At 39.8% G+C, this 141,131-nt stretch overlaps 5 protein-coding genes across 20 annotated transcripts; 3 read left to right on the top strand and 2 right to left on the bottom strand.

The window, feature by feature from the left end:
* Window positions 1–605: 605 nt before the first annotated feature.
* Window positions 606–29,164, top strand: CWH43 (cell wall biogenesis 43 C-terminal homolog; the record flags this gene model as incomplete). The annotated part of the gene is made up of 16 exons (XM_082315253.1): window positions 606–648; window positions 1,462–1,653; window positions 5,870–5,990; window positions 6,130–6,284; window positions 7,624–7,825; window positions 8,835–8,923; window positions 10,875–11,129; window positions 14,866–14,991; window positions 17,152–17,231; window positions 18,564–18,669; window positions 21,272–21,407; window positions 22,613–22,762; window positions 25,487–25,631; window positions 26,289–26,350; window positions 27,412–27,567; window positions 29,077–29,164. The coding sequence occupies 16 exons, from the start codon at window positions 606–608 to the stop codon at window positions 29,162–29,164; spliced, it is 2,106 nt and encodes a 701-aa protein (XP_082171379.1).
* A 7,664-nt stretch (window positions 29,165–36,828) lies between these two features.
* DCUN1D4 (defective in cullin neddylation 1 domain containing 4) lies at window positions 36,829–80,465 on the top strand. 14 transcript variants are annotated; one of them, XM_082314909.1, is made up of 12 exons: window positions 36,829–36,899; window positions 46,711–46,781; window positions 47,738–47,777; window positions 53,845–53,874; window positions 55,181–55,295; window positions 65,093–65,184; window positions 67,566–67,636; window positions 69,270–69,361; window positions 70,253–70,361; window positions 74,205–74,309; window positions 74,769–74,871; window positions 74,982–80,465. In XM_082314909.1, exons 1-12 carry the CDS (start codon window positions 36,875–36,877, stop codon window positions 75,035–75,037), a joined length of 909 nt encoding a protein of 302 aa, XP_082171035.1. In that variant the 5' UTR covers window positions 36,829–36,874; the 3' UTR covers window positions 75,038–80,465. The 14 variants fall into 14 exon arrangements, with proteins under 14 accessions (XP_082171035.1, XP_082171030.1, XP_082171041.1 ...); XM_082314904.1 differs by lacking the exon at window positions 53,845–53,874; XM_082314911.1 differs by lacking the exons at window positions 53,845–53,874; window positions 55,181–55,295 and adding an exon at window positions 47,089–47,286 and having other exon boundaries at window positions 36,889–36,899.
* Window positions 80,466–85,879: 5,414 nt separating this feature from the next.
* On the bottom strand, window positions 85,880–94,275 carry LRRC66 (leucine rich repeat containing 66; the record flags this gene model as incomplete). Its single annotated transcript, XM_082315019.1, has 4 exons — window positions 85,880–88,877; window positions 90,326–90,656; window positions 91,214–91,383; window positions 93,783–94,275. 4 exons carry the CDS (start codon window positions 94,273–94,275, stop codon window positions 86,257–86,259), a joined length of 3,615 nt encoding a protein of 1,204 aa, XP_082171145.1. The 3' UTR covers window positions 85,880–86,256.
* A 347-nt stretch (window positions 94,276–94,622) lies between these two features.
* SGCB (sarcoglycan beta) lies at window positions 94,623–103,678 on the bottom strand. 3 transcript variants are annotated; one of them, XM_082315635.1, is made up of 6 exons: window positions 103,631–103,678; window positions 101,209–101,418; window positions 100,154–100,339; window positions 99,850–100,041; window positions 98,513–98,644; window positions 94,623–97,645 (listed from the first exon to the last, which is right to left on the bottom strand). In XM_082315635.1, the coding sequence occupies exons 1-6, from the start codon at window positions 103,652–103,654 to the stop codon at window positions 97,442–97,444; spliced, it is 948 nt and encodes a 315-aa protein (XP_082171761.1). In that variant the 5' UTR covers window positions 103,655–103,678; the 3' UTR covers window positions 94,623–97,441. The 3 variants fall into 3 exon arrangements, with proteins under 3 accessions (XP_082171761.1, XP_082171762.1, XP_082171763.1); XM_082315636.1 differs by lacking the exon at window positions 103,631–103,678 and adding an exon at window positions 102,568–103,608; XM_082315637.1 differs by lacking the exon at window positions 103,631–103,678 and adding an exon at window positions 100,673–101,053 and having other exon boundaries at window positions 101,209–101,294.
* A 327-nt stretch (window positions 103,679–104,005) lies between these two features.
* Window positions 104,006–123,007, top strand: SPATA18 (spermatogenesis associated 18; the record flags this gene model as incomplete). The annotated part of the gene is made up of 11 exons (XM_082315276.1): window positions 104,006–104,186; window positions 106,474–106,579; window positions 106,689–106,804; window positions 108,319–108,437; window positions 116,694–116,828; window positions 117,517–117,754; window positions 118,758–118,916; window positions 119,465–119,640; window positions 121,571–121,694; window positions 122,046–122,114; window positions 122,945–123,007. Exons 1-11 carry the CDS (start codon window positions 104,100–104,102, stop codon window positions 123,005–123,007), a joined length of 1,392 nt encoding a protein of 463 aa, XP_082171402.1. The 5' UTR covers window positions 104,006–104,099.
* Between the last annotated feature and the right edge of the window lie 18,124 nt (window positions 123,008–141,131).

Here is a 141,131-nt window from a genome sequence, read left to right as displayed (position 1 = left end):
CTGCTGTGCCATCTGGACGCGGGCTTTGCCACAGTGAGCACCTCTGTGACTGCACAGCCACCGGGGCTTCGCTGGGGCTCAGCCTGCTCCGCAGCCACCCTGCAGGCTGGGGCGGGGGGTCGCTCCTCTCCCCCACCAGCCAGGGCGCTGCAACGGAAGGGAAACTCGGCCCTCAGGAGCCGGAGGCCTGAGGGAGCCGCCATTTCTGTCAGCGATGGCGCGCGGGCCGAGACAGGTGGGCTGAACGGCGGCGGCCTGGGGACGTCCCTCGTGCCCAGGCCGGCACCGCGCCATCGCCCCTGTCCGGCAGGCTTCCTCCCTGCCCCTCTCGGCGGCTGCGCGACCCCAGGTCCCCAGGCCGCACCGCCCCGGGCCCGGGGAAGCGGCTCCCCCCGGCCGCCCCGTCACGGCCGGGGCGCACCGCACGCAGCCTCCCGCGCTCCGCCAGGCGGCGCTGTGGCGCCCGCTCGCCGGCGGCCGCGTGCCGGGCGGGCTCGGTGAGGCGGGACGGGCGGCGGCGCCGCGCCCTCCCGGGCACTCGCGGCTTCGCTCCGGGCGAGAGGGGCGAAGCCCCGGCGAGCCGCGCCGGGCAGCGTCGCGGGGCGATGTTCCCGCTGTGGAAGGCCGTTCTCTCCGAGAGCTTCCTGGGTAGGTGGCGGCGCTGCCGCCCGACGGCGCTGGGGGCTGTGAGGGGCCGCGGTGCCCGAGGCGGGCCGGGGGGGGGGGGGGGAGAGGCGGCGGTCGGCGCCCCGCTGAGGAGCTCGAGGTGCTTCAAAATAAGCCCCCCCGCTGGGAGTGAGCAGATAATGGTCACTGCCGAGTGCTCTTCTTTGGGTTCTGTTTTTCTTGTAGCGCTGGAATGCCTCTTGCCGCCCGGACCAGCCTGGGCTTTACGGCGTGCCCTCACCGAGCGCTTGTGCGGGCGCTCGGTCGTTGGCGGGGCGGGCGCTGAGCCGCGCCGTGCTGCCCTGGGCGAGCCGCGGCGCCGCCGGCTCGGCTGCGGCGTGCAGCATCTCCTGCAAAACGCGCAGAAAATGGTAGGGCGGCGAGAGGCGGCCTGGGTAAGGGGTCTTCAGGGGAGAGCGGCGCACCGCTTTCCTAGAGTAATTCATTTAGCTGCCGGTCTGTCTTTGCGGAGCCCTGAGGCTGGGTGGGCTGCTTATTTGGCCAGCATTGTTCCCTCTGAACACCAGCCCTTTCCTCGATTGAGCACTCCTTCACTGAAGATCGGAGCGGGGGAAGAGCTGTTTGCTTCTCATCCTTCTGTTTCCTGGGAAAATGTGTTTATTTAACTTGAAATAGCAAATATTTCTTTACAGAAAGTGGCTATTGTTACTTGAACTGCTTTCAAATACATTTGATATTCTACATTTGGAAGTATAAAATGGTATATTTTTAAGTAATCTCCAGGAAGCCATGCTGTTGAAAATATATGATGGGGTTTTTTTCTTTTTTTTTTAGGCTACATTTCTTGGTCTCTTTACCATGCACTGCCACCGATGATCTATTACTTCCCTCTTCAGACACTGGCACTCACGGGTCTAGAAGTTTTTGCTGTTGCCTTCTTTTCTCCAATGTTCTTGATAATTGGCCCTTTTTGGAGGTTGGCTAACAATAAGTACATCCTCGCCCTTCTGAGACTGACTATGGTTGGTAAGTATGCACCATAGTGAGTTATAGATTCCATCTTGGTATCAAGGCATAAGGATAAACATTCCAAATTGCCTCAAAATTCAGATTATTCTGAAAAGAGACAGGAATAAGAAGTTCTTGCTCTCCCAAACTGATGCTTTTCTTTTTCTCTCGAGCTTTTAGATAAGGTTAGAGGAATATTGTTTGCATCCATTGTGTTGGTTTTTAGACCAGTACTGCATAAGTAAAGACAAATCTCACTTCACTTTTCTTTCTAGAAGCTTTTAAATTAGTATAAGTCATGCCCAATAGGAAAAATGTTTTCGATATCGCACAGAGATTGGCAGAGCAGGTGCCTTTTGTATAGCAGTTCTGTCTCTGACAATGGGTAGAGACGAGATGTTACACAATAGCTTGGGGCTATTATAAAAGTAATCTGCTGTGAGTGAAATGTTCTTTTTGGTAGACTTGCTTTCTGAAGCAGTTTTTTTTTTTTTTGTTAATATGTTTTTTTTTCTTTGATAAATGTGTCTATATGCCTGTAGCATATTGATGGGGTTATAGGCTAATCCTGAGTGTGAGGTGGCTCTCATATTGTCAGTTGCACAGGAAGAAAGTTTGATGTTATATTCAAGATAAAGCTGCCTCACTACTCATCCCACATGCTCCTCCCTAAACCAAGACTTGCTGGGATTCCCTCTTTGGTCTTCAGCTAACTGGTGCAAGTCTTAGCTCTTGTTGATTTTCTGAAAGTTGGTTGGGAGAAGGTTTGGCAGCTACAGCCACATTCAGAAGCAACTTATTGCTAATGAGTTTGCAACGCCTGGATGAACTCAGAGGAGACAAAGGTCTCCATCCTGCGAACAGGGAAGATGCTGCTGCTAACTGGTGTTTTTCAGAAGCAGCAGTTCTGGCTCCTCATTTATCAATATAAGATGATAATCAGAGAATCACTTTCCATATAATTTTCTTCTTTTACTGGTAGAAGACAGAACAGGATCATCTTATTTACTTTCGCTGTATGACTTTATTTTTAAAAAGAATTCTCGTTCTTTATCTCTAAAAAGATATTGGAACTGAACACAGCTCATTGGTTTCATTAGTTTTGATGAAGTATAATTTTACCATGTTCTTTTCTTTTTCTACTCTTTCTGTCATATCCATTCTAATACTTCCGTGTTGTTTTTTAAAAAGCTTTTCAGTGAGCGGAGTCTTCCACTTCAGCTTTCTGCAGCAGTGCTCAGTGCATTGCTTTCTACAAGATCTGCTAAATTAGAAACTAGTAATGAGTGTAAGCATTTCAAATTGCACCCTGCATTCCTTCAGATACTACAGTAACACAAAATTTAAGATTGATTAATCCTTCAGATCATCTTGCTATGTTTACTAGTTCACTTTGGCAAAAGAGATGGAAATTGCTTAAATGTGTGTAATGTAATTTTTGTTCTGCTAAGTAGAGAGAGTGACAGGCCTATAATGGAGTATAAAGTCTGTTGGTTTATGCCTGTTTGCTTCACCTGAATCACAAGCTCCTGAAGATATTAACTCTGATCTGATCTGATCTGAATTCTTTCAGTGCCAGGAGGCACACAAGGCGCGAACATCGTTCTTCCACTTCGATCGGTCTGCGGCTGCGTGCTCTGGAGTCCAAGGGCCACAGCGCAGTCTTCTGTTGGTTTTTTCCTCAGGACATGACCGATCCAGTTCCATTTCCTCCTCCTCACTTCATTACTGATTTTCTCCATCTCCACCATTTCGGTTTTTTGAAAGTTGATGCTCGTCGCTTCTGCAACTTTTTATTTTTATTTTTTTTCCAGGAGGAGGTAGTTGGCCTCCTGCCCAACCCCCATGACTTGGAGGGCCAGTGGTTTTTCTGTCAGGGTGGCCTTCCCTTAGGCTGCGTTGGTTCGCGGCACCTTCTTCAATTTTATCCGGTGCACCCTCCAGAGAGGGATCCCCTATCCACCACCCAGGGGACGCGCCTTCTAGCCGTGCAGCCCCAGCCGAAGGGAAGATATTAACTACAAACAAAAATCTAGCACCTTCAGTAGTAATCTGGTGAAAGGATGTGTTAATGGAGGTGGTCATAGAAGGACTTCAGAGCATGGGGAGACTGGAGCTGTACGCATCCTGACTTTTGGGCTAACCTGAGCATTGCTGTACGCAGGTGTGACCTCCCCTTTGTTCCTGCCTGAACAGGAAGTGTTCCCACAGCGACTATATCCCCTTGCTGTTTCCGTCTCCCAAACGCTCCTAATATTGTCCGCCCCTTGGCAAGTCTACACTGTATTCTCTCCCAGCTCTACTGCACTTATTCTGTATTCCCCTTACCTGTTGCTCTACAGTGAGGATTAGCATTTGGGGAAGATGTAAGAGCATGTTCTTCACCCTCTTTGTCTGCAGGAAGGAGTTTAGCAGCCAACGGTAACTCTCATTCTTTACTTGCCTCCCTACTGCAGGTTCTCAAGTTATCCAGATGGCCTTGCACAGGCAACACTGGACTTTACGACTTCCATTTACTTGGTTCTCATCACTTCATTCTGTCTTTTAAATTATTTCTGCCCTATCATACTGTGCTGCTGTTTCGCCTATTCCTCAATCCTTCCCGCTTTCTTTCCTTCTTCGTATCCCAACACTTCTTCCTTCTTTCTCTTCTTTTTGACCTTTTTCCCTTCTCAGAAAGGCCATGGCCTTCCTCTGGAGCTTGTTGAACAAAATCAGGCAGAATAATCCACCCTGTGCATGCTCCACCCCATTCCCAATTTCACAATCAAAAAATCTAGAAATTCTTCATACTTACCTAAAACCAGAATATTTAGGGGGTTGGAGTTTTTTGTTTTTCATGGAAAAGGCTCTTCCCTTATTCATCATTATCTTTCTTTTTGCCTTTTCAGGAAGCTTTATTTTTTCTGAAACTGTTGTTTTAATTTCCGTGTCCTTTCATACTACTTGATTTTGTGTTCCATTAAAAAAAAAAAACAAACCAACAACGAACTACCCCTGTGGTAGTGTGCATTTGAATCTGTCTTCAGAAAACACACAGTAAATTTGCATGTTTGGATAGAAATATTTTGGGTGTACTTGCTTGGCAACAAAAGGTGTGTCTACTGTAAGTAGGCAAACCCACGCTAGCTGTAATCTGGCTGGCACAAGTAATGAAAGATTTGAAGAGGCAGAGCTGCAGATTTCAGCACAATTTAGCGACAGAAATCTGTGTGCATTGCACATGCAATCTCTGCTAAAGTCCATACATCTTCACCACACATTGATTTCGTTTTACCATCTTTGCTCTAAGCTTTGCGTCTTTTACTCTGAGCAGAATGAGCAAATAGGCAGTTGGAGGATTCAAGCATGCATTGCCAGAATCAGCAGCTCCATCTCTGGCCTTCCTTGCTTAACATCTCTCTAAGTTTGACTCATACACACTTAGCAAATGGCTGGTAGCAAAACGATGTTGCTTCTCCTGCTGTTTGTCACTGGTCCTGGGCCAGAATTTGCCACACTGACTGAAGTTAAGAGAATGTGTGTGACCCATAGTCACTTGAATTTGAAACCTGCTAGCAGAGTTTAAAACTGCTGATAAAGGTGAGGTCACTGTGCCCTGGAAAATGGCAGAAATGCACGTGCATGGTCTCTTTCAGTGACTGGGGGAATGACAGTTTCCAGTAACAAGATCACAGGCTGCTAATGACCACTCTGAGACCAGATACCGGGCCAGAGAAAGCCTTGTTCACACCCACTAGATAATTGCCTACTAATCCTTATGCAATGTATGGTGACTGCTCCTTTCTAAAAAGGATACGGCTTTTGCCATAGTGCACTTACTTTTATGGCTTTTAAGTGCACTGTTCAGTAATATGTATATGCTTAGATATTTTACCCATATATTCTATTTATGGAATCAATGACCATAAGTACTTAAATTAAGGCAATCACTGCAGTCTTGGATAATTGCTTCATGGTTTTTGGTTGGTTTTTTTTTTTTTTGTGTGTGTGTGTGGTTTTGGTTTTTTTTTTTTTTTGAAAATTGTAACTGCTATAATGTCATATATACCCAATTTCTATCCATACCTAGATTTCTTTGGTTTGTTTAAAAAGGTGTAGTGTCATGTGTTTTCAGATGAATGGTGTAGGCATCCAAATTACAGACAAGATTGAACTAATGCACAGAGAATCCTTATTACCTGATCTTTATTGCCTATTAAAGCAACCTCTGTATGTGTGTGTTTGTTTGTAGGAAGCTTAGCATCATACCAGGCACCAAATGCTTCAATTAGACTATTCATCTTGGCTGCAGGTGTTTCCTCCTCATTGCTGGTTCAAACAGTAACTTGGTGGTCAGGAAACAGTTTACAAAGGTATTTTCTTATACCGACGGGATTGTAACTGACATTTCTTTATATTAAAAGGTGTTTCCTTTTTTTTTTTTCCTGAGAAGTTAAAGATTTTTTTCTTTTTTCTCAAATGTGTCACTGTTTCAAAAACTGATTCTTACAGGTTCATCAGGATATGGGGCTTCATGCTAGGCAAGATAATGCTCCTTGTTCTTCGCATCTGGTATACATCACTAAACCCAGTCTGGAGCTCACAAGCTGCCAATACTGTCATACTGACAATTGGTTTTATAGCAGCAGTGGAGCGAATTTATTCAGGTGAGCATATTGCAGCAAAGATGGCAGTTATGAAAACATCCTAAGGTATACCTGTCGATGTGTCACTGGGTTTTGATTCTTTGGGTTTTTTCCCCAGTACAGTCTGGTTTTAGACCTGATGTGTGAGCATTGCAGACTTTAGAAACCATGGGGTACTTCCGTCTGCCCATAACATGGCAGAATCGATATCACAATTCATACAAGCTGTAGTAAGTTGGTGTTGGAACTGCCAACTAATTGCAGTATCAATAATGTGACAGTAACGCAAACAAAGGCATAACTTAGACCGATAAAACCAGAATGGGTTATCTTCATTCCAACATGAAACATCTGTGGTATTTCTGTTATTTTCTTAATTCAGTCTGCTCTTTGAGTTTCTCTGCCAGCGCGTACCCTTCGACAGAGAAAGGGAGACAGGATAAAGCTGGGGCACAGCTGATGTGGCAAAATAAACAGAAAGAGTTGGAAGAGTGGACAAGTTGTCCTGGTCAAAATTTGCTTGAGTTCTTGGAGCATCTGGACAGAGTACACAGCAGTGTGGGCTGGCGTAGGCTAAGCACACTTGAAAACTGTGAAGGTAGTGTTGCCAAGGAAGACAGCGAGGTTGGGCTGGTTAGTTAGAGGCAGCTCATGTTAAATTCTCAGAAGTTCCTTCCTTCTCAGTATAACCTGAATGAATTAATTGAAAGATAAGACCTTATCTGTGTGTAAGTGGGTATAAATTGGCATCGTGTGTATTGTTTGTAGACTTGTGTTATATGACATAAATTAAGCCTGAGCTTTCATTATAATTTACAAAGGCAATCTACTGCAGGAGATTAGGAAGGGAATCTGTCTTCTTCCTAGGTGACAAAGCAATACGTCTATGCAATTAAAGGCGCTGCTTTCTCCTTAGGTGAGAGAGGATCTAAAGTGCACGGAAAAAGGAGAAGAGAAGGAAGGGAGTTTATTTCTGGCTTCTTTGAAAGTGTCGGGTTTTGTTCTTATCAAAGTTTAGAGTTTCAGAGAACAGAATCCTATGAACAAATTCTAATAACTTTTCTGCTGGTTTTCAAAGCCAATTTAATTACTTAAATTCCAGTAGTATGAAGAATAATCATATGGGCAGGTTGCCATTTTTGTACACTTAAGGTGAGTAGCTTTTCCTGACAGATGTAGGAATGTTATTAAAGATTTTTTTGTCTTATCAATTTCCACAAATGATCAGAAAAGTTAGCTTTTGTGCCTGAGCCAGTAATTTATTCTGGTAATTTAGTGATCTTGGCTACTTCTTTTTCTCAGTAACCCTTTCTAATAGCATTTTACAGTTTGCTCAGCTATATTTCTATTCTTATTCTAGGTGGAGACAAAAGGAAACAAGAAGCAAACAAAACTCGTAATGCAGTTAGAGAGACTGTTTCCCACCCTCATTGGCTTTTGTCAGGGATTGCTTTTGGCAGCCTCATGTTCCTCACCCTGTGGATATTTGGGGAGGTCTCATTGATTTCTAGATGGGCAGTAAGTGGACATCCACATACAGGTCCAGATCCTAATCCATATGGGTAAGTGGTTTATTATTATTATTATTTAAACAAAACAGTAATGAAAAGCCAGTGCTGTAGTGGGTGACAAATTAAAACTCAACCAGATGATGGTATAAGAACTACATAGAATAAAGTGGGTGCAAAGTACTTCACGCAGAGGACCTATGGATTCATTCTTGCTTTCAGATACCTCTGAGCATTGTGTCCATACCAATAAAACTTAGAATTTTCTAATACAGAATGATTTTTATTTCAGCAATAAAAAACTTAATTTGCCACATTGCAAAACAATTTTTAAATTATGACTGAGGTTCAAAGACTTATGAATGAAGTGCATCTATAATGTACAGTAAACTAATCTAGCAGTTGACTTCAGAGAGGAGATGATAGCAAATAGTGTATGTCAGAGATGCATACAGATAAAAAAAAGTAAACTGTGTGCAGTATTAAGAGATACACTTCTGTAGAAGTTTTGGTTAGTAAGAATTTAGTCTTAATGCTGTGTGTTGCTCACCTGGGTTCCAAAATCTAGAAAGAGACCAGATGAGTTATTCTGAGTCAACTATGTGTAGTGACAGGTGAGGCAGTTAATAATTTGGAATAAGTATACACAAACACTACGCAAGACTGGTAGCAATGTTAGATGCTGTAGGATCCCCTATTTGACGTGAAGAAAATACTTCTGTTTGGGGTGGATTCCTCCCTCTCATTTTTGCTGAGTTCTTTTTGCCTTTTGTACCCAGTACTTCAGTGGAGTGCTTCTGCTGCTGAACATAGCTCGCTTATACATTATGATAAACTGCCATAATTTTCAACTGGATGATTTTTCCATCCAGTAAAGGGGAGAAAATATAGCAGGGTGTAAGATAAAGATATTTTGTGCTCAAATTGAGCTCTGTTTAAAATAAACGGGTTATAAAATACTACCAAGCTTCCTTGTCTGTATGTCTAGAAGTTTCTTTTTCAATGCCAGGTGTTTATAAAATTATATTAATGTGCGATTTCTTTTTCCTTATTGTTGTATTAGAGGTACAGTTCTGTTGGGCCTGGCTCATGGACTGATGCTTTCATTTTGGAGCTGGTCCTTTGTCACCAGTTTTGCCTGGTTTCTTGTAGGTAGGTGCAAATCCTGAGCAGAATTTTTGTTTCTGTTACCTTATTCCCTTTACTCCATCCCTCTGACCTTATACCGTATCTCAGAAAAGTCAGTTGCTAATCAAAGCGTCTTTTTCTCTGTCACTGACTGTAGTATACACGTCTGACCAGTTGACTAAGGGTTACAGGCCAAATCTCCGGGCCATTGCAGAGCAGCGTATTTTCTCTTCAGAAGCCCCTGCTGAGGTCCTGTTCCCACGAGTAGCGTCTCAGTTCTCACTGTCTGCATTGTGTAAGGCTACATTTAGGGTTATGGGGTTGAGATGACACAAGCCTCTTGATTCCACAGGAGGCACAATAACTTGTAATTTAATGAGCAGTTCACCTGGAGGCAAGCTTGCCTCCTGTCTCCTTAGTTGCCAACATCTCCAGGCAGTAAAACAGTATGAACAGCGAAACATCATTGCTCCACTCTGGTGGAGCAATATAACTGTGAATCAGTCTGCATACGATGGGTCTTGGGTAGTGGGAAGAGGGATTCAAGTGCTGGATCTGGACATCCATTTTCAGGAGAATGGTATAGCTATGCTGTGGAGCAAGCTATGCATGGAGCACGTAGGAGGAGATGGAAATAGTTCTACTCTTGAACTGTGGAGAGGTGTGTTTTCCATACCTTCTCAGCATGGATGGATGGATGCAGCTTGGTTTACCTTGTTGGCCCATCTGAATGAAATTTAGTGGTCTAAATGCTGTTTAATAAAAACATAAATCTGCTTCTTTTTTGGCCTTAGCTAATTGTTTGTAGATGTTTATATCAAGAAGACAAAGTAGTATTTCCTACAAGTGTTTAATAATAAATTGGGACATACCAAAGTACAGAGACCAAAGGAAATAATGAGTTATGTTTTGCTTTTTTCTTATTCACTCTCTCTTTTGGAGCACTTAAGAGCCAACACTTTCAAGTTATTTTCCGCAACCTTGAAGACAAGAAATTCAATGCAAACTGAGTTTCTCCTAGTTTCTCCTAGTCTGGAACCAAAATATAATATCAAATATCAGTAAAGTCACAATAAAGGCACAAGAGTTGGCAATGCTTCAGCCGTCAGTTGCCCAAATAATTTCCCTTTCGGTGCAGGTGTTAGTCTTAAGAAATGTATGTGCAGATTGTAATGCAAGTACGAGCATTTGATTTTTAATGTACACACATTGCTAATTTAAAACAAGTACAGAATGGTTCTTTAGCTGATTCAAGCATTGTATTCTAAAATGCTCGGAACCTTGATGCATAAGAGTAAAATATTAAAAATGTTTCTATACATTTGATCTCATGGTGTGAAAGTTAGTAAACATTTTCTTACCTACAATAAAGTTTTAAAATGAAGTTGTCCTGTTGTAGAGAGTTTCTGTCATTGTTAATGTTCTGTTTGGGGTAAAATCCCCTCACAGCCAAAGACAGTGTGGTAAATCAAGGATCTTGCAATTAGTAAAAGATTAATAGTTGTTTTCTTGCCGATCATATGGTCATCTAAAGGGAGAGAAGATCAGGGAAAGATACATTTTCTCTTCACATTTGATTCTATTTGATTCTTTCTGTATTATGTTAAAGGAGGTTCCTAACAGGCAGACCTGTTAATCTCTTAAAAATTGCATCATCCCTCTGTTGTGCTGGGAGAGCTCTGTGTAAGAAAAACTGTTCAGGTTTGGCTCTTGGTGATGTTTCTCTGCTGTCTTTTTGCTGCTGCACTGTTTTCAGCTGAATAGGCAATCTTTAAGAGAATGAGGTGTTGGGAAAAATAAGCGGCTGTCTTTGGCTATTGGGAATAACTGTCCTTCTAGTGATACAGTTCTCATGGCTGCAAAGCACAGTTATATTTCCCAGAGTCTCTTTTTTTCCTAGACAGAATGTGAAAAAGAAGGTGGCAGATAATATACCTGACTGTGACTTACTCTATTCTTTTCTATCCCTTCACAGGTTTAGCGTCTTCGGCCGGTCTCCTTTATTTACACACCTGGAGTGCTGCTGTTGCAGGCAATGTTCTCGCTGTCTTCACTATGTGTGTGTGGCCTCCGTTGGCTGGACGCTTTGTTAGCTGTCTGCACCCTGGGAAAGCCATGAGTACAGCCATGTTTGCCTATGTTCTTGAATTATTCTTCTGTGTATGGTGTACAGCTTATAAATTTGTACCTGGAGGAATTTACGCTAGAGAAAGCTCCCATCTTCTTTTAGGTACATTTATGACTATGAACAAATACAAATACGCTTGCTTTAGCCTCAACCAGATGTTTAAAACGTATCTAGTGTATAAATAGTCTTTCCAAATGCTCAGCTTCTATTTGATTTACTGTGGTAAGAGTTTCCATGAGGAATTAGTGAGACATGCAAAAAATAATCTACTTGTTTCTTTACTGTTAGAAATAGTTTAAAATGTGGGCAGAAAATGGAATTCAGTTGAGGGAAAATGACAAAGCGGAAAAAAGTCTGATAACTCAGTACACAACTGAGGAAGAGGTCTGTTAGTCAGTCACCCTAAAAATATGGCTGCAATCCAGGGTGTAAATGCACCTATATGCACCTGTATGCTCCCTAAGATAGCAGTATGGTACCTCAGGTAACAATGTAGTTTCTGGAAAATCAGGGATTTATGAAGGCTGTGTTACTGGGACTATAAAATAATTCAGTGCATTGTTTAGCCCTGCTCTGAGGGGCAAAGTGCAGCATCCTGCTGATCTAGCTAGTCTGCGTTTGAGACCTGAGCTTCATTTCCGTATGGCTCTACCTTATGCTTTCTGGACACAGCAGCATGTTTGGAGGAATGTTGATAAGCCTGCAGTGTCAGAAACATGCAAACAGGAGAGGAAGAAAAGACATTGTCAGGTATTTGCCAATGAGGAAGAATTGAGGTGAGCAAATATAAAGGTTTTAGCAAAATGACCCCTTGATGAAGGTGGGGAGGTGGAAATGAAACCAACCCTTTCTGGTTTTGTCCCCAGAATTATTTTCTTAATGGGTACTAATGTATTTCAATAGCATGTTTCACTAATTATATTTAAACAATGCCAAACATTGTCTTGGGCTAAGTGTGTTGCACATTTTAAAATGTGACGCATTATTCTATATTTTGTTTGAAAAGGATTAATGAATGCTGTGCTTGACTTGTTGCTCCAATGGTTTTAGATTTTGTAAATGTCTTTGCAACCGCTTTCTGTCACTCTAGTTTCTTAGTCTCCATATGTGCTTCGTATATTGCAGCAATCACATGCAGGGTTTCAGTTTGTTATGTTTTGAGGAGAGTTCTGTTACATTTATTGCAGTTTTCTTTGTTCTGAAAGCACTCTGGGGGACCATAGAAACAGTTATCTCAGCTAATTTAATTTTACTTTTTGACGTTATATGAAGAAAACGTGTGGTAGAGGAGTGTCAAATGCTTTCTTAAGTAATGCTTTGACAAAAGAAAAACTGATATATAAAATCCCTCTCTGTCACTGCCTTTTAAATACCTATTTGTGATTAACTCATCTGGCATGATCACTTGCTAATAACACAGACATGGCCCTAACTTTCTCTTTGGTAAAAAGAAAACTGTGAACTGAACCTGTCTCAGCTGATGGCGCTACATGAGTTTATAGTCCCTCTGAGAATCCAGTTTCTGTGGTTTTGGTGCCATCTCATTGCTTATCAAAGATTTGGAAATTATACCATGAGATTGTGTATTTGTTGCTGTGCTTCTTCCCTTACAGCTTGGCTTTCTGGCAAACTGCTTGTTTTCTTCTGGTTTCTTTCAGGTGCAAGTGCTATTTCTTGCTTTCTCCTCCTGTCCCATATCCTGCCTTTCTCTTGCCGCGGTTTGGGTAGGGAACTGCACCAGGAAAAGTGACAATGAACGTAAGACCATTATATTGAAAACTTCTGTGCTGCTTCACTGTGTTGTAACATAATGCTGAGGGGTCGGATCCCTGGTCTTCCGTCAACTTTACTGGCTTTCAATCAGTCTTCCTTTGAGAAAGGTTTTGTGTGTGCCCCCTTCTTCATTGCACTAGACCCAGCTTCCTGGTTTGCAAACGTTCACTACAACTAATGTAACAAGTAAGGGCAATAAGAAAATACTGAGTAATGGTTATTTCATCTTCCGCTATAACTCTGAAATAAAACATGACTTTTGTAGTTAATTAACTATGCCACAAAGATATTAAGGACATATACCTTCTCCAGCAGAGCTCTTATTCAATTCATTATACTCCCGCATTTTCTTTGCAGGTAATTGGATCCTTTAGTTCATAAGGGATGGGAAAAGAGCTTGTACTATTAGTCTGAACTACCTGTTGAAAACAAAAGATACCATCGCAGTGCATTGCAACAGTTAGTGCACTGAAGTTGCTTACTAGCTTTTAAAACGTATCTATAGGTGTGCTTAGCTGTCTGTTGTTAAAAAGCATAGCTGCCTTGTTGGCTCTGGAGCACGAGAACAGAAGATGCTGCCATGTTAATCTGGCCTCCCAAACTGCTGCCATCCGCTTACACTGTTTTAGAACAAGCTGTTGAGCAATTGTTTTTGTAGTTCCTATATAAAAATGTGTTACTTGTATCTTGGTGACAGAGCAGTCCATTTGCAAAGATAATAGACATCTACAATCAACAATGTATTTTTTCATCGAGCTGTTATATTAAGGTTCTGTAATATGTAGGTGTAACTTAATTGCTCTAGTCCAGGTTAATTCCAGTAAACTTTGAAAGCACTGGACTGAGCTGAGAGATGTAGCTGTCCATAGGGGCCTGAAAGTATTTTAGCATAATTTATCTACCGTGTGCTAGCCTTTTCGATGCAATACCCTGAAACTCTACTGCAAATCACTCTTTGCTTGAGAGTGCTGGCTAAGCGTGCTTGAGGTTCTGTGGAAGTTGGTGTTAGGATACACAAAGGTGGGGAGGTCTGCTGAAAGATTTGCTACTTTGCCCCAGATCAAAGGATTAAAATATTTTTGTTCTTATTGTTCCCCAATTGGTACGTGAATGGAGGAAGGGAAAACGCATCTTTAAACAAATATTTCGCTAACAGAAGAAACCTGATAAAATGTGCATTAGTGGGACCCAGTAGCACCAGCAGAGTTAAAATATCTCTGTGTTTCCATAGTGAATAATGAGACAGGTTCTGAGGATTGTTCAGTTAGCAGCCGATGCAGCCTGATGCTGGGGACCACAAAGTTATCTGGTAATACCATGATCCTTAGGTTGCTGGGTTGCAAGGCAAGAGCAAGAACAGCTGCAAGTTGCATTAGTGTCAGTAGCCCCCCGTGTGCTCAGCCTGAAACACCTGAAGGTGGACTGTATTTTGGAGCTCACTGTAGTCCAGAGTAGAGTTCATAACGTGCAGGGGTCTTTGGCTAGATACTTTTACTATTAGGTCTGCTTTTCAGTCATCAGCACAAAGCAGGCTTAATAAGGCTGTTTCAGGTGTATTAAATCTTAGCAGCAGCTTATTTGGGGGGGGGAAGAAAACCAAAATATAATTTTGAACTTCACTATTTTTATGTGAAACAGGTGCTCAGTGGCATTTTAAATGATCTTTTAGCTTTGACTTACTGCAATACTACTATTTTGAAATATTTTTTTGAAATATTTATCATTAGTGGCATGTTTAATGTCACTAGCTCATTTTGTTGGAAGCAATGCTTATGTCAACAAGTACAACAGTCTAAATTAAAAATTTTTGAAGTGCTGCAGGCATAGTTGAAGTAAACGCTGTGACAATGATAAGTAGGATTTTCTCTATCAATAAATCTCATATTGCCTGCATTACTGCATTGGGTATGGCATTTATCTGTGTTTGTGCTGTGAATTGTCTTTGTTGTGGGAGCCATAAGGTTCAATGTAACATAACAGCTGGGAGTTTATAAATGGTGCATTCATGAGCAACATTTAATATGTTAAAGCTCTATGAAAAAACTAATTACTTGTATTTTTACAGGGTTTATAATGTTATGTATTGGCATAACCTTTCTAAAAGGACCCAAGAAAGACCTTAGCTCTATCTTTGAAGTGAAAAGCAACCAAAAGCCACTACTCAAAAAGAGTAAAAACTATATTAAACTATGTAAGTATAATTTTACTTCCTTTCTTCCATGACTTTAGGAATACCGTCTGAGGAAAAAGAGTAACGCAATGAAGTGTTTTGCTCAGATGTTTTAGAAATGTTTTTTGGTGCTAGTTTTAGAGCCAGACTTGTAGTTGGTGTTGCCCTAGTTCCAGTTTTAATGATGATACTAACTGAGGAGCTGATTCATTACGGTTGAGAGAGAGGCTATTCCTCAGGAAGTGTGTTAAATGGAGACCAAAAAAAATGAACTGAGGAAAAAAGAAAATGTAAAAATGGATTTGGCATAATTTGTGATTTCATTTTGGCAGTTGAGGAGGAGGCCTCTCTGGATCTTGGGATTTATTACATGTGTGTACAAAAGATAAGAATGATTTCTCGGCCTGTTCGGTATGTTGATTTTGAAGCAGTTCAGTGTGACAGCCTTTATAGGGCTGTGTTATAGCTGGCCGGCAGTGGGGTGGGACTTGGCTGGCCCAGGAGCTGCTGTATAATGTGACATTCCTGCGTGAGGAGGCAGTCCTGCAAAGCCTGTTGTGGCTGACATCACTCCGCAATCCTGATGCCCTGCTGCATGTTCAGACCAGGCCTATCCTCAGGAAACCTTTGTCATCTCCTGCCTGTGAACTATGCCTAGGGATCCCAGCTTTCCAGATGATATGTATGAGGTCTGCTTTTTTCCTTAGGCTTTGAAGAGAAATGAAAATATTTGAGGTTTTACTGCTTTTTGGCTTATAAACCTCTGGAATCCATCTGAATGATGTTTTCAAGTATTTCTCTACAATCATTTGAGGTTCAGGTTTGTTTTCATTTTTCGCTTACTTTTTCTAAGGAAAAAGTCTGTCAATACTGTGAAGTTTGGTAAAGGAAAAAATTGCTAGGTGTTGGGGCATGCTAACCCTACAGAGATCAGGATGCTGAAGGTTCAAATTCCTGCATCTTATTTTCCTTTGTGACTTTGGACCAAATCAGTTATCATTTGCGTACCTCATTTTGCCTCATTTGGAAAGTGGAGACAACTGTGCTTCACCGCTTTTCAGAGCGGTTTCTGAAATCTTTATGAAGGTCTTTACCCTATATACTCCGGGGCCAGAAGAATGCGGCCCCTGAGAGTTTGTGTGTTAGAAGCAATGTGAGCACCAATGCAAGTGGTTTAAATATTACTACTCAAAAACATTTCAGAAAAGTGAGTAAATACTTGAAAGTACTGTCTGTCACAGAGCACAGCCCTTGCTCAGCTGACTTTGTGACATTACAACAGTAGCTTCCCCTTTAAGCACCTTTGCATCTGGCAGAGTATGAAATTGCTTGACATTTACTGATGTAAACAGCATGTCCTTTCTTCTGTCATCATCCATGGTAGAATTTATTTAAATTTTACACAAAATTGTTCCAGAAAACTTGCATAAAAATAATTACATATCTGTTTAAAGATTTGATGGAAGAATAAACTGGACTTATTGAAATCATTGTAGATACCATATGCCACTGTGTAAATGAAGTAACTGCAAAGGGGTTTAATCATCAAATTGCAGTGTGCCAAACCCTGAGAGCTCATAAGTGTCCGCTGCAGTTATTTGGAAGGCTACAGGAGCAGTGGGAAGGCTCTGAATTTGCATTCTGTGAAGCCACGATGCCTTTCCGAGAATGTGTCAAACAAAGGACTGCTCTGGAGGTCTGGCAGGGATCACATCTTTCTGACATCTAAAGGCTTGCGAAGTAAACTAAATTTTCTTCCATATATTATATTAATATAAAATAAAAATTGTATACTACAAATGCATACCTGGAACACAGAGAAGAAAACACTGGAAGGTTTACATGATGCTCTTACTCCTCTCCTATAATGAATTCTTCAGTAGGTATCATTTTTACATAAATATTCCAAGGAGTTTTGGTATATTGTATCTGCTCAGCCTGTTGTATCTTGGAGAGTGTATCTGCACACATATAGATAATCCGCACACATATAGGTACTCTTAAGTACGCTACTTTGGAATGGTGTTATCACTGGCATATGTGGAAATTTTAATGTATACATTCCCCATTCTATGAATAGCACACCTTAGAATGACAGTGTACCCAGTTCTGTTTAACTGCAATAACAACATTATTTTTTCGTGCTTTAAAAATGACTTTTCTGTGTTTCTCTGTTTCAAGTATTATGGCTGTTTGTTGGTGTTGGTTTGCTAGGATTGGGTCTACGTTATAAAACTTACCAGAAGAAGTTGGGCCAAGGGGTGAGTAGTGTGTTCGTGAAAAGAGTAACTTTCAAATATACATTAAAATGCATGTGTGATATCTTAGGTGTGTTGGTTGGTGCTGAAGAAGTCTTTGTACCAGTATGCAAGTATTCAGCAACAATAATGCAGAAATGAAGATGCGAAAAGTTTAATTTGTAAATTCATATTGAACGTGGGAAATGTCTGGGTCTTTGGAGATTTATAGCACTGCTATGAAGGAAAAAAATATTCTGAAAAACTGAGATGCTTGCCTCATACATTCAATTTGAATGTAACTTTTATAAATGAGTTTATTTTAATTGTATTAAAAACTTAACTTGACAATGCTGTTAGCAGCCTGATCTTATATCAGGGAAATTTGAATAGATAACTTCCTGAGGTTCCTTCCAGCTGAAGGAATTCTGTGCTTTTATATTTATATGCATAACTCTGAATTGAACCTCTCAGAAAAGTTGGTTGACTTAGATTAGACTTAGACTAGACTTAGACTAGTTACGGAAATTGGATAAAAATTGGAATATTCCAGTTTTCTATCTGGCAAAAAATTAGGTATTGCAATGATAGTAACAATTAAGATGCTAAATGCTTGCAAAGTTTAGCATTTAGATTACTTACAAGTTGTCCAAGTGTGTTGCTTGCATATTTAGTAATTTTAATTCAAAATTAGAGCTGTTTTGATCAGATACAAATTAACATGTTTCTATTCTATGATTTAATTGATTACTAATATAAAATTGACTTTTTGATGCAGGTGGTTGCAATTATGAATTAGACTTTTTTTCTTTTGGTCGCGGTTCAGAAATAGTCCTTTGAAACTTGCTCTTGACATGGATTCCTGTTGGTAATTGTTTTGTTAGAGAAATCACTGATGACAAATGCAGCAAAAGATGCAGAAAAGGTGATGAGGGCCAAGTAGAAATTGTGTGTGTGCAAATGCACGCACGTGTGTATTCACACATGCACACAGACATACACAGTTGGCTTTCTTTTTAGAACTCATCCAGGTTTGTAGTACCTTAGAATGTGGAAAAAAGTGGGTAGTTTCTTTTAGAAAGATGAAAAAAATCGTAGTCTCTTTCCTGTTCATTTATTTACTGTTACTTGTACAAATTCATTTTAACTATGATGACTTTTCTCCTCTTGTGAATAGCAGTTTTTTCTCAAAAATACCTAAAGCCTTTTGTAATCCTGACAGCTTTCTTAGCTGTTGTTAAAACATCTCTTCTTGTGTGTCTTTTATGGCACGATGTATCTAATGTTGTTGACTGCAAAGGTATTATATATAAAACTCAAATTGTACTTGACTTTTTTTCCTTCTATTTTTTTGAGATTCCAAAAAGAGACTTCTCTGCTATGATCTGGCCTTTTAGATTTGGATATGACAATGAAGGATGGTCTAATTTGGAAGGATCGGCTAATTTGCTTAATCAGACAGGTACCATTTTTTTCCATTTCATTTATATTTGAGAGGGTTCATCTGAAGAGACAGAGGCAAGAACACCTGCTGGGTAACTGAGTCCATTCTTGCATTAACAAAAGAACCTGTGTCTAGTGGCTTTCTCCTGAAACTGTGAGCTGTTCCAATACAAGCACTTCTGTCAAAAATCCATTTGCAGAGATGATAATGTTTTTTAATATATTTTAAAGAGGTTTCTGGTTGGAGGAAACACTTTGTTTATTATTTGGATTTTTTTCTCATATTGCTGATGAGTTACTTGTCTATAGAGAAATTCTTTGCATAAATGAAATAATGATAAATATCCTTTTAGATAACATTTAATGTGTTATAACTTCTCTGTGTTTTTTTTAGATATGAAGCATTAAATAATTCCTAAAGGGTCTGCAATTAAAATACCCTAAACGAGGTGTACAGAGGAGAAATAGACAAGTCTCTTTCCATTGCTGAGCCAGAGCAATGTATAAAAGAAAAATAGTGATTGTAGCTTGGCTGAGTTGTCATGATTTTACTGTAAAAAAGGGTCTCTAACTTGTTGCTCATGGACAGGGTTTTAGCTGGAAAAGTAGCTATAGGAAATGAAGAATTTGGACCAACCACCCTGGCTTTCCTGAGCAGCTCAGGCTTGACAGACCCGAGCAGTGGGAAGGCACTGACACAGGTGCTGCTGTGCAAACCTTGATTTTGTGGCAGAGATGCTCAGGAGTTAGTGAAGAGGGAAGAGGCTGAGTTGTGCATCATTCACTCTGTTGTCCTATGACCAAAGGTTCAGAGGGCTGAGCTCTGTAGGCTGTCTAGTGATACGTCTAGTGATATGAGAAAACAACTGGGACATTTGATAAATTGAAATTTGGGGCATTCTTGTACATATGTGATTCCATAGCTCATGACTTATGTCTGAGTATTTATTTAATCTTTGCATATCTATTTATTAACTGGAATGAATGCATTTATTTCTGGTACCTATACTTTAAATTCATGAATATTAGAAAAAGTGGTTTACCTGGTTATGTCCATTGAGCATTTCTTTGTGGCAATGAAGTATCACTTCTAAAAGAAGCAATTGATAAGGCAAAAAGACATCAAATTCCAAACTATAAATGAATAAGTTTTAATTCCTGATTGCTAGAAACAGTATTCTGGAGTTTTATGTTACATGTCTATTGTTATATAAAATACCACATTAACAGTTGCAGGAAATGCATTAATGCATTCAAAGTTAAGCTGGAGATTCTTAAATGATTTGTTTGCTAAAGAAGAGTAGCTGATTTTGAGAGCCACAGAGAAAAGAGTGTCTAACTTGATCAGCAGAGGGGTTATCTTTAAAGGTGTGGTTGTGTGCATTCCTTGGGCTCATCTTCTCTCTGTTGGAATAGTGAAGATGCAACATGTAACGACTTTTTTGACTGGAACTCCTGTCTGTCCTGAAGGGAACCAACATCAACCCCTCTCGATGGTTTCAGTCATTGTTTTTGTGGCCAGCATGCATGCTAATGATGTAGAAGCAAAAATCTGGGAATCCACTTAAAAGTACTCTGAGCTACCATTTTCCCTGCTAACATTGCTTTCATAGTGCTGAATAAGACATTTCAAAAGCAAAAAAATCTTATGTGGCAAGAGTGGTACTGGATGGAGCGGTCTTAATTCCTTATAGAAGGGCCACAGATGAAGTGGTGACTCGATCTGCCTTCTAGAGTGGGAGAGCACTCCACGGGGGGCATAATCACAGCAAGAGGGGAGCGCTTGTTGGTGCTGCAGCTGCACCGACCTGCTGCTCAAGCTGAGCCTGGATGGTTCAGCCAGCCTGTGGCCAGCTTGCAGACTTTCACCTTCCTTCAGGCATGGGTGGGTCTTTCTTAGCTGCCAGTTCCTTGAGGGACCGCATAGCTCTTCCTGTAGCCTGCAGCTAAAATATCGGGGAACCTCTCGTGTTCCTCTGACAAAACCACACCTCAGCATGTAAACAGGGAGGGACCACAGTGCCCTGAGAAACTGAGGTGGCTGTGGATGGTCAACAATTCACTAGAGCTGGGAACCCTTTTGTTACCATGCCTGAGGGCTGACACTAGGTTGCTATGAGCTGATTAATTGTTTTGGCAGCAACAACCTCTTTCCTCTTGCACAGGACCCATTGGAGCAGAATAGGATTTGGTAGGTGAAGGTAAGTGTAGATGTGCTGTGTAGCGCTTGTTCATCAAGTTGAAAGCTGTAGATTCGCTACTGTGCTGTTAATCTGTGTATGCACATTATGTCTAATGCTTTTGAAATGGTCCGTGCTAGGTATGTGCAGGCCAGCTGTACTGTGCAGTCTCATGTGTGTCTGATTATGCACCAGGGAGGAGGTATGGCATCCAGTCGCTGAGTATCTCTCCATCAGAGACTGTGTGGCCTACAGAGACTGAAAGTTCGGGCATGACTTTGTTGCCAGCAGAAGTTTCGCCTTGATTGACTCCTGAAGGGCTTGTGTCCATCCTTGTGTAATTAAAAGGGAAATGACGACATTATGTAGTCGTTTATATATCACATTTATAGGTCACAATTATAAATTTGGAAATATTTTCTTTTTTCTTCCCCATTTTAGGTGCAGATTTTATCACTATTATAGAGAGTGATGCCTCTAAACCATTCATTGGGAACAATGATCCAACAATGTGGCTAGGAGAAAGACTAGGATTTTACACAGATTTTGGTCCAAGCACAAGAGATCACACTTGGGGGTGAGTCATCTTTACATGCACAGTGACAGTAAATAAATGTAAATACACGACCCAATGCGAACTCCACTACAACATGGGCAAAGAACAATTGGAATAATAATCACCCTAATCACTTGTTGGCGCTTGTCTTTATGAACACGCTTTGATTCCTTAGCATTACAATGCAATGCAGATGAAGTTTTCTCATTGTTAAAAATGATTGGGTTTTGGTGCCTGCCCTTGTAAACTACTTTGGCTTTGGTGATGCAGAGAATGGCATCCTGCCCCTTAATGTACAGATTTGGAATTCTGGTAATCTAAGTACTATATCTGATTTGCTTTTCTCATTATTTTGTTTTGGGCTATGAGAACTTTAGATTTCAGACTTAAAAATGCAGTAGCAGTTGGAATATGTAACTGTACCTGGAGTTACTAGAAATTTTGAATTCATTAAATCCAGCTTGGGCCGTATAGTGGGAAACAGGCATAAAAAGGCACATTTGACCAGATTTTTTGTGCCTGATTTTACTTTAATGCTTGACCAACTACCAGTTGCGTATCTTGAATATCTTTGCCCTCTGGAAAATAGTGGCTTACGATGTGGCTTTTTTTCCAGGGGGAATATGCAGATCTCTGTGGGAGATGGAACTTCCTAGTGATGTTGCAATGGCTGTTTAATTTTTACCATGTGTGAGGGGAATTTGGTAACTTTCTTCTTCCAGAGCCTGTGTCGTTAAGTGATGCAGAATGGAGAAGAAAAGTAATTCTCTGAAATTTTCTTCATGAAATATCTTGAAAAACCTGATGCAAAATGGTTTTAAGGTTGATCCCAAACAGAAGCTGAAAGAATGAGAAATCTCCTACTTTAAAGATGTATTTCTACCTGCTTCTACTTCTAATAAAATACATTTTAATAACTGGTAGTATAAAATTCTGTTTTGTCTGAGGATGCAGATTTTGAAAGGCTTAGTGTAAGAATTCATATATATGGAATGGTATTTCTTAGTGTAGGAATGAATTTGATAATACATTTTTAGACATGTACTTAAGTAATATTTTAGAGGAAAACCACCTAAATTCAGAAGAATTCTCTAGAGATGGTTTGTGTTCTGGTCTGATGGTTTGAATTCAGTGACCATTAGTCTTCTGCTCACATTTATCTGCTTAGTTCACACTTGTGATGCTTGTAAACTGCAAAATGTAACTGTTTCCCTCTCCTCATGTAGGATTATGGCACTATCAAGGTATCCAATTGTACAATCTACCCATCACCTTCTTCCGTCTCCAGAGGGAGAGATTGCACCTGCCATCTCCATGACTGTCAACTTCACAGGGAAACTGGTTGATTTTGTTGTTGCCCACTTTGGAAATGAAGAGTGTGTATTTTATTTATTGTTACGTATGTCATGCAAAGGCGGGTAACATAATTGCAATTTGTCAACTTCTGGGATTTCTTTTGTACCCTTTAAAATCTGCTGCTGTAATACTGGTTCTAGCAAGGCGTATTGGAGGAAATACTATGACATAGCTACTGGTTAAAAATTTTGAAGCATTTTTTAAAAGGGACAAATGCGTCACGCAAAACTCAGCTGAGCCTAATATCTGACTTACTAGAGATATAAAGATACAGTTCTGCAAAACCACAACAACTAATAGGGCTACAGGTACATCTCAGTGCAGGATAGCATCCTTCTGACTTTCTGCATGTGGAATAGAGCTGTTATATTCCACAATGAGTGCAGATGGTTACGCTTACAGATAGATAGCATTAATGGACAATTGATGTGTATTAAAATAAAAATTAACAATTCTGAAACCTCCAAGAAAGGACAGAAGAGCAACGAAGCTGGTGAAGGGTCTAGAGCACGTGTCTTATGAGGAGCGGCTGAGGGAGCTGGGGTTGTTTAGTCTGGAGAAAAGGAGGCTGAGGGGAGACCTTATGGTTCTCTGCAACTACCTGAAAGGAGCCTGTAGCGAGGTGGGGGTCAGTCTCTCTTCTCAAGTAACAAGCGATAGGACGAGAGGAAATGGCCTCAAGTTGCGCCAGGGGAGGTTTAGATTGGATATTAGGAAAAGTTTCTTCACTGAAAGGGTTGTCAAGCGTTGGAACAGGCTGCCCAGGGAAGTGGTGGAGTCACAATCCCTGGAGGTATTTGTAAGTCATGTAGACATGGCACTTAGGGACATGGTTTAGGGGTGGACATGGCAGTGTTAGGTTTATGGTTGGACTCGGTGATCTTAAAGGTCTTTTCCAACCTAAATGATTCTATGAATTCTACGACAGTGTTAAAACAGCAACAGAAATACCCAGTGTCCTTCTGACTCTATGAAACTGGAAATATGAAATCTAATCTCTGGGTTCTGAAAGGAAGAATTACACCAATAACTCAAATATGTGATGGAAAAGATTTCAGTTCTTTATTTTAAAACAATGTCTTGATTACTTGTGTGTAATGAATATTAAAAAGGGATAGTTTTGTGATGCTCTGTGTAGCTGTATTTTCTGTTTTATTTGCTGCAATATCTAGTATGTTTGTGGTTATGTAGTAAGATTTGGACTTTTTTTAATATTTGTTATAATTCATGGAGAGGCAAAATTATGGACTGGGTGCAGAATATAATACACAAAGAAGCTCCTCAGAAAGCAGTAGGAATTCTCATTATTTCATACTGAGCTTCCCCATTTCCTTCCCCTGTGCAGAAGCTGTGCTCTAAGCATGCAAATTGTTTATAGGTTTCCCTTTTACTAAACACATATAGTTGTCAGAAACCACTCCCAGTCTGAACTCTAGAAAGGAATTTCATTCTCTGCCTCACACAGATGATTAGACTTGCCTCTCTGAGAACATTTGTCGAAATGGAAGAAAAGAGCACTGTATTCCCCCCTCAGAGAGAGGTGAGATAAAGATGAAGGAGAAAATAGGAGGAGACTCATGGGAAATGAGTGCAAATTAGATTGTGTTTGGAGGTGAATGAATTTGTAATTAAATGGCACACACAACTGCTTGTTTTTCATCTTTTTTCATCTGCTGCTTAGGATGACATAAGCTATAGAATACTGGATAACTAGGGATTTTTTTTTTAAAGAAGTTTTTAAAATGTGGGAGTATAACAATGCCTGTGTCATTTAAAAAAAAAAAAAAAACAAACACCTTCTGGAGAGGTGTAGTTCTGGAAACGGCAGCTAGCTAAGCCTGCAACTTCACATATACCTAGGTCAGGCTTCTATTGAAATGGTTGGGGGTTTTTTGTCTCCTGTCTGTGTGCTCTTTCTCCCTAATGCATTTGCTTCAGTCAGAAGTACTGCTATTTAGAAAGCATAGCAGCATTTAAATTCTTGTCATCTTTTGGGATTACAGATACCAAAATCAACTCCTTGTCTCAACGGTATTTAGCCCAGTCTACCAAAATATAGAAGAGAACATGCTTTGCACAACTGTTTAAAGTTATTAACATGGAGAATCATAGAGAACTGCCTTTACATTATGTTATGACAGATCCAAGGACAGGGAATGGGATCCAATACAGTATTTTACCAGGCTCCACTTATGATATCGCTTTTGGTCAAGTTGAAACTGTTGTGTAAATCTTGTTAAAGAGATGCAGAATACCTGCCAAATGTCGTTAACTAGTGTTAATGGGATGACATAGCTCTTAAGTTATATTTCATAAATTATGTGACCCAGACTTTAAGACTATATTTACCGTGATCTGTCCATCATAAAAGTTTTGGTAGCTTGTGAGCTCTTTGTTACGCACCACTCTGTGCTAGCACAATTAAATTTCAAGTGCAGGCAGACAGAGCCTCAGATAACCAAGCACATTTCCTAGTGATGAGATCAGTATTAAAAACAAAACAATAATAGAAAAAGTTGTTCCGATAATGGTTAGAAAGAGAAACCTAATTATGTCTACCACAACCATGTGGCTTTTATTGAACACAGTGATCGTTTTGAATCAGTGAGCTGTCTGTAAACTTTCATACTCTCAAACACTGAGCAATGAAAAAGGTGTCAGATTCGTTTGTGGTTTACTATGTTATAGCACAAAGATTCTGAGCTAAAATGGGTATATGTTAGAGTCTTTCCTATTTCTTTCAGAGAGGACTTGGACAGAAAACTCCAGGCTATAACTGTTTCAAACCTATTGAAGACTAGCTCTAAGCAAGTTGTATTTCTAGGATACATCACCTCAGCTCCAGGATCCAGAGATTATATTGAATTAATAGAAAATGGAAATGTCCAGGTAATGTAAAAATACTGCTTCTTTTAGCAGTTAGAGGTACATATTTGAAACACTCAGCTTAATATTTCAAATTGGTAACTTAGGCGTATAAGAAAATACATGCACATTTTCAAATACAGCCTTCAGCTACCTGACATGTTACAGAGAAGGTGGAGTTACACAGTGAAAGGACAAGAGGCAATGGACAGCAGTCACCACAAGGGAAATGTCAGTTAGATAGTAGAAGAAAAAAATGAAAACCACAGTTAGGGTTGTCAAGCATTAGAACAGGGTCCCAGAGAAGTTGTGAAATCTCCATCCTTGGAGATATTCAAAAGTTGTCTACATAAGACCCTAAGCAACCTGCTTGAAATGACTTTGAGCATGGGGTTGGGAGTGGGTGACCTCCAGATGTCCCTCCCAGCCTCTAGTTCTGTCATTCTTTTGTTTTAAAACTGAGTTCTGCAGTTTGGTTTTCTGTCAGGAGATGTAAAAAACTTGTCTGATTTGTCTGTGTCTAACAGTGGGTTTTTTCCTTTCTACCTTATTAAAATGTTTTAGGCAAAACATTTTTTCTGCAGCAGGTTTACACATTGGCTCTGTTACCAATTTAAAGCCTACCCATAAGGAAAGCTTGCCTTATTTGTTTGGCTTTTTATTTTTTCTTTTCATTCATAGGATATTGACAATACAGATCATGACAGATGGTGTAGCTATATTATGTATCGTGGAGTAATAAGGTATGTTAAAGTGGATCATTTATTCATTGGTTTTAAATGTCTTTATGACAATCAGTTTTACACCCTTCTGTAGGTAATTGTGGAAGAGTCTTATATCCCTAAACAATTATGTATGGGCAGTTAGATGTATCATGAAGTAATGTGAAACATGGATCTCGGGATAAATCGGTGTATTTCTGAATATAATTTACAAAGAAAGTATTACAGGTTTCATCCTTCTGTGTCAAAAGCCTTCAGATCTAATCTGCTTTGGTAACACAAAACTACTTTTTTCCAAAGCTCCGGCTTTGCAGCTTCATTCTAAAATGTGAAGACTAAGCCCTAATTTGTATGTGACACAGAAGATACAAATTTTGAACTATGATTGTAGGGTTTGTTGAAGCAAAATGCTGATCTAATCCAGCCAAGCTTTATGCAGGATTTAGTGGAAACTTTAACCGTGTAAGCCCATATTGAAGCACTTTCCTCTGCTGGGACCTATGCACTCCATGTCTTTTAATACCAAGTTGCTTGTAAATCATTCTCTTGGTGATGTGTACCAGAATGGAATTCAGCTTATTCTGAATAAACTGCAAATTCTGCAGTGTTCATAGGAGTAAAACCAGTAAACTAGATAGCTGTCTTGAGTAACAGTATTGAGTAAAAAAAAAAAGTAACAAAAAAACCAGCAACCCCCCCCATTTGCTATCTAATTTTTCTCATTACTCATTCCATTGATGCTCGAGTTCCTTTCTTGAATTTCAAAATCTCTTCAGTGAAAAAAGTTGGTGAGCTTATACCAGCATGCATATTCTAAAACTGTAATTTAAAAAATAAGTTTCTAGATCTAGATATTTTTGTTGTCAAACGCTTAGGCTTTCTCAGTTTTTCTACTTGTGACATTGTGTTACAATGCTCTTGTTTATAGAGCACTTTAAGTTTTTTGAAGGTGAGACTCACAGAAATGGGAAGTTATGTTGATAGGTTAAATAATAACTCTTGGAAAAAAGAGACATGAATTAAGAATGTGGTGAAATTGCCTTGAGTTATTTCTTCAAATTAACTCTTCTTGTATCTGATAGGTTGGGCTATGCCCGCATATCTCATGCTGGTTTAAGTGATTCAGAAGTCCAGATGGCCAAATTTAGGATCCCAGATCACTTGGATAGCTACGTTGACAATGACAGAATTGTCACTGATCCCAGCCAAGTTCCTGAGGACATCCATTTCAATCCCAGGTCAGTGTATCTCATAAGAAATTAAGGGGATGATGCCCGTGACATCTTGTAAAGAGAAGTCTAAGAGCAAAATTGTTCTTAAAGTGGGAGGCACTGGTCAGTACCAAACTGAGCAGATCAGGAGGCAAGAACTTCTGATTTGTAATTCTATTTTTTCTACTGACTTGGCATGTGCCTTGGGAAAATCACTCTGCTGTGTCGTAGCATAAATTTAAGGTAATGCTTATTTCACGCAGGTGATTAATTTCTGAGATTGTTTGATAGGGATATTTGCCAAGTGGTGTGGTGACTCATTTTATAGATGATTAGAGATCTCCCATGTTTGTGAGCATTTTTCAGGATTGGGGTCTTAATATACTGTTACTTAGATCAAAAAATACAATATATACATTAAATACTCCTTGCATAAGCATTTTAAAACATACTGTATAACTTACAGGACAAATGCCTGAGGCATGTATGTTACATATGTCAAGACAAAAAAAGGGCTAGGTTTTTACAGAAGTTATTTATTTCTAGAGTGCTGTCATTTTTCCACTGGCATTGCGTAAGGAAGAGAAGTATGGAGAAAGGTAGTTATTCTACATTGAATATCAGTGGAAGAGTCATGAAGTTTGAGATAGGTGTTGCCACAGAGAGACAATTTCCAGCAATGCCATATTTACTACTTCTAACATGCATAATACAGAATATATTAATTTCTTATATACACCTAACAGTTGAGCTTACTCACTTTTCATTTACTACTCAGTCACTGGCTTCCTGTCTAAGCAGGAGTTTGCCCAGTCTTTTCCACATGATGAAACTTGCCTAAAGTTAGCGTTCATATTCAGATTTTTCTCAGTTGATTTCAGCACAGAATATTTTTCTTGTCCTAATTTCTTTTATGCCTGCCTATAAGCAGAAAAAAGTTATAACTTTTAGGAATAAGTTTAACTTTTTCCAACTAACTGAAGGTGCAATGACACTGCTTTTAACTGCTACATAGCACTAATATTTTCAAAAAGTACTACATTTTACTTTTGTAAATATATCTACCATAATAGCCAGCAGTCAAAACTTTCAGATTTAAATATGGCATGAAGAAATAAAATTTTCACCATAATTTTCAAAAGTAAGATGTGCAATATTAACAATAGGGTTGAGTATTTGGATACTATGGGGGGTTAAATTATATCTCCACTGAAGTCAGTAGAAAAAACTTAAAGAGCATAGGATTTAGCTAGATAAAAGCACTGCTCGCCTTTGTCAGCTGGAGTTCCATTTATAAAGTGCCTATGGCATTAATTCAATCAGTGTAATTAAATGTCGCCATTATCCTCAAAGACCTCTAGTTAGATAGCGTACATAGATTATGATTTATATGTAAGTAGGGTTGTGGCCTGTTTCTGAAATAAACTATCTAGAACGTTCAGAAGGAGTGTTAATTATACTGTAGTAAGTCTATGATTTAACTGCATGGGTTAAATCATGTTGTAATGGTTTTGCTTTGTTGAATATTTTTCTTAGGTTTGGATCTTATAAAGATGGACATAATTATGAGCATATTCATCACTTTCATATGAGCACTCCTAAATATTTTAAACAGACAAACTAGAATGAGAAAATAGCATATCATTGAGACCAACAAGGAAGGTTTGTTGGTTGAAACTGAACTGACAGCCAAAAAGACTACATTGTTCAAGGGTGAGCAACTTCCATGCTGCATAACACTGTGAATGTCTGTGTAATAGCTGGTGACTCTTTTCTTTAATGAGTCATCGCTGTGAGAGAGGGAAGACGCATGCATTTTGATAAACCAGTGTCTACCTGGGCCAGATACCTGCTTTGTATGCAGCAAAGCAAGGGTGGGAACTTGCTTTGGCAATAACTTCAACTTTTTTGAAGGTATCCTATATTGTGCTGTTTCAGAGTTGAATGTGTCTGTCCACCTTTTCTTTAGGGTCCAGATATGAACCCTTTCCTCTCCTAGGAGCTCACTGGAACAATCATGAGCAAGGAGTTTCAGCTGACTTCCACAATTTGATGACTGAGGCAAAGCAAAATAATGTGGTAGTGTAGGTAACCTGTTGATATACGCTGCACTTTGTAGTCCTGCTGCTGTTGCAATAAAAAGGTTGGCCTTAGGTTTTTCAACATGAGAATGGGACTAGTGTGTTTCTTCATTGGGAGATACGCAGTAACTATGTGTTTGAATTCTGTGCATTTTTTACTTACTGAAACAGTATTTACATCTGCTGCTATTCCACATTGTATTCTTAAATGAGTTTTATTAGAACAGTTTGCAGATGATTGATGTTCATAATATTGGAGAAAAGGCTGTGACTTTTACAGACTTTCTTAACATGACATTAGACACTGCAATGCTTTTACAAAGGGAAGAGTAAAGTACCTCGGAATAGTTACTGTTATGAGACACTTAACACACTGCAGAAGAATTAAAAAAAATCATGCTCAACATGACAAGGGTTCTGAGAAGGGAGAAAAATTGATTGTAATTTTTATTTAAAATGAACTGTAATAAAATGAAAAAAAAAAAAAAAAAAAGAAGCATTGTTCCTTTGCTAGCACTACACTTTTTAGTGGGACTAAATAGAAGCGGGGCTTTTTTTGGCCTAGGCAGTGAACTACCTACTATGTAACACACATGTAACACAATGTAAAATGTGTTTTCTCGAGGTCTCTTGGCAATGTCTTTTAAATTTAACTCCTGATCCTTCAGTATACCTGCAGAGGTTCCCTTAAACAATGAGGACATCTTCACTGTTGGCCAAAGGAAGTTTTTTCTTGTGAGAAACATTTTAGATGGTTTATGTAAATGACCCTCTCAACTTGGAAACCATGCTTGTGATGTTAGTATTTAGTACTGTGTGTCTTTCCAGTAATACGTAAACATACTGTAGCTGAAAGGAATAGGACACGTTGCAGGAAGGAGGTGGGTTTTTTTTCTCCCTCTCATTCTCCACCATGTGCTTTTGAGAACAGCTTGAGCATACTCAGTTTTATTGTTTCTCTGTGTAAGCAAATACAGGATGAGCCTTTACACAGGGTTTTTTGTTCTGTGGAGCCAGGTAACTTCTGCCATCACCAAGCTTGTCACTTTATTCTGGGCCTCCCTTGTTTTTAGGACTGTTTCTGAGAGTGAAACACTTCACTGATCTTTGTGGACAGAGGATATTTGAAAGGCACTTGTGGAATACATAGGCACCACAACTTCCTCTCAGATGGTATTAGAAAGCCTTACTTTGTTAGTTACAATTAACCATCCATTGTTGAACCAATTTACTTCTCTCCTAGAGGTGCTGTGTTTGTCTTTACAAGCTCAAGGAAGTCTAGTTAAACATACCAGTTTAGATATCCTTTAGGAAGGATTTGAAATCCTCTGACCTTGTTCTCTGTGTGACTCTCCAGCAGGACGGGATAAATTAGGTTTTGGAGCGATGGGAGTGACTTTGCACTTTCAGCAGTTTTCTCCTGCAAACAGCAGTAGCCCCTGTCTCCCCCTTCTCCCAGCCTGCAACAGCAGCTGGCACTGGCACCAACATTGCACAGCGGCTCTGAGTATCCTCGCTTCTTTGCAGCATGCTCTCACGCTAGCTCTGACGCACGTCCAGCCACAGGTTTGCCTTTCCGTAGCCTATACGAAACATAACATTATCTTGCCACATTACTTAACATTCTCCACAGGCTGACTCTGCAAATCCCTTGTAATGTGAGCAGTTAATTCATGTGAGATACAGGAAATGATATTTATAAACATAAAAAGCTTGAAAAACCCTTGGTTTTTTTAACAATTAAAAAATAGAGTATTTTTCAAGAAGTCGGACACCAAAGTGTGACTTGCGTAACAGATCAGGCTATATGTCGTCTCTGTGTGTCATCTTCAAAGTCTGTGAGCATACTTGGATGGATTTTCACAGGATTTAGAAATGTTCGCCCCATTAGAAACATTCACGTAGACGCTGTCAAAATCTGAAGTTTGAATATTCTCTTCTTCTGAGTAGCTTGTGTAATTTAATGTTGGTGGATCCATACCTCATAATGCCTAATATCAGAAAACACTGTATGCAAATGTAATGAGTAGCAAGTATTTGTTGACATTTGCATTATTTTATCAGAATGACTAAGAAAAACTACGACCATGAACTGTTTCTATACTGCTTCTACTACTGTGGTTAGAATTGGGAAGCTAAAACTACACTTTATTTGTCCTTGAATCTGCACATTGATCTAATCCCCTGTACCTGACTGGTTTAGAAAAATGTGCGGTACCTCTCTCAGTTGCAATCGCTATGTTTCAAACTATGAAAGAAATGTGCTAGAACAGGTCCTGCTGCAGGGGTGTGTGACTAATGTTGCCGTTTTCTAATCGTACTCTCTACATCGCAGCTTCCAAAAGATAGTATGTCATGAAAGAAAAAGTTTGTGGATATCTGTAACTATGCATGCAGAGCCAGCATGAAAAGATAAAGTGTATAAAGTAGACATTGTTTTCTAAAGGTTTGAGCTTTTCCTGGTGGTAAAAGGTCCGGATTATATATATATATGACTTGTAAATAATATGTATTCTGTTGTATTCTATCCTCTCTGACATTCTGTGTGGGTCAGTTAAAGTTTCTAGGAATATACAGGAAGAGACAGCAGTACATTAGGAACCTACCAGTCTGTATCTCAGAATAAGAAAGAAGGACCCTAAGTTACCTGTAAGAGAGCAACTTCTGAGAGTAATTGTACTGGATTCTTCAGCAGGGTGGAGACTCAAGTCTCCTCCTACATATATTCCTGCGTTGGGGCCTGGACTTAGGCATTTCTATGTGTATTGTAGGCTCGGCTTCAGGAGCAGTGGCTCTGGTGTTGTCACAGAGCACTCTGAAACCTGGGAGCTGCAGTTCAAACCTCTTGGGCTAAGAAGGACCTGAAATTTTTATTTCCTGCCTTCAAAAAGGGTGTCACAGCTACAACCTGATTAAACAAAATTTGGGCACACCCTTTGGTTTTGAACTGGAGTTGATGTTACTGAAACAAATTGGGTGCAGCTTAAGTGTGCAGGTGACCAGCTCCCACACGCCTCACTGAAACAGAATGCCAAAAACATTCAGGGTCCTCTGCCGACAGTGAGGGAGCCTTGTGGCCCCAGACCAAGGTGCTGGTTGTTTTGATGCACCTCCAGGGTACAGGCAGAAATTCTGACCTGCTCTCTTAAGCTTGGCTGCTTAGAGCTTCCTAATTATGAATTAAGCAGAATTTTTAAAAAATTTCCAATGGAAGCTGAAAAAAACTATAAATCCAATTTAAGGATTTAAATATGAACTACCAACAGCCCTGAAACATGTTTTTTCTCATGTATGTAAAATTACGTTTGTTTGCAGCGTGTCACAGAAGGACCCTCAGAGTCAAAGTCACACATCTGTGGAGCAAGTGCAACAAACCAAATGTTTTTACTTAAACAAGGTATGAGGTAGTATGAGTCCATGCGACAGGGCAATTAAAATGAGCTGAATGACTTAATGAGGAGTGGTTTGAAAGCCGTTGCATAATCTGCAGCTGCTGCTTTCTGCCACCTGAGGTCCTCTCTGATCGGGACTGCTCTGCTGGTCCCACACAAGAACAGCGCACAGTTGAGGTGTTTCATTGTCACTCTGGCGGTGAAAAATCAGGAGCATTACATAAAGCTGTGTGTATTGACTTGGGTACCAGTTACTTTTCCATATCTGCAAATGGTTTAGAACTGTGATTGCTGGGCTTCTGGTAGACAATTTGTTTCTTCCAATGCCCTGTACTGTGCTTTGTTGCTGCTTTATCTGCTTTGTTAATGTTCAGCAAATTCTGCTTTGCTAGTGTTTTTATTTTCGATAAAATTCTCTTCCCCCTCTGACTTGTAAAACACGTAATGGTTTGTGATTCTGGTGCCCAAAATTAACGTTCAAGCTTGTTTCTAAGCAAAGCAAGATGAACAAAGGTATTTGAGAGATGCAGTGGCTCTAGCAATTTGGAGTCTGATATCCTTTGGAAAGAGAGGGGATCTTCTTTCTCGAAGACCCCTTCTATACTATGTTTCTGACAGTGAAGAAGATAAAACTAAGTAAATGGCTCCTCTTTCTCATGTTAGCCAGTATTTTTCACAGTCTATGGTGTTTTTATATATGGTTGCCATTTTAGCTATCAATTAAAAAAAGCAACACAAACAATGACAGTCTTTCTCCTTAAAAAAAAAAAAAAAAAAAAAAAAGTCCGCACTTTTAAGTTTGATCTAGCAATGTGTAAGTTGGCTGATGCATTTCCTGCGCCTCTCCAGTTCTTGGTTTATTATTCTTCTCCTGTGTGTTGATGGAAGCATTTGCACATATGTGTGGTGAGCCAGATCAGGATATTCATCTGGCTGGGACAACAAACAAACAAACAAACAAACAAATGAACAATACCAAAAAAAAGTGTTGAGGGTTTTTTGGTTGGTTTGAGGTTTTTTTTTTTGCTTTTTGGGGGCAGTCTTGCTCTTTTGATTCCCTTGCTATCTAGCTAGTCTAAATGGTTGCATTGGTGCAAAAGAAAGGATGCCAGGAGGGCTAGGATTAAGAGGCTAATGCTGGAACTGCTTAAACTGTCTCTGTCCTTGAGACAATGCTTGATCAACCATGACCCGATGGATGTGCTCTATGTAAAATGAAATATTTCTGTGTTTTGTAAACTCGTACTTCAGAAAGAAGATACAGGCCTGATTACGTAAGATCTGGCAGCCCGGAGACTTGCACAGCGGTTTACAACTGGTGGTAACAAAGGGGATATTTGTACCTTCTCAAGGTTGGAAGGAAGGTGTGTGTTGTAATGGGCCTTGTTCTCGTGGGGCAGGCCTTTTCTGGCTGAAGCATACCTCCCTTTGTTTAGCAGGCAGAAGCAGAAAAGAAAGTCTCTTTTGTGTTTCCCTATGGATTTCTTTGCAGATCTAGTTTTTAAGGGTCAGAGACTATACTTGTGCATTCAACTATTCAAAAGTACTTTGAACTTTTTTTTGTCAAACTTAACAGTATTATTTGCTTTATACTTACAGACAGCAGTAGTTGTGGAAGCTGTAGTCTAAGGAAAGATTTGTAAAGCCAAGTAGTATCTTTCATTTCAGACTAATATAAACGGGGGAAAAAAATACAACTTTTCCTTAGGTCCCAAATGGCTTCAGATACAACCAGATAGGGTTTTTTTTTTTTGTGCCACCTTTCTTTAGATCTGTTTCGGTTTACAGCTACATGAGGCATGGGAGAAGATTTCTTTTTGAATATGTTTTTATTCTGAACTAGCAGTCTATGTGCTTTTTATGGTCAATGTGAACAAACAGGCACCCCTAAAGGAATTGTTCCTCTCAATCCAGAATTAGAACAGATCAGATGAATTGCAACTCAGTGGTGCCCCTATTGGGTATAAGAGCTTGGGATGACATGCACAGATGTGAATGTCTGGCATGTGGGATGTTAGAACTCCCCGAGAAGTGAAACCTAGCTTGTACTGCTTTCCTGTGATAGAGATTATTATTCTTTTTAAAGGTGATAGTGTAAAATATGTGACAATTGCTAAGGTAAAGAAAAGATGGTGCAAATGGGAAAATACCAGAGATAGAGGCAGGAAGTTCTACAGAAATAGTTTCAAGGAGTTTAGTGAACAAGTAAGAATTTCAAATAATGGAGTGTTTCATTGCTCTGACATAGTCTTAGTACATGACATTTGAAGAGAGAAATCATTTTCTTATGGACTTCATCTTCTCTGTAAAACAGGCAGTTGGAAACATAAGGTGTCGCTCTGCAAAACAGATGGGCTGCACTTGCACCTTCTGACCGGTTCACTGAATAAGGCAAGGGTCATAGAAAAACCCAAACCAGGTGTGTGATCGGTTAATTCAGGACTGTATGCTAATGCATTGCTCCAAAGAGACAATTACCTTAAATCTGGCACTTCTTCAATTCTGAGTCCTTGACTTTCTTTTAACTTAACCTCTTAGAGGAAGTTTTTTTTTTTTTTTGTCATGGGTGATTTCTGTCTTAATAATCCTCCATTGCGCACAGGCGGTGCTGCAGCAGCCTTTGCTGTGTTTCAGCACGGAGCGGGGCACGGGAAGGCTGTTCTCCCTGAAGGGAGGTAAGATGCTGAGCTCACATGCTACGCAGCGATGACCTGCACCGTGTCTTCCTCCTCTGGCTCAGGAATGGGGGGCTCTTTCCCTCTGTACTGCAAGGGAGGGGAAGGATTTCTAGGATCAGGAAGAGTAACCGGGGGGAGCGAGGCAGCTGCATCTGCCTGCAAGGAGCAGCCTGCCCGCGGCCCAGCCTGCCGCTGCTGTAACGCCGACCTGACGCTTCAGAGCGTTCAGCTGGTGTTGGCAGGCTGCCATTTTTCTCCTTAGGAAGAGGGAGATGGGGGAAACAAAGAGCTCCGGCTGCACCAGTCGGTGATTCGGCTGCGCTGAAGCTGGGTGTCACGGAGCGAAGGCAGGGCGCTGTAGTCCCGGCACCTTCCTCCCCCAGCGCCAGCGACCGGCTCCGGCCGTGACGACGCGGCACCCGCCGCCCCTGGGCGCGCATCACGTCGGTGCGCAAGCACTCTACCCGCGCCGGGCAGGTACGGGGCTTGCGAGCCGTCGGGCGGACAGAGGTCTGGGCTCGCCCCGACAGCGGGGGGCGGCCCTGAGGCCGAGGCTGCCTACCGTCCCCTCAGGCCTCGGGGCTGAGATGGGGAGAGCGCGCTGCCGGCGGTGCCCGCGCCGTGTAACGGTCGGCGTGCTGCGGGAGCGGGGCGGCGGGGAGCCGGGGCGGCTGCGGCCGAGGGGCCCGCCCGCCGCCTCCCGCCCCGGGCCAGCGGCGCTCCCCCGCCCGCCGGCGGCCCTCTGCGGGGCGGGGCAGCCTCGGCGGCCCCGCCCCCTCCCCGCTTACCCAATCGTATCAAGGCGTGGGCGCGGCCCTTGGCCCCCGTGGCCAATCAGAGCCACGGGTGACACAAAGTGGTGTTCTTTGCACGCGCTTTCAAGGCCAGGAAAAACTGGCACCGGCAAAGGCCAGTCAGAGTGAGGGGGGGCGGGGCCGGCTCAGCCTTGAGCCCAATAGGAGGTCGGGAGCGGGCGGGGGAGGCGGTGCGGGGCAGGCAGAGGGAGAATGGCAGGAGCCTTGTGCAGTAGGAGAGCAGGACGTGCGGCCTCCCCGGGCAGCCCGAGCCAATGGGTGCCGCCGGTGGGCGGGGCGGGAGGTGTCCGTGCTTGGGCTCTGTGATTGGGAGAGGGGCAGAGGGAGCCGGGCCGGGCCGGGCCGGGCCGTGTGTGCGCTGCACGAAAATGCACTCGGATGCCGCCGCTGTCAGTGAGTAGCGGCGGGGCCGGGACGCGCGCTCCCGCCCACCCACCGGCGACACCGGCCTGGTCTTTCCGCCGGCGGGCGCTGCCGCCTGGGCGGGGGCGGCTTCTCCTGCCCCTCACCGAGGAGGCTCGGCCAAACGCGCCGCCGGGGCTCCCGGTGACGGGGGAGGGCGTCGGGCCTGCGGGCGCGGAGCCGGCGGGGAGAGAGGCGGCGTGCGTACCCGGGGGCGGGGGCCCCGCGGCGGCGGCGGGGGCCCCGCGGCCCTCGGCGGGCTGCCCCGGGGGGGCGGGGGCGGCCGGGGCGGGGGCGGGTGAGGGGCGCAGCGGGGGCGGGGGGGCTGGGGGCGCGCGGAGGGTGTGACGCAGTTTCCCCGACCCGGCTTGCGAGCGGGTGAGGCCGCGGCCGCCCTCCTGCCCGGCTGCGGGAGAGCCGGGGCTGCCGGGGGGAGGGCGGGCGCGGGCGGGCTGCAGCGCTGCCGGGCGGCCCGGCTGCGTGGGAGCGGTGGGGGATGGGGGGGGCCGCGGGCAGCCGTTAATTTAGCGGATTCCGCCGGGCCGGTGCAGGAGAAACGGGCTGTGAAGGGGAACGGGGGCCGCGGCGCATTGTGGGAGGTGGAGTCTCCTGCGGCTGCCCCGCGCGGCGGGGCGGTGGGCGGGGAGGGGCGGGGGACTACAACTCCCAGCAGGCACCGCGGCGCCGCCGCGCGCTGCCCCCGCCCCCCGCGCGGGGGTGCGAGTTGCAGCCCGGTACCCCGCGGCCGGCGGGGAGCCCCCGGGAGCCGCTGCGGCCTGCCCTCGCCGCCGGGCGGGAGGCGGCCTGGGGCACGGCCGTCTGGCGGCGGGGAAGGGGAGACCACGCCGGCTGTTTTGGAGGAGGGTAGGGAGGGCTTTGTCTCTGCAATATAGTTTCTGGCTCTGGTTTCAGAGCAGGCGGGACCGTGTGCTGTAGGCAGGTTGCCTGGCCTGGGGGGATTACACCCCTGCGTGGGTGCGGGTGACGGTGGGGTGCAGGAATAGCTTCCATCCCCGTCCGCTGGAGAGGTGAGGCTGTCATCCCCAGCACAAAGCTGTCTCGGCAGAACGATGTTCCCCGTTCCTGTGAAATCTCCCAGGAGCGTGTTCTCACTGTGCAAGGAGTTGCAGCTCTGAGACACTTTATTACTGCAGAACTTGCTTATGGGAAAGATAATGAAAATTGAAGCTTTGATCATATGTTAATGAACGATGGTCTGACTTTTGGACAACGTCCTGAAAGCAATTATGGAAAGAAATGCTGCATAAGGCCTGGATTTGCTTGAATCCTCCTGTGTCTCTCAAAATGAGAGACTGGACAGGCGCAGCCCAGTAAAGGCTCTAACTCGTAAGGTTATGTTATTTCTTTAGTGGTTCTGGTTTATTTTACATTTATGTTTAAGGATCATTATGTGTTGGTGGTTGAGGCTGCCATTAAAGCACAAATAACTGCCTCATGTTGGAAATGGAAGGATAATTATTCTAGAAAATGCCTTCTGTTCAGTGTCTTTTGTCATGTGGCCTGTCCAAAAAAAGGTGCAGGTCTTCATTATACACATGTAAGCTACAGTTACAAATATTCCAGTGCTGCCTCATGTAGGATGTTAAGACTATGTAGTGATTTTATTTTTTTTTTTTTAATTTCTCTGCAGAAAACAAAAAGAGTACTGTTTCTCAGCCTTCAGCTGTTACTGGCTTCTCTTTAAAAATGTCCCTTGGAATGACTGAATCTTCCACCTCAATACCTTTTTTTTTTTTTTTTTTTTGGCAGTTCGTGGCCTTGTGTATATGTTATTTTAAATAGTAATGTTGTCCTAAATTAACTAACTTCCTTAACCATAGCTTCACAGTAGTTGGATTTTTTTCCTCGTTGATTTAAATGCTTGAAACAAGAAGTGTTCATAGCATACCTTTACACATGCAGAACTTGGCTTATGATTGTTTCTTGACTGAACATTTCTTTTGAGCCTTCTTTTTGATCTTTCTTAGATTCTTGTCTGTTCTTACGATATAAACTCCATTAATACATTTTTGCTTAGTCTCAGTTTTACTTTCTGAGGCTGAATATACACCTTTCACATTATGTGAGAAACATCGACTTTCTTTTTTTCCATTGCAAACGTTTGCTTAAAAGTTTCTTGCAACTGTAATAACTATAATTGGAAATGTCTTCTCTGTGCAAGGCCATGCAATAGATTGAGTTAGCCACGTCTTCCTCTCACTGCTTCTCTTCATTCCTTTGTATCAGGATGAGATTTCATTTGTGTAATCGTAGCACTTGATTTAAATTTATTTTTGTCTGAGTAGTTTTTGTGCTAACTTTAAGTGAATTATTAATCCTGTATTTTCTTTACTTTTTTCCGCCTTACTTTGGAGATATTGAAAACAAAGACTTTGGGCTTTTTCAAAGCATTATTTCCTAGTTTTGTGCCTTCAAGCAGAAGAGGAAAACTTGTTTCATTTGTCTGTCCTGTGCTTGCCAAAAAGCATTGCACTAGGAAGTATAGTACATCCCATGAAAATGTGCAACTCTTGTATCCAATTTAAATATTAGAGCATTTAATAGTGTGGTTATTTCTTCTACAGTAAGTAAGACTACTAATGAGGGCTTCAAGCAGAACCCTTATTTTAAATGTGCCAGCATTTCTCTTATACTGTCCAATTAAGTTCTTTTATTTAAAATCATAGGTCTGAGGTTAAACAGAATTAACAGAATTTCTACTTCTGGCTCATAAAGAGATAGAAATAACTACCAGTTTGCTCAGTGTTTTTTATATATATGTAGTTTTGTGTGTGTGTATATATATATATGTGTATATATATATATATATATATTTGTTAGAACTACAAGGTTTTAGCCTGCCCTGGGGAACCAGCTGGTGCGACACATGCTTCTGTGTCCCTTGATGCAGATGTGTGGCTGCACAGACTGTGGGACTCTGTCTACTGCAGCTGCTCATTACTGCCCATTAGCTGTAGATTACTGCTTCCCTTGCTCTACTGGTAAAACGGTTTGTAGGAGCACTCTCTAATCCACTAGTCAAATGTATCTGGGTTAGCTCTTGCCACTTACTTAAATTGTCTAAACTGACAGGGTTGATTTTTTGCCTGAAGTGGATTAGGGAATGCGCCCATGACCTATGCTGCTGGCAGAGCTGCGGGGTCTGTAACTTTTGGCAGAGAGGCAGAAGCAAACAGCTGGGGCAGTAATGCTTTTGACTGGCATAGCTGTTCCTAGGCTGTTGCAGATTCATCGTGATGTATACCAGATCTGCATGGTGCTGGATACCCTAGTAGTGTGTACTTGACAGGGTTGCATTTCTGCTGAATTAGCTAGAGCACGAGATACAAAGTTTTTATTAGCTTTATGCCCTTTGTAGGATGACAGATGACACCTAATCTGGCATGAAGTTAAGAGGAGTCCTGGCAAACAACTCTCGGGCCATAGCAGCCGATGATGTAAAACTAACTCACTCTTTTTTCAGTTAATTTGATGGTAGAGTAGGAGTTAGACTGGATGAACACTTTGTATCAAATGAGTGTCAAATTGGTTCTGTATTAAATGCTTTGTAGCCCAATTTCCTATGTTCTTGAATTGTAGAATGAAAGAATGTCCGTTCACAGTCTGAGTAACATGGCATCACTGAAATGTTGTTTGATTTGGTAATACATGCTTTAGAAATAGATTTAAATTAGCTCTAATTATCCACTGCTTTTACTCATTCTTTTCCAACTGCGGCTGGTCACTCCAGCTTTATTATATTCTGGCAAGAATCTCCATTAGGAATGCTTATCAAATACATTTAGTAGGTACACAAGTGGTATTTGCAGAACAGATGTTTTGCACCAGAAAAACACTTAGTGTTAGGTCTTTTCTATAAAAAACAAAACAAAACACCCAACCAAAGCCAGTCCCCTCCCCAAAAAAAGCAAAAAACCAAAACAAACCCTAAAAAACCCCATGAGCCAGTGTGCAGGTTTTTTTTATCCTCTATGTTGGTAACACATATGTTAGCATAGCTTTTATTTGTTCAGAGTCAATTTAAAGGAAATGAAAATGCATTCATGCTAGAGTAAGTTACACAACTTTTGCACTGCCTAAATTGCTCTAAAATTCTCAATGAACTTTAAACTGCAGTAGCTCTTTTTGTAAAGAAGCCTTCAGATCAAGGTATTTTTTAAATACCTGGGTAGAATAAGGATTTTTTCCTACGGGGAAAAAAAGATGAATGCTTTTCCCTATCTATGTAGCATGCAGTAATTTTAAAATATTTTGTTGCAGATAAAGTGAGTGACTGATTACATGTGGTAATACCAAATGTTAAGAGTTGAATGTGAATGTTTACCTTAAAATGTTACGTGTTTTTTAGTGTGTTGTCATTTCAACCACATTTTGTTGTTTGGATTTTTTGTAGGTTTTTGTGGGGTTTTTTTAATAGCTTAAATCACCCTGTGTTTTGCTTCAGAACGTTTTCGGCTGTTGTGTTTGGAAAATCTACACAAATTTGCAACTGGGTTTGGATACTGCTGACGTTGGCAGTAGCTCTGAGCTTGGTGCGGCTCTGTATGCATGCGTGCAGGAGGAACGTCCTGCAGCACTGTGTCTTTAGCTCTAATGGCTAGGTCCTGTTGCTCCTCAAGCTAGGATGGATCATCCCACTGCTCTTTCCATTTAATTACATGTCCTTACTGTCCAGGCTGGAATTCACTTCTATTTTCCTTACTTTCTGAATCATGCCCTATGTTCAACCCCACCAAATCAAGGGAGACCCTGCTTTTCAAGCCTGTTCTTCTCTGCACCCCCTTGCCCGCATGCTTGCTCTCGCAACAGGGACTGGGAGAGAGGGCTCCTCTGCAGGCTGCCCCTCCTGGAGGGTGTCACTGCCCGTGGGGATTCAGCTGCAGACACACTGGAAATGAATTCCTAATCCTGTCTTTGACAGGAATGTGGAGTCAGATCCTAGCTGCTCTGTACTGCACTTTGGGAATCTCAGTTTTTAGGTGTGTTGTGATGTTTTTGTGTAAATGAAAATAAAACTGATGCACGTTTTTCTTTTGTTTTCTGCATTTAGTAAGGAATACAGAAATTCTGCTTCTGCAACATAAGTATTGAAGTCTTTCACCAAATGTAGGTTTTGGATCTGAACTTCTAAGTCCATTAATCAATATAAATTGACTTACTGTTAGGATAATTCTGTAAGTAGACTACACAGCATGAAATGATGTAGTTCATAGAAGATTAAATTATTCTTTTCTGGATAAGTAAAGTTTATTTAAAACTAATTAAGACGACAGTACTTTGAACTATTATTTCCAATACTACTACAGGTTTTCTCCAGTTCTCTTATTTGAAACCAAAGAAACCAGTTAAATAAAAGTAAAAGCATAAACTTTCCATTTTACTTTTCAGGAATGAGTCTGCCTAGTATGTGTTTTCTCCCTAATTTTTTTCTGAGAAGGTTACAGAAAATTACCCATGATATTTTTACTGAGTCAGATATGTCTTAGCAGTAATAAAAATTACTACTATGACTACTTCCATACTTAATTTTTAATACAGAGTAGTATCTATAGCATTTATATGGCATGTCTGTCTAGGATAAATATTTTGAGACCTACTGTTACTGTGAGATTTTGTGTAGATTTTCTGTTTGCTCAGAAAAATAATCTAGAAGCTTTTAAAGGAAATTTGGAGTCAGCTGCTGATCTGCTTTGGTACTATTGTTAATTTTTTACTAGGTTTTTAGTAGATTGTAGTGCACCCTGTAGCTGTATTTTGTCCAAGCTTTAAAGTGATAATTTTGACTGCAGGAACTAAGTTAAAGTTTTCATTCAGGCAGGTACGTGTTTATGTGTGAGTAGGCGCATAGGCAGAAATACTTTTTTTTTTTTTTTTTAAGGTATTCATTTGTGGTTTCACTTGAATAGTTTGCCAACACATCGTTCCCCCCAGTAAAAAATTGGACTTGACCTTTAAAGTTTTTTCATTTCAGACAGGAAAGTAGAGTATTCAAGTTCAGTTCACCTGTATAACTTGCTTATATTTAAGATATATTGGGTTTTTTGTTTGTTCATTGTATTTCACATGTTTGTCTTAATGAGAGGGTGTGGAACGATTTTTGTCTAGTTTGTTAGGGAAGCAAGGCTAGCTAGCTGTTGTTTCTTTTGCCTCTCCATAACGGTCAAGTCCATAGCGTAAACCTTAATATATAATATTTTAAAAGTTATTTTTAAACTGTTTGCTTTTTATTGTTAAATTGTATATGATCATGACTAATTGACTAACCCAGACTTTAACGCTTATCATTAAGTGTTAACGATAAACTGCAGACAAGGTATAAATTCCATGATATTAGGTTGGCTCTGGCATTTCTTTCCTTTCCGGATTCTGGATTTGCAATTACTTAGGGTTTTGGGTTTTTTTTTTTCTTTAGCAGTTACATTCTGAATTATTGCAAAGTATTTAATACCATTTGGAATTTCCATTGCTTCAATCCTGGCTAAAGATAAGCTAACATCTGCATGAAAAATAATTTAATCAACAAAATACATACACTTGTTTGACATACACCTCTTAAAGTCTTAGCAAACATTCCAGCACATGTCTTTTCAGCATTCACAAAGCAAGCAGGTTTCCTTCTTCTGATCCCAGGTCAATAAACTGTGGTGTACTTTGCTATAAAATACTTTTTTTATGCAGGAAAAAAAACCAAAATATTTTCAGATGAATTCATGTGCTTTGAAACTCTTGTATTCGGACGACAAATAGCTTCACACATGATGACTTTCTTCATGTAAAGCTCATACAACCAGCTGTTGAGTGTGTAGCTTCACGTGATGTATCGCTTCTCATAGTGGGGCTTGGATGGACAGTTGAGTTGATTTAACAAATTGCTGCTGCCTCAAGAGACTACATTGCTCCCACTTGGGAGGACCTTTCCTGTCTCTTGCTCTAACTGCTTATCTGGTGTTCCGTCTCCTTGGCGATCGGATTCAGACCACTGAGCTGGCAGGGTTGGTTTGTTTACATTTTTTGCGGAGCAGATTCCTGGGGTAGTGGGCTGACCAAGGGGGGCAGGCAGGCAGGCAGGCACACCTGGGAGGCTGCGTAGGCCAACGTGGAAGTTCGGGAGGTGGAGGGGAGGGAGTGTGTTCCTGAAGCATACAGTTGCAGCCAGCTGTTGAATCACTTGCTTGTCATGTTGACTATGCCATTGTCCCTTTGCTAATTTTCAAGATGGTGTTATTTGAGCATGGGAGATGTTATTTTTTGGATTCTGTTTCTTCAAACCCATTTTTTTCAAAATACGCCTTCTCAATGGCGTAGGATAGTTTGTGTATCTTCCTTGCAATATAGATACAGCAAACACTGTGACCGTTTCAGAAGGTGACCTGAGCTGTAACTTAACTTCCCTAATTCATTGGCTGCTGCTCGTATTTGCTTTTATAACAGTTACTGTAAAAGAAGCCTGTTTTCGGTTTTGGATAATATCCCTACTTTGCAAGCTTCCCCTGTGGAAGAGAGAAAACTTTGGACTCTGGTCCTCTGTATTCATATGGATAAACTAGTCTTTGTGGAACTAAGGTGTGACGCTTGTTGTATAAGAGCTGTAAAATATATTTGTGTAACCCCTCTAAGTCCATCATAATTATGTAACCTATTTTTGAAGTAACAGCTTAAAATTGTAAGGATATTTCCAGTGGATGTGTGAAACATACTGGTACAAATTATGTATTTTGAAGTGCCTAGGAATGCTTTGTTTCAAAGGCGATACCTAATATATATACAATCCTAATTTTAAAATATTGTTTTTTATTGTTTTTAAGACTACCATCTAAAATTGTTGTTTAATATTGGTTTAGAATAAAATATTTGCTCAGTGTTATCAGTGTGTTACCTCCAGGTATAACTGGTTTCTCTAAAGACTCATGTTCTTTGTGGATTTTAGGCTGAGGAACAAGGGAAATTTTAAAATTTATATTCCAGAAAGCTTAGTCTGGTCTGGCAGTTAACAAAATAAATCTTACCTTTTAATCTTGCTCTTCTCAGACTAGCTTTTATGTTCCCCCCCCCCCCCCCTTTTTTTTTTAATTCCTTTATGTTGAATTGAAGGTTGGCTAAGAAACTCGGGGTTTTTTTTTTTTGCAGAATGGTTCTGCTTATTGTTTGAAGAGCAAAAATGGAACTTTATTGAGCACTTAATGCAGGAAAAAATCTAGCACCCCATTCAAGATGCAAAATCTTCCTATCGTATTATCTTGGACTTCATATAGATAACTATATCTAAAGTTGGAAACTCTGTCTTTGGCACTTCTGACTTACAGATATTGTATTGCTGTGGTGGTGGATTGGGGACAATACATCAAGAACTAGGTAGCGATTAGTGAAATTATACTCTCTAGCTAACATATAAATGAAATGTATGATTCCTGAAGGTATCTTTTGAATTCTTTTTTTTTATTCACTGAGACAAGAGAATTCCATAATGATGTGTGTAACAAGTACACTTAGAGCAGGCAGTTCCTTCAGATCCACTTTTTAACCTCATAGCAGTGTGGTTCACTGACTTGGGGATCTGATATTTAATGATGACTTTTGTTTATCCTTAGATTCTAGGTCATCTTAAGTGTATTTTGAGAGCATTTGTTTGAAATGCTAGGGATGGAAGTGTGGGAATTATGATTTTGGCCTTACTTGCATCTGTATCAGCTACTGGGCAAAGCCAAATTAAATGTCTCGCAGTAGAAATGCTTTAATGCATTAATTGGGTGGTGACACTAGGCACATACAGCTTTTCATGTACGGAAGAATTTTGCTTGAAATACTTTGCTTGTCATATAATACATGTCTCTATTTAATTAGAGTGGTTTTGCGCATGAGTCCTTGTGGGGTAGCTAATTTAGTTTAAATGAAAATATTGTATGGTAGTTGGCTGTCTTTGATCCCTGCAGCTGGTCTGTGTCCAGCTTCTGAGATTCTTGTTGGTTTGCATGTTCTCTGGCTGGATCACAGTTGATCTTTTTTGTAAATTACTTATTTTCCAGTTTTGTCCTCAACACATTTCTAGCAAAAACAGGGAATTTAAAAGAATAGAGAAAAATTAGTTTGTCACTTTTTTGCAACTGAAGCAAACTCAAGTGTTTTATTTTTGTAGCATGGAAGCAAAGTTAACATCTATGCTATGGCTTCTTTTATGAAGTGTGAGAATATTTTATTTTCGGTTTTATTGGCTCTGGTCTTAACAGCTGCTATATTGTGACCTTTGGTTCGTTTTACAAAAGTCATGTTTCAACTCTGTAAGTGTATTCCAGTCACTTAGTTTTGCAAGGAAATTAGTATAGAGGCAAGTGCATGTGTATTAATAAAATTTATCTTTTTTAAAAACTAGCATTTTTAGTAGTAATTTTAGAACGTTACATGGTACTTAAATTGGTTTTGGAATAGATGAAACAGAAGGACTGGGTAGCATGGAAATGATGATTCCCAATTTAAAGGAAAAAAGTTTTAAATATTTTTTAAAATATAATTTTGTATTTAGCTATAATTAGCTATAGTTCTATTTTACTGATGGTCATCCATGCCTTAAAAAAAATGCATATGTAGGATATCTTTTGCAGATTTCACTTACTGATTCCACTTGGTGTTGAAAATGTTGATGCTGAAAAAGTGTTGAGATGGCTTTTATTTTATAGTTGTGTGATGATTTTATTAAATGACCAGAACATATGAAGATCTCGGTTGCTACAGCTGGAAACTAGAGAGCTTACAACGTTTTTTTTTTGTTGTTTTTCCCCCCCTCTAGATTTTCAACTGAATTCTCACCTATCAACACTGGCAAATATTCACAAGATTTACCACACCCTCAATAGGCTGGTAATGACTTGCCATTTTCTCTCAACAGAATAGCTAGGGCTTTAGTCCAGAATGTTTTGTGATTGAAATCGTTAAGTGATTACACTTTTAAAAGCTATGACTGCCTTTTTGTATGAGAGGCTGTTGGTTTTGAATCCATTAAGAGATAAGCAGTATTAGTAAAAGGTGAAAGATTATACTCCGCGGGTCTGAGTGGAGTTTGAGCACTGTTCACTGCAACATTGGATTTAGATTTTGTCTCCATAGAAGAAGCTTTCCTAGATATATCAAATAATGGTAATCATCATCGTTATCCAATTTCTTACAGTTCTTGTGGAAAACGTATTGAATGAGCAAGCTGTCTTCTTACAACCATGCAAAGAGTGAAACAAGATTTTTTTGAAGACTGTTCCTGCTTGTTTGCTGTGCATTTACATGTTTTATTGCAACCATAGCTGGAAATGCCAATATGGCTTCTGTTTGTACACTGCAAATTTAGTGGAAAAGACACTGCCTAAAAAAGGGGGTAACTAATTTCCAAGATTTCCGTTGGTTTTTAATCAGTTTTCTTTAGAACACGTATGTGTGTTTATCCTTAAGCAAAGCCATTTCTGTGGTAAATGGTAAATTCAATCTTTCTAATGCTGCATTTATCAATGGAATTGTTCAATATACCAATGCAAAATTCCCCATCCAATGGCTATTTATTTCCTCTCTTGAAACATAGTTTGATATGTTTTTGATAAAATCAAAAATATTTTTCAAATTATTTAAAGATTATCCTTGAACTTTTCAGGTAAATGTGCAAGGGTAACTTTTTAGGTAAATATGAACTGAAAACACAAAGGCTCTGCAGTCTTAGCTAGATGCTCCTTAAGTAATTGAGATGAATATTAATATCAAATAAAGGTTAAAACCAAAAGTGAACAATGAAGATAACAATCTTGTTTAACTGTATCATTCCTACTCTCTTGCAGAATCTGACAGAGGACGTTGGTCAAGACGATCACCAGACAGGTATTTAATAGGGATGTAGTAGAAATAGATTGAAACAATTTAAACACGCTCCCTCGAAGAAGTCTCTCTAACATAACTGAAAATTACGTTTTAGAAAGCTAAAGGAGTTTTAGAAAACAAGTGCCAAGATTTTTTAAAGTTTTCTTCAAAATGTTCATGCTTTTAATTTATGCAGTTGTGAAGGACTCACACAGGTTTCAGCAGTATCTGTCATTTTACTGTTTGTTAGTGTAAGTACTTTAGAAGACTTCATGAAAAATTTCTCTCACTCCTTGGACTCAACCCATTAGACTAGCAGAATATCCATGTTCTTACAGTGTTTTGACTCTTGAAAGAGCATGAGTGAGAACAAAGCAGATGCAAGACCTCTTGTGGCTATTGTGATGCCTGTGACCGAGTTTAAATGCTGTGCTCCAAACAACCCAGCTTTTTTCTTGAGTGGTTTTGATGCAGGTTGTTCCTGTTTCTTGTGCAGATTCTCAGTCAGTGTCTAAGGGCTACTTATTAGTCCAAATCTGTTTTCTGTTCAATAAAATGTCATCGTTTTTCGAGTCCTTCATCTCGGATGCCTGGTACTAGCTTGCTGCCATTCTTGATTCATCAGCATTTGTGCTTTGTGACTTGATATCTTGCAACAATTGTTACCTCCTTTTGTGCTTGTTACTTATGAGGTGGTGTCTTCCTTGATTTCTTTTTCTTCCTTCCTTTCTGTGTTTCAGGCATGATACGTAAGGAGGAAGGAAAATAACTTACTGGCTTCAAGCCCTGATCACTCAGCAAAACTGTTCTTTAAAACTGACCATATCTCTCCTACCATCTGTCTAAAAGTTTTTCTCTGTCCTGAGGTGCTGGCTATGTTTGCTGATGTTACCTTGAGCACTTAAGAAAGTGGAGAGAGCTGTCAGCTCCTCCTGGAGATTTCTAGGACGCACTTGTAAATCTAGCACTCTTAGCTGAGCCAAATGCGAACAGATGCATAGGACTGCATTATTAGGGGTTGGACAGAGCTCACTTAGGGCTTATGTACCCTCCTCCATACTGCGAGGGGTGACTTTGTTTCATAGTTGAACTATCTTACCCTAGCCACAAAAGGCTTCTATCAAATATTTTCCTTCAGTGTGGTTAGGGGTTTGATACTTGAAATTAACTGATCATGTAGATGAAAAACCTCTGCAAAAGAGATTGAGGCAGGTAGTTCAAGTCAGTCAGAGGTTTTATTGTCCATATGTTAGAACTGATGTCTTCTTCCATCTCCTGATGGAGACTTGGAATTTTCCCCTTATTGATGCAGGTGCTCAAACACAGATGCATACTGATTTCATGTATGAAAATACATTCCGTAATCTTTGTTTGCTTTTGATCACAAAAAGCTGTTGTAAAGCATTGAGGTAGTCCCCTTCTGTCAGTAATCAATCAAGACAAGCAGGCGTGCTTATGGTATTTGGAATTTGTCTTATCTCTTGCCTAGCGCTTCTGTCATAAAGGTCAGTATAAGAAATGAGCCTCAGAGCTCTCATTATCTCTAGTGGAAGGTGTTTGAGCATGTTACTGGGTTTGATGAACTTCTTTTATACTGACACTCATGGCTATCCTATTGCCTGCATTGTATTGTTTGGATTAAGCTGTTTCAAAAGCTTAAACATGCCCGTTGAATGAGTTTGGGCACAAAATCCCAGTAGAGTGTAATTTTTTTACAATGGTTGTAAAAGAACCTTTCAAACCAGGAACAAGTATGAAATGACAACTGAAAGTAGAGGCTGATACTGGCAGGCTCCTCATCTCCAGATTTCATTCCTGTATTTCTTACTTCTGCCCTGTTTTATGTCTCCTTGTAAAAAAAGATGAAGTCCCAGTGTTTGCATAACTTCCAGGCGAATTCAGTCGAAATGTGTGCTTGGTTTTCCTCATATGAGGAGAAATACACATGCAAGGAGCTGTTTCGGCAATTATGAATATAGTACAGTGAAGTCTCCCGTGTCCATTTTGTATGGGACTTGACACTTCTGAAACATCTTACTAGAGAGCCTTATGTAAATCTAAGAAGAATTACTTGTGCAAATTGTTTGATTTCGATGTGCCTAAATTTTTGGATCTTCTATTTCAGTATTACTGACTGCATAGTAAGAAGTGTCAAGACCTATTAATTTTGTTATGCAATTTATAGAACTGCATAGATACTGTGAATTTGAGATTCTATGTCCAGAACTCATTTGAAAGTCATGTTAATAACTCTGTCGCAGAAGATTATTTGAGTGTTGCCAAACTCATCTAAAGATTATTTTTTTTTTTTTTTAAAGTTTCGAGGATTTGTTTTGTTTTGTTTTTTTCACTCTGCATCTTCTGGAGCAAGCCTTATCCTTAAAGATTGCTATTTGTTTTCTGACATAACTGTCCTGATTAATGTTATCACGTTGTGGGCCCTGCTTTTGGGATGAGTCAATAAATGCATATCTAAGCTTGGTTGAGATTTCTAAAAGCTATTTGAAAAAAATGAATATTTCAATTTTAGGTTAATAGTTATAATGAGCTTTTAGTGCATATTACATTTATTTCAAATCCGTTGTTTCTGAGCTAACAATAAATGTACTGGACATCTAAATTAATTTAAGCAAATTATGTCTTTTCTAAGTATTAGCCAGATTTCTTTTCTGGAACCAGGTCTTAAATATCTAAGAGCTAGAGGGTGGCAGTTTCAAAATTACTTCAGTGATTTGGGAGCTAAGATGGACCTCGCTTCAAAATTCCAGTCTCCTGTAATGATTACAGTCTCATAAAATGTGTTAGCATTCAGTGTGCATATATATCTAAAAAATAAAGTAGGCTATAAATGTGTCATGGGCCTTTGCCTTTTCAGCTGCTTGTAGGGGTAAGAAAAGCAGGCATTCAAATTCTGTAAACAATTTCTTTTTCTTCTGGTATGTATATGCATTAACTTGGAAAACTCTCCCTCTAGAACTTAAAATAATAGGATTTTTTATGTCATAACTGCAAATCTAGCAACTTGTTAATAGCTTAAAGTCATGATTTGGTTATTAAATTGTGACTTATTTACCTATCCAGACGAAAATGTCTTTAGAAGTAAAAGTACACTTCCTGTTGTCACCTGGCTTGTTTAAAAGAATGAAGTAATGTCTTCAACAAAAACAAGGCTTCATTGCTGTTCTTGAAGCTGGGGGGGGGGGGAATTACTTTTGCCTCTACTATTTTTTTGTTGTTTTAGAGAAGAAAACCCTCTTGAGTCCAATGCAATTCTGTAGTGTGGAATTCAAGATAGAGAAGATGATTTTTCCTTTTACAACAAGATTGCAAGTTGTTCGATGTTTTGATGAGTATCTTAGTTTTCTCATCTTGTATCTGAAAAATGATGATTGTTAACTGTGTTTGTGGTGGTCTTGTTGCATCATTAAGCAAGCAGCAATATCTTTCCAATTGCTTCAGCATTCACAGTTTCTAATTATTTTTCCTTTGAAACATCCCTCTACTTAAGCATCAGAAGAGCAGGATTATTCACAGGCATTATCTAGAGAGAAGGTGAAAATTACATGTTTGTAAATCACTTCTGTAGGGACACAGCTTGTAGAATTCTTATTTATTGACCTCTGTTTTTTCTTTTTTGTTTGTTCTGGTTTTGTTCCTATTCTAGGAGTGTCCCTTCCTTGTGGTGATTATCTTGCATATTGTTTTAAATTTCTTAGGGTGAATTTTGGCTCTTGAGTTGATATTTCCCCTTGGTAGCTTTGTCTCCTGCAAATTTGGAAGTACTGAATAGAACGTTTGGCAAACAACATTTATACTCGGCAGGCTTTTGGCTGATCGTGGCCTATTCAGCAGCCATTTGGAGGCTCTACCTTGCAAATGCTAGCTTCAAGTGTCAAAAAAACAGTGAGAACTAGGAGGGTTCTGCCAATCTTGAGTTGAGACCCAGGAGTAAGAAACTTTGAAGATAATCACATCAGAGAAGCTGCACTTGGTAAGTAAAGTTCCTGTCAAACTTTGCATGAAGTCAGAGGGAGCTGCATGTTCATTTGCAGATGATCAGACCTTTGAGAAGTGAAATTAGCTGTGAAAGGCTAGACCTAGAAATTACATTTCAAATTAGAAAGGTCTGTGTAAGAAAGGTTAATATTGATGCTACTTAGTGAGCTATACTGTAAAATAAAAAATTGCAAGAATTTAAACAAAAACCCCCAAACTCTGATAGTTTTTAGCTTTAGATGGAAATAAAAGATAGAAATACTCTGGTGGTTTAACTTTCAGAGTTTGTTACAGGGAAATTATAACTGCACTTCAAATTCAGTATACTGATTCTAGTAACAAAAGGAAATATTTTTAAAGTAACATTCTTGTACTGTGTTTTTCAGTAATTTAGAGGTCATTCAACAGTTAAAACATAGTGAAGACTTGGTCCAAACCTCAGTTATTAAGATGTTAAATCTCTGAAAGCATGTACAATATGTTTGTCCACCTGGTGTCTCTGTGTGTGTGTGCTTGTGCGTGAGCGGGGTGTACATGTGTGTTTGATAGCCACTTACCAATTTCTGAGCTATCTCTTTTCTTCCCTTTTCTGTCAGTTTGAGAGCTGCAACTAGATACATTCAAACCAAGAAAGGGTACAAGTTTTTCATAAGAGTCATTGGAGAAATTGGGTTATGGTGAATTCTGTTCTCATTTTAAGCCTTTAAAACAAGTTCAGCATCTTCCTAAAAATGTCCAATCACTTAATGAGGAAAAGTCTTCAAGCAGGAATTCATAGGTTAAATTCTTTGGTTTGTATGGGGTTGCAGATCTGACAAAATTATTTTCCTGTTCTAGAACTGTTTTTATTTTTACTTTTCTTTATTTTTATTTATTTTATTTTCATCTTTTGCTATGCTTCTCTTTTCACAGAGGCCTTGCATATTTCTTTTCCCAATCAAATAACCAGTAAACTGGACAAACCCAGTGGGGGTGGTGGTGGTTTTTCTTGCATTTTACCAGCATCCAATGGCTGTGGCCATCATAAATAGATTTTTTTTTTTTTTTTTTTTTAAATAGAAAGGCATTTAAAAACAATCAAGTTGCTCTCAAAGCAATGAGATAGCTACAGGTTGTTCTCAAATACCTACATGTTTTCTGAAGCAAGGTGTTCATTAGCACATGTTTTCATTTATTAAGTTTAGTGTCTGTCTGAGTCTGTTGGCTGTGTCTAGCCATCTGTTAAGTTCTGCTGTCATCTTAAGTGTTTTTACTTTTGTGTAGGTTTTAAAAAAATACTTACTGGCAGAGTCTTTAAAAACTTGATCTAAAAAGCCATAAAGCATCACACTTTCAATAACTTATGGGAATACAATTTTGCAGTGTCATTAATTTGCAGGCATAATCAGATGGAACAAATGACATTGAGCAGTTCAGGTTCCTTAGCTTCTTTAATCTGGGTAGTAAAATGCATCGGGTGTACTGTGAGTTTCTGATGGTCTCTGGCTTACCTGTTTCAAATATATCTGATATTGGTGAGAAGAAGATAAATATTATTATTGTTAATTTCCTTTTGTAACTTTTTCTGGACAGTGCTTCTAGAAGTATATTCTTCTGATTTTTTTCGTGTGATAGTAGTTTATGGAGTATAATGCTTGGAAGGGTTTTTTTTTTATAAGTAGTTAAATTATAATTTGAATTTGCAATATACTTAAAACTGTCTTTCTAAAAGATAGTGTAGGTATGGCCATACTTTCCTGGGAGGATGCTAGGGTGGGGGAGCTTCAGGGTAAAAAAAAAAAAAAAAAAGGAATATATAGGAAGAATTTTTGAATTGGAAAGAGTATTTCTTGAACTGGAGAGAATGATTTTTTTCTTAATAGAAATTAATAGAAAGGTAAGACCAAAGAAGGCATACTAAGTGCAAAAGCTTTATCAGTTGAAACCAAATTAGTTCATCTTGATGTAAAAAACTGGTTTGAACATCTTGCCTGATACTAGAAGAATCCATACTTTGATATGTGTAATAGTTTCAGTGCATGTTTAAAATAAAATACATGTAGCAAAGCCTGTGAGGCTGTAAGGTTCCTTACATGTGTTTCTCCTATAACAGGAGAGAGACTTTCAAAGATACGAAGAATAGGTAAGCAAAAGATTGCCGTTAGTATTTGTTGGGAATTGGGCCTCTGATTTCAGTCTGCTCCCTTGATGTCAAAAAGTAGTCCAAGTTTTATTGCTCGCTTCTGTGCTGTGATTTAAAAGAAAAGATTTTGTGAGCGTCTTAATAAAGTATAGCTAAACTTGGATGCTGTTGAAACTAAGAGAAGGTAGCTTAGGCATGCTGGAGTTCTTCATATTTTCTTGCAAGTTTCTTTGGCATCGCTTTGTGTCTGGATTTTTATCCCTCACCTCTCTCTTCCTTTCCTTTTAAAATTCTCTGTGTAACACTTAGACCTTTGATAGCTCTTTGAGCTGCTCTTAGACACACCTTTCTCAGGTGTCCATATGGTCTTCAGCACATGAAAGTAGGACAAAATTTTGCCTGGAGTGTTAGCCTACTGTTTTCATGAGACAGCAAAGGCAATTTAACGACTTGCTGTGGTCAAAAGGGCTGGTCCTGTGCTCTTTCTTGTGCTAATGTACAGAAAGTTGTTATTCTTTTTTGCTTGGGTTAATTATCTACAGGTTTGGTGAACTGGATTGGCACACTGAAGAGTCACCAGAGACATAAGAGTATGTAGCTGAGAGAAGGGGAGGAAAAGACTGCCACTTGCTAGGCATCAGTGTCTTGAATTGGCTGTTTCCTACTTGGGGACCTTCATTCTTTGAGAACTATCCAGTCCAAATGATACAGCAAGCCACTTATTTTTTCCCCTAGTGGTTGCTGAATATCTCTTCCTGTCTGTCTGTCCATCCCCCAAAAGAAGAAAGAAAACAATCAGAAAAAACAAAACCAAAGAGCAAACAAACAAAACCTTTCCTACCCCTTGCTCTCTGTATCACAAAAAACTTGGGGCTTAAAAAGAAAAAGGTTCTGTTTTCTAGAGGTAGGTGCTCTAGTTTTTGAGTCATATGTATTTCCAAAAGTAATGAACAACTCTTTAGAAGTTCTGATTTGGATAAATGACTAAAAATAAGGATGCCTTTTCGAGGACTTAAATACTTCTTCAGGATAGTCTCACTTCTTGCCTTTTGTTGGACTGAAGTAGCACTAGCACTACTGTACATTTTGATATAGTACTTTTGGCCTTAACTGAAAGCTGGTCATGGAGCACCATGTAAAAGTGAGATGGATTTCGCCATTGAAAGGAGACCATTTCTTTTGTAATTTTTAAATCCGCTAACTTCCTCCCTTCCCTTCCCTTTGTAATATGCCTATTAGTGGACAGAGTTTAACTGGTCTGCAACAGTTTCATTTCTTGTACTGGTGTTTTTAATTCCCTCTGTAGGAAGTCTCCGGTCTTGCAGTTCATCAGACTGCTTTAGTAAAGTGATGCCTCCAAGGAAAAAGAGGAGACCTGCAGCAGGAGATGATTTATCTGCTAAGAAAAGTAGACATGATGGGTATGTCATCTTACCATGAGCTAAGACTGATGGAATATCTAAAGTTGAATAGCTGATATGATCATGTTTTTAATTACTAATGGAAATGGTATTCAAATTTGCTTGGTTTCTCAATTTGGAACCATAGCCGGTGATTGAACTGTGGGATATTGATAAGCACATCTAGAGTCAGTTTGCATCTCACCATTTTCTAGTCATACAAGAAGCTTGTAGGGAACTTCTCCTTGCTCTAGTTTGCCAGCTGTCAAAATAGACATACTTGTTTGTTCAAAAACAACTTCTAAGAGATACAGTATCTTCCTGTATACATGCGTAAGATCTGGATTAGGCATTCTCAATCTGCAGGCTGTCAGAAAAGTGAATGCAGTTGTAGCCCACTCACTCCTTACTTGAAGTCCTGCTAGTCTCTCCCTGTTGTGTTGTGATTTGATGCTGGTCTTGTAAGGGAAAGGTGAAGATTGCCCAGGCAAGGTGATAGCCAGCGGTGGACTGGTGATTGAGGTGGTGCTGCTCAACTTCCCTCTGGGCAACAGAAGCGCAAGGGGGTTATAACTGTGTGCACGAGCAGTGTGTTCTTTTGGCATAGGTGTTGCATAGGTGAGGCTTCTGCAAGTGTTGGATTTTCAGTATGTGTATGTTCAGTCAGCCTCAGTCATTCAGACACAATTGAATGTGCTCCTTGTGTGCAAGATAGTCACTATTTATGTGTACTAAATTTAGAACTTGTGGGAGTACAGGACTGTACACTCCTGCATGATAGGTGCAGGACTGTCCTGACGTCGAAAAGTGACGTATACAGCCAGAAAGTTTGGTTGCCACTGTGTGAGTCAGTACAATTTGAGCTCTATTACATTCATGTATTAGCGGTGACTCAGAAAACACATGCTTCCGTAACAAGTATCTTCAGGAAGGTAAAAAGATGCATTTCTCTCCTAACTGTCAGCCTGAAATCAGGCTGGGTGCTTTCCTTTTTGTTCTCTAGCATGAGTAAGAAAAATGCTGGTAGCCAAATTAAGCCTCTGGTTATGCCTCTGTAACTCCATTGTGTTTAATAGGGTTGCACAACTGTAGCTGCACTGGAATTTTATTTAATGATCTGTTGATGCAGAAGAAGAAAGAGATTTCAACTCTCCCTTTCATTGCTTTGCATATGTAACACTAGCAAGAACAAAAAAGTAGTACCTGTCCTTAATATTTTTTGTTGCTTTTCAGAAATAATAAAATATAAAAGGTAAATAGTTGATAAGAGGACATTACAGCTTATTCAAAGATATGCATACAATATGGAAGCGAAATGAGGACAGAATGTTTCTAGAATCTCAGTAGAGAGGTTCACGAAATTTAACTCTACCTCCCTTTGCCAAGACACTGATGGTAAAGCAAAACAGCCCCAAACCCCTAGAAAGTAAGGTTGTCTGTAGGTAGGAGATACCGATTTGTGTAATTCAAATAAGAAAATTATGAGAAACTGATTTCTTACTCTATCAGTAGTGCATATATATATATACAACAATTTAAGAGCTTTTGAAAGCATAATTTGAAGGATTTTTGGGGTTTTTTTATATCTGCCTTTCAGTTTGTAACTAATGGATCTAGTCTTCGTTCTACTGCCATGTAAGGCTTTATTAAAAGGAAGACCTCGGCGTGCTTTTAGAAGTGGAGGTGAAACCAGATCTGCCAGTCATGGGCCACAGGGGAATATCCTTCTCTGATGTGGTTCCAATTTTTATGTGTCTTCCTTCTTAACTTTTAAAGGTTTTTGGGCTTTCTTTGCTTCCCAGTGTATATGTTTCTTTTGTTTTGGTCTTCAAGAAAACAGTTTTTATTTCAGTATGACTGGCAATATGAAATCATTTGCTGAACATTCAGCTCAGTCTTGGAGCTCTATTTTCTTTCAAGGAAGGATTTCTTCAAATTTGGCTTATGCCTCTGTAACCTTCTTTGAACAAGTTAGACAAAGAGCAGGTCGTCTCCTACTTCCATGCTTGACTGTCAGGCGGAGCTCATGCCTGTCATGTTTGGTCATGGAGGTCAGACATCTCAGTTTGTCAAGCAGAAATCAATCTGAAATCAGAAACTTCTACAGCAGTGTACTGTAGCAGATCTAGTCATTTTCAAAGTCATTTCCTCTTACATTGTATGCAGAGAATACTGTATACAATAAAAACAGTATGGATAGTGCAGTGCCAGTTTATGGAATAAGGGGCTTCTAGGCCCAGTTCTTTACCATTGCTTCTGTTTTAGAGGCAGACTTCCTAGCAGCTGTGTACTAGTAACTCAGGATAAGCCTTCAAGGGACATTAGCCTGTGTGGATTCTGTATTAGGAAAAAAGGTAGGCAGCGTCTGTTCTTGAATGTCTACTTTCAATGAAAAAATACAATGTGTGCTCTCCGGAGGAGACTGTATTTCCTAACAGAGGTGATTTGTCACTTCAAATGCTTATGGAATCATTAAGTTTTGTATGTTTTTCAGTTACAGTGGCAAACTTATAGGGGCAACATTAACAAATAAATTCAGTAATTGTAAGTCTCCTGTTTGCTTCCAGTGCAAAAATGTTAGGTAGTAGTCTGAAGGTTATCAAAGGAGTGTCATCATTAATGGTGTTATCACAGCAGAGACCAAATGATGATGATTCCTCCTGGTTTCTCCATACAAAGGAATTTTTTTTTTTTTTTAATCCTTATGTGGATAGTTTTCTTGGGTGATATTTTCAGTCTTTGCTATTTGCGGTGTGTTCCTATAACCTCTTCAACTATGATAGTAATATTTTTGAGAGATGTATTCTTTCCAGAAAGTTTATTTCAGCAGGGCTCTGCTGAAAGAGAAGATGATTTCTAAACTTACAAACTTAAACACATCTGATACCAGGGAGCTTGTAATATCCTTCACCCTCAGTTCCAGGCTGTTAGGGATACAGCCTCATCTTGGAAGGATTAGTGGAATAATGACATTGGCTATTGAGGAAAAACATTTATAGGAACAAATCTAGTTGTTAGTGAAGTTATCTGGAAATACTGATCTCATGCATAGACTGATTATGGAAAATACAGGTTCCAAACATGTTCTTTAGCATCCCATCCTTACATAATAAGAGCTTGAATTCTGTTAATTAATGTTCATAATGTCACCGTGAACCATGAATGCAGTGTTTTAATGGGAGGAAATTTTTATACCAGATGATGTATAATGAAAAGAACTCGATGTATTCGTTTCTGGATCACAGTAAGATTTATCCTCTTAAAGAATAGCTATTGGAAGTAAACGGTTTAGCGCACACTCACCAGAACATAATGACTCGAAGGCTTAGTTTGTATTTTCCTCTCAGTATGACAGTCTTGACTTTATTGTACTTACAACTCTCACAGTATAGGGTATTCTCAAATTGGAGTTAAAAATACATTTTCTGTATGTTGCTCTTCCATTACTGTGTTAAGGGTCCTAGGAAAGGTAAAGCAAGTTTCATGTAAAGATACTTGCTAGGTAAGAATATAGTCCTCGCTGTGTAATTATCTAATGCTGTGTATTTGTTACACAATCTCTAGCCAAATAGTGGCTTTTTCCTTAGGGAAAAATGAGCTATATGACATAATGTCTTCTTTCTGATAGTCTTATTTAAAAAATAATTCTACTCCTTATTCCCGAATCATGCTGAGGGCAAAAATCTTACAGTAATGGATATTTGGACCTTAGAGGGAAGAAAACTAGAATATTTATCTGCTTCCCTGAAAGTTATGTTTTCAGGCAATTAGATCTAGAGTCTAATTAATCCTAGATGTGTGTACGGACCACATAAGGGCCTATTAACATGAAAAATGTATTTTCTTTATTGAGTAGTAAGCTCCATACTCTGTCGTGGAAAAACATAAGTTTTGAAAACACAGTCAACACTATTATTAACATGGGAAGGTAACATGGGAGTGTACTAACCTTAGAAGTTTTCAAAACCTTTAGTGTTGAGAGGGTTTTTTTTTTTATTCTGTTGTTGTTCACTAACTGGTTTGGTCCTGCCCCACGCAGGCAGCCTGTGTTACCAACTGTCATAGATGTCTAGACCTTATTCCTTGACATAGAGGTTTTTCAAGTACACACAGGTGTAATTTTCCCTATTTCTACACCTTTTCAGTGAACTTCACTTAATAGTTCTGAAGAAACTTAAACTGGAGATGTGGCTATCGGCATGTATGCCGTTATACATACTGCTTCTTAAGTAAGCCTGATGAAGTTCAAAACATTGATTTAGAAATTGAGATGGTTGTAAGTCTATAAATAGGGAGAGATAAGATATGTTCATTCATAAAACTTACCAGTCAAGTAAATTTGTCCTGAGGGTTGCTTTAGACAGTCTTTGTCATGCCTTGCAAATTGTAAAACGTCTCTCCCCGTCCCCCCTTGTTTCTACTACAGTATTTATGAAACTATTGCTAAAATCATAATTGTGAATGAATAGGTAAGACTTTATAAAAATACTTTCATTGCATTGCACTGATGAAAATTTTCAGCCAAAATGTTAAACTAATTAATTATAATTAATGGAAGTAGCAGGGGGCGTCTTCTTCAATCAAATGTTTGCATCTTTCAAAATATAAATAATCTGAAAGCAGTTAGCTACTCAGTTCGAAGCTCAAATAAAATGAGGTAAAGGCTTTGAATAAGATCTGGTTGCACAGAAACAAAGCTACTGTTGGTAAATTTCTTAGTGTTTTCATTCAGTAAACACTGACCATCTGAAATGAGCAGGCTGTAAATCTTCATGAGGGGTTAATTTTTGACTTACCATAATAAACTGTACCCTTTTTTTCTTATTTTTTCTTTTTTTTTTTTTCCCTTAAATGAGCTTCCACAATCAAGAGAATGTTTTGTGTGACCTAAACTCCATGCTTTTGCTGATCTCGGTTTGAATGTTCTGGAGCCGCACAGCCCAGAGTTGCTGCTGTGGTAGGTGGAGCTCTAACAAATTCCAGTACAGTTGAAGCATGCTCAGAGCAGGAGTAGATACCCAACTTTGAAGACTGCAGTAGACTGAAGAGAGTTACCGTGACCTTGTTCTTTTTGTTGGCAGTGACCATGTACTCTTACGATGACTTGCCTAGTCACCCCATAATACCTAGATGAAATTTTCATGCTTTTGCTTTCCCACCAAAACAGTTATGAATGGAGGAAAATAATCTGGAAAAGATAAGGATGATCGTGTATTTAAAGAAACATAACAGGCCTAGGTACTCGGGTTTTTTAATTAGTTTGTTTACATCTACCTATAGCACTTCCAATTATAAACTACATTGTCTTATCTTTATTGCAGGGATATTACAATTACCTAGCTCATGAGAGTGTTTCAAAGATAAGTTTAAAAATGGATGTTATGAGTCAGCTATTAGGTCGTGATGGAGACGCAAGCATTTCTGAGAAAATAACTTCATTTAAATGTCATTAAGTAGTTGATATCACTTTTACAAAATTTAGGCAGGATAATCTCATGTTGCATTTTCCCTGCCCTGTCCCACATTCTTTACTCTCTCTAGTTGGTAAAATGGCTGTTAGAAAGAGATAATAAAAAAGAAAAAGCTAGATGCTCCTTAAGGGGATATTGGTTATAATATAAAGAAACATTTTTTGAAGTCTGCTGTCACTGTCCTGCCACTGACAGTGTCATGCTAAACTAATAAAAACTATTATTTTTCAAGTAAAGATTTTTCTGAGTCATTGTACCTGCATATGTATCTCATCTGAGAGACACATACTCTTTGCCCATAGGTAATTTTTTTTTAACGTGCTGTTCCTGATAGGTAGCGTGTCAGGGTTCAGAAATGGAAGGGTAATTCTAAACGCAAAGGCTTGGAGTTTGCTGTTGTCCAGTAGTGAGAGGTATAGCAGACACTCTGGGAAAAAGTTCTGCACGCACCTTTCTAGCTCTGATGATAGAGAAAACACCCTTTGGCAATCCCGTTCCAGTGTCAGCATTCTCTGACAGTGGTAAAAAGTTTTGGTATCAAAAGTACCAGGTATAGTCATTGGCCCTTCCTTTATGGAACGTGTCTGTAGGGTTTTTACTTTTTTTTTTTCTCCCCCTCTTTTTTTTTTTTCTTCTCCTCCACACTCTGAGCAAGTGCATTCTTTCACTTCTGACGTGTGACTGAAACTCTGCAGGTTCCTCTTATGGACCATCAATGCATAAGCAAATTGCCAAACTGTAACATGGTCAGCGTAATGGTCTCTTTGAAGGTATTGGTGCTGGTCATCTTGAGGAAGCTGCGAGCTGTTGAGGACTTGCTGTTTGAAACTCTTATCTCTTCAGTAGATGTTTGGTGCTCCCAGTGTATTCGGATATCTACCCTGTGCACTCTGTCAGTTTGTATTTGTCTGCATAGCAAGAGACACTCTCCTTAGCACAAAGACAAGGCACATCATCTTGCAGTATGTACAGAGAAATTCCAAAGATATGAGAAATATTCTAAGCCACAACGTGGATGCCAGAGGTCTCTGGCAGTTTGTGTTTTTATCCTCTGCACATACGTTCTTGAGAAAATCCCATTGGTATTAATGATAGTTCAGAGGACAGTCTTTGGAATCACCTTTACCCTGTGCTGCCATTTTGGGCTTGCTCTGATAATTGCACCGAGTTGTCCTAGGCTGTAATCTCAGATACTTGTCTACTCACTTGCTTGTATCTCCTTGCTCATCTTGCTTCACCAGGCACTGCAGGGACTAGGAGTTTCTTGATAATAGACCTAGCTGGTTTGGCTGCACTGGGGGGAGAAACTCATTTGGTGTCTGGAGTAAGCAGGGAGAGCACAGGCTTCATCTTTATACATGAGGGATCACTAATACTGGGTCTGCATTGGTGTTACTTGTTTCTGTCCTATTCCTTTTCAAGTGATCCTTGTCTTGCAGAATATGTGATCTGCCATAGTTCCTTTTAGGATGAGAGAAAGGCATCTGAGATTCATCCAGCCATTTTTGTTGTATGGTTTTATACTTCTGGCCATGCATAGTCTGTTTACATTACAAATGTGATATGGTGTCACCTGCACTTTTAATGACTGAATTAGCTTGTAGCAGAGACTGGGATAGCTCAAGATTATATCCCTTCTGATGTTATTTTCTGAATTTTTGAAGTAATTTCTCTTACCAGCACAGGTTGGAAGATCTGTAATCAGTTCTAGTTTCTCAAAAATCAAACTCCAGTGGTCAGATATTGAGCTTTTTGAACAATGATAAGTTTGAGGCCAAGGCATTTTGCTTGGAGTTACTTGGCCACATGATGGGCACATGGACCTACTAATGAATATTGTTTCCTGCAGTTCCTAAACAATGACCTTAGCCTTAAGCACAACAAATGACTTTCAGTCCCGTATCAGTCCTCTGAAAACTTGCTATGCGTTGATGCAGTGAATGTATAAAAAGGGCTGGATTTTTCTGTTCTCGTTCACCATTCCTCTTACACATACTCCTGTCATTGGTGTCTTGGTTCAGGCTCCAGTATTTAGCTCTGCCACTTGTAGATGCAGGAATCTTTTTTCTGAAATACCTTGGATGACCTAGAGCTCTGTCAATAAACTTGTTTCTTCAGGGTTCCTTCCCAAATCCACTGTTCACATACTGACAGTTAATGTGTATTGGTGAGTTATGTGAACAAGCAGAGCGAGGCACTTGGTTATCATCCCTTTGTAAGAAAAAACATTGAGTCTTGTGATGAATGTCTGTCTTTGGGAACCAAATTAGCTTTGCCTGTCCTGGGTCCCAGCAGTGCTCTTACAGGCTTCTTGGGTAAATAGAATAGAATAAAGATGTTGACTAGCTCCTACTACAGTCAATTTTCAACTTGGTATTCCAGTTGGAATTTGTCACGTTTGTTTGCTACAAAAAAGGGGACACTGAATAATTAGACTTTTGCCAAAGTGGCAGAATGCCTCCTTTCTTTGTCTCAAGACATTTTTTTGATTCCTCTGAATTCAGAATAGCCTAAAAAATATTGGATAGGTCTTTCATAATCATGGTTCATTCTGCAAGTATGAGAATGTTAAGTTATCAGATGTGTGTTTAAAAAAAAAAAAAAAAAAAAAATTGTTCCAACTCTGACTTCTACGTTCTGGCTTAGTTGTTTACTTACTGGGCAGTGCTGTCATCCTGTTCCTTTGCAACTGCAGTAAAGCTTATACAAAGTAGGTAACTCAATTAGAAAAAAGTGTTTTCAAAATGAAAAAAAAAAAAAAAAACCAACCTACAAATTGTGGTTATGTGAATATATGCGTTTGAGACATGTATGGCTGGCATTTTTCTGCAGTGTTTCAGTTTGTTGCAGATCAGTGTGTTTCAGTACAGTGTTAATTTTTCTTTCCATCTTGAAATTTCATAAGAGCCTCATTTGTATTTGTCTTCCAATAAGCAATTTATTATTTTGCTCTGACTAGTTTTATTTTTCTAATGGTTAGTTGCTTTAAAGGAACTATGACAATAAACATGAAGTAGTTCTTTGGATTACTGTCAGAATCATCTGTGTGCTGTTGTCTTCTAGCTACAGCTCCTCAGAGCTGATAGCCGAGCTAGATGGAGGATGGTGGCATCAGTGCACTCTAAGCTTGTAAGTGTAGCTTTTACATGTCTTTCTAGAAGGGCAAAATGGTGATGACATCAACTCCAAATTAATTTCATCAAGTTGTTTCAGAATTCTCCTTGAAGCAATTAGCCACTTTGTTGTCCTTCTCCCAGCAGGGTTTGACACTATAAGAGGAAGGGCTGCATGCTTGGAACACTTACAGAGCCATTCTTGGCTACCTCCTCTAGTCTAAGCCATTTGTTGCTCAGCTCTTTTCAGCCTTTATGAGGCCAAGCTACTGCGAAGTGGTGGAAATGGATCAGAGAATGCAACAGTGAGCCACTGCTTGGGCTGCTGAGTCTCTTTCCTCTAACAGGCACAAATGATACTGCTTCTGTTTCAGAGAAGTCTAAACAGGAGTAACTCATCAACATCTGCTATACCTTTTGTGTTTTAGGTGTTTCAGATACTAAATTCAGGAGACTGGTACTTCGGTGTTGTTTCCTGAGTGTAGTTAAAATTCCTTATACTTCTTGTCAAAGGAGAGCATTACCTTGCCGGTCATCTCGGGCAGGGGGGTGGGGAAGGAACGCTATGGATCTAGCTTTTCAGATAACTGTTTACCCCATGATGAATGAGGTTCCTTGAGTTATTGTCAGTAAGGACCTGTAACCTGTTCTCTGTGGTTCTTTTGTGTTACCCACCTACTGGCTTTAGAGCAATGTAAGTGTGGGTCATGTCTATTTTGGCCTTTATGCCTTTTACAGGATTTTTTGAGGAGGCAAACAGAGTATGTGCAGTTCTCCTTAGTTAATAATTCAAAGTGCACGAAGTATATGTGCACCTACAGGTAGGACCTGCGTTGACTGTGACATGGAATTACTCTGGGTTTAGACCCACAGCCAAGTTGCAGCCCATCAGTTGATTGTGGTAGCTAATGGTGTGCACAAGTCTTACTTGAACTTAGACAAAGCAGTTTGGGGTTGAATTTGAACTAGTCTGTATTTGTTGTAAGGGAAGTTCATGTGCATGTATAACAATTATGAATCAGTTGAAATGTGACAGACTGAGCAAACGCAGTATTTAGGTTCAGTGATTCTTACTCTGTTAAGCAGTGTCCCAAATGACTGGATATGAGGACAGAATGTTGGGTAAACTGGTTCATGAAAGGAAAAACGTTGCTGCTTACAGTGGCTGTTGACTAAAAGATGGCTTTTTAAAAAATTTGTGAATTAATTAATTGTTTCTCTTTCTTTTTTAAAGTATGTATAGAAAATATGATTCGACTAGAATAAAAGCAGAGGAAGAAGTCTTTTCAAGTAAGAGATGCTTAGAATGGTTCTATGAATATGCAGGTAAGGGTGAAATGCAAATTTCCTCCTAATAACAATTTAATCTACATTGGAATACAAAAATTGCATTAACTGAGCTTTTCCAAGACTGAATGTAGAGGCTTTTTTGTAACAGTCTTAAAGAAGCTTTTCTTATGTTCTGTGTGGCGTGAAGTTGAAGAGTTCAAGGGGCAATTTTGTCTTTGTCTCTATACTATAAAAAGAATACAGAAGGTGTGTAACTTAAAATATTTTGGAACATGTATACTTTACTATTCAAATCTATAGTTAAAGCTGTACTTCTGTCCAAAATGTCGTTACCTCTCTGGCTTTAGAAGTTCTGTCGTCTGCCATGTTAGTGCTTAATAGTACAGAATTATGTTTCAGGAGAAGTGTGTCTTCAATTAAAAAAAAGGGTAGGGAAGGTAGTAACATTAATTTTGTTCCTGCTGAATCTGGTGCTTATGGTTTCAAGCAAAGAAGTGAATAAATTCAAGTATCCCATACTAGTCTTGTCTTTATCTAGTTTTCCATCACAAGGTATAGGGAAGGTAGACTGAATTATTTATTCTTGCCCTTGGGTATGAGAACTTTCTTCAGGCATTACTTCTAGGATTGTTAATTATGATCTGCAATCACAAAAGATGATCCTTTAATAGTGAAGTTGGTAATTGTATTAATTTTTTTACATGTGGTTTTCTGAAGGGGAGAATTTGAAGTATAGGGAGAAATGATTTCATGACTGTAAAGACCAAAAGGAAATGAAATAGGTGATGGACAAAGAAAATAAGGTCATCTTGCAGTTTTCTGGTGGTGTCTTGGATAATGTTGCTCACGGCTTGTTCTGTTTTGTCTAATTCTTATGCATAATGAAGAGTGACTTAATTTGATGTAATAAAATTATATAAACTAAATTAAATACTTTGAGATCTCACTTGTCTGTGGCAGTCTGTGAGAGGAGATTCAGACAAATTCATTTCAAATCTACCCTGCTAGATTCTCTGCCTTTCTGACCAGTTTGATTTATTTTTTTACTCTAGCAACAGGGATAACTCATTTTTGTCAAGACTTTCATTGAAAGAAGGGATGAAAGGAAGGCTGTGTATGAAAGAACTTTTGGGTTTCCATTGGATGCATACATCAAGATAAAACAGAGAAAAGCAGAGTATGATTCTGTTTATAGTATTGAGTAACATTCTAAAAAATGAATTTTTGAAGAATAATCTCTTTTGTGTTCTTGCTTCATAAGTCTTCTCCTTCCTATATGCAGACAGTTGACACTGCCTTTTTTTTTTTTTTTCCTTAGTGTGTCTTTACATTACAGAATGAGTCTTTTTAAAGACTGTTGTGTACATTCAGAGAACTGTGAGGGGATGTCATGAGAAGATGGGAAAAGATATAATTAAACCTTGTTATTTCTAGAATAGTAGGTCACCTAATAATAAAACGTAGATTGATCTTCCCTTTATAAAACCTCTTCTTCTTGCACCTGTGATCTTTATATTGGATGAAAGTACGCATTTCAGCTTCTAATGTTTTTTTCCCAAATGAGCCCTTTTAAATATGAGTAAAATAATTCTAACAAAATAGTCCAAATACTTAAAATGTACTTAAAAAATAGAATTGCACAGTACAATTCTTAATGCCTATATAATTTTTTTTCAATAGAGTGTTGTAGAAGTTACAAATATGTTGATTCAACAGCATGTTTTAATAGTAGTGCATTTCAATAACATCTGTATTTTGAATCTTCTTTTCCTTTTAAGTTGGCAGAGAAATAGCTGTAATTCATGTCTTCCTTCCCCCTGCAGTTACTAAAATACACATAATGTATGGCCATGGTATAGCAATATGAATAAACAGGAGCATGAGATTTTTATTTTAGGCTCTTTTTCATAGATAACATTATATAAAGATAGTATATGAGACAATAAGGAATGAAATTCTGGGAATGAAAATGTCTTGTATCCTGTATAGCTACATTTTTGTGTGATATGATCATATGATAACAGTAGAGATTCAAGCCAAGAAATGAGTTTCACTAGCCATCGTCCACTCATTTAACCGTGGTAATATTACGTGGATGGTCTGTGTGTTCTTAAAGATCTTAATTAATTTACTCTTCCAAGATTATCTCAGTAAATGGGTAGAATAAAGGATGTTTTCAGGAATGAAAAGTTGTTTTACAGTTTTTCTGTCTCTGTTTCCAAAGATGAGATAAAGATTTAAGTGTATCCATGTCAGACAGTAAATGTGGAAATATTTATTGCATGTCAAAATGTCAAAACAAACAGAAAAAAATTGCATGGAAGTTCAGGTTGTACTGTGTGATTGTATTTCTCTTGTGCTGTAAAGGTCAGACTGTTTTAATTTTCAGAGATAAGTAAAATGCATTTTGTTTGCAGGCACTGATGACATTGTAGGGCCAGAAGGTATGGAGAAATTTTGTGAAGACATTGGAGTTGAACCAGAAAATGTAAGTTCGAAGTCCGTTCAAAAGATGCCTAATATCTCATGATGTATATGAGCCAGTCTAATCTCTTATTTTTCCATCAAGAATTAACAAATTTTGGGGAGTTTTTAAAAAAATTAAAGAAATATAAACCAAGGGAGGTTTATACACACATTTGGAAACAACCTCCTTTATTTTAAACCCCAAACTGTTGACCTGTAAAAACTCAATTTATCTTTGCCTTTGCTGCAATTTTGATTTGCTGCAGTTTTGATTTTAAAAAAACAAACAACAAAAAAAGAAGCTGATGGTTGCCTTTTCTGAAACGGTGAGACAACGCTGGAGATTTAATGTAGCAACTACAAAACTGCAAAGTAATGTTTTCTTTGGGTTTTCTGGGAGAGAAAAGGATTTGAAATATTGTGAGCAATATTAGGACTCCCATTATGCCATTTCAAAACACAAATAAGGAATATATATATAATTACATATGTATAATTTATATGTATGTATATATATAGAAGTAAATAAAACTTAAAAGGGAAGAGTTGTGCCTTTTACAGGCTTTTTCGTAGTGCCTAATTTTTGCTCTTTAAATGTATATGCAAGTCCTATCTTTTGCAGGATTCATAAAGCATCATCTCTGACTAAGTAAAATGAGAATTGTGGTTTTGAAAGATTTACTGGAAATATAAGATATAATTTGCTAATTTTGGACTTTATTAGTATAATAAACCCTTGAGATTTATGCAGACATTTGGGAATGTAGAAGTAGGCATTCCGATTTTTGCATTAAAAACTGTATATAGCTACACTAACATTAGCTAGTTAATGACTGAGTTGCAAATTTATATGACTTGATTATTCTTTCTTCTAGTCTGCAGGATCAGTTGTCCTGCAAATTTTTCTATGTATATATCAAAAGTGGTTTTCTTAAGTTCCTGAATAAGATAATGATCTTATAGTATCACTTTATCTGAATTCTTTATTGCTTCAGTCTTCAGTGTGAGATGTGAAAAGGAAGGACTCTGTTTCCTTTTGGACAAGCCCAAAGTATTTATGTATCAGCCTTTGTTTTAATGTGTGTTACTGTTAGTTCACCTAGCTTTACATCTACTTGAATTATACTACATGTTCAGACCTGCAAAATTAGGTAGGCTGATGGTACCTTGGGGTAGCTGAATTCAGGTGGGATCATTATTAGCTTTAGAATAACTGGATTTCACAGAGCTCACGGATTGCAACTGATGTTCACCTAGATGACAGTTTAACAAATGTCAAATGTAACTTGTCGTAAAATTGGGACTTAAATTTTGTAGTTGTTTTGAGAAACCTTTTCTGTAGCTTTTGCACCAACTCATCTTCCTCATTGCACTGCTCACTAGATGACTGTGCATGCTCCCTTGAAGTAAGATGGCTACTGGTAACTTGGGTGGATGTTCCCTCTCTATCTTTGCACTGTTATCTTCTCTTTGTTTGGATTATGTACAGGTTTGTCATTTTCAGGTTTTTTAACTTTTAAAATAGTGTAGCAAAGGTCTGAACATCCCATTTATAAGAGTAAAGCATTTGTAGTCTACTAAACAGTTATTTGAAAAATGTGTGGATCTTTTTGTTAATTGTTTTCAGTCTTCATTTTTTTTTCTCTTTAAAACAGGTAGTTATGCTTGTACTAGCATGGAAGTTGGATGCGCAAAACATGGGCTACTTTACATTACAAGAATGGTTAAAAGGAATGACATCACTACAGTAAGTGCTTTGAAAAACCTCTTAAGTTTGTTATAGTAAACCCATTTTTTTTTTAGAAAAAACACACTTTGATGTTTTGATTCATAACACCTAAAGCAGAGAGCTCTACTGTGGAGTAGAAGCCATACATTTTTGGTCCTATTTGTGGTGATATGGCCACTTAGAGACAACTTGAAACCTGGCAGCTGCACATTTAAATACAGTTGGATTAAAATGTCTGCAGTCTCAAGAAAACAGAAATGTCATGAGGTTCAACATTGCATCTGTCCCCAAGGATGTCTATGGTTGTCACTGGATTGGACCTATCTATTAGATGCTGGTATGTTGTTAGAACATGTGTAGTTTAAAATGCTAAATAATACAAACCCTTTCTGTGATTCTGCATTGTCATGTTCTTTCTAAGAATTACTTTCTCCAGTTGAGAGCTTATCTTCGTGGCATAATTATCATAAATGTAGTTGAATAATCACATGTTTCATAGAGAGTTGGAGAAAGAACTGTGTTCTGACTTATCTTCCAGAACAGAGTCACTAAAACTGCGTAGGAAGTTCTATAGTTTCAGCAAAACTACATAAGTATTGTTTCACTGCTGTGGCTTGCTGGTTGTTTGCCATGTGTAGACATGTTTAATCTGTTGGAGAGTAAATTTTCTACAAAGCCAAACAAATTTCTATCAGAGTACCAGTGTAAGACTTTGCTGTTTTATCCACATCCGTTTCACACTGTGGGTTTAATCAAGGCATTTTATGCAGACAAGCTCATAAAAATGCCTTTGTACAGAGTGATAAATTTTCAACAGATTGATGGGGATACGTTAGAGATTCTTTTCTAAAATGTCAGACATCTGTAAAAGAACGCAGACTCTAAATTCACTTTGTGCTTTTCTTGTAGATGTGATACTACGGAAAAATTGAGAAATTCTCTGGATTACTTGAGATCTTTATTAAATGAGCCTACCAATTTTAAACTTATTTATAGATACGCATTTGACTTTGCACGGGTAAGTACTGTGGAAAACCAGCATTTGAAATTAAAACTTTACTTCCGTAAGTAATAATTGAAAGACTGTATACTTCTAAGTATGTTTCTCTTAAGATACCACTCAAGATTGCTTGCAACAAATGGAGCTGTTCATATTCTAAAAAAGTATATGCAAAATGCTAGAACTGAAAAAGAAAAGTGTAGAGGATGCTTGATGTTTAGTGTTTTGACATGTTTTAGAATTACCCTGTTTTTTCTTCTTACTGTTTGAATTTTGTGAGCATAAACATATTTAAAACAGGAAGGCATTTCAGGCATATCTGCAGGTGGTAAAAATAACTAACATGATAAAAGCTGGATATGATATAATATAAATACTGGTTCAGAAGACTGTTGGAAGGTCATTAATGATGTTCTCAGTATTTATTAAACAGTATCCTGATATCACTCTTCCTGCTATAAAATATGTATTGATAAAATTGTACCTGGTATTGGAACCCATAATATGCATAAGACTATTCCTACTTAAAGGGAGCAATAAAAGAACTTTCATTTTCTGAATTAACATTTTGACGTGGAATTGGACATCCGTCTTGCTAACGTGATGGAGTGTACTGAAGATTTAACATAAAAATGGTCACAGGCAAAACTGAAGCTCAGATTTCAGTGCAGGAGAACCAAAAGCACTGAGAAAATTTGCAGCAAAAGAAGTAACATGGGAAAAATAATAATAAGAAATTGAACTGATAGCAATTCTGATAGTTAAGTCTGTCATAAGTAACTCAGATTTGTGGTACATCAGTGCTTTCTGGATGCCAGCATGCAGAGATTCACAGTAGTTTGCTTTTAACCAAGGAAACCTACAGCTGAATACGACAGAATGCACGGTATTAGTATGAGAGGAAAAAAAGCCATATGAACATCTTAATTCCTACTTTGCTGTGTGAAGATTTATTCTGCGAATACTGCTCAATGTAAAATGCGAAGGCTAGAAATAAATAACTAACATTGCCAAAGAAGTTCAAGATACTGATGAAATATTTGGAATGGATTAAAAAACGTTGTACTGGTAGCAAATCTGTGCCAGCTGATGGCCTGTCAAAAGTGCGTGCAGAAACTTAAAAAGAGGATAGTGGGTGGAGTTTTTTCAAGAGGTACCAAATTGACGTGACAAATAGTCGTCTTCAAAAAGACTTTAAACATTGGGACACAGATGCACAGATGACATCATTTGTGACAAAAAAAAAACCCAAACCACCAGATTGTAGAACTGCAAGTCAAAGGCATATCAGCAGGGGAATTGTCAAAACAATATTGGATTAATAGAATTATTGAACTTCTAATACTATGGAGCCAGGGGAAGTCTATAGGAGAATGGCATCCAGTAAGAATAGAAATGAATGCTGACAAAGGCTGATATATTTATGTAGATGCAGCAGATGAATCTGTACCTAATTTTTATCAGAATAATTGAAGTGATTGATAGCAAAATGCCGATGGGAGTAGTTTTGGTTTTTGATTCAGAAGATTGTGTAATTTCCATCCTAAGGGCAATCATTTCAGGGAAGTACTCCGTGGCAAAAAACCCTTGTCTAAACTTCTGAAGTTTTAAGAGAGAATTTTTGAAAGCGTCTGTTGTGATTTGGTATTTAGAGTTAGTTTGTCAATAAAAATAAGTATGATCAAGGTTTTATGTGGCATGCATGATTAAAGTCAGCATGATTTTGAGGAAATAATTTAAAACACCATATGTTGGTATTAAGCACGAATACGTTCCTCGCCCCCTGTTTGCCATTGTCATTGCCAAGTTTGAGAACATACAGATGCATATATTTCATGGCTTAAATAGGTCTTTTATCTGAAATTCTGGGGGGGGGGGAAATCTCAGAAAGACTGTCTATCATCAATGTAAAACAAATACTGAAATTTATCAGAGTTTGTCAATACATTCTTTCCACTGTATCCAAGAAAGAGAATTTTAAGTATCTGGAATGTATGTTAAGAATGAAATTGGAGCATCTGTCATGGCAGATGTGCCATTAGGCAGTTGGAGGTGGGCATGAAGGGCTTATCTGAACAATTTGTTCTGAACAGTAGTTGGAGAGGGAGAATGCAGAAACTTAACAATGTAAGGCATGTAAAAACAGCATGGCCAAAGTAAAGGCAACAGAGCCTGATTTCCTTAACACTTGAGTGTGTGAGAAGAATTCAGAGTATAAACAGCATGGAAAATAAAATATATTCTCACAGCAGTATGATTTCTGCTTAAAGGTGTTTGTGACAGAGGTTTAAATGGGATCTGGAAAGAGGATTAGTTTTTAGAACGATTTGATGTTGGAAATAAGTGAAAGAATTGTATCATATTAATACAGAAATGCCTTTACAGGTTTGTTTTTCAGCTTCATTACTAATTGAAAAGCTTTGTTCATCCTGGAATTTACTTTTTCCCTCTAGATCAGATTGAGTGAAGTCCCTCTTGGATTTAGTGACCAGAATGTAAACCAACTTCTAATGTTTTCAGAGTTGCTGGCCTCCCCACTTCCAAAACAAATCTGCATTAAATTCTGTCTGCTCAATTTTAGAATTGAGGTGTATTTTGTACGAAGTGGGTTTCAGGAAGAGAGGATAACCTTGTGGCTAAGGCGTTCAGTTGTTGTCTGAGAACCGGGATCTCGCTCTGCCACATCCTTCCTATATGATAGAAGACAATTCAGTTATGTTTTGAGCTTGTTTTTCTAATAAAGATGTGTATTCTGTAATACATACAACTGCACTTGTACAGGTGAGGCATAGGACTCAATTCCCTTTGTCTTGGGGAGCTGTCTTGCACTGTTCTGTTAGGCACTCCCTGTATCCTGGATATCCCTAAATCCCTGTTTTTTCTTAATTTAGACTTTGCAGTCTGCCATCATGAGTACCTATAGAGAGATCAAGGTCTACAGTAGCTAACATGGAACTTTATTTTTTGTTACTTCATTACTTTCTGAATTTGTAGCTTAATGCTATAACCAAGGCATAAAAGGATGGGGTTTTACGTCCCATCTCACACCAAAATTCAATTTCAAGACAACAAATGTAGATGGATAAACTACTTAAAATAACAAAATGAAATCTTACATGTACACACATTACTTTTGAGATGTGCAGAAGTTGTGTTATCAAATATATTAACTTTCCCACTGATTAGATGTAATGAATCTGCTGGGTACAGATGATGCTTCTTTTTCTTAGCAGAAACAAAAAAAAGCACCCTCTAAGCCTTAATATACTACTGCTACGTTGAACTAAAACTGGGACAGTTCTGAGAGGGGTCTCCATGTGCTAGTGTATTATGTTCCCTCTGCTCGTTTGATAACTAATTTAATTTGAATTTCATGTAATCAGTAGCATAACAGAACAAAGAACCTCCTTGGTTCACTCTTGCATAGTCAGTGTTACTTGATAACTACTTAACTGTCTACTTGACAGTTCATGTCGCTGTAATAATACCACAGGAAATATGTGCAGTGATACTATTTTAAGAGATGTATGGCTATGCAGAGGCATACGTGCAAACATGGCTATGGGTCTAGTGGCCATTGCTTGCTGAAGTCACAGACAGCAGTGTATGCCTCATCTCCAGCAGCGGTGACGGTTTTTTGGGAAAGTCTATAGAAAGCAGCACCTCTGTATAGCAAACCATTAGCTTCGAGGAAAGAAATTTTACTAGGAAGTTGTGTTTTATTAAAAAAACCCACTGTTAGATACTGCTATTTATTGATTTATTTTATGTATGGGTGAGCTGTAGTATAGGCAGTGGGGGAAGTGAAAAATCCTGAAATCGTGCTCTTTTTTCCTTTTTGACCTTTTTCTTTTCATGCAGGAAAAGGATCAGCGCAGCCTAGATATCAATACTGCCAAGTGTATGTTGGGCCTTCTTTTAGGAAAAACATGGTCCCTTTTTCCAGTATTTCACCAGTTTCTAGAGGTACGGAGTTTGAAACAGAATTACATTTTTTTTATATGTCTTCTCTGATACTTTAACTAGAAGTAGAATAAACAGCTAATTTTTTTTTGTTCTGATTTAGAATATACTAACCCCCAAAGCAGCACTTGTAACTGATTATCTTTCCTTTCTTCCTTTTCCCCAAATCTGTATGCTGTTAAGGTTTATTTAATACAGGGCAATGTATAGAATGTCTTTGCTTTGCTTTTGGACTTTCCTTTTATTGCCGTATGTTTGTCCACTAAAAGATGTCTTAATCAGAAACATGAATTATTCAACACTAGTTTGACTCCTTAGTGGTTTATTTAATCCTGTTTAGTTTTAGATGGCATACAGATTAAAATAATAATTCATCACAAGGTTTAAATTTGCTGTAAGAAAACCTGACTTTGAGGGAGTTGAAAATGTATTTTATTAACTTCTGTTTCTTGCCTTAAGCAGCAATCAAAATACAAAGTTATCAATAAGGACCAATGGTGTAACGTTCTTGAATTCAGCAGAACAATTAACCTTGACCTCAGTAACTATGATGAAGATGGAGCCTGTAAGTACTACCATATGTTGGTGTTCTAAAATAATTTATTTCTCTGAGCTTAATCATTCAGTGTCCTTTTACAAAATTTTGTAAAATACAGTTATTTGATCTCTCTACAGGGCCAGTGTTGTTGGATGAGTTTGTGGAATGGTATAAAGGAAAACAGATGACATAGGAGTTTAACTATGCACAGCCACTCAAGAGTCACTGTTACCACAGTTATGTCAACCATTAGCCATAAACTGCTATTTGTATCAAAGTGCATGCTGCTTTTCTTGCACTGCATCCCTTTTGCAGGGAACTTTTGATGTTTGCTATTTAACAAGCTAGCTATGCTTGCTGTGTAGCATTGTTCTCTTTGAAGGCTGCTTTGCATTTTGTATTTACACTACGAATTGGTGAACTTGCCAGCGTCTTCACTGTGATTATGTGTATATTGCTGTCTAAATTTTGTATATGTGTATAAAAAAAAAGCTTCACCTAGGGATTATTTCTGCAGAAATGTATTGTAAAAATAATTTTGTGGCATATTTCTAGTCATCACTTACATGTTTGTTGAAACTTTAGTTATTTTGTTTTTCTTTTGGTCTCAAATGTAGCATTTCAGAAAATGAAATTAACAGACTGCTTGGACATAGTTACGTGAAGAACTATTGTCAATTTTAATGTTACTATTTGAGATGCCAATTTCTGAGGGGAGAAGACAAGACATGCTGTGACTTTCTTCACCGGAATCCGCCAAACCTGACCTAATGCTTAATAGGAATGAAACATCGATGTCTTAAGAAATACATATATATACATATAAATATTAAAACACTGTAATAGTTGTACATGCCACAGATTATTTCCATTTGAAGAAAAAAGTACTGACTTTTTAATGTTAAAACTGCAGTAGTTATTACAGGTACAAATGAACAAATTAAAGTACCTTTTAAAAATGGGTTTTAGACTTTTGTAAATTGCCTTTGGCATACTGCTCTTAATTTTTGGTGCACCAAGAGTGTTTGGTCTATGTTGCAATCTAGTGAAATTGAAAGTTCTGGTTAAAATTAGTGGTTTGGGGAATAAAGTCTGCTCACCCCTAGCAGGTAGATAATACAGATTTGGGTTTTTTTTTTTTTTTTTGTTTGTAACATTAGTCTTTCCCAGGATCTCTAGCTTTGTGTTTCAAAGTAATTAAAATATGATATAGAATAGTCAAAACATTACTTTTTCTTTCAGGCTGGGGATTGGAATTTCCTAGCAGAATGTCCATTGCAGGCAATGGGCATGTTAAACACCAGCATTAAATGACAGTACTTTTTAGTAGGGACCACTGCCTATTTCACTCATTTCTTTATCTGTATAGGACAGTTCTAGTGATTATTTTGGGGAAAATGAGTGAATGAAATGTTGTTTAAGTTCTCTAGTTTTGTCACATTCTCTTTGCCTTACCCTTCTTTATTAAGTAATGTTAGTGTTGATTTTTATAAATAGGTCCTTGAAATATCAGGTGCTATTAAACTTTGATCCCTAAGGATTTAATAAAATGTTCCATATTGGTCTGGGGAGCATTTAACAAAAAAGGGCCAGTGGATGTTTTGGAATGAAGAATAACGTTACTTTCCTGTAGAAATATTTTACAAGGTATTGGCAGTTTTGATATTTCTCTAGAATGCAATCCAGGGGAAGCGGGGGGAAAGCATTTTAGGTTGAATGTGAAATTTTCAGCTGTATTGAAGGTCCTGTTCTGCCATCACTGAAGTCAGGAACAACTGTCATTAAGTTGACTACTTTCAGGATTAAGCCTAGTTTAGCAAAAGCACATTAGTTTGCTGCCCTGGACCAGGAGGTTGTAATTGTGGTGCTACAGGTGGTCAGTTGTGTTCAAATCTGTTTGTTGTTGTTGGTTTTTGTTTGTCAAACTCAGCTGCCAAAGACAAAAATTGTGTGTGTTTGTGTATATTTGTATATACATAAATATACAATATGTATGCACATACAAAACCTAGAATTTCATGATGCTAGGAAGAAAATACTACCTTTCCCCGTGAGATAGTCATGTTCGGATTTCCATGATACTAAATAGCGCTCTTTAAAGTTAATAGTGGTAAAACATACATAGTCATTGCTTTCTCATGTCCTAATATGCATAACTTAAATTCCATGTTTGATGCCAGTTTGCACAAGAAATTAATTCAGTGAAGTGTGGTATTTAATGTTTACAATAAGCCTCTTACTAAAACACACATGTTTTATTGAGACTTCTGATGTAAATGTGTATATTACCATAGTATAACCATAAGGAAATATCAGTGGAGCTGCTGGTTTAGTTCTTAAAAGAACGAACTTAGAAGCAATATAACTTTTAACATTAGGCTAAATTGTGGTTGCTAAGATTTTAGTGAAATACTGTAATTGTTCTTAAACGTTAAGCTAGTCACTGACTCTAGAAAACTGTTTAACACAAATTGGCATGAATCCTGCAACAAATACAAGGTTTGCATAAAAGTTTTTGTATGTCACAAATAATTTGGCTTCCAATAATGGAAGCAAGAGCCAAAGACACTTTAAATCTTATCTGTTATAGGTATAACTTTCATATAACAGGGTCAACAGAAATCTGTTCAGCTCAACCAGGTGCTCTTTGTCCAAGTTTTGCTACCATTTAGCAGAATACCAAATTTAATTAAAAGCAAAGAACACAGAGGAGGAGGAACCTCAGAAAGTACTGACGCTGTATAAGTAAACAAACTCGTCTTTTTTTCTTTGGGAAAAAGTAGTCGGGACTGATGGAAAGGAAAAATGTGTTTGGAAATGAATCAGATAGATGCTGCAAATTTTTTTTTCTTCCACTTGCAAGCAGGATGAATCTGTAGTATTCAGCTGGTTTTATAAGCATGCATCTTCATAAAATAAACCACAAATTCAATTACAGCTAGTAGACAGCTTTACTGACATTTATAGAGAACAAAATGGACTAAAATGGACCCGTATGGCTTGATAAGCTTCTCTGTGCTATCCATCCTTCTGTTTTTGCTATATATGCTGATAAGCAGAGGATCCTAACATTGCCAGCTCTTGTATTTTGGAGAAATTCCCTCTCATTTTTAAATAATTGTGGAAATTTAACTAAGCTACTCAATTTACCTTGTATTTAGTAGAAGTTTGGTGTTTGCTTTTTTATTCGTTGTGCTATCCTGTAGTTGGTGTAGGTTTGGTTGTTGTTTGGGTGTGTGTTTTTTTTTTTTTTTTTTTCTTCCCTTTTGCAAAGTTATATACAGAATATGCTGGCTTCTTGGACAAGACACTGAGAGGTCATTCTATCAGAGGTGTCACAGGTCTTATGCTAATCTTTCTGGTGTACTATTACTGTCCTTATAGCAGAAACTTGATAATCTATGTGCAATTCATGCTTGATATTTGGGAGATGTGAAGTGGAAAGCCAGTTAGTGAAAGGACAACAGCATCCAGAGACTATAGCAGTGGACGCTCTAAGTTGACAGATGACAAACATTTGGAGCTCTTTGGACTCTATGATCTTAAAGGTGTTTTCCAACCTAAATGATTCTATGATTCTATGAATATTAGTAACCAAAACATTCCACAAATTAAATTTCATTCTACAGCCAAATAATATTAAGTATTTAAAATATTAATATAATTCTGTGTTACTGTGGGGTTTTTTTTCCCCACTTTTTAGCTTTTTCAAGGAAAGCAAACTGAAGAGGATGGAATTTATTGGAATCCTTTATATACTTGAGTTTTCAGTTAAAACCTGCTTAAGGTTGTCTTTAAGCTACAATAAATATTTGGGTTACCTTTGTGTACCCTTTTCTAACATTTATGGAGGCTTCTCCCATTTTACCACAAATACATGCATTTTATTTCATCACAAATATGCTCACATAATCAGAATTAGTTACAGCTCATTGCTATTTGGTTAATGTTCCCAAGTTACTTTTTTGGAGGGCAAGAAATGGACATAAGTTGTATTAAGGTTTTCCCAGATTTCTGTTGACCCTTGGTCACAAGTCTAACATTGTTTAATACTCTTGGAATTCATATAGACAGCTTTAAAGGTTAGCTTGTGCCCTGGTTTTAATTATAACTGCTAAAATACCTCTTTCTAGGCCTTATATTTTGTCCTTTCATATTGCTGTGAAAGTGTATAGAATCCATCCACCAACTAAATAGTTTGTTGTCTGTAATTGAGACCGAAACTCGGCTTGATATTTTTTTGTTTTATTTTTTCAATTCCACCCCCGCCGTGTGTGTGTGCGTGTGTACACGTGTTGTCACAAAATAGTACCTACTGACACTGCTGTTGGAGGAACAGCAGTTAACCTGTAACTGTGAATGCTTTATGTCTTAGTTATTTGGATATTACGTAAATAAGGTGTGCTAAACTCCTGTGACTCACGACCTGATGAAAATACTGTTACGCCACCTAACATGAGTTCATCCGGTTGATTTTTAGGTCTTTTGCTGGTGTTGATGTAAAATGGCATCCCACAAATAAACAGTATTTGCGTTGGTTTCAGCAACTGACTTCAGATTTTTCTGTGATTCATACTTCAGAAATTTTGATGTCTGAACATGCATCGTGTCAGCTGGCAACCTTTATCATTTAGTAGCAGAGAACTTGTATGTACAGTCTTGTCATCCTTATTTCTAATAGTAAGGTAAAGCAGTGTTTAAGACTGAAAAAGGAGAGGTATGTTTCAAATGGACTGTGTGGGTGTGAAACAGTATTGTAATACAAAAGTTTTCAACAGAAAGAGTCAATTCGAGCAGGAATGTCTCTTAAGACAAAATTTTACAAGAAGCATGATGATTACCCGCTCATCTTGACACGGGCTTTCAGCCCATGAGGTCCTCATAGAAAAGCTGTTGATGTATGGGTTGGATGAGCAAACAGTGATGTAGACTGAAAACTGGCTGAACGGCAGGGCCCGGAGGGTGGTGGTCAGCAGTGCAAAGTCTAGTTGGAGGCCAGTGGCTAGCGGTATACCCCAGGGTCAATGCTGGGTCCAGTCCTGTTCAACATCTTCAGTAATGACCTGAATGATGGGGCAGAGCGTACCCTCAGCAAGTTTGCTGATGACACCAAACTGGGAGGAGTGGCTGATACACCAGAGGGTCATGCTGCCAGCCAGAGGGACCCCAACAGGCTGGAGATATGGGCTGACAGGAACCTCAGGAACTTCAACCATGAGAAGTGCAAAGTCCTGTGTGTGAGGAGGAGCAACCCCATGCACCAATATATGCTGGAGGCCACCCAGCTGCAAAGTAGCTTGGCAGAAAAGGTCCTGGGGTTCCTGGTGGACCCCAAGTTGAAGATAAGCCAGCAACATGCCCTTGCCATAAAGAAGGCAAATGGTATCCTGGTCCATGTTAGACAAATTATTGCCAGCAGGTTGAGGGAGGTGATCCTTCCCCTCTGCTCAGGACTGGTGAGACCACACCTGCAGTACTGTGTCCTCTTCTGGGCTCCCCAGTACCAGAGCCACACCGACATACTGGAGAGGGTCCAGCAAAGGGCCACGAAGATGAGGAAGGAACTGGAGCTTCTCTCCTATGAGGAAAGGCTGAGAAAGCTGGGACTGTTTGGCCTGGAGAAGAGAAAGTGCTGGGGGGGGGGAATCTTACTCATATATATAAATCTCTGAAGGGAGGGTGTAAAGAAGATGGAGCTGGACTGTTTTCAGCAGTGCCCAGTGACAGGAGCAGAGGCAGTGGGCACAAACTGAAACACAGGAAACACTATCTGAACATCAGGAAACACTTTTTGACTGTGAGGGTGACCGAGCACTGGCACAGGTTGCCCAGGGAGGTGGTGGAGTCTCCATCCTGGGAGATACTCAAAAGCTGTCTGGACATGGTCCTGGGCAACTGGCTCTGGGTGGCCCTGCTTGAGCAGGGGGCTTGGACTAGATCACCTCCAGGGGTCCCTTCCAACCTCAACCCTTCTATGATTCTGTGATTTCTAAAAGCATATGCTAAAGGAAATTCTCTAAGTTACTCAGATGTAATGCTGGAAAAGAAGACCAGTCTAGTAGTATTTAAATATGGTGATATTTTGATCTGAGGGTCTGTTCATGACCTTAAACACTTGTGGTTTTCTTACTTTTTAGAAGAGTTTTTCAATTATTTGACTTGTAACCAGCTGTCACATTGATCTTTTTTAAAGCAGAAGTGATAGTCTCTATACAGAGCAGTAGAAAAGCTGCTAGCAATGACATGAAAATTACAGCCTGAATGTCCATAACATATTCACAAATTTAGTTTTTGAAGGAGCCATTAGTTAATCTTACTACTTCGTATTGCGTGCAGAGTTACAAATCTGTTTTTGAGTAGGAAACAGACTTAAAAGCTGGCAAAGAGAATAAAGAACACATGTAAGAGATTTCACAAGAAATTTTTTTATATATATTTTGCACGATTTGAGCTACCAGTCCTAAGGCTCTTGACTTAAAATGTTATTTAAAGTTGAATGTATTTACGTTGCAATTAGAATATTGTAATGTAGAGCCCATTCTAGAGAAGCAGTTCTTCATTACGTTCACGTTGGTGATGAAGGCTGGGATTGCCTTCACCAGTTCTCAGAATGTAGCCTGCTGCTTGTATTCATCAGAGGGGGTGAGTCACAGTCTCCTGCAACTTCTGCATGAAAACTTTGATATTACTATCCAAATACTTTCTGTTGTTAATTATATGCAGATTAAATGTGAATGTCTTTTGTTTCTATTCAAAGGTTATTTTCCAGCCCGGTTATCAGTGTACTCTGGAAAGACTGAAATGCTTTGTACCTACAGCAAACAACTTGATAATTATCAAAGTATCATAAATGTGTTTGAAAATGAGAGCTTTGTTTCATTCTGATTACTGTATCTGAAGTTCTTGATCTACTCTTAAGACTTCAGTATTTTTTCCTATACTGATTCGCTGTATGAGGGATAGTATGTCCTGTGAGAAGGGTGTGCCCAGACTATTACTGACATCCTCTTGGCTGCCTCCTCATGCTTTATTTACGAATTCATACACCATACACTCAGCCACCTTTTTTATTGAGCCTGGTCTGTGGTTTGGTCTGTTTACCCACTATCAACTGTGATAGTAATGTAAGTCTTATCTGAACGTGAGTTTTGCTACCTGAAGTTACTGATGAAGCTGAAGAGGTCTCAACATCCCTAGAGGAGTTGCAGTTATGCCTCTCTCTGCAACTGTAACTTCTATGCAGGGGGAAAAAAGAAAGCTGGTGTCTGTATAATGTACGCTATAAGCGCAACTGGTTTTATACTAGTATAGGTATTCTAGAAAATTCTCAGTGACCAAACCAGCTAAACTAGTGAAGTTTTCAGTGCGAACAAGATATAGTGGATTGATATCTGCCTGGGGAGGAGTGGCTGGAGAGCTGCCTGGTGGAAAAGGACCTGGGGGTGTTGGTTGACAGCCGCCTGAACATGAGCCAGCAGTGTGCTCAGGTGGCCAAGAGGGCCAATGGCATCCTGGCCTGTATCAGGAATAGTGTGGCCAGCAGGACCAGGGAGGTAACAGTGCCCCTGTACTGGGCACTGGTGAGGCCGCCCCTTGAGTACTGGGTTCAGTTTTGGGCCCCTCACTACAAGAAGGACATTGAGGTGCTGGAGCGTGTCCAGAGGAGGGCAACGAAGCTGGTGAAGGGTCTGGAGCACAAGTCCTATGAGGAGCAGCTGAGGGAGCTGGGGTTGTTTAGTCTGGAGAAGAGGAGGCTGAGGGGAGACCTTTTTGCTCTCCACAACTACCTGAAAGGAGGTTGTAGCGAGGTGGGGGTCGGTCTCTTCTCCCTAGTAACAAGCGACAGGACAAGAGGAAACAGCCTCAAGCTGCGCCAGGGGAGGTTTAGGTTGGATATTAGGAAAAACTTCTTCACTGAAAGGGTAGCCAGGCACTGGAACAGGCTGCCCAGGGAAGTGGTTGAGTCTCCATCCCTGGAGGTATTTAAATGACGGGTAGATGTGGTGCTTAGGGACATGGTTTAGTGGTGGACTTGGCAGTGCTAGGTTAACGGTTGGACTTGATGATCTTAAGGGTCTTTTCCAACCTTAATGATTCTATGATTCTCTATCAGCTGAAACGTAAAGAAAAGTCAATGGCTAAAATCTCAGAGGGAGTCAGTGTGTAGGGTCCTGTGTAGCTATTGTATACAGAAGGGCACAGAGAGATAGGATGGATGGAGAGGAGCAGAGTATGAAGAGTACTGCTTGGAAGCCACAGAAAATATAAAAGATTTTGTATTAACTTTAAGAGCAATTGCTAATGAAGTGAGGAATTAATACGAAGGAGAAGCAGCTGAGTGTTTGGGTTTGAATGAACAAGTGATAATAAGAGTGTCTGGAGTGATCAGTAGCAAAGGAAAGGTGCAAGATTAGGTAGAAATCTGAAGGTAAGTTTGAGATAGAACATCAACAATATTCTGACAGTAGAATGAAATACTTTGTCATGTGTTAAAAATCCCGTGATGAAGGAATGAATTTCTTTTCTCTGATGAGGAGAACAGCAGATAACCTTTTTCTGTAACTTTATGGCATAAAGGAAGGCTTAGAAAACTCGCAGCTTCTCACAAGTAGAGTACTGTCTGCATCGCCACTGCAGCATTCCCATGGTCCAAAAAAAGATGAGAAAATAATTTTCCAATATGTATTTTGAAAGCCTGCTGAACTGTAGCAGAAGCAAATGACAAAACATTGCTGTGTATGAGACATCAATAGAACCACTCAAATACCTTTTTTTTTTTTTTTTCCCCACGATCCATGAAATTGTCTTGCTTATGTAGTTAGATTTCCTAACTTGTTAGCAGCTGGTACAGCCAAAAGGTGACAGACCTTGGAGAGGTCTGCCAACACAATGTTTGAAGACTCATACATACCATGAAGAGCAAGTCTGCGCTTTATGTATTCCATTTTTAAAGTTGCTTTGGCCACAAGAGACTTCTGTGTATAATGAGTTTTACGGAAAGCTGGTTATGGGCACTAAGAAAAGCACTGGTGGTGAGGAAATACTGTTCTGGTTTCTGCTCCTAGTGGCTATGTAGCTGTTCCTACGAGGAATCGCGCTCACGTTACCCAGTTCTTTACTTCTAGACAGCCTCTAAAAACACAGTTGGTTTTTTATGTCACACACTGTTCTCTGAGAGCAGCAGACTTAAATTCAATAGAAGCCAAGGCGTTACATGAGTATTGAGACTGTGGGGATTAGGAGAGGAAAGTTGCAGTAGTATAACATTTGCAGACATTTATACAGTGAAGGAATGAGTTGTATTGGGAAACATACTTTATTTTAGAATTACTGTATTTTTAACGTTGCTGGGAATGCTGTGATTTGCACATTTGAGTGTTTTGTCATTTAGTTCTTGTCTAGTCAGACTGTATGAACAATTCTGGACAGTTAAATACGTAAAACTTTCTCCTGTGTTTGAAGAACAGAAAACAAAATCAAACCCTTAAACTCATGAATAATTTGATGACAAATTATAAATTTCTTCCGAAGATGATTTCATCCTTAGCTCCTGAGTGGACTCCTACTGAAGGAATTAAGCCAGTACCTGCTCTTAAAAAAGCTGCTTAGTTATCAGTTTAGATACCACTGAGTACTGGAGCAAAAAGAACAGAAATCTTCCAAGAACTAATTGGAAAGCAAGAAGATCTGTGTGAATGACAGCAGATTCATTGCTTGTAGTTGAATTACAGATGTTACTGAGTGCAGTTATTTGCAAATACTGTGGTGGCCTAAATCAAATCCATGCAGTGCCTACCTGAAACTGCCATATAACCTGTATTGAGTTATGTTAGAGATTTTGAGAAAATCAGCCAGAAAAAAACCCCAAACAAGCCAACAGGAGATCTAAGCATAGGTGACTTGGCTCAGTAACTCTATAACTGATAATTGTGATGCTAGATGTGTGAAGGTGCTAAAGAAAATATTTTTCAAAAGATCAAATAATATCAGTACTGGTCTCCTTCAGTTGCTTTTACTTGCCTCTTAAGTTTTTTGCACTATTTATTTATTTATTTATTTATTTATTTATTTGTTAGTTCCAAGTACGTGAAGTTAACAAAAATGATTAGCTTCTGTCAGTATCTCTTTGTTCTTCCCTAGCTTTCTCTTTAAAGATAGTTTCAAAGATGTACTGTGCCATTGGACTTGCTGCTCATCTGGTGGAATTGAAATGTGTTCCTTCTGTTCAGAGTGTTTAGTGAATTAATTGTGTCTTCGTAACAGAGTTTTCCCAGAGTTGCTGGCCAGCCTCCTGCATTTTCTGGGAACCTGGGGCTGTTCCCCTTCGTGATGGCGTTCCCCTTCAAGGACTACATCAGTGATACTGTGTATGTTAAAAGGGCCTTGGGCCGTATTTTATCTTATATTTGTTATCTTTTGGCACAGAAAAAGTTACTGCGTATCAAGCTCTTGATATTCTAGTGCAGCAGTTTTGAGCTGCTCTTGATTTGTCCCTCTCAGTAAAATTCTGAAGTGGGTATAGGATCCTTTTTCATAGGGAGTTATGCCTTAGTAATAGTAGGTTGTCTTTTTTTTAAATTACCCTGCCCATGTCATCCCATCTGCAAACCACAGGTGATGTCCAAGCAGTAGCTAGATCTCCATAACTAACTTTTCTGCAAGGTTTGAATTCTGTTCTGTGTCTTTGAGAAAGAAGGGTTTCATTACTCTCTATGTCCTGCCAAGTTAAAAAAGTAGTTTTTTAAATGTAATTAAATATTGCTTGGACTTTACCTATCTTTGCAAAACTGTGGGAATTGGGACACTTAATCCACAAATTTGGTTCAAAAAGCAGAAGACAGTAATATGTACTACTTCACTGTATAGGGTGAGTCCCACAGGAAAACACAGTAATAGTAATAATAATTTCAGTGTTACATTTATTTTGGACAAAGAGAAACAAAACAGTTTATATCAGAGGCAAATTCTAAGAGAAACTAATATCTTAGTACCCACAATAATGAACAAGTAAATATATATTATTGTAACTCAGCAAAAGCTTTATTGTCAGTTATACTTACAGAGTAGTTTACTCTTTTGAGTATCCTAGAGTTGTTTTTCATAAAATCTATTCTTGTTTTTTTTACAAGTACCCTTCTAAACAAAAGTCCATGGCTTCTGCCCTGAATTACCCTTTGGAATTATGGTGTTTTTAAATTGGATAGCTCCAGGCTTTGTACATCTCATTGTTGAGTCTAGTTCCATAACTTGGATTTCTGAAGTTAAAGGCAGATAGTTGTATGGGGGGGGCCAAAACAACCCATGGTATTTAACAGTTATTAAAAGCTACACACTTCATTTTAAGACACAATCATTTTTGCACCTACTGTATGACATAAACACTGTGGGAGCTTAGTGTTATACTTTTGTGTCTCAACTATTGAAGTTTGTTCTCTTGCTTTGCAAAAGATTAGCAAATCCGTCAAATGCTCTTTTTTTCTTTACAAAAAACTGGCCCTGTCCTAAACTGGTCTGACTTTTTTGACTGAGTTTTTCACTTGAATTTTGGAGGCTGACAGCTGTTGTAGAATTGGTCTCCAGTCCTGTCAAAGTAGTGTCATCCTCCGTCTTGCTGGAATCAGCGCTGTCGGAGATTATATTTCCTGTAGGCTTTTGTGGGAATGAACATGAACTGTCTCGTGTGCTTTCATTGAAGAAGCCTTGCGGGACTGAGAAGGAATAAGCATCCTCGTCACTCTGACCCAGCTGGAAATGACCTTCTGTGTTGAAGAGTGACTGTGTTTTCCCAGAGGAGTGAAGATGCAGCAAATCTGCCATAAGATTGCAAGACTGTGTTTCTTCAGGCAGACGACAGTTGCTGGTATCCTGTAATTCTGTGTAGCCATCACAGTCTTTCTCATTAAAACCTCTTTGCATTTTATCTGCACAAGCCGTAGTTGTGTTCACCTGCTTCTCCTGTGGTAGCAAGTCATCTTTCTCTGTAAAAACTGTAAAATGTTTTTCAGCTGTGTGTTCAGGCAGAGATTGAAGAGAGGATTCGCTGCTGGAATGCACTAGCGATGTTTTTTTAACAATTTCATTCAAACCAATATCAATGGGAGCAAAAATAAAATCATTGTCCTCAGATGTACTCGTGTTTCTTCTTAATGTGATGTCCCCTTCACCATGATTCTTTTCAGAGGAGTTCCTATCTGTGTGCTCGTCTGTACTTCCCTCTGGTGCGTTTTCTTTCTGTCGAGTGGGACTGAAGCTGAGGGAATGCTGTGGTTCGATGGGAAACTGATACAGCTGCCATTCAGCCTCTTCAGCAGCGTTCTCTGTATCTGTGTCATACGTGGGAGAATGTTTTAACGAAAGTAATGTACTACCAAAATTTGTACTTTGATTGTGCAGAGAATCAGAAACAGAGTTTTGTACTGTTGACTCTGCATTAGTAAAACAATCAAACGCATCAGGAACTTCTTGACTTGAAGAACTGACTGTGTCTGAATCTGACGTGCTTACATGGTCACCACATTTATCAGCGTAAGGTGATGCCGTTTCAGGCATGATGGTATCTGATCCATAATTAATTGCGGTTTCAAAATACGCAGTGGTCTCGTCTTCATTTTTCCCAATATGCTGAAGTTCAGCAGCAATATTTGGAGACTCTGGCAGTGTTGGGAACTTCTCAGTTCCACTGTTCGTATCGGCTTCCTCTAGCGACGCCTGACAGACCGGCAGGTTGCCACTAACGTCAGGCTGTTCCAGTTCAAGGTCTGCTAAAGAACTACAGTCACTCATTGTGAATGGAGTCCCTTCAGATGAACTATCGCCAAATATATCTGCTGAAGCATCTTTTTCATTTGTACGTTCCGTTTTACAGTCGTACTCTGTAAGAGGAGAGTTTTCTGTTGTTTGGTAGACACTTAAATTCTCAATATTTCTGTATCTCTTGCAGCTACTGGGTAAAATAAAATCTCCCACATCACTGGTTATGTTTATGTTGCCATTTAGACCAAGTTGTTCGTCACAGCGTTGCCTTCCAGGCATAAATGTTGTAGTACTCGTGGGTTCATTATGCGCAGCAATACCTTTTCTCTCAGGAGAATGTGGTGTAGCTTTTGTGATCTCAGACTGCAGCGGGCCAGAGCTGCTGCTTACCTTGCTGTTCCTAGAATCTTGTCCGACTGTATGTGTTTGTACTGTGGAAGATGGAAAGCCAGTTTCTCCCGTGAAGGATAAATCCGAATCTGAAGAGTCAGTGTGAGTCAGTGAATCTTTCCATAATGAAACGTTATTAGTCATTAATTTTCTTGGCCTTACTTCATTGCTGTTCTTGTAATCTGTCCTTACAGAAAGTAGTCCATTATTATCAACATTTCTATTTTTATCATTGCTGATACTAGTTTTGATGTCTGAAATCACTGTTTTTTTCTTCACGTTGATCTCATTGCTTTGTTTCTGGTACTCTTCTGGTGCATGTATGCTGCTATCAATGAAATTTTCATGCAAAGTAGAAGTTTCTGTAGGAAAAATGCATGTGTTTCTTGAGGAATTCTCATCATAAATGAACAAATTATGCTGCAGATTTGTTGGTTTGCTTGCAGAGCACTCTCTGCTCAAGGTTTCATCTGAAAAAGCTTGGTTAGAATAAGTGTGTTCTGAACCTGAATTTTTGTTCCTGCGCATGAGTCTCCACAGGCTCACAAGGTAGGGTCTAGCAAAAGCACCCAGACAAAAAGCACAAACAAACGTGATGAGCACCGAGAGGCAGACAGCCAAAGTAAGGTCTTGTTCCGTTCTTCCTTGTCTAAAAACAGTGGTAGTGTCCCGGGCTTTTCGAACCAAAAATGTCGAAACCCTTTCTTTCACCTGTATATTATAGATGAGATATTTCTCCTTTGTTGTATTAAAAATACAGAAATATAACCCTTCAGCAGTTTTCTCAGCATTGTGTATCACTAAATTATTCATTTTATCCAGTGTCATATGAGGAAGACTATTATCTTTTGAAATTCTGCCTTTAGGTGTCCACCAAGAGACTCCATTATCTGAAATAAAATAAAAGAAAATACAAACTAAATCTTTCTTAAAAGTATAGGATACTTTGTTTGCAGGGTAAAGGTATTTCTGTAAGAACATACCCTGACCTATCTTTGATAATTTTAACTATTTATTATGAAATCCATTTTCTTTTTATCTATCCATAGTCATTTTACATGGTACCAAGTATCTGTTAAACCATCATATATTTCCTGCCACGCATTTAAAACACAGTAAGTATGGGGTTTTAATAGCAGACTTTGCAAGAAAAATGGCATGGGTGAGGGAGGAGGTCACTGAAATTATCTAAGTATGTTCTGGGTCACACTAGGAACACCTGGTCTCCCTCGTGGAAGATCCATATTTATAGCCAGCCGTTCTCCAGCGTGGCCGTGGTCACTGTGGGCTGTTATGAGACAAAACTTCGCTAGTTAACTGTCCGTGTTTCAACCACTGTGATTTTCCCATAGTTACTGCTTTGACTGCAGCAGAAAGGTTTGAAAACCGAGGATATTTGTATCTACCGATACAAATTGTTCCAACCTTAGCTAGCGCAGGCCACGGCTGGTGGTTGGCTTTCGGGGTGCGTTTCAAGGCTGTATGTACACCTTTGCCTTTGGATCTGCTTGCGTTCCCAGTTGAGTTTTGCCGCAATCCAGTGTGTTGATTTTAATCCCATGATCAGGGTTTCCATGACTTTCCTTGTTAATAGGCAAAGCGGGTGGCATTTCTGATAGACCCTAGGTATTTTCATTTGGGGATAAAGTGTTCCCAGGGGAAACCCTTACCACCTCAAAGTCCTATCAGTCCGTTAGAGTTAAACCATTTTGCCTTATAGCACATGACAAATACACCTTCAGCTCTAAGTTTGGTCTGAGTTTTCCTTCTGCAAGGGAAGTCTTAGCTCTGTAGATTTTGTTGCTTGGACTGCAAGTGCTCTGTATTAATTGTAAATGCCAGATTCATTTCCGAAGTGGACTGTGTGCTACAGTAGCTGTACTTTTTTAGAAGAAATATAAATCCTTTCCCTTGCAAATAAACTTTCATTTCATTTTGCTCTAACTGAATACTAGAAACACTGTTGCATTCTTCTCAGTTTTCTACATGCCCGAGAAGTGCCACCCCGCTGGTTGGTCCTTTGTTTGCATTCCAAAAATTAACTGATAAATTTGCAACGTGCTACTTACTGAAATGTATTTGTGTATAATCTGGTGTCACTTATTAGTTTAATGCAAGGAAGGCGATGAAGATGATGAAGACTTTTTTTGGGAAACATGACTTTCAAATATTCTAGCCGGTATGCTACTTTCTAATGAAATAATGTGCATGTTAAATTGTCGTTCAGTTATTTTTAAACAGTATCTTTAGAAATCCGCTTTTTAAACCAGGTTTCTGTGATCATTCTGCATGCCTTTGGATTTTAGCAGCGTACGGATAGAGTCCCTGTTTTACGTACCCCTTGTGTTGTCCAAGTCACAGCTTAGCACCGATGTCTTCCCCGTTGGGATTACAGCCCTCTTGAGCAAAACACTGTCACTGCAGTTTAAATGGAAACTTGAAAGATACAGCAGAGGTTTCTGTGAGTTGTTGGCAGATTTATTGTACGAAATACTCCATTTTTTCCTCGTGGAGTCAAAAAGAAAAGAAAATAAATGTTTGAAAGCATTTAGTCTGCAGTTAACGATCCAGGTGTTATTTGACAAACCCACTTCAAGTCGAAAGAAGTTCAAACTGATTAATATCTGTGGTAAAGGGGTTGTCAGAGCATTTTCACGGAGATCCACGACCTATTTGGAAATAATTCAGAATTAATTTGATAAGCCTTACAATGGAATCCTAATTGCACTATCAACAATAACATTTATTTAGTATACAAGCAGTTTTGCAGTTACAGGAACAATACCTCTGGTTAGGATTTCAAAGATATTGTTCTAAGCTTTTTAATTTAAATGAAAAATTTAAATTGTGGTATATTTAGAATTCTCGGGTTGTAGACTACCTCTGTGTGAATGGGAAGCCGCAGGGCTCTCGCCATGGAAGGGATGGGGGTAGAAAAGGACGTGTGTGTATTTAAGCCAGTTATGGATTAGTTTGTGGCACAGATAAATGGTAAATTTATGGTTATATTTTGTATGTTTACGAGTGTGTGTGTTTTTCTATATATGAAAAGCAAATACATGCTATATAAAAATAATGATTATTTTCACCATTTGCTCTAGTTTTTGTAGTTATATACTAATATAATAATCAAAGACCAATATAATCATGCTGAATAGTTGATAATGAATATCTTTAATGGGGATTAACGGAAAACATTGAAACAGTTGTAATAGTGCTTTACAACCTGTAATTTGTTGAGGTGCCTGAAGGCGTCCGGATGAATTTTAGTTATCTTGTTGTTTTGCAAGTCGATGTCCTTCAGCTGTGAACAGTTTTGAAAATCATTCAGATCAATCTGTCGTATGGCATTGGATGACAGGCGGACAGTTTGTAAAGATTGCAGCAGGCCTAGTCCTAGGAAGAACAAAACTGGTTTACATTTCATGTTCTTGTTTTCCCAATAGCGTCAAGTGGCTTTTTGAAGTTCTTTGCAACAAAATTCCTTCCATTCCTGCCTATTGCAATGAGTGGCTGCAGGCTTTGAGTTATGCTTGTCCTGCGCAGTGGTTGTCCCGTTCTAAAAGTTGCGTAGGATCAGCGGCAGGCGTGTTAATACATTCACAAGCAATGCATGTTTTGAAAATGCACATCTCCATAAAAGCAGTAGTGTTCCTTTGTACTATCAAAATTATCCCGACTGTGATCTCTGTACTTCGAGCACGCTGCTCTGGAGAACTGGAGGTAGGAAAGGAGGAGTGTGAAAAGGGGGGAATGTATTCTGTTTACAAAATTCAAATACATTAATTGTAAATAAAAGGTAGAGATGCAAAAGGTGATACAATATCTCCTATTCGTTGCCATCTGCAAGTTCATGGGAGTTTTTCGTATGTGGAATTATTTGAACCATGTTCGTAGGATGTAAACCTGACTGAAAACAAACTTGGTGCTTATGCCTGTCTGCCTGTGAATTACCAAGCATGACAGTATATTCTTCAGCATATCCTAGTTAGGACAGCACCTGTCGTGCGTAAGGAGCCCTTCTGAATGCTGGAGATGCCTCGTTTTTCTCAGGTGCTGTGCACGCAGCTCCCGAAGCTCCAGCCTGCAAGTTCCCGGGGAAAGGCAGGCGCTGGAACGCTCGGCATCACCGCAGTTTGTAACCCCCGAATGTCCCTCAAAAGAGATTTTTGATCATAAAGCATTGTTGAGAAGCTACTAGTTCTCCTCAAACATTTTGCCCGTGGTGTCACCTGGTTTACTGGAAATCGATTATTCCAGTTTGCCGTTCCGTTTGCTGAGTAATTGATCTTTGGATTTATTGTGAGAAGCAGAGAGAATGATTCATTCTTGCTGTAAAACTAGAGGTAGCTGATAGGAAAGGCATTCAGAAGTTCTGGCAGTTCATAAATTCTTCCTTGCACCTGCACGAAGAATTGTAGTTTGGATGCTTCCCTGAAGCTAAATTTGTGCCAAAAATATACCCTGGTGTGGCAGCAGCGGGCAGCAGCCTGACGCCTGGGGTGGGGGTTGTGAGAAGGGCTTCTCTGTGGCCAAATCCCTCCGCTCTACAACTTCAGTTTGTGTTTTCTTACCAGAGCTTAAAACCAAGGATGTTACTGAAGTATTTGGGAGGAGGAAAATAAAGTTCTGAACATGTATTTAAATGATATAGGATTTAAGTATAACCTGAAGTATGGTGATACGATGCATAGCAATTTGACTTTTAACATCTAAAAATTGAGTCTTTTCTAGAAAAGGCTTGATCTGTCTGAGCCACTGAGGCATCCTATAATGTGTAGTTATATTTATCTATCAAAACAAATCAAATCTGCATCAATGTATTTTATAATGTAAGCTTTTCTATACTGTCTGTATGGGAACCTTACAGATACTACAAAATAACGAAGTGAAATGGTTTCCTGCATGCCAGAGAATTATTTAGTATCAAAAAAAGGAGAAAAACAGAACTTCGAGGACCCTGTGTAGGTGCAAAATTATTCTCTTTTTCTGACTTTGGAGATAAGTGGGTTTTTGGTTTGCCCCCCGCCCCATATTTTCAAGATCTAGAGCTCATGAATCTGGTGGTGTTATCAGAGCTCAGTTAAATTCAGCGAACAACACATAGGATAATGTTGCTCGTAGTGCAGCTTCTGCTTCATTTAAACACCGCTTGGACAACGTGAACCATCTGTTTCTGAGGATGGAGGCTGCCATAAAGGCTGCGATGCCTAGCAGAGTTCAGTGACGAGCAAACACTGTCTAAAAGTCTATCAAAACCTTACAGCCCTGTCTTGAAGGTGTCACCTTGGTCGGGTGTCAGATGGCATAGAGCAACATTGTTTTGACTGAACAAAATGTATTTTCCTGTCTTCGTGAAATACTGAAATTGGAGCAGGTTTTATTTAAAAGAGTATTGGCTTTCTTCTGAAGAGTAATATGAAATTCGTTATCCATAATTTCCTTGATGTTAAGGTTCATGACTGGGTTGTGGAGGCTGGTGTTTTTCCAAAGATCCTTACTTCCCTTTCTATACAACAAGGAAAAATACTGTTTGGGCTCTCAGAGGATAAATTTGGTTATATTTGACAGATATTAAGGCATTACGATTGCAAAGATGTATAAAAAGACCCAGCCTAATCCGAAACAACCCATTTGCTTCAGTCTCTGTATTTGCATGCAGGTGGAACTTTCCCTCACCTTAAGCGTAATTAAATGAGATCGCCACACGCTGAATTCAGCAAGGTGTACCGAATCATATCCAAAACCAACTTACCCCTTGGGAGCGAGGCCCTTAGAGGTTTTGAGATGCTTACCTCTTGGAACTGTATCAAGATTATTTCTTTCAACTGACAATACTTTCAAAGCAGGCAGGAGACGACAGCCTTTTCCATACTTTTCAGACCCACGTGCAGGCGTAGGTACGTCCAGTGTGAGGGTGTGGATGGCATTACCATTGAGGTTTAGCGTTTCTAAAAGAGGTAAATTTCTAAAAGTGGTTAAGGAGAGTTCAGAAATCAGGTTGTTGCTGAGGTTCAAGTGTTTTAGCATCCATTCTTCATTGCTTCCATCAGTGCACATAAAAGTTTTAATATTATTGTAACTAAAATCAGCTGTTACTGCTGTTTGTGATACATCTGGAATAGTAGACATTCCGGTAAACGAACAATTCACTGAGAACGCCCCGTCCCACCGGCAGTCTGAAGGGTGATGTGTATCAACAACAACCTGCTGTGACTTGGCTCCCACTGATCCAGGAAGATGAAAGTGAAGGACGACAGCTATGACACTCAAGTGAAAGTTATCCATAGTATCTATATGTAAAATGTAAAATTATGGTAAGTTCAGCATAACAAGAGTTAAATAGAAAGCGGAAATACTTTGACATTAAAAAAACCAAATACCCAAAGCATTACCAACCTTTTGCCTTAAACATACTGTTTCGGACTCATAGGTATGTTTCAAAAAGAACATTCATAAACCGGTAACCTCCCCCCTCCCTCCACCTCTCCCAAAAAACAATCCGAACCTTTTCTTTCTTTTCCAGCCTTTTGGTAGAGAAACACAGCTGCTCAGGAACTCGTGAACTAACAACTGTGGAGACTTTTGAACTCTACTTCAGGTATCACACAATTACCACTGAGCAAAGTCCACCAGATACAATCCATGACGAATAGATGTGGAATGATTTTCATACTTACAGTCAATAAAATACTCGTTTCCATGTCAGTAACACAGCAATGTATTTTTAATGAAAAACTATATTCTTACAAATAACACCTCTGAACCACAGCTGCATCTTAGAATTTATTGTTTCATTTCAAAACAAAGATTAGAAATTCAATTGTCTTTCGGCTCTTGAAACAACCACCACCTTTACATATGCTGAGAACTCTTCACATCTAAGTTGTTTCAACGTACCTAGTATGGTGTTTTACACAGAGGCATGTAGAATGTACCTTAAACACACAGAACCTTAAGTGCATCTCTGGGATTGAACTAAATAATGTGCCACACAACGTTTTAAATACATATAGAAAAATGTACCTCAGGCAGTTAGAAGATAACAAATAAATGCACAACGCAAGGCATGTGTGGCGCCAACATTTCTCAAACTGTGTAGTGAAGTCAACAAAATATATTAACAATACATAAATAGTGGCTTACAAATTGATAATTTATTTCATTTGGTATTTGTATGATCAGTTTTGCTATGTTTTGACAGAAAATCCACGCTTCAAAACAAACTCTCCAGACCATGATTTAAGAGTACCTTTGTGACAAATCTTTCAGCTATGTTACATACAGTGTTTTAAAAAGAACTCTTGATAATCACAAGAATCCAATACTAGCATATAGGCATGTCAGAATCAACCAGAGAAGAGCTTTAGTATGCTCTTCGTGTCTAATCTACCTGACCGAGGCAGTATCTGTCATTTTCAAGATCTATTTCAGCTTTGAGAATACTGCTGCTTGTATTTTTATATGTGTGTGTGTATATGGATTTATATATATAAAAATAAAGTGACAAACTTCCATTAGCATGAGAGTGAAAATTCTAAAAATGTTATAGTTTATTTCCTCCTCTGTAACAGATACTAATCGAGGCCCTACTTAGCAGGAAACGTGTGCATGTTTTCAGCAAAACGTGTGTTGAAGTGGTTAATAAATACTAACTCTAGTAAAACTATGAAGTTCATGAAGGCAGTATGCAAAACGTTAGTACTTTCCCATAACCTTTAGTGTGAGCAATTCAATGGCTTTTGCTACATTTTAATCTGTTTATTCTGTTTTTGTTAGAACAGCTCCACTGCTGTCCACCCCCCAAAACCCCAGCATCTACTGAGCACCAAAATCTGGCTTTGCCTTTGAGCAATGAGGGAAACGTGACCCCTCTGACCTCCCACGCGGCGTAACGCCTGACCTAAGGATCCCCCTCTAGAAATCACTTCCACCCATACACACCCTGCGTGAGGACTTAGTGACTCCTAGTAAATACAGGAATTAGGACCTTAGATACAAAGTTCTCGTTGCAGCAGGGGCTGATTTGTATTTTGTGGAATTCTGTGTACTGTGAGGGCTATAAAACAAGGGTAGATTGTTTATCTTCCCATAACAAATGACCAATTCTGAAGTTAATGTGTAACGTTTGCACAACTTACTTACAGGGAGAGAAGTGTCTGCTTATCTAGAAAAACTTGTCAAAAAGCCACTTGCAAAGTCACCTTTGTGGCCTCTGTTATTAAGGTTACTTGATGGTACTGCAAAACAAAACTATTGTAAACTGAAGACACACATGGGGTGGGGAAAGGGACTCTTATAACGGAGCGGGTCTATTTTTAGTACAGAGCACCTTACCTCTGCAAAAGCAGTTACAAGGCTGTAACAGTTTCTATAGGGCCCCAGTTCACCATAGGCACAGTTTCACTGTTGACAAATTCAGATACACATGTATTTACTCTGCTGTCAGAGGATCCAATACCATCACGTTTAGAATTATAGACCTGCAGCTTAACTTCAGAATTTAATTCCGAGGTTCTCAGTGATGCATCAGTACTGACATTTATGGGGAAGAAGAGACCTGATCTCAGACACTGCTGCACCCGTCATGCTTTAGATTATTACCTGTTGAATAACGGATTCGTACACTGTTCACATTAAAGAACCCAGGAAAACACTTTTTTTGGGTAGTGAGCAAGCTATAAGTACAGCTTTAAAAATGTACTCCTAATATAAACACGTTTTATAAATACTTCACATAAATTAAGCAACTGTAGAATGCCTAAACTGCACAGATAGAATGGGAGCTCAAGCAACACTTCAATAATTGCAAGACTATTTCAAAAGTTACATTTCCACACTCGATATTACTTTGCAAATATTATTTATGCTAGCATAGTTTTTTTTTTTTTAACTACATGAGACTATATGGCAGAAATAATGCAATATTTTGAAGTGAATCTGCCATTGCCCCTCTCTTAGTACACATACGGTAAACCACATAATTTCGGGGGAAATCATTATATCAACCTTCGGCAAGAAATGAAGAGAAGACAAAAATCTGCCACTTCAGCCATCCTAGGCAAATCCACTTCCGGCAACAAATCGACATTCCTGCTGACGTGCTTCAGATCACAGCTGTGTTCTCAGCGGCCCTCAAGGTCTTGGGATGCAGGACAAAAACCTCCTCTAAAGCAACTGAAGGCAGTCAAGATTGTTGCTAAGATCACGTTCTTTCTTTAAATATATTCTACTGATCCCAGTTCAGGAAGGTATTTCAGTATGTGCCACGATTACAGCTAACAGGATGATGACATAATACTGCCGAACGTAACAGCCTTTGCTTAAAAATATTATGTAATAAATGTTAGTATAAACTGCTGTAAAACCAGAAATCCTTGAAGGCATGCAATTACTTCATATAAATATATGTAAACACAAAAGAGAACTCTCCTGATTGATAGTGGTTTCTGTTTTAGTGCGTGGCTCCGCACGGGTTGACAGAAGTCTGACAACCCATGCTATAGCCTGTCACCTGAACCTTGAACAGTGTCCCGTCGGCGCACATACAGAGCTTGAAACGCAGCCAGTCGTCGTTACTAAACTGTTCCCCGTGAGAAGAACTTGGCAGTCGCGATGGGCTGACCATCACAGTTCCATTCAGGATAATGCTGTTTTCCTATTAAGAGGGAGAAAAAAAAAGTACAACTTCTAATTTAAACAAGGCATGTTGTTTTTGGAAAGGACAAGCTGGTTTAATGAATAAAGGACATCTTTAGGGTGGCTGTAGAAATCAACAGAATGAAAAAAGTACATATGACAAGGTTTCATTTTTTAATTAAATTTGTGAATAATGCCCATAAATTTCTCAATTTTGGTCAGCAATGTACTTTGCTATTCCAGTAGTAGATCAGTATTGAGAGACACAGCAGTAGTGTGGCTTTTCACTTTACAGACCTGTTAGCAAATGCAGTAAATCTAAAAATACCGACGTGACACGGGAATCAGTGTTCGAACTCACACGTGAAATTAATTCATAGTTGAAATAGAAGTGCATGTATCTCTATTTTTTATCCTCCTTTAACCTTTTCCATCATTCCATACGCCCTGCAATCTTGACAATCTCCAAAAATCTTAAACGAATGCTGGCAAGTCTTACTGCAGCAGCACAGAAGGTAGCGCTCCTGACTGCATGCTCTGCTCCTCTGTCAAAGGTTGCTGACCCCCGTAAAGCCTCCAGAAGAGAAGATGAATTCCCTTTGGTATTCGATTCAGTGCAGAGGCCAAGAGCTTAGCTTTAATTGCATTGTGCGTTTTTAGCGTCTTAACAGTAGTAAATCATTTTTACCTGAAAACTATTGAACTACTAATTAACAGCAAAGTAATAAACCACCTTTTAAAATCCTACTAAATACACTGACTGCAACTAAACTTTTACACATGACTACTTTATATAAAATTTGAAATCATATAAAGCTACATCAGTTTATTATCAGCCTGAATTTGAAACTAAGCTGTTCAAAAAATGCTGACTTGAAATACTTACTGCTTTAAGTTCCATGTTACCCCCCATTCGAAACTCAATGGTCTTGCCTGTGATGAAAACACCTTCGTTTCCACGGACAATAGCACGGCCATCGACCTTTATGTTTAGATCACTGGTTGCATTGCTGGTAATCTAAAAACATAAACAAAAAAAGTGTATTACAGATCAATGAAGATGTATCACCTGGGTTTGTCTGAGTAACTTTAATTACCTTAAAAATATTGCTACACAATGGAATAAAAAACTTCAATGTACTTTTTGCCCTTCTGCCATGATGCCTATGAAGCTTCTGCCCATTTGTTATTTTCACATTCACATTTAAAAACAAGGATTACTTAATCGTGGAAGGTATGTAAAATAGTTTATTTTTATGATAAAAATAACAATTCATATGGCAATTTTATGGGATACACAGTTAACACTCATAGCAAATACAGGCTTCCTGTTAGGACTGGTTATATAAACTAACTCACTCCCCTGTTTTTATTTAATCTATTCCTCCTATGTATTTATAAGTTTGGTTTTGTTTTTTTTTCCTGGAACATACTATTTAATGGTTAGCCTTGCAGAGGAAACACAAAGAAGAGCAAACTAAATTCTTTTCATCCTTAACAGTGTTGTGCAATGCTTCCTAAGGCACGCTCAACCCTCTATAAAACCACTGATACTACTCTACTAATGTTATACAGAAGAACTATGCACTGTACTCCATCTGTAAAGGCTTTATTATGAGTGATGATGTGCAAGAAAGAAATTTTAGTCTGACATTAAGATCAACATTTTAAATGTACGCACCCTGACATTTAGGTTTTTTAGTTTTCTGATAAATAAAGAATATTTAATATAGAAACCAAACTAAGAACATGTTTAACCTAGAAGCCATGAACTGACACAACTCCTATAACACTGTGATTATTCTCTACGCTTTTACTCAGACTTCTGAAATTCTGATTGTATTAACATTTACCTCCAATACAAGGAAAATGATACATGAAGATCTGGTAATTATTTTTGTAAGATCTTACTAGAAACAGAGAAGCTTTTCATGGAAATTTTATTTCTGAAACAGTTACCCATGCATAAATGGATAAATGTTTAATAAAAAGACACAGACCTAGTTGGCATGGTATTCCCGATATTACACTCATTTAATGATGTCAGTTTTCATTTCTGTTCTAATTTTTAGGGCGATTTACATTTTCAGAGCTGCATTTTTAGCTACATTTAGTCAAATTTCTAAATATGCTTGAAAGATCAGATTAGTAAACTTTTTTCTCCTTATTCTACAACTGTAATGAGCTTTTACAAAAAGTAAGAGGTAGTTAAAAGAGACATACCCTCTCTGTAGAGGCTTTTTGTACATTCAAGATTTTAACTCCATTTGGCAGATGAAACTCATGAGTTTCATAGTCTGTGCTGAACAAGGTATTTTGTGTCCGTGGGTCAACAAATTCCATGCCAATATCGCTGGTAATAGAAGTTTTGTCTTTTTCCACACTAAGCTTGGTTGTTCCTTGCTGAAATACAATCTTCAGAAATAAAGTCATGAAGTTAACGATGATTCAAATACAATGTTTATTAATAATGTGAGCGTAATTCTATGGCGTTGCTCACAAACTTTCAATTCATGATATAACTTACAGGCTGATTATTTCCAGTGATCACCAAATCTTCATTACGTCTGCCTCCTACAGTGCTTTTATATAATGGATGTATAACACCCATGTCAGAAACTTGCTTAAACCGCAACAAGCCGCTCTCATGGAACTCCATACTGTCACAACCATTGGGACCGATTCGAATCACTGCCCAGATAACTAGTGTAATCTGAAAGAGTAACACACATTTTCAAAGATTACTTTGATTGTTTGGATCTTCTCAGCACAAGTATTGTATTAACTAGATGTTTTATTTGAAATAATTATGAATACTAGTGTTTAAATGAGCGTTAGGTGTGAATTTACTTTAATTCACTGTTTAATTCCTACTGGAAACATCAGAAATGGTAACTAAAATAATTTGTGTATATCTAAAAAATATATATATATATGAAATTAAATCACATCCATAATTAAATCTTTCTCCTGTTTAAGGGTAACCATGGTATCATTAGCTAAACAAATCTCCTGAACAAAGTAGCTCAACTCAGGATATACTTACCCTTGAACTACAAGAAAGCACCTTCACAGGTGGATGTCCAGTTATCAAAAATAATGTATTACTTCTCATTGATCAAGCAATAAAAAGGTGGTAATTACAACAATGAAGGTTTAAAGTGCTGTGGCTGATTAATTCTGAATGCTCACGTGCAGCTCTGTTATTGTATGTAAAATGTTCCCGGAGTAACAGTTTATCCTGAATGCATTTGTACTGCACTGATAACACTTCGCACATGTGCTGTTACTGAGTCTGGGGAATGGAGAGGCACTTTCAGGGTTCCTAATTCTGTGTTGCATAAATGGTAGGTTCCTTGCTGGGACCATGATAACTGAAGTAATTGTGACTGAACTTATAAGATTCTTCCATCTAATCTTGCTCAGACTACAAAAGAACAAAAAAGAAAGGGAAAAACGAGAAATCTCCTTCAGTACATTTTAAGTCCTTCTCAGCCATACTGGAATAAGTTATATTTCTGTAATAAATCATCAAAATTAAATACGTCCTAATGTTGCTTACAACCTAAGTATTATACTCACAATCAGATTGATGACAGCCAAAATAAAAAGAAGAACAATCACACAAATGGCCAAGTTGCCTTTCCTGCCACGTAACCCTGTCTTATGGAGACGGTCTTCATCAATTGGAATGTATCCTGCTTTAAAGTTACTGTTGTGCTCCTTATTAACGTTCCTGCGTTCCACAGCCTTCTCTCGCATAGACTTCTTCACTGGGCCATTAGAACTTTGCTGTAATACAAAGCATGGATTAGCTGTTATAAGGCATGTAAATCCACTGAAATGACACACATATATGTATGCAAAAAATATAAATTTGAATTGACTAGTGGAATGTATTAGACATTATGTTCAATATTATATTTCAGTCTGCCACTCTATACCTGGAATACACATTTACAACCACTGCAATCTGTGCTAACACATTGACTAAAATTAAAATCCCGATATATCCCGACAATATGTTTTTATATCTCATTTTTATCATGGCAGATAGGAATTATTAATGACATCATTGTAGTAAAAAAAACAGCTGTAAAGAACTTCATCAAGTTTTTACCTCTTGGGGACAATTCAGGACATAATCCTGCAGGCCATTTACCAATACACAGGATTTTAGTTCCCTTCATGCTAATGCGGGATAGACGCTCAAGGAGTCTATGCAAAAGGAGTGTGGTGGATGATACAGTTTTAATGTTAGTTTGATAGCACAGGGTTTGCATTCAATTTCTATTGCTTGCATGCAGCACTAAGAAAAAGTAAGGCTTCAAACCTGGCATGGGGAACTTGGCCAGCCTAGGTTTAGTTTAATCATTTGAAGTTACTAGACTGCAAGAGAGAGCCTGTCAATGTAACAAATTAATATGTAGAGGAAACTCTTGTAGCTATTCATAAAGAAAAATAAACCTTTGATGTATTTTTGGAACTTGTCCAAAATTTTGTTCTACCTCCCTTGAATGGAACAGGTTGCTATTTAAGGGTTCAACTCTTCAAAGAAGGGGCTTGATCTTTTTGATAGGATTAAGTTTGTTCATCTGAAATGAATCCTGAAGCTGCACCTTAAACTCGCTGCACTTGTGTATGTCTATACGGATATAACGGGCAAAAACGTCTTGTTTTCTTCTGTTGCCAAAGAACAAGGAAATGGTGTTCAGAAAGGTGCTTGACCTGAACAGGTTTATGGAGGGCTTCCTCGGTGATGTTCTGGAAGCCACCCTAACCCTGCACAAACTCAGAATTGGCTAGGCAGGGAAACTGAGAAAAGAGGTTTGTGCTCTGGGGAAATCTTGTACGACAGGACAGTAAGTATCTTGTTCTGAGGACAGTGTGTTCTTGAAAGGATGTGACGGCGAGATAAAACTCCAATGTAGTTTTTTTCACCTGGTAAGGCAGCACAACAGAAAACAGCACCAGGACTGGGAGAACATGGCTGGAATGGTGATCGCTGGAAGAAGTGCTGGAGCATCCATGCAGAACTAGGCAGTGCTTCCTATGGCACCTGCGACGAGGCGGGTACAGGACCCCCCAGGAATCTGGGGCTTCCTACCCACTGCCGCCACCGGCACACAGGCACGTACGCAGACTGACTGACTGGAAGTCCCATGGAGATGCAGGAGTTCCTGAAGGACGAGCCCTCGGCCCGCTCCGTTCTCTTCCCTCCGGCTTGCGCGGCGCTGCCGGAGCCCCCGTCCCAGCCCTCCGACTGGGTGACGGTGACGCCCCTCTGGACAAATTTAGCTTTCACGCCCGTGTGAGACCTCGGATGCTGAGCCCCAGTCTGAGCCCCAGTCTTATTTATACACCGCCGCTGAGCTACCACACTCGTGCCAGCGCAGCAAGACGACCGACAGCGCAGGCCTACAAATACCAACCGCACCGACCAGCTGCTTCCCGCGTCACTCACTAGCGGCAAGTGCCTGTTGACGCAAGACAGTTACATTCCTGTGCAGAAATGCCAGAACGCTTTATTTCGAAAGCGGAAAGTATTTTTCTTTGTCAGAGACCGTGCGCCTGCGGGCCGGACGGCGGAGCTCCGGGCTGCAGCCTCCCGCCCCGGCAGCGGGCTCAGGCTGCCTCGCCCCGGCCAGGCAAGGGCCGTCCTTCCCGGACAGCGCCGGGCACGGCTCGGAAACGCCGCCCAAGCGCTGTTCCTCCCCTCCCCGCTCGGTGCAGGCGGTGGGGAGCAGGGGGACCGGGGCGGCCCGCCGCCACCCCGCACTCCCGCCGCTCCGGAGGGCTCCGGCACCAAACCACCCTCGGCCACCGCCGCGAAAATGGCGCCCCCGCCCGAGCGTCCCCTCCACAAGCAGCGCCCCTCGGCCGGAGCGGCTGCTCGGGCGGCTCGCCGCGGCCCCGCGGGCGGCGGGGCGGGCCTCGCTCCCCCCTCGCCCTGGCGGGGAGGGCCCCGCCGCCTCCCCGTGCCTGCCTCTCGGCGGGGACAGACCTGCTCGGAGGCGGCCGCCGCCATCTTCCTCCGCCGCCGCCGCCGCTGCGGAGGGGCCCGCGGGCGCCCCCTTGCGGCGCGGGGAGGGAGGCGGCCGGGGGCGCGGCCGGGGGCGCGCCCGGTGCCGCTCCGCTGCTCTGCGCTGTGCTGTGCCAGGCGGCTCCGCGCCGCCACCCGGCGGCCGAGCGGGTGTTCCCCCCGCCGGGCCGGGCCGCGGGCAGCCGGAGGGCGGCCGCCGCGTTACCACAACCGAGGCGAGCCCTGCCCGCGTCGCCGTGGCACCCGCCGCCGCGCCGGGCCGGCCCACGTTACAATCGCGGCTATAAAGGCGGCGCGAACGCGGCGCCGCCCAGAGCAGCGGGCCCGGGCCGGCGGTACCATCTTCCCCGCCGCGCCGCCCGCCCGCGGCGGGCTCCCGGGGGAACCAGCGCAGCCCATCCCGACCCCGGGAGCGAGCTGACAGCCGGCCATGGCCGACGGCTTGAGGAGGCTGATCGGCGCGGAGAGCGGCCGGGTGCTGCAGGAGAAGCTGGAGAGCTGGTACCGGGACTACGAGGTGGGCCGCGGCCGCCAGCGGCGGGGGGGATCCGCGTCGGCTGGGGGCTGCGCGGAGGGCGGCCCGCCTCACCCCGCCGGCCCTCAGGGGGCGGGAGGCCGCCGGCCGCGGCGGCGTTGCCGCGGTGCCCGGGCCGTGCGGCCGTTTCCGCGGTGACGGCGGGACGCGGAGCGGGGGCGGCCCCCACCGCCTCCGGGCGCCGCCGCTGCCCTTCGCCCGGAGGCGCCGGAGCCGGCAGCCGGCCGTCCGGGGAGCGGGGAGCGGCCGCCGCCTGGGTTGGGGAGGCCGGTGTGGGACGGTGGCCCGCACACGCACCGGGTATCGCCGGTTTAACACCTGGTGCCTGTAGCACTCGCAGCTTCGGCTGTTCTCTTTTTTTGCCTGTGACAAGGCTCACCGAAAGCGAGGACTGGAGGTTAAAAGTGATATTTGCGCTGTAATGACTGAATCTGGATCAGAAAAGAGTTTTGTGGTAAAAGACCAGCAGGTGGAAGGAGCGCGGGTGAGGGTGCGCTCAGAAGGAATCGCCCGTGGCCTGGGAAGAGTCAAGAAAATGTGAGGAAAAAGGGTGTTGAAAGTGAGAAGGGGGCCGTCCGGCTTGCTGGCTCTTCTGGGTGGGAAACCTGTTAGAGCTGAGAGGCTGCTGCAAGGCAGCACGGCTGCCGGAGGCCTTTGGAAGGGGGGGAGCAGGCGTGAGCAAAGAGTTTCAGGTATGGGTGAGGAGAAGGCTGGAGATGGAAGTAATGGGATGCACGGAGGAGGACGAGATAACAGGAGATTGAGGAGGCAAAACAGTGGAAGCAGGAGAGAAGGTGTAAAATTTAGGGAAAGAAGAGATGAAGGGAACTGAGATTTGAAAACTGGAAATTTTCTCAGCAGAAGGAGTCTTGGCAGGGTTGTCACTCCTGTGTCCCCAGGTTTCATTAGCTTCAGGACACTGATAGTTGATTTGGTCGTGAGCCTGTAAGCATCTACAGTGTGCTATGGAGGAAAGGTGCTGAGCAGAGACGCAGCCTTTTCAGGGGAAGCCGGCTCCTTTTTGTACTTCACGATCTGTAGGAGTTACAGCGTATTAATGGCCAGTCAAACTCTCTGCAGGATTCATGGCAAAGGATGGTTTTAAGGAGGAGTTTGAGGGTAGCTCGTAAAGCTACCGCAGAGTGCAGGACACCAGAGGAGGAAGAACAGAGGCACTCATTTTAAAATCTTCTGAATGGGTGGTGGAGGTAGACCTCGGGGGGGGAGCTGAGCAATAGCGGGAGCTGAGCTCTCCATAATAAGTGAGGTAAGGGTAGTCTGCGAGGTCTTGGGAAATGAAGATGAGTAGCTTCAGGCTGCCGTTGCGGCAAAGGAGGAACTGGCAGATGGAAGCACCATGGGTGTTATGTCAGCGTAATGAGCTGGAAAAATGCACCACTGCAAAACTGGTGTTCTGGTGGAGGTTAGAGGCGTGAGACTGTGCTCCTTCAGGCCAGAGTTGCAGCAATCAAAATGCAAGCTGACAGGGGCACAGGTGGGAGTCTTAGCTGTTTTGGAAGGTTGTAAAGACCATATGGAGCCATTAAAGGCTGAAGACCTAGAGGGTGATCTAGGTTGAAGATGATACACAGGTTACCGATAAAGATTAAGGAAACAGTTACAAAGTATGTGTTTTTCAGGCAGGTGCAGTAGCATCCTGGACAGATTAACCCCATCAGCTCCTTTTCAGAATTGCATTTGCTGAAAGTGGTGTGTTTTGCTGTTCCGTTGTTTCCTAGGCATAATGCTGGATTTTGCCCACTCTTCAGTATTATTTGTTTCCATTGGTAACTCTTAAAAATCAGATGAAATTGCATGGAGGCCTCATGTGGCTGTTGACAAAGCAAGATAATAGCCTTATATTTATTATTTCAGCCGATACAGAAAATCAGATTTTGGACTGATACGTTTTTTCATCCAACAATCTCCTATCTTACTATTTTAAAAACTCTGTGTTGAAGGATTTTAACACAGATCCACAATTATTATGATTCTTCTTTTAGAGATATTTGTGGTTGCATCTTCTTTATGAATGGGGAAAGGAGTAAGTTTTCTCAAGTAGTGAATTAACTGGGTGATAGAAGTCCTGATGTCTTGTTTGTTTACCTATTAACAATGTGAACCTTTTAAAGATGAGTATTCTAGCGGATGCAGTAAGAAAAGGTTGTGAAGATGTAGTTATAGGGGAAAAAAAAAAGTCATGATCATAACAGGAATCATTTTAAATAAGAAAACCCAGGCAGATCTATTAATACACATTAATTTACAGGTTAATTCCTGTGATCAGAATCTGAACCGGTGCTGTGAAATAATAGAATTGAACTCTGAGATTCAAGGGCAGCTCTTCACAATCCTCAATGAAACATCTCAAGAAGGTAAATCAGTGCCATGTCTTATTACTAACACATTTTACATGTGTCATCTTTTCAAACTCTGGCTCTTTCTGTAAGTGTTCTCACAATTTCTTAATGTATATTTTCTTAGGTGGGCATTATGCAGGTGTGGAAACAATAAAAACTCGTCTCCTGCCATGGCTAGGGACTTGTTTTTCCTGTGCTGCTTCAGGAAGGCTCTTTGAAACCAACCTCTCTCTCACTCAGGTATGTAGGAAACTTTAAGGGAAAGAACGATGTGAATTTATACCTGCAGGAGAGCTTTAATGACTTTCTGTTAATAATAGCTTCCCTCCCTGATTTTGCTTAATGAAATATGTCCCTAGTTGCTCATGGAGACAACTATGGAGACAACTGTGCTATTTCTCTGTCTCATCTTGTGTTTCCTTTGAAAGGGAAATCAAAGAGGTCATTGAAGTTAGTTTTGGCCTTCTAGGGCTTAAGCTGTTTCACAGCAATGAGTGACAATATGGAGGAGTTTGCTTTGTAAGAGAAGCTATCTTCTTGTGCTGCTTTCCTTTTCTAGGTAAAGAATTATACTACATTTACATTTGCAAAGATATCATGGAAGTATTTATGCCATATCTTTACTAGTAAAAACCTAATACTGTGTGAAAAAACATACGTAAGCTGAAAGTGTGTATAAACTCCATGCATTTATCTGTGAGTTCCATTTATTTTTTTGAAGAAAAAAAATCTTTGTTTTGTATCTGAGCATTATAATATCTCCAGAAGGGGAAAAAAAAGTGCTCATGTCCATCATTATACCATCGCGCGCTTGACTTGAGTTTTGGAGTTAATATGTATTTGATATTTACTGAAGGGGTTGTACTACTAACAGTTTGGCAGGAAAGAGAGATCTGCTGTGGCTTTGTGCTTTGAAAGAAAATAAGAGCATTCGTTGATGCTGACTAGGGGAAAATATTGAAGATCTTGAGATTTGACAGTGATGTTTCCATGTTCTCTGACTTCTCATTTTTATACATCTTCTGTCAAAATTTTTCACAATTAAAATAAGGCCAAATGAAAAGTGATATTCCTTAAGAGTCAGATTCTAGTGTATTGCAGGAGGAGGGTTTTGCCAAAAAGCCCCAGAATGTAAAATAATGATGTTATTAAATGATAGTACACCAGTTACGGATTTGCCACTGCATGTGACATTCAAAATTTAAAGAAAGGCCTGCTGCACAGTTACTTATTTAATTCTGGTAGTATCAGGCAAATCTACAGGTTGTTAAAGACAGAGCTGCATGTGTTGTAGTGTGCTTTCTGGAATGACAGTAGTTGCCTCCTCTGTTCTAAAAACTTTTTCTGCTATTTTGTGTACATGAATTCCCAAAACTTTTACTTGAGTTGGTGATATAGTCAGTCAGAAGATGACTGACTGGAAAAAAACCTGTGCAACACATCTGCAAGAACACTTTGTTCGGATAATGTGTATAAAGGTAGTAAATCTGCACATGCAGACCTTCCATATTCTCTGTCATGAGGTGTAAATGAAGTGAATATTTTTCCTAATATAATTTAGTCTTTGTTTTGTGTGCCTGGAAGGTATTGCTTATGTGTCTAGGAGGTATGCAATTGCTTTTGTTTTCAGTTACTTTAGAAATGGTCTTTACTGAAATGTTTAGAAATACATCTGCTAATAATGCTATACTATGTTGCTGAAGGATTCTGTAAGGTAGAACATTGAAGCAGTGTGATTTTGTGTTTTGTTGTAGGATTCAATCGAGAAAGAGAGGCAGCTGAGAGAGCTAGCCAGCAATCAGACTTTTCAACTGCAAGAGCTGCAGGAAGAACTGACTTCAACTCGTCTACAGCTCAACCATGTGCAACAAGAGTAGGGGAATTAACTGTGATTCTTTTTGTTTGTTTTTTGTTCTTCAGCAAGCCATATATTTCTCTTGACGTCTAAATACCGATGGAGATTTGTAAAATGTTTCATTTCTGTCTTAAAATCAGAGCTTCAAAGCACATCTAGGCTCTGGATTGTCTGTGTGTGTCCAAAGTGGGGTACAAATGATACAGTCATACCCTCATTCATAAATGACTTCATAGGTTTTGATGCTGGCAGAGGAGCTGGAAAACATGCCAGTATTCTAGACAAAAGGGTTTTGTATAGTACATGACCATCCCAGTGGAATTATAGTCAATGAACTGTTGCATGCTGAGCAAACCTTGATAAAAATCAATTGAGTAGCTATAGTGCAACACTTATTGAAGACCTACAACATGTCACAGTTAGTTACGGTATGTAATTGGTATGTGAACATCTAAGAAGATCAAAACCCACTGTGACAGGATGGAGGAAGAAAGAGACAGATTTTCAAATAAGTGACTAGGACTGAACAGTTTTTGTGCAGTTGCATAAAACACATTTTGTGGAGCACTGTAGTCTCAAAATGACTTAATTGCTTCAGAAACAAGTTTGTGTAGTTAGTGCCACTTTCAGGGCCATTTCAGAGGTAGCTCCAAGTGACAGACGGTTTCTCATGCGTCCTCTTAGCATGAGAACATTGAATGTTCACAGCCCTAGGGTCAGTACAATAAGTGATATAATTTAATGCTCTTACTAAGTGATTCCAAGAATATCAAGTTCTCAGAACTGCAGACTCTGTTAGCTAGATTAGAAGAAAGAGGTTCAATAGAATATTTCATCCTGTATCCTCATCTTGCAGATATCTCCCGCTTTCGTAGAACTGTAGAATCACAGAATGGTTTGGGTTGGAAGGAACTGTCAAAGATCATCTAGTCGAACCCCCTACCGTGAGCAGGGACATCTTTCATGAGATCAGGTTGCTCAAAGCCCTGTCCAACGGGACACTGAACACTTCCAATGATGGGGCATGCACAGCTTTTCTAGGCAGCCTGTTTCAGTGTCTCACCACCCTCATTGTAAATAATTTGTTCCTTATATCCAATCTAAATCTTCTGTCTTTTAGTTTAAAACCATTACCCCTTCCCCTATCACTAGGACAGGGTTAAAAAGTAAAGTCTCTCTCTATGTTTTTTTATAAGCCCCCTTTAAGTACTGAAAGGCTGCAATAAGGTCTCCTTGAAGCCTTTTCTTCTCCAAGCTATAGAATCCCAACTCTCTCAGCCTTTCTTCATAGGATAGGTGTTCCAACCCTCTGATCATTTGTGGCCCTCCTCCGGACCTACTCTAACAGGTCCATGTCTGTCTTGTACTGGGCACCCCAGAACTGGATGCAGTAGTCCAGATAGGGTGTCATGAAAGGGGAGTAGAGGTGGAGAATGACCTCCCTTGACCGGCTGGCCATGCTTCTTTTTATGCAGCCCAGGATATGGTTGGCTTTTTGGGCTGCAAATGCACATTGCCAGCTCATTTCTAGGTTCTCATCTACCACTCTCTCCAAGTCCTTCTCCACAGGGCTGCTCTTAATCCATTTTTTGCCCCAGTCTGTACTGATACTGGTGACTGCCCTGACCCAGGTGCATCACCTTGCACTTGGCCTTGTTGAACTTCATGAGATTCACATGTGCCCACTCCTCAAGCCTGTCAAGGTCGCTCTGGATGGCATCCATTCTCTCAAGAGTATGAACTGCACAACTCAGCTTGGTGTCATCCAGAAATTTGCTGAGGGTGCACTCAATCCTACTGTCAATGTCGTCAATAAAGATGTTGAACAGTACCAGTCCCAACACAGACCCCTGAGGGACACCGCTTGTCACTGATCTCCATTTGGATGTTGAGTTATTGACTGCAACTCTTTGGGTATGGCCATCCAGCCAATTCCTTTTCTGTCAATTAGTCCATCCATCAAATCCATATCTCTCCAATTTAGAGACAAGGATGTTGTGTGGGACCATGTCAAAGGCCTCACAGAAGACAAGGGAGATGACATCAGTTGCTCTTCCCTTATTCACCAATGCATATTAGTATCTGTTATGTCTCATCTTGGATGAATGCAGGCATTCTAATTTTTCACTATCAAAAAAGTCTCTCAGTCAACTCTGAGGTAAAGATCAGTGCATCCCCTTGAAAAGAAGATAAGAGGACAAAAAAATCTTGTGATCCTGCAGTATGCATTAAATATCAAAAGTGACAAGGTGGGACAGAGAAGGACCCCACAATATCTGGAAGAAGAGAGAGTTGTTTTTTTTTTTGTTCTTGGCATTTCAACTTGTTTGCCAGAATTAGGTAATCTTGCAAAATAATTCCAGCCTGGAAGGTTTAATAAGCAAAGGAGTTGTTTTCTGTTGCTATTTCTGCCTATAGAGAAGAGTTATGGGAGATTGGTGGACCTTATTTATGTGTAAACCTGAAGGGAGGGTGTAAAGAAGACAGAATCAGGCTATTTCCAGTGGTGCCCAGTGACAGGATCAGAAGCAGTGGGCACAAACTGAAACACAGGAGGTTCCCCCTGAACATCAGGAAACACTTTTTTACTGTGAGGGTGACTGAGCACTGAACAGGTTGCCTAGGGAGGTTGAGGAGTCTCCATCCTTGGAGATACTCAAAAGCTGTCTGGACATGGTCCTGGGCAACTGGCTCTAAGTGGTGCTGCTTGAGCAGGGGGGGTGGGACTAGATCACCTCCAGAGGTCCCTTCCAACCTCAGCCATTCTGTGGTTCAGGTATATATGAAGGTTGGTTTACGGGTGAGGCATTTCATCCTATGCTCCTGTGTGGATGGAAAGAGATTATTTGATGAGCTGGAGAAAAGTGTTGGATGGTCAAGGTGAGAAGCGCAAGGAAAGTTATTCACTAATACAGATTGGAGTGAGTGTGTGGCAGTTTGCAATACAAGAAAAAGTCATTTTGGGCTAGCTCCTGCAAGAAGTGGGAAATCGGTGGTAAAGCTTTTGTAAAGTTTTGTGAGTGGCATTCCTCTGTGCAGTCAGGTCAGAGAGGTGTTGGCAGTGGTTTGCAAAGGTAGAAGTCTGGAAAGTGGAGGGTTGGGAGGAGGTAATTCAAGCAGAGATGAAGTCATGCGTGACAGTTTCACAACTGATGCTTTCAAGGTGATGCAGTACGGAGTCATGATCGTGTAGTTATTGGCAGGCAGGGGACAGGTGCAAGAGAAAGAGAATTCATGTCCCAAGATACCCTATCTATGGATGGTGAAGTCATTCTGAATGCTGTAAATTGTTGAAATTGATGGAGAAACTGGAATTGAGTCTTAATGAAAATAATGGGTTGTAGCAAAATAATTCTGTTATTCCATAGTCAGATATGACTTTTTATAAGCTATTTGTGTGCTGATCGTCCACACAAAGCCCACTGCGATTGTTTTTATATGTTAAGTTGGTATGGACTTGGTCTGCTTAAACAGTCAGTTTGTCATATTAAATGTTCTGGTAGAATCTCTGCCTTTACCATGAAGGTTATTAATTTTTCTTGCAGTCTGGCAAAAACCCAGTTGGCTCTTGAAGACACAAAGACCAAATCAGCCACTACTCTTTTGGCAGCAGAAGATGAAATTGTTCAGCTAAAAGCAGCGTAAGGAAAAATTTGATCTTGGGGTATTTGTGGCAGAAAGTCAGCATGCAGAGACACAGTCTGTCATTTACCTGAGCAGGTTCTGTTTGTTCTACACTGTCCTATGCTACAGCAAAAACCAGGTCTAGCTCCTTAACATCTTGTAGCTTTGTTTCTTGGTGTTATAGAGAGAGAATTAGCATAAGGAGATCCATGTGAGAAGAATGTTTATGGCTGAACTTCTATCCTTTTTTCTTTAGGGTAGAGGAAGGATTACTTTGAAAGTACTGGCTTGATAACATTTGAATCTTGTAGATGGAGTTAAGTGGGAGAGAACCATATTCTGAATATAACTGGAAACTGTTGTTTGCAATTTACTATGATGCTCTTGGAAGTAGTGCGTGTGTTAAATAAAAGACACTTCAGCCTTTCTGTCTTAAGATAAAGTTCTTTATATGGCTTTTTCTTTTAGACCATTTTTGCCAAATCCTTTTGCCTGTCTGCACAGAAGTAATGGCTATTGGTAATGCCGACATCTCTGGTTTAAAAATGGTTTTTGAGTTTCTAAGTGTGTTGGTCACGTCTGGGAATTTAACCTGGACCAGTAAGGGTGCAGCTGGGGGACCTACTTTTCCATTTCAATACAGGGGTCCTTGAAACTAATTTCCTTTTGTGGCTTGATGTACAGGCGGTTTCAGAAGTAGTAATAATTCTTCACTGTTATGAAATGTTGCCCACGTCTCTTTGTTTCTTTTTTTCTTTTTTTTTTTGTGTTTGTGTGTGTTATATTATCAGAAAAGAATACAAAGGTAGTTGAAATTAATTTCAACAGCATGTGAATTCTTGTAATAACTGACATTTCAACAACAGAAATATAGTCATACTTGTTAAATAAATGCTTGCAGCCTTTCAGTTAAATAACATTGTTGCTCTTAAAAATGGACGAAACTTGACTTTGCTGCCTACACTGCAGGAAAGGGTATAACTGTCCATAAGTTTATCTTTCCTTTTAGGGCAAGAGGATGAGATACTCCTGATACAGATAAGCAAACAAATAAACTTCAGGCCATTAGAGTTTCCACTTCCAATATCAAGTTGAATATCACTTGTTCATCTCTAGATGTTTATCATTGCTTCTAGAATAATGTTAATTGTCAGATTTCATCCATGGACTTCTCCTTGCAAGTGTTGATCGCTTTGGATTTTAATTTTTTGGATGGCTACCTGGGGTATGAACTCATATTCCCATAAAATGGGCTTTTTTGGTTTGTTGGGGGGAAAGTAGTTCGTATAACTCCCTGATTCTTAGATATAACCTGACTGCTGTCTTCCCAACTAAAACTATTAGTAGGGAATAAAGCATCTCACAATTCCCATGTGTAGGTCTTAATGCAGACTGGACAGAAATTCATGTTGCCATTTGACAGAAGAATAAAACATTCCTCTCTTCCTGTGAATTCAGGAATTCCGTAATCTCCACATACTTATGGTTCATGTTCGCTCTCAGTTTCATTGGCACTCTACATTTGCATCTTCTGTCTGGGTGGTGAACTTTTGATTGAAGCAAAGGTGCTATTTTTCATGTTCTGTGAATCATTGTTTCAAAATTTGAACCCTTTTAGTTGGGTGAAATCAGATTTGCCTAGTCTTCACCTGCCTGTCAAAACCAGAATCCTTCTAAAAGTAGAGCAAATGAGGTCAGGACTGATCTGTGACACTTAGGGAAGGATTTTTTTTTTTTACACAAGGAACAGTTTGCCAGGAGTGTCCTTTGCATCTTTGTCTGTAAACTGGCTTTTTGAGACTTTTGGAATAGCTGATGATCTCATTCCTCTTGTCTATAGTCTGTCTGTCTCGCATACTTAAATCAAAACATGTTTTACAAGACATCTTGGTCACCTGGGCTGTTAGAGCAAATGTGGTCTAAACTCAGTATAGGTAAATTCTATAGCCAGTATAAGCTTTTGTTGTATCAAGGTATTGATTATAACAGGATTTAGCTATTTGCTGCAGAATTATGAAGGAAAATACAATTTTAAAAAATGAATAATGATCAACATTTAAAAGTAATTGGAAGTTCTTCAGGGGAAGACAAAAATAAAGTGTACTAAAAATGGTTGTTACATGCAGACTGAACAAAATCCTATTAGTACTATTATAAATGGAAACTTACTACCAGGGTGCTTAGACTTGTGCCAAGGTCTAATCAAACTTAAAGCCAGATGACTCACTTTGAAGTAAATGAGGTCAAGAGGACTTTTCTTTCTTGATCTGCTGTACGGAGGACCTGTTATAGAGATTGGCAGGAAGAAGTTTTGGTAAACATGATTGTAATTCACAATAGCCAATATGGTAGCTTGAATCAGTTACCTCAAGGCCTTGTAGTGTCACTGGTGCAGGGGGCTCTTAAAATAGGTTAAACAGGCATCTGGCCAAGAATTACATAGGTGGAGTTGCTCTTGCCTTGAATTTCAAGGCAATCTGACTGAATGAATCGGGCTTAGCCCAATGACTGGGGGAACTGTGAGGGACTTTATCGTTAATGAATTGTTTGAAACTGGAGGGTCGCAGTGGGCTTCTTTATCTGAACAGCATTAAGCAGATACTTGATACAAATTCTCAAGGCTGTTGTATTTTCTTCTGAGAAACTGGTTGAAGATGTCTATTTTATTTTTAAATGATTAAATGGTGGAGTTTAAAATACTAGTTATAGCCTTAAAATAAAAGTGGGTTATAAAAACTATTCTGATTTTTCTAAGAACCACATTTTGCCTTGTTTGTTCCCAATATTTTTTTGTAGCATCTACATTTCTTTAACCTTAATAGAAAGATGATAATACTCTCTTCATTTCAGAATACTTTTTAGCAGTAGAGTGAACGAACAATAAAACAGGGGAAACTCTGAATACTTCATAGATTTAATTAGCATGGAAAGGATTAGTGTTAAGGCTTACAAAAGTCAGCATTGGTAATTCATAAATGTGTTTGCCTTAAAGTTGTTTTTTTCCTTTTGGTATTTAGTTTTTCTTACAAAGAAAGAAACATTCGTTTTCAGTGGTGGCTTTTCTTGTGTTTGTGACAATGAAAGATGGAGGCATTTCTGCTGGTTTCAGTCTGTCATGTGCTCTCCTGTTTTGGTTTGGTTTTTTTTTGTTTGTTTGTTTGTTTGTTTTTTTTCTCTTTCCTGATAAAGGCAGACCTATAATTAAGCATCTGTTTGTATTTGTAATCATTATCTGTGGTCATGATGAAGCGTTGTGGATCTCACACCAATGAGATAAAGACCATCAAAAATTGCTGTAAAACTTTCTGAAAAATCCTCGTGTGAATAGGGGTAAATAACAAAAATAAAATAATACAGAAGTGAAATGATTACTTTTTATTTATCCTTTCTGTTGGATAGTTATTAACACTGCATTGTCTGTCTGCATTGTCTATCGTGGCAATTTAAGGAAAGCCTGACTACTGTGTTGTGTATTATGTAGGGTTTGTTTTTTGTTTTTTGGTGGTTTTTTTTTTGTTTGTTTGTTTTTGGTTTTTTTGTTTTTTTTTTTTTACATAATGATTTTCCCCACTCTCTCTCTCTTGAACTCATCTTCCCAAATCTACTTTCCTTTCCCAGTTGTTCTCTATATTAAAATTCTTTAGCCCTGTTTTACTACTACTCTGCTAGAAGTCCTTGCTGGAGGAGCTGGCTAAGGATTCCCATGGGATTGTAATAGTATCTGCAGCTTTTCCTACCCAGGTTAGAAGGACAGTCTTTCTTCTTAGGTGATGTGCTGGCCTTGTTACTTGTGGTCCTCTCAGTCAGCCTGCTCCTTAAAGCCCGAGCAGGAAGCTTGTCAATTGATAGGTGTTAGAGCTTTCCTTGGTTCAGATCCTCAAAAATCTCACCAGGGTCCTTCAGTAAAGAAAAGGAAGGACAGACTGAATGCCTCCAAAATGAATAGAAGACATCTTTTGTGTTTTTTTTTTTTTTTTTTCCCCTCCTTCTTTTGGAAAGAGGAAAACAACAGTAACATCTGTGTTAGGAGGGTAAGCAAGGATGTTGGGATACTTTCTAACATCAAGTAAGAGTAAAGGACGGAAGATAAACTTGCTTAACTGGTTGTCTGCCAATGTTTAAGAAACACTGCTTCTCTTGGGGAGAGCAGGAGAGGAATCATTAACTTTTGGCATTACTTGAAGAACATCATTGGTGATATCCTTTGACTGACTAATATATTCCAGCAAAGAAAAGAATCTGAGGACCTGATATAAGAAAATACCTAGAGTCTTAAACTGTAGGAAAGAAAACTGAGCTGCTTTAGTTAACATCTTAAATATGAGAAAGAAACCAGTTTATTTCTTAGACCTCATCATCTGAGCTAGTTAGTGCAAGGACACCACATGTTAACCAGTGATCTCTCCTGTAACATAAAGTGTAGTGTATCCAGTCTCCTGCCACAGTGCACTTTTACATTTTAATGTTTAATTAAGAGTATGCTTTGGAGTATGCATTTTTTAAACTCTTGATTTCCCTATATTTCAGCATAAGGAGCTTGCTCAATATTTCTTCTCCTTTTCTGTTCTTTTTGTTTGATGACGAGGGTTAATTGATGGTTTGCATTGGTAGAAGGACATCTTGTGACTGACTTTATTCTGTGTGGTTAAGTCTGAAGACTTCCCGTGCCCAAGAGAAGGATGCCCTGAGGAAGTTAGATCGTCTGAATGACTATGAGCAGCAGATTCAAATACTGCGGGATGAGATTTCTATCCTGGATGCCCAAAAGTCTGTTCTCCAGAGCAGGTAGAGGTGTTATTCAGAGAAGTCACTGAATCAGAGAAATTGTTCATGTTAGGTAGCATGAATTCCCTCCTCATTTTAAATTGAAGTATAAACAAAAGCTAAGCTTTTGTGCTTTGTTATGAAGGAACATAAACTCTTTAACTGATTTCTCCTAGTGACCAAATATTTTAATTTCAGGCAGCTATGTTACGTTTCTGGAAAAACAGCAAAGAGATTAGCTTTACAAAATATATTGAGAGCAAGTATATGGCATAAAAAGAGATGGTTACGGGTTTTTTGGTTTGTTTTTTTTTTTTTTGTAAGTCCTCTTTGAATACTGTACCATTACAGGGCAGAACTTGTTGTTATATTCTCAGTTGTTTGACTTTACAACTCTTCAGTGGTACCGACAGTGGAACAAATCTCTAAAGTATTACCAGTTAAAAGTGTGTTTCCCCAGAACAAAGTGCTTGGCTGTACACACTTTAGGAATTGCTTTAATTTTATTGTTTAGGCTCTAGCATATAAAATGTATTGACACAAATGCCTTCATATTAGACTAACCAGCTGCAGCTTTACTTCTTTAATTGTGTTGGCTCAAAATCTCGGCTTACCCTGGTAATAATTAAGTTGACACAAAACTGTGCACTGGGCAAAAGCATCTGAGGATGGTGAAGTGACCTCATGCCTCTTTACATGTCTGTCGTAGGCTTGCACGGAGCCGCTCTCCTTCCCCAAGGCATGGTGAGAGCAAGTCGCCTAGTTCACTTCCCCTGAGGAGCTGCTCACCTGGCCGAGCCAGACGTACAAATGCTTCGCGTCGTGCCTGCCTGGTAGCTCGCTTTGGTGACATTTATGCTCAAGAACGCTTGGATGCAGAGACCCTTCTGAGGACATACATCAGTGACACAGAGATGGTGCAGAGGATAATATACATTGCAGCGGTGGTAAGAAAAAAAAAAATTGTTTTACAGGCCAGAAGGGTTTTCTAAAATATTATGGCTGGATTGGATTAAATTGTGTGTAAATTAGCATTTCTGTGAAGTATTGAGAAGAAACCTTCTCTTTTTTCCCTTTTCATTTCCTTTCTTTCCCTCATGCTTTTACATTGAACTCTCAATGTCCTTTTCTGACTGTCCTGTCCCAACATGAGAACAGGGTCAGTGATCTACAGTACATGCGCTAAAAGGGGTGCATAAGAAGACTGAATGGCTCTGAAAGGTAGATGATTCCTGCACTAAACAACACTGCCTCATTTAGATTAATTCTTTTGGGAATACTATGTTTTAGAAAGCTAAAAATCTTTCCAAATCATGCTTCCCTCTTGCCTGTAGCTAAGTATTTTTCTAGTCTTATTGGGTCCCTTGAAATTACCTAGCTACCTCATGTTTACTATGAGCTCAGTCTGAAGAAACTTGTTTTCATTTTTCTGCACTTAATATTCTTTTCTATAAACTTGATGTAGTACATACCTGTGTCAGAGAGGCAGTGCGTCTCTTGATGTGTGTGATCCCAAGCACATTTAATTAACTTACTGAGTTTTTTTCCCCACAGCTGTCATTCAATCACTCTCCAATTCAACCTTTCTTCCCAACAGACAAGAGGTGCTCCTGTCTGACATGTTAGGCTGTGGCACATAAAATGCTATTACTGAATTCTGCTCTTGATATTTTTGAATGTGATTCCATTGATCGTGGATGTGTGATGGAATCCTACATAAATAGAAGGTTAGGTGGGAAGCTTTTCAATCCTGTCTTCTGCAAATAAATCACACTTGATTTAATCAGAGAAGTCCTCCCAGATTAGTACTATTTTTAACTTTCACTTTTACAACAGTGTTTTATATTCCTACTTACAATGATGATACTGGGTTAAGTTCATCCTCTCAGATAATGACAAAAAATTAATCTCAGTCTCCTGGATTTAACTAGAGGTTCTTTATGTTTGCAGGAGTCTTTTCATGCAGGAAAGATGGCCTACAGGCAGTTCAAAATACGTGTAAGAGAGACTCTGTCTCTAGGTCACTCGGGGCCTGAGTCACTTGAAGACACTGTCATGGATTATATAGTTCGCCATGAGGATCTGTATGATGTTCAAGCCAGTGTCAATGTAAGTCAAGGGCAGCAGGGAAGTGATGTGTCGATCCATTTCAGTAGCTAATAAATTCGGAGTGTGTAAACTAGAAACCCGTTGTAACCTGAAGAAGGAAAAACGTTTATTGCATGGATTTTATGTCTTGTAGAAGTTTATTTTCCAAAATAATATTGTGGTATGGCCAGTAATCACTTGTTTTATTTGCCTGTGACTAGAATGTCTCTTGTCTGCCAGAATAATATTTTTGGCAAGATACAGTGTAACTGTCTTAATCAAACAAATGTAAGCTAAATTTCATATTTTTCTTAAATTGTGTGCCCTATTGAAAAACTGCGTCTCCCTCCTAAGATTGATGTCAATGAGGTAGCTCATACTTTATTTCTAAAATAACAGCACATTTTTTCTGAAGCTGATATTTTCTGAAATAGCCTAAGACAACATTGCTGGGAGCTTCTTACACCGATTTTTAAATGTAGAAAGCTGAGAGGCATATTCAGGAGGGATTTCCATACTTGCCTGCAAGTAAAAGTGAGCTCAAGTGACTCAACTGTGTTTATTTTCAGGAAGTAATTCGCTCCATGAACATCAACCCAAAGATTTCGTTTCCACCAGAAATTGATTTCATTGTGATCAGCACTTTGATCCGAGAGTTGTGCCGTGTGGCTTTTTCAATGCAGACACTCGTTCCTCCTCTTGATATTGCCTTTGGTACTGATGGAGAGCTTTTCAGTGAGACCAAGTAAGAACTCTTTATTTTCAGTCAGATTCTTATTATTAAAAAAAATCCATCAGGTTGTATAGTCTACTTCTTTCCTAATTAATATAAAGGTTTAAGACTGATGCTAAACATTAATTTGGGGCAAATATTCCTGGTCTGTAGTGAATTTGGTATGTCTTTAAGGTTTATGATGGTGTATAAATGCCAGGATGTAGACCAGTGTTAACAGCTTTTTTAATGAACAGCAGAGCAATTTTCTGGATAAACTTCAGTCTAAAGCATATTTAATTTATCCTTCAAGGGGGAAAATTATCAACTTTCCTTTCCCTGTTTAGTCTCTATCTGCCTCCAGTGTTTATAAAATGTGTGCTTCTTTGTTCCTTCTTTCTGGTCCATTTTGTAAAAGTCATGCTTACTGAGATCTGGCAGTTGGTGCCTGCTACCAGGATCATCAGTATGTGTGCTGTGACCTCCAGGCTGTGACTGCTGTACAACATATGGATCTTATTACACTCCCATCTCTTCTGGTTTAGAGCTGAGCAAAAAGAAAAATGCCTTTTAAAAATGGAAATTTTGTCTAAAAAACGTACACCATAACATAGTTTTTCTTTTTTGCATAGGCTGGCTGCTTTGTTAGCTGGCATTGAACTGTAAGGCACTTGCATGCCTTCAAGAAAACTAATGCGATTGATAGCTCCAAAAAAAAAGCTCTTAAAAGCAGGAAAAGCTGCACCAATAAGGAGTTTTCTAATAATAATTTGAAATAGAATGGAACACAGATGGCGAAGAGCTTGAGAAGCCAAGGAGAGAAACGGGGAAGATAAAAGCAGCCCTTCAACAGGAGAGTGCATAGTCATACATGACTGCTTAATGATCCTGTCCAAATACTGGGCAGTTAGCTATTTGATACTCAAAGCTATTGGCTGGCTTAAGAAGGCAACAATGCTATGGTATAGTCTTGGGATGCTTTCTCCACCTACTTGGCGTGTGTGGCCTTCAGAAAACAGGTGTAATGTGTTTACATGTGCTGCTGCAGGAGACGTATACGCACATCTATCCATCTATATAGATAAATATGTGGCATATATATGTTTCCATGCATGGCACATATATGTGGTACACAGAGATGGAGCAAAATTTGTAGAAATTAAAACAGCTGTTAGTTAAGTGTGATGCTGGCCAAACCTCATCGTACCCTATACCTTCCTCCATGCAGAGCTTCATGCCTCTGTTTACAACATTGTTTTGTATAAATTGCTATTGTATATACATTACTAATGTATAGATGCATTGCTGCTTTTTATTTCAGTTATTTGGTATCTGTGTTTGAATCCACAAAACCAGACATGTATTATTCAGCCAATATTGCAGACGTAAGGAGGTTATATATACCTGGTATGTTAATACAGACCTTCAAAATAATTTTTCTTAGCTAAAAAGTCACTGTTTCATTATCAGTATCTGAGGATCTTGTTAATAACATTGCCTCTGATGTCTCATAAGATACTAGGATGTGACTTTATAGTTGAGATAGAGTATTTCTGCAATATCCTTTATAGCGGTCTTGTTTTAGCAAGATATTTCAAGAAGATGGGATGATTATGCCTGCCAAAATGCTGCTCAGGAGATTTATTCTGTCACTGGACCCAAGGACCCTGGCATGTGTGGAGCTTATGCAAGAATATGGTCTAGTAGCCTTCTGAAGCGTGAGATGACTTTATTGGAGTGTCTCTCAGTATCAGCAGACAGCATATTCTGCTAAGTCTGTCTTACAAATGCATTTCTTTTACAGGTTCACTTAAAGAATACTTTTTTTGTGATATGGAATGTTGTCAAGAAAGATGTTTATGAGCTGTAACTAGTATTCTGCATCAGCACTGATGACTTGAAGAATCATATTTATCTTTTGGCACTTACACGCAGGCGTTTCTTGTACTCTGTGTTTCAACAGGTACCATCGTAGTTTTGACTCTGATTTCACAGCTGCCTTGGTGGCCTATCATGTATGGCCTGCTCTGATGGAAAATGATGTTGTAATTGTGAAGGGAGAGGCAGTCACAAAAAGAGGAGCGCTGGTATGTACTTTTGTTAAGAAACATGTGAAGGGAAGTAATTGGATTTAAACACAAATTTAAAATTTATAAAGATAAATTATTGATTGTTCCCTATGTGGCTGGCATTGTGTATATCAAATATCTGTTAAGTTTTAGTGCCTCATCCTGCATTTAGGATGAATAGATGCATTTGCCTTAATGTATTCATTATGCAGATATACGATTGCTGGCAGAGCCTGTTCTAAGGAGAAAGTTTACTGTGTTTACTCTCTGTCCTCAAGCCTTGTCTCCAGCATGGCAAGTCTGCTTGCCAAGTCTGTCTTTATTAAATGCCCTCTCTCAAAAGAGGTTTGTCAAACTCTTCTCTTGTAGTGGTCTCACAGAAGCAGAAGTAGAAGCAGAAGCCGCAACCGTAGCACCAGTCCTCTTCTATCTCATCATGTAAGCCCCAGCTGAATGCTTGTAGCATCAAGTATTTTAAACTCAGAATGTAGGCAACCTTTTAAAGATGCTACTGTGCCACATGTACATTTTAACATTGGGATTAAATGCCTTTGCTGGATCTGGAATGAGGGGAAGCTGAACTGAGAGATAGTTATTGCCTGGTGTAATTATCAGTGGAGATACTGTATGAGAAGTAGATCACAGTTAAACTCTCAGAAGTATCAACTGTGGATCTCAGAATGCTTTCCCCCTACTCTCCCTTGCTTCAGTACCCTTCTGAATGACTAATCACATCATCTGGAAGTGTTTTAGTCATCTTGCAGTACATATACAGCACATGGTCCCTGCCTTCTGGAATTAGTGATCTAAATTTACCCTCTAATGCCTCGCAGGAGCAGAAAATCAATGTAGGGTGGGCAGGAGGGGAAGAACCAAGGTGGTGCTAATAACAAATATGAAACCTTAGCAGAGTTCTGCATATGGTATAGTTACACAATATTATTCATTATTTCTGTAAAAATTGTGTATTTTTCTAATTGTTAGCCCATCTTACTAAATTGACGTAGGTGCCCTCAATTGACGTAGGTGCCCTCAACTTAAAATGTGAATATTGGCAATGTGAGAGGTTTTGGGTAAGACTCACTTTTTTGTGTGTGTGCAGAGTGTGGAAGAGAAATTAGGAAGTTGTTGAATTTGACTTGGTAGCAGTAGAGCTGCACTGGTAGAGTAACACATGCAAATTTTCTGAATGTTGAGGGGTTCCCAGGTGCCTTTCTTGGGTACAGTTCTTTAGCACACCTGAGTTTCCTTTTCTGTTTGTCTTGCAGTTGTCTCGAAGCCGCAGTCCTTCACCACTGAGGAGCGGAAGCCCAAGTAAGTGGGCGTATTAGTTCATAATGACTCATGGATTTCACACTAAGCTCTTGAACGACTGAGCAAAGAGACAAAATAATATGCTGAAGGTCTTTGACTCTGAAATACTTGTCCAAGTCTTATTGTTAAAGTGGGTAGCTCCTTTCTTTTCTGTGTGTGGAAAAAGGCTGAAATTTCTGACTTGGAGAGCTTGTTTTTTGCTCTACTCAGACCACCAACTCTGATGGTTACCTTTATTGTGGCCAGTTCTATAGTAAGTAAAACTTGTTCTCTTCCCCACACGAGAGACAGTTAGCTGCACACCTGCTGGCTTCATGCCTTTCAAAATCCAAAGACATAGCTAAGCGGCAACGGTGAAGTGAGGGATTTCAAACAGTACGAATGTGTGCCCATCTTGAAGCCAAGCCAATTTAGAGATTTAGAAGAAAATAGTTGTACTGAAATGTGGGTTTTTTTCTTCAACAGGACGTTAAGTTAACTGAACATGTTCCTGTGATTCAGTACATCCGGATCCAACAACTTCACTGGTGCCTTTTCTCTTCAAGAATACCTCAAATCTTGCAATAATGTGAATGGCAATTGTCACTCCAAATGGAGTTTGTGTTCAGTGTGGTTTTTAAAATTATAGAAGGCTTATTTATAATTTTAGAAACTAATTCAACCCTTCTGATTTAAAAAAAAAAAAAAAAAGTGCATGCAATACAGGATCATACTTGCTTGGCAAAATTTGCAGAGCACTGAGGAACCCATGCTGTAATCCTGCAGATGAAGGTAGAATTATTGCATCTAGAATATTTTCCACAGATACCAAACGATGCAGTTTATCTTGATAGGATGTTTAATATAACCTAAATGGTGAATGTTGCAGAGTGTTGAGGTTAGCTGTTACTTGGAAACAATTTCATTAATTGGTGCTTATTTACAATTTTAGAAAACAGCAATAATCTTAGGATGTGCCAGTCTCACACAGAATCCTTTTAAATACGTCCTTGCGGTAAACTGAATTTTTTAACTACAATGCAAAAGTTGCACAGAACAGTCATAAACTACCAATACTCCAGCAATCTCCAGGACTTTATTGAGGTTTACTTATGAAAACACAGGTGTGTGCTTCAGCAAGGCAGTAATAGTCCTTGTTAAATTAATTGTTACTTAGAAATGAATATTATAAAAATCTGTAGTTTGGAACTTAAAGTATTTTGAAAGTGTGCCACTGACTATTTGTAGGCTTGAAATATTTCCTTGAGGTGGCCTGTTTGGTATCACTTTTAATGGGCTTTCATACCAGACTGATAGATTAGTAATTCTTGTGAACACAGTGAAAAAAACCTGTCCAGTTATCTCTTACTGTGGGAGTTTATTAAGTTTTGAATTTAAAAATTAGAGACCTGAAGAGATTTTATTCTGGCACTTTAAATAATTTGTTCCCCTTGTAAATGTTTATTTTAATATCAGCATTTTTATTTTCGAGAGAACTGATACTGTCTTTCTCTCAGAACCTCATCTGTAGGGCCAGCCTTAAATAAAAGCCACACAAGTGACTGCGTGGGGCCTTGTGCTTTTACACAGAAACATAGGATTTGTCATAATGGAGCTGATGTGTAATTCACCAACTCCACTGTCTCATTCCAGTCAATACCTGATGCTTCAAAGGTATGTGGTGCTTTCCCCAAATTCATCTCCACAGTTTTGGAATATAAAAAATCGGAAGGAGGAAAAATTCCTTTCTGCCTCCTCTTTTAATCAGCCTATGCCCTGAAACATGACATTTCATTAGTACTACTGTAATAACATGAGCAAAAATATTTTTATTAGTTCTGAAACTATTTAGTAATTAAAATTAAGTTAGAGGAGCAAATTTTGTGATCCCTTTCCAGGGATCTTATGCAGGTTTACAAATCCATGCTCTTTCTCTTCTTGTGTGGCTTAAGACTTTGGCACAAGGCTCTTTGGCACAGGATCAGAGTTCAGGCAGACTTTAGCATTGGTCCACATGAGCCATGGATCAGCTGTGACTCTAGTTACACAGATGTATTTTCATTGGAATTAGGCTCATTAGTAACCAATGAGAGCAAAATGAGGTCCTGCGTATAGAGTGTCATTCAGAGAGCCACTCTGAATGAACTAAGGGGACACAAAGGCACATGCATGTTATGTAGTGTACTTTCTTGTCATCTAAGAAAGTCACAAGAGAAAATGCAAAGCAAAGTTTCCTCTTCTAAGAGCCTGATTGTTGGTCACAGCTAGGGGTCTGGGCTTGAAGTAAACCTGCATATTTCTGCACTGATCTCATGGCTAAAAAGGCCACAGTTCTGGAAAAACTGAGCACCTGCAACTTGTGTGGCAACAGAAGATAATTAGATATCCCAAGTATGGTTTTGAGCAGAAAAATTATTTTGAGAAACCTTGTAATTACCAAGGGGAGGTAGGTTTTTTAAAATTAGATATTGTATATTTGTCTTCTGCGTGTAATTGCCAAGACATTTCTGTGTTATTATTTTGAGTTGAAGTAAGTTTCCATACCAACTGTAAGAAAACTAAGACTACATCAAGAAAGTATGTTTTTCTTGACAAGCCTGAGAGGCAGGGTAGTTCCAGACTTGCACACACCTGTGATGCCACTATGAGCTAGTATTCCTAAAGATCTAAAGATGCCATAAAAGACAAATTCTCAGTGCTTGGTGGACCATCTCGCTCCCCCAGCAGGTACCTAGAGAGCTAGTTAGTCTCAAAGCAAAAGAGAAAACTAATGAAATGACAGCCAATGACTTGTTTTGGTAGCGAGAAAGCAGCTCTAGGATTGGGGTGGTTTTGGTTTTTTTTTTTTTTTTTTTTTTTTTTTTGTCTACAGCGTAGTTGATACTTAAGTAATTAAACAAACCTAACTCTACTCAATTGTACTCTGCAGCCCATAGTCTTATAGGAATATACTATTTGTACTGCTTGCCTGCTTGCGCAGCTTATTTATAGCCAATTAAATCTACAGTGGAGAGAATGCATACCAATAAAGATTATATAGAATTAACCAGCAAATGCAAAATAACTTATAAAAAGGGACTTCTGAAATTGCTTTTAAGACCTTATGAAAGAATGGATCATGAATGTGAAATTGATGGCTGGATATTTTAATATGAGTTTTTAAAATCTTAAGTAAGATTTTTTAATTTTCTTTTTTTTTCTCTAAATCACAAGCCTGGATAATGCTACACTTGCAAATACAGCAAAGCAGAAACAGTAAGGGGGAATTCTAATAGGTGACAAATAAAAATAGCCAGTAAGGTTTCTATTACAAGATAGTTATAGAACAGTTATGATGATTAAAGTGTTAATACCAGGAAAAAGAAGGCTAGATTTTGACCTAATTTAAACTATTCACAGAGGGACTGATGGAAATGAGACTGCACGGGATGTGAAAAAGCACCACCTTTGGGCCAAGGTGTTCACATAGAACAGCACATGTGAGGGATTTTTGAGGTTGCTGGAGAATTTCTCCTGGATGTCAGCTCTTTGAAGGCTGAATAAGTTTGTCTCAATTCAAAGGCTGTCCCGCAGTCAGTCTAAACGTGTGGATGCTTTGTCATCTATTGCTGGGAAAATACAATGTCATCAAAATATCTTCGGTCTTCCTTCTTCACTGTTTGCAGCTTAATAACATAAAGTAGAGACTCATGCAGAGCCAACAGATACTGAGAGTAAATAGCTCAGCTAAATTTGCTACTGAACAATGAAGATTTAAATTCAGAAATTAGCTTAGATATTCTCCCAGCATCCTGATAGGAGAAAGAAAGTTGGGAGCAGGAGGTTGGTGGAGTCCTCCATCTAATCTGGTTGGCAGTGAGTTGCAGTGCTGAGTCAGTCTTGTAGGAGGCTGTGGAGATGAGTGATAAGTTTAAAGCAAAAATACTCTACAGCCTGAAAAAAGTAAATGTGAAGGCCAAAAATTATCAAAATGCTTCCTGGAAAACATATGCCTGTATATCCTCCAGGATTTGAGCCTTTTAACTTTACTTTTATATTGCATGTATGTACTGCAAAAGTTTGTCATCCTGTAAAAGTGCTATCAGAATTAAATACTCTTTCAGCTTTATGTAACATTTGTTTGCTGCTTTTGATAGGTGTTAACTACACAATGATTTCCTCACTGTAGCATTAAATAGTCAAGCTTTGCATTAAAGAAATGAAAATGCGTTGTTATGGCTTGCAGCTGTATTAGCATGTGTTCAGATTGAATATTTTAAGTTTCAGTACTGTATTTCTTTTAGTCATGCAGCATACTAATCAAATATACTAAAGAAATGAACATATCGTTTTATGGTTGAAAAGCTGGAAACAGGTTTTTGGTAGTTTAAAACAATACATGCATCTGTCAGGCTCTTGCTGATACACAGGTGTGTTGTTTATGTGGAAGCTGTAGCTTTCACTTGGTAGACGGAGCACAAACATAGAGCACTTGGTGTCATTTTACTGTTAACAGACAAAAGCGTAAACACAAATGAAGTGGGTGATGTGTTTATACTTTCTTATGACTTTGAGAAGGCAACACTTCTGCCTTGCAAAAACAGTTCTCAAAGTAATGATGTTACCTGTTTGAAAGTAGACCGTCAGCAGAAAGATGCTGTTTACTGCTGTTAGTATTGCTTCCTGTGAAACTGTTTTTTCCTAAAGGGCTCTGGCCTGCATTCAAAGTTCTTTTAAAACAAAGACAAATTTTGTAAAGAGACATCCCTTTAGGCTAATTCCTTCTCTTGACAGTAACTGGCATTCAGCCTTTTACATTGATCACATAAAGTAGATATAACACTTAACCTTTATAAACTGCATTCATGACCTTCAGTGAAAACCCGTCTCTGTGTTGATGATACATGCACCCTCAAAACAGCATCGACAAGACAAACACCTATTATTTGGAAGCATCACTCTCTATTCACAGAAACTATTTTGCCCTATGACCTTTTATACGGTTTGCACTTTTAATGGCCGAATTGTTTTAGTTAATAAGAAATAAATGGAGTTTTAAAAAAGTGGCAAGTATTTTTCCAAGTTTTGTCTGTCTTCTGGTAAAGTGTGGTTCTCAGGTACTTAGTTAATGAAAAAAATAAGGCAAAATGTTGCAGTTTAGGAAAATCACACAAAGTTTATTGTATAAAATGACTATACTAAATTTTTAAAAATATGACAATATGCAGTTTTCATGTTAACTAGCTTACAACAAAGATTTATCAGAATCTTTTGTGAAACAAATGTAAAATTAAGACAATCTCAAGGGCTATTTTATCAGTTTTTTTCCTTTTTCCTAGGGCTAAGCTTTTATGACTGCTTTCAGGATAACTTGTTCATATTGTAATACTGCATTTAGTGCGTGTTGTGTAGACAGACTTCATTTTCCCTGAACCTTTATGTGTGCTTTGTGGTTTTATGTGTCAATCGGAAATTGAATGTTTTATTCTTTAAATGCAATTTACATGCTGCAAGTAAGTGAATGATTATTATTCAGGCTGCAGTGAGTTGCTTAGATTAGGGCATGTGAAGTATTATCTGGCTCAGTGCAAAGTCCTCCCCAAGGTACACTGTCATTGCTCTCAATTTTACCCTGAACATATACCTTTGCTCAGAAAAGGAAACTCAATTATTTCTAATAATCTGTAATTTGGACAGGAATCTACCCAACTAAAACCAGACACAGGTAGAGCTGTGCCAGTCCTTTAATATATAAATAGAGTTGGTATTTTCATTTCGAATCAGTGTATGGTGTATTGCTTGACCTGAAGAGCTTGTGTTTTAAATTAAGTACTGTCTTCAAATTCTTCAGCCATTAAATCTATGAAATGCATATGAAATTTTGAATTTAACCATTTTCAGTTGATTAATACCAGTTAGCACCATATGCCTTTCTCGCCCAGACTGGAATTTTGGGGATGACTAACTACAATCTAAGTAATGTGTCCATTTCAATTAGTCTGAATCAACAGCATGTTTTAAACTAGTACCTCAAAACTGTATTGTAAATTGGTTATTTTGTTAAAGAATTAATGAAATACCAAGCCTAAGCTCTTTGTACCTTACACTGACAGCACCTGACCTGCTCTGAATTTAGTTTAAACCAAATTAAACCAGATGTCAGTTGCTGTTATTGCAAATGGACGTCTGATGCTAAACTCAAGGTGACATCTGTTCTCTGTAAGCTTGTGGTCTTTTTTTGTTGATACTGCTGTAACTGGGCTGGCACAGTTTATTGAGAGTTGTGACAGATTGTCCATCACTGGAATTTTTTTTTATTTTATTGTCTTGCACTACATGTATAACAATCCAGGGAAATCTAGAGCCTTGTACAGGAAGACGAAACAGATAGGTATGACAGTTTATTTTCATTTTATAATACTGGTATTATAAAATATAAATACCAATTTTATAATACTGGCAAGAGTGTACAAATGATAAATGAAGGTAATCTTTTACCCTTTTTCCTGATGCTTGGCTTCATTGGTAATGCTGAACCAACAGCATCATGGAAGTACCAGCCTGAGATTCGTTCTTGAGTGTGTCTTGGACCACTGAGTGCAGGCTGCAAAAGAAAACTTGCTATGAATACAGAATGCTATTTAATTCTTATTTCTGGTTAATACCTATATCTGATGGCTCCAAAACTCACCACCTTTATCGGGTATCTGGAAAAAAAAACAACCCTGTGCTAGGATTTACCCTTATTTGCTTACAAAGAAGTCAGTTGACCGGAGCCCAGGTGGAGTTAGAGCCTGCTGTAGTTTTGGCGGGAGAGCCCTTAAAGCCTGTGAGGAGTCAGGGCAGACCAGCGTGGCAGGAGGAGGTGAAGCCTGGCAGAAAAGGCTGGAGTCTGAAGCAGGCCAGGGTTTCTGTTGAACACCTGCTTTGCGTAAAAGGAAGCTGATTTGGGTTAATAGTTCCCTTCTTCACCAAGGAGCCACGTGCATGGAGCTCGCTGGAAGAAAGGGCCTTGTTCCTGACACACTTCTTCCACTGCTCGTGGAAGAGACAGGTGAATCCTTGTTGTTTTCCCTCCATAAGACAGACGACATTTTAAACGTAAAAAGGTTTCCAGTGCTCTCCGGTGTGTGAAGTGCTGTTTGTGTTTTGGCTCTGCAGAGACTGAAGGAGAAAGCCGTTAAAAAGGTAAAGAGGCACAAAATCAGATAAAAAGGCCCAAAAATGTCAATAGGAGAAGCAGGGATGAGATGTGACCGGCAACTGTGCGTGTGTAGCGCAGGTGCAGAGGACCTGAGGACTCATGGCATGTGCTTGCCCAGGGAGGCTGGTCTTGCCTGCGGGCAGTCGGAGCTGGGCTGGGTGCTCTCCCCACTGCCCACGGGACCCTCCTAGCAGGACACAGGTCCTGGGCTGTACCCAAACAGGGTGCTGGGGCCATGGTTTGTAGGAGAGCAGCTTGGAGCGGAGCAAAAACCTCATGAAACCTTACCACAGCACCCAGAAAAGGCTAGTGAGCATTTTAGATGAAAGTTTCTGTGCTAACCCGATGGAGCCAACTTTAAAAAAAAAAGGTACATCTATTTTTCTTGAGGAGATATTTGTGTGGAGAAATGCTGCAGCCTGCTTTGCCCGCCATAAGGCACGAAGCAGAGTATTTCCCACGAGATGGCACTATTGCCTTATGCACAGAAAAAGCAGATTTTACCTTTAACTGCAGTTTTAAAAGCTGATTGCCAAAGAGAGGTTTGCAAATAAATGTGTAAATGTTACAGATCCGGGCAGTATCAACAGATGTCAAATGGAGAATTAGCTTGCTGAGTGATCTGTTAAAGGTTGCTGCCTGATAAGGATGTGGAAACTCCTGAGATACAGCTGATGAGATGAACATCACTATCAATCCGTTATTGGAGAAACTGATTTGGGTTTAGGGTTTTGGGGGGTCAATTTTTCAAAATTAATGTGGCTCTCTAAAGTGAATGGTATTTACCTGGTCATATCCTGACTGACCTTCTCAAAGAACTTTTACTTTAGAAAAAAACAAACAAACTGAGAATCATATTGAAAATTAACTACTTTTAATCTTTGTCCACTTTTTATTAATCCTAGTTCTTATGTAGTTCAAAGAAAATATCAGCTTGCAAAATTGTTCTGTTTTGAGAGATTGTGCAGTTGTGATGGCTGGCTGGCAAGTTGCTCTACTTTCCCCTTTGCCTGTGACTGAAAGAGGTGTTTTCCTAATAAATTCTACAGTCTCTGAATCAGAAACATACTCCCTGCCTTTAGCTGCACCTTCTGTTGATTTTCCAATCAAAGACAGGGTCAGTCACATCTCCTGAACCACCAGGGCAGAGCTGGAAGGGGCCCTCCTGTCACAGCAACGGCTTTGGGTAATCATGTTCTTAATCTTATTAATTGCTGTTTTAAAAACAAGTCTGGTTTGCACCATGCTCTATCTCTTATTGCAACGTTGTTCCAGAATTTCACTTCTCTGATGCTTGGAAATTTTCTTCTGATTCCTGGCCCAAATTTATTGACTTCCAGGGTATATCTCTCTGTTCTTCTGCCAGTATCATTCTTTATCTGCAAAGTCCTTGTTCCCTCCTTTGGTATTTGCCCTACTGATGAAAGCAGTCATGTCTTCTCTTAGTTTTTGTTTCTCTAGGCTAAAAAAGCCAAATCTTTCCATCTCCTCTGAAGAGAGAGGCTCTTCATTCCCTTGATCATCCTATTTGGGTGGCCCTGGGTATATTTCTATTTCAATCCATCTTTCTTGAGCACAGATGACTAGAAATGGTGCACAGTATTTAGAAGAAGGCCTGACAAGAGCTTTGTATCATACATTTATCAATTTCATTGTGCCATTGTAGCATCTCTTTGGGAAGTGGCTCAATATCTGTGATCAATTAATAAGCTTTATTATCCCCAGTTGGTTCAAATTGATGAGTCTTTTTCCCCTAGAACGTCAATTCATCCACACACATTTTTGTGAGTGCTTGATTTTCCATCTCTAAATGCCTTTCATATGGGTGGCATAGTTATTGTAGAAATTCCGAACTTTGGACATCCATTTGCACGCATACCGTGACAGTGGTGTCTGCGGGTGCTGTAACGCATCATGGTGTGTTCTACTACTAAAAGCTACTGCAGGGTAATGCCTTGCATTAAGTTGCCTGAGCAGAGTTTACCAATCAACCTTACAGAGTTTTAGTAGCAATAAAAGAAACTGCTTGGAGCTTGATGTTACAAAGGAAAATATCTTGTTTAGCTCTATTTATATTCACTTTGCCAAGAGAAGAAATAAATGCTAAGAATGTCACTATAAACTTGTTGAAATATAGGGTACCATTCAACACACAGAAGATCTCTGTCAGTATTAACAGAATGAAATACTAGAAATTCCTCATGAAAAGAATGTGATTTGTGTACCTGATGGTTTGCAGCAAGAGCTTAAAATAAAGCAAAAATATTTTATGTCATCTAACTCCTGACCTTTTGATTGATCAATGACACAGCTCTCATTTCTTGAGAAAAGTTTTTTTTTCATAGTCATATTTGTCCATATCTTAGATTTGCTGAGGGACATCATAGCCATTTCCACAGCACATGTATGTCACGTGTCACAGACAACATACCTCTGTGAAAGTATTTTCTGTGATGCTCATAGATTCGTGCTGTTTCCCTCTCAGTCCCAGGCCACCCAGAGCTTTGAAGTCTGTTCTCCTGGTTGGATGGGACTTTCCCCAGGCTAGGGATGGTTTGGTGCCATCGCTTCGTGTCTGAACTATACAACCATTAACAGCCAAGCAGGCAACATGTACGGGGCTGCCTTTGTCACTGAAATATCCTGTTAATGTATATAAGTCTCTGTGCGCCCACAGGTTACGGTTATTGTCTCCATGGTTCTTCCTGCACATTTCACCTACTGTACAGCTCCTCGCCTCTTGGGGACTAAAATCTTCAGGGCAGGGACAGTTTCTTACCTCTGCCAGCGCAGCAGGACTGGATGTCACAGGCAATGTGTCTGTGCATCAGGCACAGCCATACTGTTATCACTGGTCAGCGCAACGTGCTCCCCTCATCCCGTGAGATGGCTGTGGACCCATCCGCCTTCACCTTGCACGGCATCAATCGTTGTTTGTGCCCAGGTATTATGCAATTCGAACAGCTCTGTCATCTAGTACATATAAAAACAACTGGGGCAGCTGGATGAGTGTTTACATGCACGAATTCCCATGAGCAAAAAAGGCAGGGAGGGAGGATTAGAGGGAATATGATCAAAAGGCAGATTGCTGCTACACAGAAAGCCTCCCTAAATCACCCATGAAACGCAAGTGGGTCTTTTAAGTGGTCCTGCAGGTGATCAGACACTTTTCCCCTATTTTTGAACACGCTTAAAGGTAGCCTCCTCTTATCTCCGTGAAGCACGGAGTGCACGCAGGGAACAAATCTGCTTGGGGGACTCGGCTGAGCCAAGGACAGGAGGTTTTCACAAGGGCTTTTCCCCCCCAGCTGCTGTCTAGGAGACTTCTCAGAACCTGAATAGATGGGCTGTTCTTATCATCTGTGGTTTTTTTGTTTGTTTTTGGTTTTGTTTTTTTCTTTTAACCCGACCTTGTAATAATATCAGATAAATGAAGACTTCAACGAATGGTGAATGTTGCCTGAGAGAAATTGCTTTTGGCAACTGTTCCTTCTAATTAAAACGAAAGTCTGAAAAGCCTCAGTCTTTGGGAACAATTAATAAAATGCCAGCACTAGATAAGATACGGATAATTCTTTGTGCCTATTAACTTCTTCCTACAATTAGCACATGTGTGTTCAGCCAAATGCAGCCTGACCCTGGTATGGTAGGAAGGAGGAGGTTCTGATTAAAATGAGGGCAACACCTGTTGCTTGCCCCGCTGAGCAGGCCAGTGCTTTCCCACCTTCCTGCTAGCAACGATAATAATAATTAATGGAAAGTTTTAAGTCTCAGAGACTCCCAAACTGTCCTCAGGACCCTGCAGTGGGCATCAAGGGACTTTGTTCTGGTTGCTTAGATGCAGCAGCTACAACATCTCTGTAAGCATTTGAGTGGATGGCCATACAGAAATAAAGAGAAAAAGAAAGAGAGATTTTTCCCCTCCAGGGTCCAAGGTGCCGATTTCCCCACTGAGCAGTTAAATGCTGATCCAGAGTGGTCAAATACACAAGGATGCAGGACCTCCAAGTTTTGTTTAGAGCTACTTGTTTCTCAGATTGTTAAATAATTAGCAGTCGTGATGCCAAAATCTTGAGGAAATCTGTCCTTTCTGCCCCCTGAAGTAGCAGCCTCAAGCCCAGGATGCTTGTGTGCCTTCAGTGCGGGGATGGGGCACGCTTAACCCCCAGAGAGCTGGGGGCAGGCAGCTGGCAGAGGTCCTGGGGGAGGCTCTGCACCCTCGGGTTTGGCCTGGGGACCTCAGAGGCTATATCCATTCTCCATCCCAGCTCGGGAGGCCAAAAGCATGTTGAAAAAGCACCGAGAACGAGGAGCAGACAAGACCCATGCATGTGCATGCGTGCGAGGGGCAGGTGTATCCTCCAGGAAAAGCTATGCAGCTGGGGGCTTCGGGAGGTGCTGCTGGATTTACAGCAGCCTGGCAGTGGGAGATGTGCCCCCAAAACCCGAGAGATGGGGCTGCAGGGGGAGGCGCACAGGCAGGCACCTCGAGGAAGGCTCTGGAGGACAGCCGTGGATCTGCACATAGGGAGGGGATGCGCTGGAGCCTGTGGGACCCAGATGAGGCAGAGGCAGGCAAAGAGGGGAAGTTTTGAGCCTATTATCTTCATATGGAGAATGCGTGAGCCAGGGGTGTGGGAGAGCTGAGGATGCACATGTGCGTGCATGAAAGGGAGAGGGGCAGAGAGCAGCCAGCCTGCTCGTCTCAGAAACAGCATAGACAGGAGGGTCAGGCGATGCCTCCTAAGTAAAACCAACTGTAAGTAGTGTTTCAGACAGCAAGGAGTGAGAGTTGAAGATGACAGATCAATGTCATCATCCAGGCTGGGGGTGCAGACCTCACTCCCTGCTCATGGGAGAGGCCCTGACAGCTAAAATGTGGATAAATAAAACAGTGGGTACTTAAGGAAAAAAAAAGGCATAGCACAAGTTAAAGGGGCCAGTTGGCATATCCATTCCAAGCAGGCGGAAACACCAGGGCATGTAGGGGCATCTGTCTGTAGGACAGGGACCACGCTCCGGGGAAGGCAGCCCCATGGGAAGACCTGAGCTAGCCCTGGAGCAGCTCAGGTGTCACGAGCCATCTTGCCTTGCTGTCTGGGTTGCAGCTCAGGCAGATTTCCTCAACGGAGGCTCAGAGATGTGTAGAAAAACTGCAATTAAGCAAGCCACGTATAAGAAAGTATTCCCAGAACTTGCTTTAGCCACTGCCACAACCTAATCGTTTCAGAAGTGACTGCAGAGTAGCTGTGCTGCTCCTCCACTGCTGGGCTTTGGTTCAAGGGAGGGATTTATTCTGGCTATAGGACAGCTCAGGATGCCTGCATAAGCCTGTTTTTCCTTTGCTTTGTGTGCAGGAATGAGGGTCTGGACCCAAGGCTGCTCTCTGACTAGGCTCATTCCCAGAATAACTCCTCTCCCAGCCTCCTCTGCCCCCCAAGAAAAAAAAATTCTTAATCAAATATATAAACACTGGCAGCTTTCAGGTTTGTGTCTCTTTCTGAGCCTAATTTAAATGAACAGCAGACATTTTATGGGCTTTTCCAAGTGAGCCTACAGGGGCTTATTTGCTCGAGTCTGACTTTCTGACAGCTCTCTACAAGCCTAATCAAAACCAGACTTACTCTCATACAAAACAGACTAATATATACTCATGCAGCTACAAAGAACCAGGCTAAATGTAGTAAGTCATAAACCACTACCATGGCAGCAATCATTCAGTCATGTGCATCTACCGCACTTGGATTTTGGAACAAGGGGTGCATTTGTTTTGTTCCCATTGTACGAGGAAAGTTGTAGTGGAGAGGAGCCGAGTAAACATGTCTTGCATCTAGAAAATGTCCCACATGTGTAATTTGGAGTTTGTAGCTACAACGCAGAGGGTGCCTCTTCGCTCGTCTACCCACAGGCGGGAACGCTGAGTTGATGTCTCTTGACATGAGGTGCACCCAGGTCCCTTAGGGGAAGCTGCTGGGGGGAAGGCGCTCCTTTTGAGCTGGACAGTACAAATGCTAGGACTGAGCTGGATTTAAGGGAAATTTGTCTTTATCATCTTTGCAGTTTGTCATTCTTCAATACGCAGACCGTATTTCTGAAATATTCCCAAGACTTCCTTTATTTAGACAAATTCTGGATGGCATAGTTAGGGTAAGGAATACTGCAGAGACATTAAATGCTTAAAATGTCTTGATGGAGAGTTAGACACTGACCTCTAAAAGAAGACTTTTTTTCTATTTCCAATTATCCCACAGTGTTCCCATCACATAATATCACCTCTCTCTGTACAAGGATGTGTTCATATTCAGTTCCTCACATCTGGAAGGAATTTCTCCTTATCTAGCATGTGCGTTTTCAAGTGAAATGTGAAAAGAGGTGCTGAACTGATAAAACAGGGATGTATCTTTGGGCGGGACCAGATGGTGAGGTGCTGCAAAGGAGAAGGCATTCTGCCCAAAACAAGGAGGAAGGGAAAGAAAATCTGCAGGACTGGGCCAAACTGGAGGAATGGTAAAATCCTGTGCCATCCCGGAAGGCATCGGGCTGTTTAGCCTTCCTTCACCTTCTAACAAAAACGTTAAGTTTATCTGAAGCTGGAGGGACTTCAAGCAGCTTTGGATTGTGAGTTTTTCTGTCTAAGTTAGCTTTCAGTGTTTCCAATTTCTGTTAAACTGTTGCGTGGTGGAAACTCTTACATGTTAAAAGACAGCCAGCGCTGGCCACGGCTTGTACAGTATGGTCCACCTGTTTTCCTTAAACCTTTTGCCTTTCAATAAACACCAGCTATTCCATGCTGAAGCCACAGTTTAGCACTTGCTGTATTGTCTTAGTGATTTTAGGGTTGATGATGATTGCTTTTGCCTAAAATCCCAGATTATTTGCAACTACCCGTTGTGATTTGTCTAGAGGAGAGACTTCAGCTCTTGGGCTGAGATTCCTTCAAACATTGTGCTTGTCCAAAGGGTGACTATTGACACGAGGCTTTGAGATCCCCTCTCTGCTGCTTCCCAGTGATTTAGAAGTCTGACTCTTTCAAAACCGGTGCCTGTTCATTACCGTTGTGCAGAACACATCCAATTGGGCTGTTGGGATTTGGTGATATTTGAGGTCCATCTGGCACAGGATGCAGGAGAACATCTCCCATGGAGGGCAGTAATAGGACCAAGACATGCAGCTGCAGCACCACCTACATGGTCACATTCAATTGCCATAGGGTGTTTTGGGTGAATGTACAACTGATAACAAATTCATTTTGGTTGGTTTGTTTTTCTAGTGACTTGTACTGAGTGGAAGGTGAAGAACAACTTCATCTGTGTAGATTAGACTAGGATTTTTTTTTCCTGGATGCTCTTTTAGAGTGTTCAGATCTGCAGTTTTGATTCAGGGTCTGTTTAACTGAGAAATTTTGGGGGGTGTTATTTTTTAGTTTGTACTTCTTACTTTGTACAAAGCCAGCGCACAGACAAATGTGATTAACTGCATGGGCCAGGTATTTTCTCTGAAGTAGTTATTTTTCACTGCTCTCTGCAGAGCATTATCACTGAATTTTCTTTTTATATGTTGTAACCATTTGATATGTTTTCCAGGTTTGGTGTCTCTCAGCACAATGCGTTACAGTATGACTTGCTTTTAGAAGGCTGGATGACTATAGATAAAACATTACCTTACTTTAAAAGTATGGAAGTGTCTTTTATTCTTGTTTTTATGAGTAATATCCAGTTTTGGCATAAGAACACCCACGCAGTATAAATCAAATGCTTTTAGATACTTAGACTTTTCATCATTTTTTTTAAAATGTGGATTTGTTGACATTTTCTGAAACTACCTTTAAAGTCTTTTTGGATGGACCATTTGTACTGCATCGTTTTTTAGGCTTTCATTTTGATCTTTCAGTCTGTCCAATTTTATAGGTGTCACGGTGACTCTCGGAAACAGGAATTTCTGTTTCTTTTTGTTGCTATTATAAACAGACAAAGTGATAGTAATAGCTGACTGAAAAACATCAGACTTTGGTAGGTTTTTTTTTACCTCTCAGTGTAGAAGATAAAATAATAGGAACCCTCTGGATGGCTTTTCACTCCGGACAGGAAAAAAGATTCAGAGGCAATCATATTACTCTTTTATTGCATAAACTTTTAGGAGTTTTAATGGTGGTCGTTACACTGGATTGGAATAAAATGCAAACTTAATAAAATTGTAGTGCCCAGGTACGCATGAATTTTATCAAGATTTGAAGGGTCTCACCAGGGACTGATTTGCAGCCTGGCTTCTGATGCCTTCCCACCACTCGAGAGGCCAGGGCAGTACAAAGAGCAGAAGACATTTTTACAGCTGTACACTGAATTTTGTATCATGCAGGCTCATGGAGTGCAAAAACCCTTGTTTAACAAAAGAAAAGTCATTTTCCAGGAATGTTGAAAGAGTGGCACTCAATATATCAAAGGTTTCGTTTGCAAAATGTTGGCTGGGTAGATTATCCATAAAAATATGTGCACAGGAGAATATTCCACTTGCATGTGCACCCGGCTACACAGAGGACCCCACTGACTGGTGCCCCTCCTTTCTGTGAGAGGAAAGAAAAAAGCTCATACTAGGTATTTTTATACAGAAAATCTTCGAGTCAATCTTTAAATAGCCTTTCAATGAAAAATAAATAATTTTGCCTGTGCACTTGTATTAATGATGAGTATTCAAGTTCTGTGTACACTTGAGGAAGTGGCTCTTTTGGAAATTGAATGCCTTGTCTAATGGTGGCATAGTGGAACATGCAGTAATAATATTAAATCAGACTACATTGAAAAAATCAGATCTGCATCATTTGGAGACAGCAGGTTCATTAGTAAAGGCGGGAGGCATAATAATTCACAAGATCAAATTGATAAAACCAGCAGCCTCCTGGACTGGATTTAGCCATTCCCTTACCCATTTCTCACAGGAATCCCTGATCCTGCAGAAGAGAGTGCAGCCACATGAATGAAGTGTGAGTGAGTTTGCCACTTGCCAGCGATAGCAATCATTTCTTTGTCTCATTTGAAAGCGATTTTGAGATTCTGTCTGGGTAGGATTTCTCCTTCTGGTGTAAATAGTCTTCTTTCCCATCGTACAAAATCTGAGATAGAATATCAAAATCCAAACTCAGTTTTCTTGCAGATGGTGCTGGCAGTCATTATCAGTGCCTCTGAGTATTTGCGGTGATGTAAGTACTGCTTGGGTGCTATGTGTCACTGCAGATCACGGCCTGGTGATGACCTAATAGGTGAACTGTCTAACTGTGCCTTTCATTAAAAGTCTGGTTAGTGAACAGTGATAGTAAGAAGGTTTTCTTCCGGACACAGAGCATCAGGGTATGTGTTTTTTGGACTTTTGATTTAGACATACCCCAGATATGCTCCTTGCTGCTTGGCAGTCACTGCATTCCTCAGATAACTCTTTGATAATGACAATATTAGCAAAATTCTAGTTACTGATGGTGCACAGCAGCTTTCAAGTATACAACAATTTCCTGCTTGAAAAGAAGGATATTCAGATGTGTTTTTTCTTTATGGTCTTACTTGGAGGATTGTCTTAGTTACACCTCTTTAAAAGGAGGAAAACAGAAGGTGATACATACACACACTGTATTTTTGCTACCCCTCTCTGATTGCCAGCAGATAACAGCAAAATGTATGTTTCACTACTGCTATGGTATTTTGCTTTCTTTAAACCTGGATACTATGCCAAAGTTTTCTTTTTCTTTCTTTCTTTCTTTTAAAATAAGGTATCTGTAGGGGAAAATTGAAGTTTTCTGCTGAGTTATTTCTTGCCAAGCTTTTTCAGCTGCAGGATATAACGAAGGCCAAACTCTTTGGAACTTATTAGGACTGTCAGTATAATGAAGGGGAATTGCATGATGATAAAGTTATGAATCTATGCCATAGTGCCCTTGTGTAATGGATGTCTGTAGACTTATATATGTTATTATGCCAAGGTGCTGTGGCATAGCTCCATATTTTTCTTCAAACGCAATTGCTCTTGGTTGCTCTCTGTGTGTGCACGTACATATACACACAGGAGAGAGAGAGAGAGAAATATCTCCTCCCCCTACATTGTCTAATTCTTTGAAGGCAGCATCTGCTCATAATGATATGGCCATTGAGAGGCAGATATTCCAAAGCCGGGTTTAACTATAGCATAAATCGATATTTGGACAATTCCTTTATATTTGGATATGGCACTTTCAAAACACCATGTATTTTGAATTTAGGAAAGAAGGAAATATAAATGTTTCCATTTTATCTCATAATTTAGCCCCAACAGTGGGTTTTTTTATATGATGAATTCCTTTGTCAGGAGCCATGTTCTATGGTAGAGTCACAGTTCCCAGTAGAAATGAAAGCTGTGATTTGGGTCATTTGTTCAGAGCTGCAGTTGTGCAGGGTCTCTCTACCTTGGCTGGTGTGTGCAATGCACCAGCATCCTTACAGTAGTTCCCATCAGGATTTATAAGGAAGTTTTTGTTTACCAGAAGTTCTTAGGAGGAAGACATGGCTTTCACTCAAATAAAACATGGAACAACACTTAAAGCCAAGTCAGTTTTTATGAAAATAGTTTTAAATGTCCTGCTTACAGCAAAATGTGTCAGGAAATGCATGTTTGAGTCGGAAAGTCCAACCTACGTTGTTTTGTCTGACACCACAGGAGGGGAGAGAGGGGGACAAGGCTAAATGTAAAGCGGTCACAGGAGGATGTTGCCTGCGTTACATCATCTTCCCTTTCCCAGTGGGAATCTTCCTGAGGGACTGTACAAACAGCAGGTTTCAGGCTGTGAAAGGAGACAGGCCCCTGGCCATGGCCGTTTGCCACTGGGCTAGGCTCTGAGCCTTGCCCAGCATCAGTCAAGTAAGTCCTAGATCCCTGTCTTCCTTGGCTTGCCTGCCATGTGATTTTGAGGGGAAAACCCCTGCACACAGCTTGCCTGGTGCTGGGGTGCCCCATGGGGTGGG

This window comes from Platalea leucorodia, assembly GCF_965183815.1.
Source record: "Platalea leucorodia genome assembly, chromosome: 6".
NCBI classification, from domain to species: domain Eukaryota; kingdom Metazoa; phylum Chordata; class Aves; order Pelecaniformes; family Threskiornithidae; genus Platalea; species Platalea leucorodia.
This window is presented reverse-complemented; position numbering and strand designations above follow the sequence as displayed.

Bases quoted from the DNA above. Each gene is read 5' to 3' on its own strand.
- DCUN1D4 (XM_082314909.1), top strand. From the start codon at position 36,875: ATGCACTCGGATGCCGCCGCTGTCA. The intron at 65,185-67,565 runs GTAAGGGTGAAA...TTTTGTTTGCAG, and splicing joins ATGGTTCTATGAATATGCAG to GCACTGATGACATTGTAGGG. The intron at 67,637-69,269 runs GTAAGTTCGAAG...TCTTTAAAACAG, and splicing joins TTGGAGTTGAACCAGAAAAT to GTAGTTATGCTTGTACTAGC.
- SGCB (XM_082315635.1), bottom strand. From the start codon at position 103,654: ATGGCGGCGGCCGCCTCCGAGCAG. The intron at 100,042-100,153 runs GTAAGTTATATC...TTATTTCTGAAG, and splicing joins TCACTGGAAATAATCAGCCT to ATTGTATTTCAGCAAGGAAC. The intron at 97,646-98,512 runs GTAAGTATTTCA...CCCTCTTAATAG, and splicing joins GTAACATGGAACTTAAAGCA to GAAAACAGCATTATCCTGAA.